The sequence below is a fragment of the Pogonomyrmex barbatus genome, unplaced genomic scaffold (genome assembly GCF_055798465.1).
Source record: "Pogonomyrmex barbatus isolate J1 unplaced genomic scaffold, ASM5579846v1 scaffold14, whole genome shotgun sequence".
NCBI classification, from domain to species: Eukaryota; Metazoa; Arthropoda; class Insecta; order Hymenoptera; family Formicidae; genus Pogonomyrmex; species Pogonomyrmex barbatus.
In genome coordinates, this window is record NW_028297110.1 from 2,279,600 (window position 1) to 2,423,778 (window position 144,179).

Here is a 144,179-nt window from a genome sequence, read left to right on the forward strand (position 1 = left end):
CTTAATCCGGCTATTTAGCTCGCGAACGACTTTTCATCCCTCCCCTGGCATAATTCGATCTGCGTTGTCGATCCCGGGGGTTTTACTTGGTCGAACGGCCTAAGTGAGGGTGTTACCGCGACCCCTCGAGAGAGAGAGAGCGTTTTAACCCACGGCTGAAACATCGCCGTTCCCCATACTAAAGGCATCAGCCACTTATCTGACACGCGCATCGGATTGCGTTCCTTATCGCAACGCTGCACTACTTTCACTACGATCTCTCTCGCCCCTCGATGACTGCCAGAACGATGGAAAGTGAACGGGGCCCGCGCGCGTCGTAAAGAAAAAAAAAAAAATATGAATTACCCGGCTTACGACGCCTTCTCAGTTTTCAAGGACGTTACGTTACATAAGCTCTTTTGTAAAAAGACTGATGTAACGAAACTGATTAAGTCTGAACTAAAAGCCTGAGAAATTTCTAGATATTTAATTCCTTTCTATAGAAATAAGAATTTATACGCAGAAGAAAAGAGATTTTGCCTAGTTACAATTAATAAAAATAAAACGTAGTAAAAAAAAAAAAAATTCGTTTAGTTCCATCAGCTATAAATAGTTTTAGTAGTCCATCATTAATTGAGCAAAATATATATTTTTCTGATGATAAAAAACTTTTAAAAAGATCTGTGGAATTTTATAAATGTTATTTATAAACAATAGTATTAACAAAATTATATATACTGCAAGTATAATAAGTTCTTCCATTCAAGAGCTTTCTTATTACTTTTTAAAGAGGTTTATCCAGCTCGGAAAAGTGTACGTGATAAATGGATAGTTTCATAAAGGCTCGAACAGAAACGTAAGCGATTCCGTATAGATTCGTCTTCTAAACGCCATAATCCGTAACAGATTCTTTATAAAAGTATGGTTACAAACACACGCACACGCATACCCCGTCATATATTATATCGCGATCGTACCGTGTGTGCGAGACTCCTCCATGTGTCAACGTCTTATTCTTATTCTTAAGGGGGTCCATAGAGAACCATGGGAAAAAGGTTTGGCGCGACGCATTATACTCCGAGTCCATTATATCACGGGAGTGCATTAAATTGTTGATAAATAGATTAGAGCCTCGAGAAACTCTGTAAAGAATCTGTATGACAGAGGTGAAGAAATTTTACTTCATTTTGCTGCAAGCTTCACACACATTTGTCGATAAATTGACTTTGAGAAATGAAATCATTAATTTAAACCGTAATAGAAACCGTAATAGAAACCAAATTTCATAAAAATTATAAAAGACTTAATTTCGACTTGGTTATAAATACGCGATGATTTTTACAATGACATTAAATTAAATTTCTTCGTGTTTTGCTTTTTCTTAATTATTTTCTAATTATTTTGTCGCGAATATTTTTTCGAAAATGGTAAGCTAGATCAGCGAGAGAATCGTAAGGTGTCTCAACTGCAAATGAACGATGCATCAGATGTAGATCCGCTAAAAAAGCGAGTCGCATATAAGTCAGACTACGTGTCATCGGGACGGTCGTAAGTCACGATGTTTACGACCGGTCGCTTTGGAAATCGTTGGAAAATTATGCAGAACCCATTTCCATGAAAGGAACAAGATCCCCTAAAAGCCACTCTGATTAATGCGCCTAGGGCGGTTTCCATTTTGACATTTCGGCAATACGCGGGGGTTCCTCCATCTCTACCTGAGCTTAATAATTAATGACGCACCTGACGAGTTTCCGCGTAATAAAAAACGGACGCGCCGGACGCGGTGAAGCCGACGCGATATCCGTTCGGTCCCGAAACGCTCGTGAAACGATGAATATCGAATGCGTAATAATTCATTATCGCGCGGAGGCGAGAAAGTGCACGATAGTCGAAATCGAGGCGAGCGCGTGTTAATGCACGCCGCGGCCACGGAAATGCAATTGATGATTTACTATTTTACAATTTAGCGCGCGATAGCGGCCGCCGCTGCGTTACACGCTTCGATAATCATTTCATTTTCGCCTTCAAATTGCCGATTATCTTAGCCCCGGATATCTAACGATAATAAAATATATATATATATATATATATATATATATATATATATATAGTATAGTATAAAAAAAACAAATACGCGATAACACACGCGCGGTATGTAGACAATTTTCGAACGAAATTCCAATTTCCGTTTCTTTGTGCCTCTTGCGCAATTCAAATTAATTTCCCTTCGCCCCGAGTCTATACGTCCACTTAGAAAAACGAGGAGACGCGAGATTTCTGAGAAGGCGACCTGTTCGTGCGATACGTGGAACCGACTGACTGAATGATCAATGAAATAGACCGCGGGCGTGTTGGTGGCTGCGGGACCACGATCTTCCAGAAGCCCCGCTCGCACTCGCGCACGCATTAAATACGCACACGACGATGTGTGCGTGTTGCGCGCGAAGGACTCGGCCAGAGTCTCACAGCCAGCTTTCTCTCTCTCCCTCTCTCATAATTGATAGACTGAGACGCCGGCATAATACCGGATAATTTGTCCGTTCGCCTGAACACAATCGGACTTATTGCCGTCGCGAGCGGACGGGCCGCATCTGTAATCCTTTTCGTGCGCGAGCCCCATCCCCATCCCCATCTCCCGGCCGCCTTGTCCGCCCGCTCGGCTCACCCACACGCACGGATCTTTGGAAAAGAGAGTGTCCTGTTACTTGGCGATATTAATCCCGCCCATTAAAAACTGGACGAGTGAAAAATAGTCGCGCGCGAAACCGGCGTCGGAGGGATTGCTCGCGAGAGGACAGGCTACCTGTTCTGGGACCTGCGGACGGATGCATCTCTCCCCCACACGTCTTCCCCCCACCCCCCCCCCCCCTTTTAGCGAGGAGATCAACCAGAGATCTCTCGTTTCGCTCGCTTTTCGCCTCCCAACTCTCCTCCGGCTTCAACATGATCGATCGACTCGCGAGTTACCGTGTGTATTGTATGCGCGACGTTGAGCTTGATCGTAGCGATAAATCCTCGAACTGAAATAATTAAAGTCTCCTCGTTTCTTGAGAAAAGTCAGTCAGTTATTTGAGTATTATTTTATGGAGAATTCCGTGAAGAATTTCGTTGCGAAAGATATTCTGCTCGAAGTGATATTTATTCAATGAATTCTTCGTAGATTATAGATTTTAAAATGTTTATTATCAGAAAGATCAAATCGATTATCAGTTTAATAATTGTGATATCGTGATTTAGCTTGAAATTTTATATTTCAAATGACGCGTATTTTGTAAATTTGAAAAAAAACGTACTAAGCTTATAAAAAAAAATATTGCATCGCACACCGTTAACCCGGTGTTCTTTGTCAATTTAAATTTCAGCCTGAATAATTTATCGTACTTGTTTCAACAATTTTAATTTTTGAGATTCTAAGTTACGTTTCTTATTCGCGGTGTTGTTCCGGAGGTGTTCCAGGAGTTAAGTATTAAGTTACTCTCTTTCGCGCTAAAAACTTTCACATTTAAATACACACGGAAAAAAAAAAGATCTCGGTATTATCCGTGGAAAGGACAGGATACAGGGCGGGACACACGGGTGAATGAGCCGTAGGGGTCTAAGTTTCTTCTAACCAGCAGTAGACACCTAAGCGCCGAGCGCGCATAATGTCCTCATTCGTCATGAGCACGCCTCTTTATAACGCAGGGCATACGTGTAAGGTACGCCGGTTCGTGCGTGTGTGCGTGCTCGCATGCACACGCGGAATCCGCTGCGGACCCAAGCTTCGATGAGACCCTCGGAGCGACGGAGGCGCGTTAGGGTGGTCCCCGGCCTCGGGAGGAAAGACATCACGCTGTGAGAGACGAGAACTACCTAATTGAAACGTTCTCTTTCATTTATTATTCGGTAAGCGAGAGATGTCATCTTGCCGCGAGGGCAGAGGCGCGGCTGGCCGCTCGGAGGAAATCGGTCTTCGAGGATGTGCGCGAAGAAAGTGCAACGTCCTCCTCGGTGCGCACCTTGTCGCATTCATTCTCGAGAAATTCGTTCTCGCACTCGATATAGAAAATCGCAGCTGCGCGGACTTATATATATCGTCGAATCACGCGAAGCTCGAGGTAACTCGAGGACACTTTTTATGAATACGCGCGAAAAGCATTTATCAGTGAAAATGTTAAATATATAAAAGATATATTAAATTTATATTACTGCGACTGCAAGAAATAAAATAATATGGATAAGATAGTAAATTATTCGAAGCGATCGTAATTAAAGATGAAACTGACTTCTCTGACCCAGGCGATATTAAGTCATTTCATTACGGACGTATGGCACGAAACGAAACGTGGTCATTGTTCCTGGTGTAGGACCGCGATGTCACGCACGTATCATCATTATCTTTGCGAGTTTATCTTAACAATAGACGATAAAGGGATGCGCGTGGCATGGTTGCAGCAAAGTGAACCAGCAAGTATTACAAGGATATGTACATCTACTTTGTGTAAACGCGAACGTTCCGATGCAGATCTGCGGAAATGTCATCTATTATCGTTCTATGTAAATGCATGGGATTATCATGGTCGTCAATCATTAATGACTCGTCGGCATTATCGTGATCAGAAAAAAATGAGATACTTCAAGGATCTAAAATAATGAAGTTTCAATACTTTTGCTAGCAATTTGAAAAATTTGGTCACAAATCTGATAATAATTTTGTTGAGTTTTCAGAATTATTATGTACGACGTTCAAATTGCTAAGTAAAAAAATTCAAAAATTATTGCAGTACTATTATCATACTTAAACATCCTACATAATAATTTTGATGGACAAAATTATTTCAGATCTTCTATCGGGGGAATTTTTCGATTCGCCGGCAGTAGCATTCTCTCTCCGGCAAAAGGGCTCTGGCCACTCCGGCAGCAAAGCGTTGATGAAACGCAAACGCGATTATTTCGTCCGCCAGTAAACGTCCGCTATTAGACGTAGAGAAAATCCGGGGTCGTCTCTCGCCCGCAGGTATTCCCGGCGAAAGAGAGCAATCTAGCGATCCCCCGACAAGGGGCAAATCAGTTAGCCGTGCAGCAATGTACGCGCGGGACACACTGGCGATTCAATCTGTGCGCGGGATACGCGCAATGTCATGCGGTATAGTTCGGTATCAACGTCACGGACGTTTTCCGGCGGCGGGCGGAGCGAGAGCGTAAGAGAAGAAGCCAGGGCACCATGGCACTTGCAGTTAACGGATAAGATCTGTTTCATCCCCCGGCGGGATCACGGGAAGGGCGGCAGGGTGGGACACATCACGCGGCTTCAACGTCATCACGGTCGCCCTCCTCGCCTCGGCCGGACGAGAGAGATCCTTCCCTCATCCCCCGGGGCTTTTATACGCCGGTCGTTTCGCTTTACTGCCTAGTTTGGTTATACGGCGAGGCTTGCTGAGAGTATAATTTTTTTCCCCCCGCGCCCTCGCTCCCGCCCTCGCTCCGTCGCGACGTCTTCGCGTTTCTGACGTGCGCTCCGTTAACACGATTGACAGCTTCAAGACGATCAGTCTTTCAGGAAGGAATGAAGGCGAAAGAAACGGTAGTATCGAAGATCTGATCTTAAGAACCTAGATGTTTATCTAGATCTCTCGAAAAGCGATTTTTGCTCGTTTTTACGGATATATATGTAAGCTCTGTTTATCAATCCTTCAGAATATATTAAAAAAGTGTCTCGCACATCTTCAAGATTTATACACAATTGTAAACTCGTGGATAATTGGTGAAGAATCAGTGAGTAAATCCACTGTGTTAGATGCATATCTAAGAAAGAAACAACGCCCGCATTTATTACATCGCGACGTTACTCGAGCCGTGCGTAACGGGCAATTACAACGGACGGCTTTTCATTTGGAGGTTTCCTCTAAAATCCTCTAAAATGGGAGGGTTATAAGCTCAGGTAGCAGATATTGCGAGATTAACGATTGTACTTGGACAGGCGAGCGTGGGCCGCCGTCATTCTGGAAAAAAACGGAAGCTTCTCACGTTTTATTATTCCTCTTCCCGGTGAGAGAACGCGACGTGGACGGTCACTATAAAAATTCTAATTTCGCGAACAGTTTCCGTTAGCTACGTAGCTCGTATATCCGACGACTTTTTATCTACCTTTATACATCTACGCTTCACATTTCGCATTCTTCTTCCACGAACGGAACGATCGCGCGGCGACCGCCGTCACGGCGCGAGAGCCGCGAGAGAATTCGCATTCTTCGTTAACCCTCGTTACCAACCGCGAGACTCGCGGGGCGTTGCGAAAATAATGGGGATCTTCGTATCTCCCGTAGCGCGGATATTCCAGTCTCGCCCGAGAGGAGTCCTGCGAAAATCCGCCAGTGAAATCCCGCAGTCCCGCGCGTCCTTCCCCAACCCCGGAAGGCCGGAAGAGATCGCGGCCGGAATACGGCCATATATCTAGCGGGCGCCTGCACGGAAAAAATATGCGCGACGGCCTCGTTAATTCTCCAGACAAAAGTCTGGGCGAGTTCGTTCAGTTCGGCCGCCCCGCGCATTTCGCGTGTGTATCTATATATCAGACCGACTCCATTTACCGGCACACCGTGATTGCCTCAAATATTTATTTACTTGGTCCGCCCGCGGTGACGCGGCTCTAATTATCGTGCGCGCGTGCGCGCGAACGCACGTTTCTACCCCCTCGGCGTATTTACGGGGCGCGCGCCCTTAATCCCCGACGACGTCTCTTTACACACTCGCGTTACAACGCGACATGCACACGTATCTCCCGTACACAAGGACCGTACACAAGGATGATGTTTACCGCCGAAAAGGCGGTAACCCCCTCCCTCCCCCCCCTCCCCCGTATTACAAGCTCGTGGCTCATCGCGCTCTCCTCCTCGTGCTCGGCTCATCCGCCCCCGCCGAGAGACGTGACCGTAAAAATTCTAATTTCGCGTGCGCCACCGATAAGACGGCGAGCTCGTATATCTGGACGACTGCCTGCCTCGTCGGGTTTTACGAGGCGAGATCTAGGGGGTTACACAGTTTTAAGCGAAGGATTTCCATAATTTATCAATCTTTCTCCGAGCTGTAACACCGTATTTCGCGTATATCTATTTCTCCCTTTCTTTCCTTTTCTTAGCTCGCTCCATCGTGCCATCGTTCGACTTATCCACGAGAGATCAAAGACAATTTTAACAGTTATATCATTGCCACATTGTCGATGACATACAAATACAGTTCAAGATAAATTAAAGCTGTACGACAAAAAATATAAAATTAAGATTCGTTAAGAGAGCAAAAATCAATTTTATATTTGAATATTATTTTTCATATTTTATGTCAATCCCCTGTTTTCCTTGTACTTACTTTTACGCATTTTGTGTCGGACTTTATATTTCTCATTTCAGCAGGATTCCTCGAAAGCTCGATGATTCATTTTTATAATGTTCCTAAGTATATAACATATATAAGACGATGCGCGACGTAAAACCGCCGGCTCCCAGCCGATAGCCGGCAGTATCTCGCCTTTTATTGTTTTCTCTTCCTCGCCGCCGCAGCGCCGGGTCACCGTAAAAATTCTAATTTCGCCGACCCTTTTTCGCGTGTGCCACCGCAAGCGGTAACTGCGGCGCGGCCGCAGTATATCTAGGGTGCTCCCTTATCGGGCTTTATAGTCTTATATATACGTTATACTTTATATTTTATAGCGTATACATCTCCCTCGCCGCCCTCGTCCCCTTACACTTTGCCTCCTACGCTACCAACGCAACCCGTGCCCACGTTTCCTCCTCGCTGCACGACGCGGTTGCATGCAGAACGCGCGCGCCGCTCGTTTCTCCGCGAGCGCAGATATTATGCCGTTGGCGTACTCGCTCTGCTTCCGACCCGGCCTCGCCTCTTTCGACTCGGACACACTCGGCTCTTTCCATTCCATGCTTTTTCTCCATTTTTCTCCCTTTCCCTCCCTGCCCGCTTAGCCGCGATCACCTTCGTCCCTCTCTCACTCCCCCCCCCCGCTCTCTCTCTCTCTCTCTCTTTCTCTCTTTTTTCCTGCCGTTCTCGTCCCCTCTCTCTCTCTCTCTCTCTCTCTCTCTCTCTCTCTCTCTCTCTCGCGCGCGCCACCGTCCTCGCGCTTTCGTAGGAGAAACATTTTTCCGGAGCATTACTTTTATCGGCTGGTCGCCGTTCGTACGTGCGCGAGGTCCGCGATACTATCCGCTAATTAATTGCCGCGAAAAAAGAAAATAAAATATAAAATGAGCGCCGGCCGTGTGTGCGACGGCGAAAAATTCAAATCGCGAGGAGGAATCAGTTTTTAGGGAGACGTGTGCATGCGGACGATCGTCGACGAGCTTCGTGTCTAATGGCAGTTTCGGCCGGTGCAACCGGCGAACGTGACAGAACCGTTGGTAATGACAGGTCGGGCCTCGTTTAGCGACAGCGAGCGGCCACATAGCGAAGTGCTATTTTTTTATTGCGTGCAAGCGACGCGGTCGTAATTCGACGCCGCAAGTTTGTGATCCGGGCAAACTCGTTTCTCCGCCGCACAAATCGATGCTTCGTGTCTCGCGACCTCGCTTCGCAAACTTTTGCTCTCTCTCTCTCTCTCTCACTTTTAAAGACCCGATTCGATTTAAAATAATTGTCTCGAACATTACAAGTCACGTTAATCTTATTTGTTTACAGAATAAAATTTATAATTAATTTTGTTTGAAGAAAGATCTTTGCGTACATTCCGATGGATTCCTATTGCTCCAATTGATGTAAAAATCGTAATTAAGTATTTGTTTTCTATTATCTTTTCTAAGCGGAATGTTTGTGCCGTTGCAACAATGTGCAACATTCAAAATTTGGTTTATCAAACTGCCACGGTTTTATGGAGGGGAACACATTTTTTTTTTTTTTTAATTTTAAATTTATCGCGTATCTCTCGCGCGGCTACCAGCAGAAAATATCGAGTGAGTTGCACGCGAACAAAGTAGTAGCAAAGTGCTTCGTGCCTAATAGCTATTTCAACGCCGCGACTACGAACGTGTCGGAACTTTCAATAATTACAACTTGATCAAGTTTCAAAGCGACAACCTTCATTATCGTTGTATCGCCGACTGTATAATGTAAATTTATTATTTTATCGTTATTGTTCGATGTTGTAGACGGGAATTTATTGCAATATATATATATATATATATATTGCAATAAATAAAAATACCTCGCGAAATTGACATTTAAAGGAAACCGATTGATGACCGATAATATCTCGAGGAGGCTCACGTTGGCTAGCTTTCTCGCGGAAATAGATCGACGAGGTGAAATCGCGAACGGTCGATGAATCGCGATACTCGTAGGCTGCTCCGAATAACGATTGAGTCCAAATCGAATAATTCAATTCGGACAAGGATTATCTACCCGCGTTACGTTGTTGTCGAGCGCGTTTTCTAATTAATCCGCGAGCCGTTCGCGAACGTTTTCGAGTAAAATCACGAGTGGCGGGCAAGCAGCTACCCTTGAATCGCTATCAATATCGCAGGCCTTATTACGAGAGCAACAAGTTCTCGGTCTTTTACGTGCTGAACTTCGCTTCTCGACTAGACAGATAACATTCAGAAGTCTTGCGATTATCGCTCTCTCTCGTCGCTGGCAGCCACGCTCCCAGCACGGCTGGTAGTCGGCGAGCCGGTGTCATCTCGATATCGCGTTATCGTATCAGATACGTACGTCCATAACCCATAAAGGTATTACGATTCACTTTGGCACAATGGATATTGTTGCCGGCTGACGTGTGACTGACAGCCGCGGCTTTTGTGAATGCGCCTCTCAGAACTCCGCTCTCGTTCGCTCGCCGGCGTTATCGACGCGCGCGCGAAGGATATGGATTTCAGAATTGATTCAATGTGGATTTAACGAATGCCACGAATGGCGTCGGAGCTGGAGCGAGGCACGTGCTGGCGACACGCTTACGGAAAATTTCTCCCGCGCGCGGATTATATCCTTATTTACGAGCCTTATCCGCGTTACACCCACTTACACCCGATTCTCAAATATTGCGAGAAAATCCAGTTTGATTTAATCTTTCGTTCGCGGAGAGCGGATATGGACACCTCTTGAAAATTAAAATCGGAAATTAAAATTGGATTATTCAAATATTTGTACAATTTCAAGTTTTATCAGTTTATCAGAACGATGGCCCCGAAAATTCACATTCGGACGACATCGGTGGCGTTCGTTTGCACTTTTAATTCCCGGAGAATAATTCGTACCCGCCAGCGTAAGCGCGAGATATTTAAGAGTCACGCGGATAACGAAGCGCGAGATCCGCTAATGAAAGACCCTGGTGCAATAGGATCGCTAATTAACAGCTTCTCGGGGAGTTAATTTGAATACAAGCTGGCCGGGCAGCTTACACGTCGCTCCTGTGTGCACGCCTCCTCGTCCCGCGTCCCGTTACGTGTCACGATACGTGCGCGTGTATATACGCGCGTCTGTTCCTATACGTGTATAAAGCGTGTAGTCTGCGGTTCTCCTGTGGTTCACCCGGAGAGTGCTTCCTCCAACTATCGGGTTCTGCCAACCGTAGGAGCGACTAATTTAAATACACATGTCGATGCGTGCGAAGATTGCACCTATATACCGCGTATCCACCCGAGCCACCAACCTCTCGATGCCAAACCAATACACATAATACCGCGCGATACTCGTCGGTCCCGCTCCTATGTATGCCCCACGTATGCCCAAGCATCTATGTAATATGCCGGCGGTTACGTCCACCTCGGAGCTACCAGACACGGATCGAGAATCGTAATAGTGATAGGCATCGTCCATCGAGCAACTTCCGCTGCGTATCGCAGTCGTATCGGCTAATACGATATGTCAATTTTTTTTTTCTGTAATGTACGAAAGTTTTCCTTTTTCTTTCAGAAAATGAAATAGCTAAGGATAAAAAAATACACTTGATCTTTATCCGACTTATTTCCACGAATTAATGCAGAAAAGAGTGAAACTTCTATGGAGGTAAATTATTATATCTTTTTTTTTTTTTTTCTTACTTGCGGTGAAGTAAAATCTAAAGATTTCAGATAGCCTTAATCAATTTCGCAGCGTGGCTCTTAAGACGAAATTATGCTTTGTTGGAATGAAATTCTTGTCAATTGTTTTTACCGCTACATTAAGAAAGGGAAAAATGGAAAATTAGACACATGTCCGATGTAGATACGACCGAGAGAGTTTTCTTTATTCGAGCCTCTTTTCACTGATACAAATGTCTCGGTTAGCCGGTAGCAGACGATGACACGCCGAGGAATGTCAGTTCGCGTCAAGGTGGCGGTACGAAGATACAGCCTGCCAGACGGGCAGGATGGAGCTCTTTGCATACGTCCGGTTAGTCATATCGCTCAGGTGGCATTGAATCCGCTGAATCGCTAATGAGACTACCAATCGACAGACGGCCGCAGAGAGAGAAAAAAGGAAAAAAGAAAAAAAAAAAGGAAAGCGAGCAACTCGCAACCAGCCAGGCCGGTTTCGCTGCTGCTGCTGCTACTCCGCTTGCTTATCTGGCTCGTTCGAACTTCTTCAACCCACCAACTGCCAATTATGAAGCACGCGACTGTACATCATCGAAAGTTCCGCGCTGGTGATACTAGATTTTCCCACGAATATTGGTGTCCCTCGACGAGGCTAATTTTCATGAGCCGCGAGCGATATGAGTGGCTCGCGCGCGCGCGCGCGCGCGCGCGTGTGTGTGTGTGTGTGTGTGTGTGTGTGCATGAAACTCTTATGTACGCGCTGTGTCTCATTATTCTGATATATTATTCTGTACACTTTTCCTCGGCGAACACGCAAACGCGACCGTCACGCGAGCGCTTAAAGAAGGGACTTACGCGTCGCGTCGTCGCTAGATGATATTTCCCGATTACATTTTCCCCCCTCTCCCCCCGATCGCCATTTTAGCGGCGACACATTTACTGTAAGTCGGCGGCCCGAATCGGGGCGGGATCGAAAATACGATATCGGCTTTTGAATTAAACGGGTGTGTCTGAGAAGCAGCTGTCGCTACACGAAGCGGCTATCCTCGATCGGATAAGACGTTTAATTTCAGACGCGCGTGTATTCTCCTTTTTTCTCTCTCTCTCTCTCTCTCTCTCTCTCTCTCTCTCTCTCTCTCTCTCTCTCTCTCTCTCTCTCTCTCTTTTCCTCCGTCCTCGAGAGAACACCTTACCAAACGTCATTAGTGCAGTTAGCACATTAATCGACTACCAATTATCGGGCACGCGTATCAGATAGGGCGCGCGGCGACGGAGCCACGTGGATCTTCAAAATCAGAGCAAACTAATTCGCACGTTTGCTAAATGGCGAATATTTTTTTTTTATATTTGTTTATAATTAATGTACCTAAAAAAAAATTTTTCCCTACGTGTACCTAAAAGTTAGAGTACTTTTTGCAAGACGAAGCCATATTGGCTTGCGTGTAGTCACGCCTATGATCTTCCCGGCGAGGAGCCACGACGAATCAAACTTAAATCCTCGAAAGTAACAACCCCGTCAACAGAGGGTAGATGCTGTCCGCGGCAACGGAGATGCGATCAATATTATACTCTTCTCTCATTCTCCCTCTCTCTCTCTCTCTCTCTTCTTCCACCCTTCATGCGCCCACTGTTCCGCTCCTCGATCTTTCTCTCTTTCCCTCTCCTGCTGCTCATCCTATCCTTTTCTAGCCTTCAGCTCCTGTCTTCCTTATGCCTTCACTTGTTCCTCCCTTCGCGTATTCTGCCCGTCTTCTTTCTCTCTCTCTCGAACTCCGGGTCTCTTTCATCCCTAGCTATTCTCGCTTCAGACTCTTCCTTCGTCTTTCCCCTCGCACATTCATCGTCCATCCCTATTTACCCTTCTTTCTCTGTCGATGCTCCCGTTTTCCATCTCTCTCACACTCGCTTTATCCTTTGCGTTTCCATCTGACTTTTCCCCTTTCACTGGCATCACGGTTTATCCATCTCTCTCTTTCTCTCTCTGCCTCATCATTCCTTCTCGCCTGCTCGCCTCTTCGTGTCTCTCTCTCCAACCACCCTCCTCATCGCCGCCCCGCCCGTCCGAGCCGTGACGTCACTATCGTAGGACGCCATCTTGCCATCAGACAACCGAGGTCCTCCGTTATCGTCCCTCTATACAGCCGCATCCCCGCCCGGCTTTTCCGACCCTCCGGCAGAATCCCCGCAAGGATCTCCAGCAAGGATTCTCTCCTGCCTCTCGCGCACTGCTGGCGACGAGCGAATTCGCCGGCACGCAAATTAACGAGATTACTCGGGGTTTTCGACCCTACCCACTTTGACACCCTTCGCGCGCCTCCCTTCCGCTAGATCGCCGCTTCCTTTGTCAACGTGAATGTCGTTACGGCGCGAGAGACAACGGACCAATGAAAATTGCGGCGAATATCCAGTCGATTTTCAGCAGAGTCGAGTTTAGATGTGAGATTACAGAAAAATAAAGAATGAAATTCCTATTCGATTAATATCTATACCATGAATTTTACTTTAATATTTTCATAATTGACGAAAAGAAATTATATAACTATATCGTTAATATTTGTATTTCAAAACAAATTAATATACATTGAATAAAAAATATCACTGCATGTAATAGAATAATTGAAAATGAAATGATTTAAGAATTGATAGATGCTTTCAGTTTTCGAAAGATCATTTCACCGAATGTTTAATTGGAAATATTAAATCTAATTAAAAAAACTTTGTTGCTGCAACTCTTTACAGATAATAAAAATCAAAATATTTTATAATACATGTGAAAGCTCGATCAAGAAGATTTGAAGTCCATCGAAGTAACATTATTTCAGATATTTATGAGATTTAAACACTTTAAGGATGTATTACATTTATTTTTAATAATGTTTATGTTTACTGATAAACTGTTTACTGATAATGAAAAAGTTATGAAAAACTTAGATTATTTAAATTGCATTTAGAAATAACAAGGTTTAGCGGTGATTTGAAACTTGAATCAAAAGTTATTTAAATGAATACAAATATGCTCTAATAGAAATCTAATTAAAAAATGACGAAAATCTTAATTCTTTTATATAAGTACTCTAAGTATTCAAGATTATTTATGTAAAGTTTCATTGTAATGTAGAGATTATTTATTTGGTCCCATAAATAAAAATTTAATTTCACAACTAATTTCTGCATCGCGATGACTTAAATCATCTTAGATATTTACAATAATTATGCAAAAAAGTTGAGATTTTTATTATGTTGAGATTTCCTAATTACATTTCTATTAAAACACATTTCTACTTTATAATTAAATAATTTTTGATCCCGATTTTAAACCATCATAAACTTTTTTTATTGTTCTAAAATTTTCTATTTTTAAAATAATCTATAATTTTTTCATAATTCAATTCAATTTCTTCATCATAAATAAAAATAAGTGTAATATATCCTTAATGAACATATTCCTATGATTATAATAATGATACGCATTAAAAAATGTACCTAAATAGTTATTTCAATTCAACTTAGGAGATATTAGATATTCCCAATCCTTTTTTAATCAAGGCATAGATAAAATTATTGTATATAAATAAAAAATAAATTTTCACTTTTACTATCTTTCTACTATCCTTCATCTATATCAAATACAATTTTTCTTATTTCTTTTCTATTATTCTTAACTTATATCTTGCTTTCATTATGACATGTGAACGTGTAAAAATATATATTCGGGCTCGTTTGTGGATTTGCTAAACTCAAACGTAGTCATCCCTACGGGATCTATACGTCACGATGGAAGTGATGCAAACCCGTCCTCCGGCGATTCTCTCGCCGGTTTCATTGTCGATCTCTCGTAAACAGTAATTCCGTTCTCGTCCCCGAACCTACCTACCGCAGCCACCTACCGTCGTGCATGACAGGGGCGCGTGCACCCCTGCACAAAACGCACTTCAGGGATGACTCGAGTGTCGAAGAGTTGCGCGTTAGTAGTTGAGCCTCATTGTTTCAATTCACTCAGCGGCTCTGTGGAGGATCGCCGGAGAAACGGAAGAATGGGAGAAAAGGACAGCGAGGGCCACCGGTGGTGCTCTCGATTTTAGACCCCCTTAGACCTCCCTTGCCCTATCTATCGGCCAATAACACTGGACCGGACATTCCCTATTGTGCCGCCATGTCACAGTACTCGGGGAAATGGGATTTGCAGCTAGACAACAGCTTGAATTCGCGCTCGTAATTAACCGGACTGTGCCCGAGATAAAACGGCGGGCATCGTGTCGGAAATAAATATCGCGTGAAAGAATATCTACGGTATTTCATAGATCAAAGATTGCGCTTAACAAATCTTATAATAATGATCCGATATATCCAAGTCCGGAAGTTTTTTAAAGATTGTGGGAGAGAACGATAGCGGGATATAATGTATGCGCATGCATAAATATATATAGTATATAATCAGACATATATAGTAACCGCGCCGCGAATGCCTGCATCAAATCGGATCGCTTAGAACGTAGCGCGAGGTATTTAATACCGATTCTTGAAAACGCGATATCTCATGAGATACAATTCCTCGCGGGATCTCCTAATAATAATCCGAGAATCCCAGCGTTCCTCGCGCGATTCTCGCGATCGCTACGCGCTTTTGCGATCGTTCATCTTTTTCGTTTCACCTTTTCGCTCCGGAACGCAGCCGGGAGATTCTCGCAAAGCGAGCCTCTCCTCGAGGGAGGAAGTTCCGCGTACGTGTAACCGCCTCGAATTTGCACGCGAGTGCATATTACACTGTCGGACAATCGGCCGGGATAGGTTTCACAACTGATTCGCGGCATATGCGGCGCACTCGAGGGAAGTGCCATGCGGCCATCTGTAGTGGCAGCGCGTGCCTGACAATGCGCACTTTCGCGTCGAGTGTCCTCCTCGAGCATTCTTCGGCTTTGTATTATCGACCCCACGCACCACTGGACCACCGCACAATGTACGGGCATGTAAGCCGCGCGTTAACGAGTAACTGGCGTAATAAGCCACCCCGAAGACAGCGGCTGCACGGGAGATTTTGTTTCGGTATACTCGCGAGTACTGCAAGTGAGTCCGTATGCTGTGTTCTCGATGTATATTTAATATACGCGCGATACATTAATATCACGGCGAGTTGTACTTTTTAGTACTTACAATTCATCAAAAATTATAATGCTTCATGGGATGTGTCATCAGTTTTTGTAATTTTTATATTTACAATGAAAAAAATTACGAATTATTCTAAATCGCATTTTAAAATAATACAAAAACCGTTTAGCAACGGTTTAGAATCTAGATGAAAAATTATTTAAATAAATAAATATAGTATGCTCTGGATGGAAATGCAATTAAGAAATGCTAACGAACCTCTTAACTTTTTTATATAAGTATCTTAAGCATTCAAGATTATTTATGTAAAGTTTCATTGCGATGCAGAGATTAGTTGTTTCTTAAATAAAAATTTAATTTTTATTTCAAAACAACTAACCAATCTCTGCATCACAATGAAATTTTACATAAATAATCTTAAATATTTAAAATACTTACATAAAAAAATTGAAATAGTTATCATTATTTCTTAATTACATTTCTATTATAGGACATTTCTACTATATTTAAACGATTTTAAATCGCCTAGATTCTAAACCATCGCGAAATTTTTTGTCTTACTTTTAAATGTGATCTAGAATAACCTGTAATTATATCATAATTTTGTCATGGTAAATAAAAATGAGAGTATAACATATCCTTAAATTTTTTTTTTCTTAATGTTTGTAATTTGTTTTATAAACATAGATACTTATAATGCTACATTATAATGCGATATAAAAATTTATTTTATCCGGATGATTAGAAGAAGCAAAAAGAGAGAGAAAACATCTTGACATTTTCGAAACTGAAAATTTTCTTCGTTCGAGTAAAAAAGATGAGGTGTGAGATGCAAATTGCGTTATACCGAAGGTTTTAACAACCTTTAAATGATACGGTTAGCGCTGTTCGAAAAGGTCAGTCGACAACCGTGATGCGAGGACGAGCCAATTTTGGCAATTAGGAATCCGGATTGGAGATGCGGCCGGATGCACGCGTGCGCGCGCGCGCGCGCGCACGCGTGTAGTCGATGAACGTCGTTGCCGATTCATCGTGTGACGAGTATCTCGTCGACCTATCTTCACTGGGCCATAAATCTGAGACGATATTGCGCGGTTTGCGCAGATTTCGCCCGTCTCCTGCCACCCTCCCCTGGCGTACGCCGCTAGTGAGATTATGGCCGCGGCGTACGTGTGTCACAACGCTTGAGGAATTTATGCTTAAGCCGATATCTGGCTGCTCACGTTTTGCATACTCCCCTCGTAGGCGCACGTGTACGCGCAGCCCGGTAAGATCGCGCAACGCGATTGCCGGCGAAATTTATAATGCCCCTCCCCCTAAGGCGGATAATTGCGGATCGAACCAGACGTTCGCGAAAAAAGAAATTTTTTTCGGTCTTTCAAGAAGAAAATCGACTCGATCGCGAAATCTTTACGTACTCCGGGGTACTCTAGAAGTAAAAAGCGTCAAAATAATCTTTATATTTGGAGTGACGAGTTGCACAACGGGTTCGGTAAGAGCCTCTTTACACATTTTTCCTATTAATCTCGTCTCTTTCACCCTTCGAATTTTTTAAAATTTATTTTCAAGTTTCGTTTGAAGCGTTTTTGTAGAATAAACTTAGAATTTTGGATGTTTTATATACTCGGTTTAAATGTTTTATATACTCGTCATTAAATGTCTGTTCGTGAGATTCTTAACAAATGGTACCTCTATGTAATTTATTGGACGATTCGTCCTCGAATACAGATCGGCAAAATGGCGATATAAAACGGACAAAAAAAGGGGGATAGAAGTAAAAATGGTGGCTGAGAATATTATCACCGGTCACGAGAACACCGGTTCGTGTGCGTGCGCGGGGGCGTTCACGATCTTTGTTGGAAAGTCGAACCAATGAGAGTGGCGAACACGTCGCGTGACACGGTGCGATCTTTTTCACGCTCCGGGACACGCTCCACCCGTGGAAGTGGAACTTCTGGTGGTCTTAAATTATCGTCATCGTCATTCCCGACTATACATAATATTCCGTGATCAATGTAACAGCATATCTTTTATTTTATTAATTAAGGCTGAAATCATACGACAATTCTGCCTTCTTTGACCTTTTTTAAACTTCTTCCACCAATATAGATTAATTTTGATCTTGATTCACTTTTTATTTTTTTTTAAATTTTATAAATTAGAAGAAGATAAAGGATAAATTAAATCGAGATCAAGATTAATTTATATAGATGGAAATGAAGGTAAGATGTCAGTAAATGATCAGGCAGTTGTATCGATAATAATAAATAAGTTCTATTTTACGTTGAAAATTTTATCTGCATTTTTGAATCGAGGAATGATTATATATAGTCTGGAAATATATCATAAGTTTGAATTAAGATAAGTAAGATAACGTGACACTCACCGATACGATGCGCAGCAGCGGAGTTGTTGTCTACGTTGATCTGTAAAATAAAAATACGAAATCCAAATTATAGCAGCGGCAAAGATAATTTAATATTTTTAGAAGTCATAATTTTTACGCACAGTTTTGTATGTGCATTTATTATCTCTTTCAGACGGAAATTAAATAGAATATTTATGTAATTCGTGCAAAAGGAATCTTTCTCCACGAGAAAGCAGAGATTATAAAATTATAGATTATAAAATTTTACAATCAAAGGCACATTTAATTAATTTCGTATAAATAATTCAAGATGAGATAAGTCTGAACATCGCGTAAATTTAATATCTAATTTTACTGACGCGTAATGCAAGATGGCGGGACGCGCCGTGCGAGTCGTGACGTCGCGAGGCTGAACAATTAATTCCGTGCCAAGGACAACACTTAATTGAGTACTGAGAATCAAGCAAACGAGAAATTATTTACCTCGTGGGTGCTCCGCCGGCGCCCGATGCCTCCCAGGCCTCCTCCTCCTCTTTCGCCTCGTAGTCGCCTCGTCCATGGCACTCACTCGCGAAGACGAGTTCTAGTTACGATCGCGCGATATTTTGCACGGCACTCCTGGTCCGGTTAATTGTAATCGACAAACAATACGGACGAAAAGAAAACGCGATGTTACGATTTATCCGCGATATTACGGTTTCGCGAATATCGGCGCGGCACGATCGACGGATGAATCCCGCGACGAAGAGGATTCGAAAATTGAAAATTTCACGCGTTGCTCGCCGCGATGACGCTGCACCTGTTGCTCCTACCTGAACTTCCGTGCACTCTTCTCCGCGCAGCTTTAAACAAACAACACTTTTCGTATTTTAGGGCGATTACCGTTTTTCTTATTAGAGATACACACTCGAGCGAACGAGTGAGAGCGAAATTGCGGTGCTCGGAGATGTAGCGGACTTCTCGACCGGGTTTCGATCTCGTGGTAGTTTTTCGCAAGAGATCCGTGCTTTCAACAAAGCGTTGATATCAATATCAATTTGTTCAATGCCGAATTTACGCTCTGAATGATCGAGACGAATATTGACGGTAGAAAGTTATTTATAGTCAGAACCGTGCTCACAAAATTCCATTCCGTGTACTTCCATATCTGCCCTCATTCATCATCGAAAGTTAGCAATTTTGTTCTGCTACACCGAGCGATACCAAACTATAGTAATTAAGACGCGATAAAGAATTAAGATTGCCGAAAATATATAGTAAATATGTTTAAGGCATGTAAGTCTTCCGCGGGGCACGTCATCGGCAAATCTTTTTTTCTATTTCTTGTTATTTGAGTTTGTATTTGTATTCGCGATTCATATATTATTTCACATCTCGAATTCGGAAATGATCAACAGACTATCTTCAAATTGTAAGCGCGATATATCGTGTTAACCACAACCGATGAAAATTGGTAGGATAATCACATCGGTCGATGATCTTTGATAATTAACTAGAAACTAAAAGCATTTTTGTTTGTTTCTCGGTTCTCGGAATTACGAAATTGTAGAAATCGAGAGATAATAACGCAAAACACGGAGCGACTCGCGTCACTGCCTACCCGTCCGAGTGTCGCTGCGCGAATGATAACATGATTGAGTACGATGACCTTGTTTACGAAACGGTGGCAATGAAAAAATAAACGCCGCGCCGCATACCAGCGATCCACAACGGAACATTTAATACGAAATACGCCAAAAATATTTTCCATTATATTTCAAGCTAATCTCGATGAAGAGACTATTATCGTACATTTTGCGCTTCGTTCTGTGGACTCATTGCGTATTTTCGTTTGATTCAAAGTATGTATTGTTTTAAAATATTTATAATGTAATACTTTATGTATAACACATATATAAGATATATGTATATAATAAAATATCTATTCGGTATGTATATATATATATATATATATATATATATATATATATATATATATATTTTGACGATTGTTATATTTAATTCTGACAATTGTTATATTTCTAAAAACATTCTTAAGACTCCTGTTCACTCATTACTACTATCTTGTGACGTTAGAAACGAAAAAAATATACAACAAAAATTCTTGCAAAATTATTAATATAGATATTAAATATATGATGTTAAATATGATGTTAAAATAGAAATATATTTAAGCAACACTTACAATCGATAAAACATAAAATTTTCCTTTAGTTCATTAATAAATAAATAATAATATATCTAGAAATAAATTATGCAGAATGAAAAATGAAAAAAGTTAAATTTATAGTTATAACAATTGTCAAATTAATAATATGCAGAAATAAATATGATTTAATTTTCTCCAAAACAAAAAAACAATTTTTATTCAACAAGAGACAATTTTATAGGTTTATTCTATTAATTATATATTCTATTAAAAAGTATTTCTATTTAAATATATTTTGCAAAAATTATTACATATTTTCTCACTTCTGTCACAATCTAAGTAATAGTAAGTGAAGAGAGCCGTAATGTAAACGATGGAAACAAATTTCTATTTTCATACGCAGGTTATAACTAATAATTTTTAAATGTATATAATATATGTGTATAATTACAATATAGGTTTATAATTTATTTAAAAATCATACAAGCGAAGTAAAACATGAATGAAAGAGAAATATTGAGAATATTTGTGGAAAAATTAATGACGGAACTTGTCGCCTCGTCATTTAATAAATTTTAATTCTTTTCTAATGATATTTTATATCATTATTCTCAAAAATATATTTCCGCTTATGTAGCTCAATATTGCGCAACAGATTGCTCATAAGATTGCGAGATAAAATCTAACATTCACGAAACGCGCATTTCGAATATGACAATATCAGACAGAAATGTAATTGAAACGATCGCGCGGCGATCTTTATGGCCGATCCGACGCGCGACCATCGCAATTATAAGCCTCGGTTTTCGACACGGAATTTCGCCGCGATTCGCCGTTTATCTAGCCGGTCGAGCGAGATGTCATAGATTACCGCGGTCGTTTCACCGCGAGCCGGGAGAGCCGCGTTACCGGGACGATCCAAATATATATCCGAATGTTTCTCATGAATCACTGATAGTATCGTGGAGAGCCGAACTCACTTTTTCGTGTTCGTGGCCCGCTCCGGAACATAGGGTCTCATTTGGAACACTGGGAGCCCTGCGGTTGATAGGTGTCGCATGATTGAAAGGTTCGCCCCGCGAGAGCCGATCGGGCGATCGATCGATGATTCCATTTCGGACCGTCCTCGAGGAACTCGACGAGCGCGGATGAGACTCGGACTTTCTCAAACGCGGAGCAAGAAGATCTTGTTCGAGAGATATATCTCTCGAGGAGCCGGTCTCTTAATGCTCCATCGCCCCGTCTCTTTTTCTCTCTCTCTCTCTCTCTCTCTCTCTCTCTCTCTCTCTCTCTCTCTCTCTCTCGTGTTCCCCGAAGATATTGAGATATTTAGATACTCGACGCGGTCAACGTCTGGAACTAGGTCTAGAAAGGGGGTTCGAGAAATGATCAGTTGTAAAAATTGAATTCGGAGAACCGAGGAGAGAGGACAATCTTGTGCCTTTAATTGGTATGACAATATTTAAATAAAGTTAATAGAAAACAAAGTCTTGATAAACTAAAAATGATTATTATTACAGAAAATGTGGAGCGTTGCAAATTTTTTTTTTTTTTGCACGAAAAAGCACAACGGCAAGAATAGATTCGTATTTTGTACCGACAAAAGGCAATCAACGGGAAATGAATAATAACAATAGCGAGCAGTAGGGTGAGACGAGAGCGAGAAGAATAAATCTGTCATGAATGCACCTCTTGCGCAACGTGGCTTCAGCCTAGCCTGTTCGCCACTATCAGAGATTAATCCGCCCATTAGGGTAACTTTGCAGCATCGAGAGATGACGCTTGCCTTTCGAGGGGTGGGCGGTCTGTATTCAGCGTCCTCGTGCCGTCGTCATAGAGCGTCGATACATCAAGCTTTGCATGCCTGATATGGGAACCCGTGTGCCTCTCTCGCGTCCGAACGCGGGGGCGAACTTGGCGTTTAAATCGCGGAATTACGCTAGAAAGCACCGACAGATTCATGGGAAACTTCGTGTTCGAACGCCGACATGCATTATGCAGGCATACAATTTAAAACTATTGCACACAGTCCTAATATTCGAGACACAGAATTTGCTCAATCTCGTAACGTGCACGCGAGAAAAGAATTAATTTAACAAGTAAATTAATGTTATAATAAATAAGCTAGATGTAGGGCAACGATGTAGTATAAAGATTGAGATATAATAAGGAGAGAAAAATAATAATAAAAACAATAATATAAATGAGATCGTTAAATCTGACATCGAAAAATTTAAATTTCGCAATTATAGGATGCTAATTATTATTTTTTTTTTTCTACAGTTTTTTACTTATCGTCAATAATTTGCATATTAAATAATATGCATATTAAATAATATTTTATTATATTCGTATGTTTCAATTATGAGAACGTTTGGACTTATATTTAACTTCATCAGTGGCGACGAAAGGTTTTCAAACAAATCCAATCCTCGGTAGCTGCAAGAGCGACGAGAACAAATCGCCACTGATCCTAAAGAAACAAACGCTGCATCCTAAATAAATACTCGAGAATGTTGATTCCGTCCGGGATGAATCGATCCACGTTGACGTCGGTGACTTAGCATCAATTCATCCTATGAGTCCAAAGCCGGTTACCGAAAGGAAAGGAGATGGGGATCGTGACAAACCCCGACTTTTATGCACATCGCTGTCAGAGGGGTGCGACCGGCACGTGTCGATCTCTGTGGGATAATTTGGGGAGAAGGGCGCTAAAATCAAACCTACCACCTAAAGCGGTGGCATAGTGGAACTTAAAGAATCACTTCTGTAACTCCTTTGACTAAGCTTTAACAAAGTTCTGAGATCATCCAAGTGCAGTAATACGTGCCTTTCAAGAATATGGTCAAAACTTTATCATTCTGAATCACAAGATCCTTCAAATCAATACTTTATGCATCATCGTAAATATGGTTTACGTTTAACGCTATCAATATCTCTCATCCATCCCGCTCTTATCCGGCTCTACAAATATTATTTGAAATTCCATCCGTGGAAACTATAATATTGGTCTTGGAGGAGAGCGCTGGAGGTTCCCTTTCTGCTCGGAAGAAAATCAGACGGTCGGAAGGTAACCGCGAAGGAAGGTAGTCGTGCGAGTGCACAGCGTCGCGTCAGGTGAGGGTGGAAGGTGCCGGCGGGCAGATACATCTCGTAGGTGCAATGTTTAACAATGCGGCAACAACCACACACGCGAGCGAGCGAGCGCGTGCGTTCATCTAGTGCGTTCAACCTAGCACCTCGGTCGCTTGCTTTACGTACGGAGACCGACGATTTATGTACGTTGGAGTCCGCCCACCTCTAGTATCTTCATCTCGACCGAAGGACGTGCCGTGTCTGGAAGAGGGAGGCGAAGGCGGTGAAGGAAGACCGGGAGGAAAGGAACGGGGCGCACACGGCGAAAGAGAGTGGAAGAAGACTGTCCTCTGGTCGGAAAGGACGAAGACAGAAGGCAGAAAAGGCTCGCGCCTTTTCCCCGTCTGTTCCCCTCCTCCCCACCCCCCCCTCCACCCCTCCCCCGTCTCCCCCGCTGTCACTCGCTGCAACCTTTAATTAATAAACCGACAACGTTTTTCAGCCCCCGGGAATATATGTAGGTATACGTTGATGGTTGATAGGCGTTACTTCATCGGTAGAAAAGATTAGTTTTCCTCGGAGGAGGATTTTTAAATATGACGGAGATTTTTAAATATGAGGAGACGTGCTCGACGTGAAGCTTCTGCGATCAAAAAGTTCGTCAGATTCAAGATGCGCGCTGGCGAGAGTGAAATAAAGTCGCGGAATAAATCTGCCTCTCTTGTGTATTATTAATTCCGACGTTTATTAATGCGTCTCGAATCTTGCATAAGCCGCTTGTCGTTAAGCGTAGATACTCGTAACACATTATAATACCCGTGCCGACCCGATGCCTCGACAAAGTCGCCAAGTCTGCCTACGCGATTAGTTCGCCTCGCAAACCTTAGACGCTCTCCCGCGCGAGAGAATCGAATATGAAATAAAAAAAGAGAAAAAAAGATTGGACATCGGCTGTCTTCATATGGTTGTACATATGTTGTTCATACGATTTGTACATCGCGATAGATGCGTCTGCTCTATCGACAAGCCGTTCCGATCTCTTTGCCGAAGCAAAGAGGAGCGATTCTCCAGGCGTGACTTAATGCACGCGCGGCTCCATACGTTATAAATCAGCGAGTAAACCATCCCCGACTAAATCGACTTTGCGTAACCAAAACTACGAAGGGTGGCGGCTATCGCCAGGGTAAGAAGAGGCAGGTCGGGGATGAGGGGGTTCGCGGTGGTTACCGGTGTGAAATGTTCCCATGGGGGGGTCCTGTGGCCGGCGGAGAAACGGGGCCGACCAACCCCAGTATACGAGTCCTCCTCCCTGACACGGATCCCTAACAGGACAATATGTTACCCGTCTTTCGTTACGCGAGCCATCAGACATCCGATTATACTTATTATCCTGTATTATCCTGCATCGATGGTGCCGGTCGATCTGCGGAATCGCGAAGCTCTCACGCCGACGAAACTCGAGGAAACTCGAAATTATGACGTCAAAGAAAATTCGAGATAGCACGATTCTTCGTTTCATTGCAGATGGAGATGTCAATTCCGAATGTAAATGTTCTTCGTAATTTGGTTCGGTTTTCGTAAGACGGAGATTATCAAACGACGAGACTCGATAGGTTGCAGAATGCAGAACGCCGCGTATTAAAGAAAATAGAAAATATAGGTGGCTGGACAATGGATTAAAAAAAAAAAGAAAACCACTCATTTCACTTCATTTTCTCACGTCGTCGCATTATCACGCGGAATGGAGTTACGCCACTCCAATTAACAAACAAGGATTACGGCGCGACGGCGAAAAGTTCCTGCACGTGGGAAGCGCGCGCTTTCGAAATATAATAATAATCATAAAGGATTCTTTTATATTTCCATCATAATTTTTTTTTTTTTTTCATAGCTTATGCATTCGCGATGGTTATCTCTTTTCTCAAATAAAACACACAATCGTCGGGTGCGTAATACGGTGGCGAATGCGCGGATTCCTAATTAACAGATTCGCACAATCGCTTGATTTCTCTTGTTGGAATTCTTAACGAGCTAACCACTTATTCGGCTTGTTCGAGACGATCGACCGCGAAATACGTTGACCGTATTCCGGGAGCGGGAATTTAGATACGTACAAATTAATACGCGAACGTAAATCTAGCGTGAGTGTGAATTTTCCGCGAGAAGAAAGGTCTAATCATAGAGAGGAAGAGTAAGAAAAAGTATACTCGTAAATCTTACAAATTATCTCGTGTCATTCACGAGTCACAATTCACACAGCTTTAATGATATCCCATGGAATCGGTGCAGGCTGTTATTTGGCCACGTAACTTCGACCCCCAAGGCCAGTCGGACTTTCTTCATCGGGATATTCGTAGGCTAATCGCGATTCGCAGACGAATGTACTAGCCGCGAGAGATCCGTTAAATCATGCGGCAAGTATTGAGAATTACGAGACGTGAAACTCGCCGTTTGCATTCAAACTGGCGAGCCGAACATACGTAACTGGATTAGATTAATCAGCCCGAATCGCCCGTTCTACTATTAAGATCGATAGATATCAGTTTCTCTTTTAAATCTGCCACATTAATTCAGATTCGATCGAAATTAATCAGAAGTCAACGAAGCGAATCCGCGATCGACATATATAATAATAATTCAAGAATTACATTTTACATTATCGCGCGTGAACTTGATTGATATAAAATTTCGAGATATATCTCTATTGGATGATATGTTTTATATTTATTTATCGACATCTCGTAGCACGCAAGTAGAAACATGACATCGGGAGATGATGTTCGGGAGACAAAATAAAATCAGAGTTTCGCTTTACGAATCGATCGGGGGTCACATCGCGGCAACCCCTGAAAATGAATTTTATAGGGTGAGCACGCTGATACCACGTAAATCTGGGGTATCGATGACGGAGTTACCCTCGAGTGTGTTGGGATTAAAGATTAAATAACCAGCATCCCCATCGACCCCTGAGTTAAGCGTTCTTTTAATGTTCACCATAGTTCACAAGTGGCCCCCGCGATCTGCCACGGATGTGCCCTCAAATAGCGGGAGTCGTTTTTAATTAGTTTTCACACTTGAAAGTATATTTTGATTAACAAAGATTTTTATTAAAAAAATTTTGTTAGAATATATATATATATATATATATATATCTATTTTTTTTTTGTGGACAGATTTTTCTTTAATAAATACACAATAAGTGCATAGTAACATTTCAAAAGAAGCAAGTGCAAAAATCGTAATGACTCTTCTTATGATCATGCATTTGCATTAATTTTTGCCAGTCGATGATAGATGCGCTCGTGCAGGGAGGATATGCAAAGCGTCTGAAGGGCATGAAAATCGAAGTTTCCGCTTCGAGAGAGAAGTTCGAGAGTAAATGAGAAATCGTAATTCCTCGGCTAGCGACATCGATACTATCGTACGTGATCGACGGTGTCGTCCTCGCGGCAATCCCGTAATTACGCCAACGTACTTACACGTGAACGGATACGGCACACCGTGTGTACACACCGATACCGAACTGAGAGTCGGTTGGCCGGCAACTGAAAATTTTAATTGGCTTCGGATCCTCTAATCTCTTCCTAATGATCTCGGGTTCGCGCGCCCATCTGTTTCCGGCATAAAGAGAAAAAAAAGGAACGGACAAGACGCATGGCCAACGCGAGCTTGCGCGAGCGCTCGGATATCGCGTCGTGGCAATGAGTCGTTTCGCCTCGAAGAATCGAAAGAGTCCACGATATTGAATTTTATCTTTTATACACAACGGCAAAAAAATAATTATTTCTAAACCTTCGCTGTGTGTTTTTCAAACATTTGCATTTGTATTGCATGTATGATTTTTTTTTTTACGTCTGATTTATTCGAAATTGGAACAATGGTAAATTACATTTAAATTACATGTAAATTACACGTAAATTACAATTATTTATTTTCTTTACGTACATTACTTACGCATTCAATTAGCAAGATATATGAAATTAATCGAACTAAATTGATTAAATGAATCCGTTGAATGAAAAACGCGTAGCGCGTTTTATGCTGCGGATACCTTACTTCTTCACACACGGAATAAAGAAAAGAAAGACGCCATGATTTGCTATAAAAAAGATTGATTAATTAGATTTGATTTACTCGGATGCAGCTGATGATATCGCATAGTTGAATCACACATATTAATTACCGCGTGCGTGCATCGGTCGATCAGTTTATTGGATATTCAAGAGACGCTGCGCATCACCTGCTGCTGCACCTCGCGCTCGACATCGACCGGTGACCGGCCGGGCCCAATTTGTTTGGCGATTAAATTCGCGGTCGGTCCGTTCGCCCGGTTCGAATCGATCGCCGAAATATCGAGACAACAGGCGAATCAGGCCCGGACCGGTACTCTCCGCGCCGTTAATGGCAGGTTGTACGATCGAAACGCACACGCGGTTATTATTGTAATGGATAAACGTGCTTCCGCCAGAAGAGGGGAACAAGGGAATAATTAGGAGGCAGTCTTGATTTCGCGAGAGCGCGCCCGTAATGGGATGCAAATTGCATTAGCGGCGAGCGGGATATCGGGGTGCATCGCGCCCGATGCGATCTGAATGCAATCTTGACATTAACGCCGCGGACGTATTGCCGGGGAAAATATTAATTTCCGGCAGAGGCGGAGGCGTCGAAAGAGGCAGAAAAACGCGGCCGTACCGCGCCGCGTGACCTCGGTATAAATATTAACATCGACGATGTTATTCGTAACAGCGCGCGCCCTTGTAAGAGAGGAACATCATTAGACGGCATTAACGGCGCGTTTGCGTAAATACCCTGAGAACAGAGCGTTAGGCCGATGGCTAATAGCACGGGGAGCGCTGGCGAATTCCGTAAATCCCATTTGATCTGCCGACATAAAACAAGCACACCCATCGCCGTTGCCGGCGGAGTTTACCGTAGGGTCCACGCGCGGGGAAGTTATCCCTCCGCGGATAGAATTTGTATAATATAATTTCGGCGCATCCCCTAAACTCATTCACGTGCGCCCGAGCGCGATAACGCTCCTCTGGTTTCTTATAACAATATAACATTAACATGAAAAATTGTTATATTTCAATAAAATAGTTAGATGCGCCAGCAAATTGCTTGAGATTACGTGTATTTGTTCAATTAAAAATCTCGTCACAAATTTTTCACATGTGATTTTTCATCCGCTTCAATCCGTATGGAATTATAAAGATGGAATATTTTTAGGTCTCACGACGATCAGGGTGATTTTTATAGGAATGAGCGGGATCCCCCCACCCTCTCTCTCTCTCTCTCTCTCTCTCTCTCTCTCTCTCTCTCTCTCTCTGGCTTTCTGTCCTGCTCTCTTTCATCGTGATGCACGGTCTTAATTAAAATGCGCATTCACGCGCCGAAAAGAATTTATTCACGCTCACAATCAGGCATCACGGCTGCATAAACTCGAATCCCCGTAAAACGCACGAAGACCATCGATATGCTTCTACTTCTTCTCTTGTGATGGTTGCACAACGATAGAGTGCTATGATACTGTGTTTGTTGAGACTTTATTTACAGTTCGATTGGCACAACCGCGATTAATCGATGACGGTCATTCACTGGTCGTCATCGTCGCGGGTCTGTATGCAGTCTATTCGACGATTTGTACGGCGGCAGTTTGTAGTATACGAGTGCGACACGATACCCTCTATGGTGACAAGAGTGTTCCTCTTTGTTCGCCGACATGGGAAGTGAGCATTGCTCCGACTTCATTCTCGCTCCATTAAATAGATAATGAACGAAAAGGTCCTTCCCTTCCCCTCCATCGTTTTGCCATGAGTGCGTTTATCACTTATAAAAGAAAACAATGAAATAATCTTAATCGGGAGAAAATATTAAGCAGGAGAAGAAATACAGTCCAATATATTAGAAAAAATTAAATTTGTCCAAGATATTAAAAATGTAAAATTTGTCAAAAATTTTGAATATTTTGACATGATCAAATGTCATGAAATCTTTAGAAAAATTGTTTTGTATTAATTACATTTTTATAAATTTATTTTATATACATAAAATTTTTAATAAAGAGTTGTACATAAAGACATAACATTAAATAATAGTTTGATAAAATATTATATCAGCGGATTTGTTAGGTTGTTAATCGATTTGTTTAATTGATATGTAATATATAAGAAAAGTTGCAAAAAATTGTGACGTCAGAAACATGTGCACGCGCACGCGTGTGTGAGTACAACAAGGAAGATTGATGAGAAAGCATAACGGCTGTACAATGGCTCTAACAAATTGATGAGTTAATAAATAAGTAACTCAAGATGGGCATTAACCCTTTTGGAGTTTAAAAATTTTACAAGGGTGCCACGACCGAATGGGGAATTGTAATGCGTGTGAAATATTTCAAGTATACGAGTCATTTCACGACGGTGACAATATGCCGCGAAAAAGGGGGTGGAAAAAGGGCGATTCCACGACAATCGTTAAAAATCGTGGGGTAATATATTTTTTTTTCCCATTCTAAAAAACCGATTTAGCATATGACTGAATACTTTCACGACGTAGTCATAAATCCAATAATAAAATGAAAATGATCGTCCGACAAGTGATTAGCAAATGGAAACAGGATTAGCAAATATTTTTCACGCGAAACTGTCTTGTAAATAAATCCAGATTTGATCTTTTCAACTTTCATATCAATTCTTTTTACGCCAACGGCGCGCATTGTGCCCGTCGACAGGCGAACATTGAAGAGAATGAAAGAAGAGACATCAGCGTTGTTGCGGGAGAGTACAAAAAAATGAAGTTACGTGATGCAAGATGTGTCGCGAGGGTTTACTTCCGCGTGTCGACGAGCGTGCTTGTCCGTAGCTGTGGGATGCTTGTTTGCGAAGCACCCTCTTTACCATTTCAATGCTCCAATCGGCTATGACAACTGTAACATCGTATGCGTACTCGATACCCATGAGAATTTCTGTCAATGGCCGAGTTCGTTCGCGCATGTGAAACAATGGACCGCAGACGGCAGACGAGTCAGAATTTTCTCCGAGATGCTCGATATTTAAGGGTAAGGGTGCGAGAAACGGCAAAATACTTATAACTGCGTCATAAACGGGGTTACGACGGATCATAAAAAATCGCCGTAACGTTTGCGCAAACGATAAAACGATAAAACAAGAGAGGGAGAGAGGGAGAGGCAGAGAGAGAAAGAGAAATAATTGCTGAAGCCGGGCAAATACAGGCGCGAAAACGGCATTTATCATCAACAGAGCTTTCTCACACAGCTGTCATCAAAAATTTGTAGGAAAAAAAAAATGTCCGATGAAATCGCAGTTTCCCACTCCGCCCACCGATTGACGAGCGTTTTCGTTCGAGCTCGCACTCGCAGCCTCCCTCCTTCGACGAAGGGGTTACGTTACGAAATTTAAACATCCATCATCTCCCGCGTCAACCCCTTGGCGGGCCTTCCATTCTACTTGGCACGCGCCGTTATAATACTCGGGCTTAAACTCGCTTTAAATTTAACTGCCCTTTAAAACTTTAACTGCGCTTTACGAACGGGCCCGAACTACGGCCACGACACGTCCACCATCGACGGCCGTCCTGACTGGGTGAAGCCACTCCGAGAAGGCGCCGTCTGTTTTTACGATCTCTCATCTCTTTTGTTGCGCGAGCGCGAATCGACAAGAGAAACTACTAAAATGGAAATTTCACGTGAGCTTTCGATGGAGCGCAAGCCTGAAGATAAATTTATAAAGCTCCCACGCACAAAAGTGTCCGCGGAGATGAATTTTTTATTGCACTCCGATTTGGATTCGCTGCAACTCGCTGCGAATATGTAGATCTCGGCCAAATGTTTCTTATTATATGCTGAGACGTGAAGCGAATGAATACTAATACTTTTACTCTCGTATTATTCTTGGTTATTTAAAAAATTGAAAAATCGCAAAAAAATAAAATTTTTTAATACTAGTAAATGCGCAAAGATCATTTTAAAAGAAAAAAATATTAGCATAGATCGACTTTCTATTAAACATAATTGATTTAACAAACACTCGCATTATATTTTTTCTATTTTTTTTTACAAGAAATTAGTCTGTATGTTCTCACATGTAAGCAAGAATGTTATATAATCTTCATATAGAAGATTTTTAATCTTGAGTTGAGCAAAAATAAACTTGCATCAATATGAAATCAATCAATCAAATCAAAACTAAAATGTTTAAGAAAATATTATAACTAAAAAATAATTGTCTTGTTTGTCTTAATTTGTCTTAATTTAAAGACCAATATTTTTCTGTGTAATCTCGTTTACACATATCGACGATGAAGAAAAACCATCTATTGTTTACTCACGTAAAATTGTTTCGCCACTGACGTATGATTAATCCAATTGCTATCTCCGTGGTAATCCAGTTTAGGTCTTCGCCAGAAATTTCTACGGCCACATGTATCCGTAATAAATGGTAGTCGAGTATAAGGTCGAAGGATTTACACGACGGGACCTTACTCGCGATGCCGTTGTCATGTATCATATACGACGGATACTTTCGTTTATTATTCATGATGCGATGTTGGCCGCGGTCGCTCGCTCGGCGATACGTCGAAGGCCCCTGCGGATGTTCAACAGTAAAAACGTATTCACGACTTGGACCATTTAGATTCGCGATCCATTCCATCTCCCGAGATATATCGGTGCCCCTCTTCATTCAGAGATTCTCGAAGTGAAACTGGCTTCTTAAGAGCAGTTTCAAAAGAGTATCACGTGGATCTGTAAGAACTAAATCTTCTTTTCCATATGATACATCGAAATTTATTAATCTTTTATTAATTATAAAGCCGAGAAATTATGCATGTTACACGTGTTTAATTAGCATCGTTATTATTTTTGGTTTTGGAAATAAATAAAATAACGGAAAGGCTAACGTTACATCTCGATTGATTCTCGCTCGATTTTAAGTATCAGAAATTGTGGAATGGCCTATCTTGATATGGACGAAGAAAACTAGCGGAAATATGAGAACGAAAGAAAAGAAATAGAGAGATAAACCATTGATAGGAGGGGGGGGGGGGGAAAGATAAAAGAGAGAAGAAGTAAATACGGGAAAGATAATAAGGTAAAAGAACGGAGGGAGGAAAAGAGGGAGAGAAAGGGAGAGAAAGAGAAGAGAAGAGAAAACCGCAAGGGGGCGAGTTATCTCGGACTATCTCGTTCGCTGAGCGATCGTCTTTTGGTTCGGCTAACGCGCGACTGCCGCGTCGAAACCGGAAATTACGTCTGGGGCTCCATCTCCGGTGTTGTGCTGCCGAGAGAGTTGGTGCCGAGAGACTTGGCGGAGTTCGCCGTCGTGAGAATGCGTCGCGGTGCCTCGGCGACGCAACGCGATGCGACGCGACGCGACGCGATGCGACTCAACTCGACGCGCTGCTGCTGCTGCTGCTGCTGTTGCTGCTGCTGTTGCTGCAAAGTCGAGCGGACTTATTAAAGTTGTAACCACTCTCGTCTGCTCTCGGCTCGCCGCTCGCGAAACTGTTTCCACGTGTAATAATAACGTTGGCGAAGCGGGTCGGTTCCGCGACAAGCGAAATTTCACGATACTCGCGATGAAATTCACGTCTCGAGAGAAGAGACGCCCGGTGGACGCGCGCACAAGCGCGATTTACTACTAGAAATGGGAGTCTGTTTACCAGCGCCCGTGGCAAGATATTTATGTAAGATATACGTAAAATATCGCGGCAAAATGTTCAGAACTTGAAAACTCATATATACACAAATATTCATATACAATATATATATATATATATATATATATATATATATATATATACAATATTAAAATTGGAAATGTGTCTTGGATCGTTCAGTTGGAATTGATACAAACGTTACGACGTAAGAGTTATATATTTGCGCGAAAACTTGGATTTTTTTTTTTCGTAATCAAATGTTACGTACCGTTCTCTCTTTTTTTAAATTTAAGAACCGTTTTTATAATCGCGACCTTTTTTCTCGACTCCGTGATATCGCGAGGTAAAATGTTGCAAAATTCGCGCGGATTAAACGAGGGATCTCAAAGCGTGTGAAACAACGCGGATATAGCGGATATGTAAGATGTGCATGTACGTGTGGATACGTGTTTACGTATCTGTGTACAAGAAGTACTAACCCTGGCGTCATTTCCTAGAGCGAGGACCAAGTTACTGCAGCGACATTGGCGAGTCCTCGACGGAGGGTAATAAAGCCATCTTGCTAAGGGGGGGTTTTGCCTCCTCCACCCACACAACCCGCCCCTGAGGAGGTGGCCGGATAGCGATCTATACTGCTGGTCGCCCCTCTCATCGTTGCCTGGCAACCATTCTCTCTATCTCTCTTCGCTCCCTCTTTCTCTCTCTCTCGTTCTCTCTCATTCTCATCCCAGTCTCCCTCGCTCCGTGCCATCTCGTTCCCAACCCCTTCTACGGGGATGCTCTTCCACCTCTCACTCCGAAGAGACCGTAGAGAGCGAGGATGATGAAGGACGAGAGATAGAAAAGGATAGAAAGAGACAGAGGGAAAGGGAAGGAGGCCAGAGATTGCGCCCTTATCTCGTCAGATACCGACCGCCCCCGCTTTCAGTTTCCGTTCCATCCGCTCTCCCTTTCTCTCCCTCTCTGTCTCTCTTCCTGCGCGTTACTCCTCTTCGTCCGTGCCGTTACGTTTTCCTCGTCCTGCCTCGACTTTCGCCCCGGAGAGGATTGACACCCGTAGGGGCGGATGCAACGACGGCGTCTGATTCGATCTGCCGCAATAAAATTATACCACCGACTAGCGGCGCCTGTACTTTGGAATTCTTGTAACACGCTACAGCTACAAAGCGATTGTCTCGATTGGCCAAAAATTCGATTGTTACCGCATTGATTGTATTTAACGTTGAAAAACTAAGTAAACGAAGAAAGCGATGACACTTACCATTCACGATAAATTCATTACGATTTACCTCTTAGCGTGACACGTATATCGCGAGGATAAAAATTCCCTGATTCTTCCACAGGGAGGTTCACCAGACGATAAAAAAAAAGAAGAAACATCTCTTGATTTGTTTCGCCCCTTTCTTTCGCCTTGCCATCATTTCTCCCTCTCATACCTCATCTCTTCCCTCGTTCCTCTTTTCTCTCGTCCATCATTTTCCCTCGCTCTCTCTTCCTCTTTCCTTTCTATCTTTTCACAATCTCCTTCCCCCCTTTTTCCATCTCTTTTCGAACTGTCTCTCTCCATCTCACCCCTCCGAACGAAGGAGGGAGAAACCGGGGCTGATAACGATTTGATGTATGGCCCAGTGATGTCACTAGTCGACGGGCAAACTCCCCTTTTCCCTCGCGCAACGAGGAACAGATTACATGGATCGATAGGATTACTGGCAAAGGAAAGTCGAAAGCACGAAATTTTTGCCCAAAAAATCCTGCAGTTCGATATTCCACCCTGTTTTATATTCAATTCACTAATGTTGACGTACAGTTAGTTTAAATACTAAAGAAATGCATATCTCTCGAAAAAAAAATCAACTTTTTATATATTAAATACAAGCACTTATTAAAGCAAATTATTTGTTTTTTAAATTATCAATATTTATATATATATCTTATTTTCAATAATATTTCTATTTATTATATTAATATTTTTATTTATTGGCTTCTATTTTTTGTTATTTTCTACTTATTATATTTTCATGTATTATTTCCATTTTTTTCTCAACGTTATGTTTTTAACGCAGTTATCTAAGAGAAAATGTACAATTTTTTTTTATCGAGAATCGAACATTCTATAACATTCCTTCTGAAGAAAGAGATTTTTCGTTTAATACGAACTAACGCGTAATGCAAAAGATTCCCGTTCGATTCGTTGATCAAATTTCATTTCGGGTTCCGGGGGGGGTGTATTTTATAATTTCGCGTTCCTATCGAGTCGCTCGATCTTTTCATCGCGCGAAACATATGTTTCTAAGCATCTGCGACAAACTGCGGGGGCGTTCCTTCTTGTTTAGATTTGAGTCTGGTAATACACCAGGTCGACCGGATGCCGACGGTATAGAGCGGGTGGTAGTCGGCGGGTGATTTAGTAAGATGAAAAGCTACGTCCCCGGGCAACCCCCGGCGGCGTTATCTAGCGTAGACAGAGATTGCCTGTTCCTTACAAAACCCTACCGGAGAGCAACGCATCCGGGATATCTTTCACCGCTCCTCGAGGCCGCGCTCCGCCCGCCGTGGAAAAGCCCAGGCTCGTTTCCTAGCAAAAATCGAATCTCGTCGAATTAAATCGACCGAAGTCGCTCCGAGTGTCGCGTTTTATCCTACTTTTTTTTTTTTTTTTTTTTTTTGAATTAACGGAGAAGAAAATCCGAATATCTTAGGACGAACTTCGATCTCATTTTTTTCTTTTCCCGATGAAAAATAGTGTGTTGTTTCTTGAGAGAAAAATTTTAATTTCACGTATGGGATCTGTCTACTTGTTAACTATGTGCTATTCATCATGCATATGAAGTTTCTAAAGGAAATACATTCTTGTTGCATAATGTCAGAGTCATCGCTGATCCTTGATCGATAACGCTATTAATTGCATTTACGAGGCGTTACCAGACGAGATAAACGACTCCACTGAAGTCTTCGTCGACGTATAAGGCTTCTTTGCCAGGCTTATCTACATGCAGAACGCAAAACTATCGATTCACGCAAAAGTCAACAGCATACGTTGCAGAAATGAAGACTAGAAGCTAAATTAGTGAGTGCAAAAACGAAGCGAACGGAAGCAGTAAGAACATCGCGATAGATGGATCAATTAAAGCTACGGAAGCTATGCGGGAGTGTGCAAAAAGTTGTGCATGCCATTACGAGTTTCTTAACAACAGCAAACTTATTATCTCCTAACACATACACGTACGACTAATTAATTTTATAATTATAATAGCTTTTATAAATAATACATTGTAATTTAATAAACCCTTACTTAATAAAAATATTACAGAAACATTTCAATGCGCTCATACGATGGTGCTTCGTTTTAGCATTTTAAATTTTCTGACACGACAAGTACACGACAGACACTCCTTTCGCGAATTCTCTCGGTTTGCAAACGTACAAGCGAAACGTTAAATTTTCGTAAACGGTTCCGTTAACGACTGAAAGAATGGAAAAACTTTTTCGACGCGAGGGAGCTTAAAAAATAGATGGACACGGGGAACCAAGAATGATGGCAAGATCTTTTATGGGAGAGCGGGAGAGGAGGAAAAAAAAGAAGCGGGAAAAAGTATGGCGAGAGCGGAAGACGGAAGAAAGAAGAGGATCTCTGAAAGAAGCTCGCGGCGCCGGCGGCACGTCATTCTCCGCGAGGAATTAAATTTTTATATCTTTTGCTGAGAGTTTGAGCGATAGGACGGGGGCAAGTCGTCCGTTCGTATACGGTAGATACTCGCCCGATGGGCGTTTTAATTCAAAAGTCGGATTGCCGTTTCCACCAACTTGGAGGAAGCGCGAACGAGAAGAGTCGGAAAGGAATATTCAATTTGTGATAACGCCGCTTAACGAAATTTTTCTATCGTCGCGTTATCGCGTGATAAGACAAAAGCTATCGTGTAATCCTATAAATTATAATTTTTTTTTTTGTATCTATCGCGTATCGTCTACCGATATAAGATTCCTTCGATAAAATTCTAATCTTCGATTTCTTTTTTACAATTAGTAACAAGAGTTATAGAGTTACAGAGTTTATAGCAAGACAGACTTTATAGCAAGACAGTGTAATCGTTCAACAAACGATTGTAGGAAGAAAGAAGGTTTTAGAAGGAAAGAATGGTCAATGTTAGAGTTCTAAGTCCGAAAATAAAGGAAAATGTACGAGAGAGAGAGAGAGAGAGAGAGAGAGAGAGAGAGGGGGGGGGTGCGATCGTAAAACGTAAAGACGAAGGCGAGCTCAAGGAACGTTGCAAAGAACGCGCACGTGGACGAGAAAAGACGCGGCGAAAACGTCGAAGAAAGTCATAAACTTCGTAATCTGTCGTAAAGTGTACCTTCTCTGGAAAATATCTCGTCGACAGCTTATCTCGTAAAAGAGCCGAGTCTGATGAGAAAAGAGAACAACGCGAAACGGCCCATTTGATTTTCCAAAGTAGAGAAATGCACAATCTAAAATCTTAAATCTTTTAAAAAAAAATAATGTATGGTGTATATTTTTTATAGATTTTATTTTTCTTTCTCGTGTGTAATATACACACGAGAAAAAATAAATAAAATTTATATAAGAAATATATATATATATATATATATATATATATATATATATTTATAAATCTATAACACATATATAATCCCAGGTATAATCTCGAAGAGAGGAAAGAAAATTCGCGCGTTCGTTGGCATCCCGCAAATTCTCGCGCTCGCAGTGAGATCATAAGATTGCGTTATAATTGCGAAACCATCGAGATCACCTCGTCGCAAGGCCGGGAGACAACGGAAAGCCGCGCCGAATCGCAACGCGTAAGACGGGTTTAAGGGCCGAAATTGGTTTCATCTACTGTCGCTTAAGGTGGAGCACGAGAGTCTGCTGGGGATCGATGCAGTAATTTCGGGTCGTGGCTTCCTCCGTCTTCTCCCTTGCACTGCTCCCCCTCCCCGCGCACTCCTCCACGCCGTAGTTTCTCGCGAAACCGCCCTCTCGAAGCCGGGAATCGCCGGGAGAGCGAGGAAGACGAGCGAAGGCTCGGGAGAGGAGAGGAGAGAAACCATCAGATAGCTTTGGCCTTAATATCCCTCTCCGAGACCTCGGAGACGAGATCCTGGCACCCCTCCCCCCCTCCTCCCTCTCTCCCGTATAGTCCTATCTGTATTCGGTCCACCTAACTAACATATATACACGTTTGGACGTGGTTCGTCTGCATACGTGTGTATATAACGTTACTCACTCTCTCACAAACCACACACACACACACACACACACACACACACACACACACACGCGCGCGCGCGCGCGTCGAATGCTATCGGATTCGATAAGTCCTGCGGAATTCAGGAAGGGAAATTTCAGGAAAATTGACATCAGTTCGAGAGACTGCGGGGGAAAATTGGTAGTCGCCGTTGTTGCTGCTTACCGCGTTTTTAACATAGAACTCGCGCGTCGGCTCAAGTATCGTTAAACCGGTCATTCTGGCGTCGTTAAACAAGCGCGCGTGATGAATGAAGGCGCGTACGTACGAAGGCATCAGGCGCGATCTCGGGACGGGAAAGACCGATGTCTGAGAAATAGCGAGCGAACAATAAGTATATCAGGTTCCTTTGCATAATTTATTCGGACTCGTTCGTTCGACGTCGAAAATAAGGACTCGAATTATAAGGCGAGATTTATTGCGTTCGTCGCGGATGTGAAAGAAAGATCGGGCTACGAAAATATTCGAGCTCGCATGCGAGAAGAGCGATCGCTACTAAGAGCCTCGCTACAGAGTTTCCGCCTCGATGCATCTCCGCGCGAGAGTGCGCTTTCTGGTCAAAGTCTTATCACGAGTAATACTGTTCACGAGAACTCGCATGCGAGTGCCGAGAGACCTTAAGATTGCTCCGTTCGGCCGTAACTTTCGCAGATTCTAATCGAGCGCACGTAATTAGAACGAGAGCAATTGTCGGTAATTAATTGGAGGCAAATTAATTAGCTCGACCCGACTACGAAAGTGGAAAATCTCAATAATGTTTATCCGATCGATAACGCACGACAATGCGTTTATTTCGAAAAATGTTATCCGTTGAATTATATCGACTCATCTTGAAACGAAAAAAACGTTAAATCTTCTTTTCGCGAATATTAATTTTGATTGTGAAAGTAAACCAAGATTTATATAATCGCGATTTATAATTTTTCGTTTACGTTCGATAAAAATTTGTATCTAAAATTTGTATCTTAAAAATTAAATTAGAAAACTCACTCTTATTATAATATTTTTATTCAGCATTCGATATTTCTCGCAAAATATTTGTTAATCGCTATAATCGCGCAGACGTGTTATTTAACGCACGTAAAAACCGCTTTTATCACTTTCGCAAATCGATAACCATAATCTCCCACGGATCGCGGTTTGCGCCTTTTCATTTCATACGCGAAACATCGATCAAATTAATCCCGTCTATCCTAGTATTTTCATTTAATGCATGCAAAGAGATTTGTTGACACATATGATTTCATCCGGCGCGCTTGATGTATGCCTAACGATAATCATCCGTTTCTTTCGTACGTGAATATTCAGAGATTATAATAAATTTTATTTTACGAGCAGATTTATGACACGCACATCCTTAAAACGACGTGCATCTAATCCAAATGAATAAATGCAAGATATTTCTCAAAAAAGTAAAATTGCGTTATCAATAGTGAGTGATTTATCGTGATTGCCGCTATATGCGATATAATTAGATATTTTATATAACATTTCGCGACTTGTGTGCTCGTAGTGGTCGCTCTTCCGCTCTCGTAACGTCAGATAGCGCTGAGCTCATTTTCCGCGAGTTTAAGCCCGCAAGAGCCGGGACATCGGCCGGGTTAACGAAAGAACGGCCGCGTAGGCTGGCAGATGAAGGCAGCTTTGTAGAACGATATCGGTAAGTGGAAATCAGTGGCCGAGTGGCGCCTGTCGACTCGCCGTTTCATTCTCGTTACCACTCTCTCGTTGCCTCTCTCTTCCTCTTTCCCTTGCGCGCGCAAGGGTCCTCCACCACCTCCGCAGCATTTACGCTCCTGGAACCGGCGAGGAGCGAGGACGCCGTCCGTATACCGGGAACTCGCTAACTTCATTAAAATATTGCCATCAACACGAGGACCATTGTTTTCGAGCGAGCCTTCCTGTCCCCCCGCTAACCGGCCGATTAACCACCTCGAGACCACTCCTCCAGGAACAGCCAACTGCATCCTCTTTGTGCGAGCCGCGCAAGAAATGCAATTCCTACGAACTTGCTTCACGGCGAGCCGATCGTGCGTTGATAGCCACCTTTTGAAGAATATGCATTCCCGATCGTGACTGTGCAGTGACCTCTGCAGTTCCAGAAACGTACACTTCATCGAATGCGTTCTTTCATAAGATTCTATTTGCATTGCATCGTCTTACAATTGTTGTAACAATCGCTCACTGAGCAAAATGATCTTAAAGTCATAGCGAAAATTATCTAATAATCGACAATTATGAAAAATCAGCTAAAATGGATAAATGACTAGTAAGCATTGCGATATCACATATATTTTGTATCTGATCGATATAAATAACAGACAGAATTTAAATTAAACAATTTGCCAGTCAAAATTTCTCTATGATCACAGTCAGATAATAGCCAGTCACGTAAAAGCAATTTGTATGATTTGATCGTGAGATTTAAATTTTCTTGCACATATTGTCAGATGTTGCTGCTATAAATTTTATCAACAAACAATTTTCAGATACAAAAACGTAATATATTTTCTGAAGAGGAGAAAAAGGGAGAAGTATCTCAAGTACGATTTTCAAGATGTTGATTAAAGATATTTCGCTGATCTAACTAGAATTCTGATTTAAGATTAGAAATGTCACAGTACTTAAAATGTATCGCTATTTTGTGTATCTGTTTGAAAATTCTCTCTCGTGGAATTTATAGCAGCAATATTCTAACAAATACAAAAAAATTTTAATCTCATAACCAAATTACAAATTATTTTTATATAAAGGTGTGACTGGTTATCACGAGAGAAAGTTTCTTGCTAAATGTGACAAGTGTACAGACATAAATTCTGTCTCCCATCTATATCGATCAGATACAAAACATATGCAGCGTTTGCCAATCATTTATCCAATTTTAGCTAATCTCTCATATCCGGATAATTTTCGCTATGACTGCAGGACCATTTTTTTTCAATGATAACTACGCGTTGCGCGCTCCGAAAAGAGATGTTTCGGAGGCCTAAAAATCCGAGACTCGTTACTCGATCTTCGGTCGTGACGTTCTTGTTTGCATTCGCGGTACCTACGTTCGCGATACTCGATTCCGACCGACGGTTTTTCGCCGACGCCAAAGACGATTAATGTCGGCGCGCATTCCGGCCGCGTCGTCCCGGAACATCCGCGCGTCGCGATCCAAGCGTGCGTCGGATGTCGTCGTTAAGCGACATCGCCCGCGTTGCTCGCACATTGCGGACGACAAAGGGGGACGCGGCTCTAATGAGCGCGGTGCCGCGCTCGACTGAACGGGGAAAGCACGAGCACTCGACGGTGCCGCGCTTGTCCTCGACAAACGGCACGAACGACAAATCCGTGCAGTTGTCCTCGGCGTAACACTTGCGCCTCATCCCGGTCCCGTCTCGTCTCGCTTCGGCTCGCTTCTCCTCTCCTCGGCCGGGCGTGGACCACGCACGTCGTACGAGGAAGCGACGGCGGCGGGCGGTCGGCCCGCGCGCGACTTTTTGCCGCGGGTGTAATTGAGCCTGTCCTCTTGTCTGGCTACCGTCTAAATGAATTACGAGACGAGAGAGAGAGGGGAGGATGAAAACAAGACGGCCGCGCCCGCACCGGCTTCGCGATCACACTCGCGGAGCGGAGCGGAGCGGAGGCGCAGGCCGTGCGGCCGCGCGAATTCCTCCTCCTCGGGTACGATCGGTCGTTCGTGATCCGCTCTTTTTCTCTCATCCCCGTAGATTAATTTCGGAGGCGTTCCGGAGGAGAAACAATGGCGAACACGGGGGAACACCGTCGTAGCGAGCGAATACCGAGCGCGGAACAATTTGAATCTGCAGGCTGCGGTTCTTTTTAACTTTTTAACTCCGTTCTTCTTAAGCATATCGTTAGATATTGTTGCCATTGAATTGGGATTACTACGATTATGTTTGAAGGAACGCCCGTATTCGCAAATTCCGTAGCTTTTATGCTCCAACGCTGCGGAGCGAAGCGTTGTCCTCATTGCGGAATTGTAACGCGACGACAGCAGACAGCGACGGTGAGACACGCTACACGTTGGCGTTCGTTAAAAACGCTTGAGTACGCGTGCTTTTTGCCCGACAGGACGTAATTGCCGCTGTCTCGACCAACATGCAGACAGGCGAGCTGAGTCTAAGTGAATTATGAGGCGCCGCGGCCTCTAAAGAAGATGCAAACCGCCCGGTACGAACCTTTTTGCGAGTAAAAAGTAACTCAATTCCTCGCAACGCGTGCGGCTAAATTATTCGAGGATTTATTAACAATGCCGGTAAAGAGCTAATTAAGCAGTCTGGGGCTGTCGAGTAAATCTCAAAAAGCTCATTTAATCCTAGTGATTTAATCAAATTCATTCAGGCGTAGAATTTTTATATTTTTGTAATGTTGATCACAAACAGTATCTGTGCGAAAATACACGTGTTATTGATTCAACATGTTATGTGGATTTGCATGCAACAGAGGCCACTTTAAAAACGCACACCAGTCACTGATGCTGTTCGTTGAAAGAAATGGTGTAATATTACATGGTCGATTCTGCAAGGAACGCGTGGTAAGCTGGTTGTAATTAACGAGAGAACGAGGAAGTTCGCTAAAGAACACGCCGAGAGTTTATGAATCGCACGAACTTTTGCATGTGTTGCAAGATCAAAGATCGGCCGATATTAAGCGGTTATTATCGCAACTTTTGCGAATAACTAAAGCTCCTTATTCCTCGAAGCACATTTTCTTTTCAACTTCTATCCACTATTTTGTACTAAACTTTAGTACTTTTGTACTAAACTGCAGGCATAAGATGAGCACATTAAATATATTAAATATATTTGTCTAATTTTTTTTTTTTTCATAAGATATTCACATTGTATGCATTTATTTAAAGATTATATCAAAATAGCTTTAATGAAGAAATGTAGAAATTTATTACAAAGCAATTTTAATGTGAACTGTGCTAAAGAAAAATGATTATTAAAAATTTAGTATGTATTCATTAAAATTTTTTTATATGGGAAATATTGCGATTGAATTGACAGAAAGGTATATTTTATAAGAGATTAATTTGATAATTTGGACAGAATATTTACATTAAAAAAATAGATTTTAGCTTTCGCTAACTAAAGTTTGTATCCAATAGGATTGTCCTTATTTCTTCTTTTATTCATAAATTAAGTCGCTTCAAATATTTATTATATTTCGTTCATATAAATATTTGTGTAAATGAGTGTCGCATCGAATTTATTACATACGAATATCCAAATATCTTTGTAAAATTCTTCATATTGTCATCAGAAGATCATTGTGGCGGTATCTTCCGTAAACTACATGCAACTTATATGAAGCTAGGATGATAATACGAACGAGAAATAATGCTATATTTACAAGTAGTCGATAGAGTCAAGTATCTTATATGTCGGTATCAACAAAATCGTGACATCTATTGTAAATCGTGTAAATGTATTACAAGTGTAAAAGAAAATGATATCGACGAGAGACAACTATCAACAAGTAAGTATTTGCAATTGTATTTATCAATTTGTATTTATAGTGATATGTACAGTTTATATTTAATTATTATCTTATATAATATCGGAATATTCAATTTAATTCTGATAAAATATGTAAATACATAACAATATATTTCATTGTGATAATTTTTCCACAGAAGAAGACGTATAACTTAACCTCGAAGATATGTAAACATTGAAGAAGCTGTCAAAGCGGAGAGAAGCTGGCTAATTAGAATAGAGAAAAATATTAAAAAGAAATAATTTGAATAATTTTTTAAGAAAGTCAAGGTTCTTAGAATACAACACCAGGCAATGCAACATAAAACAGAAAACATAAAGGTGCCAAGTGGACTAGTTGTCCCTGTTCTGATAGATTCTGCAATTGCTATAAGAATAGCCATGGGTGCAAAGATGCCTCACGAAAGGATGATGATGAATCATACGAATTTGTGGCACAAAATCAAAGTCATAAATGGCGGTCAGTACGACAAGGATACAGTTCTAAAAGCTATTCTGAAGGCGATAGAGCCAGCCGATATGATACCAGTAAGATATCAAGTTTGCGGAGAAGATGCGTATTTTGTAGTAAGAAATTGCGCTCCTGCACTGGAAATGCTATGTAAGGCAAACATGATTGTTAAAAATGATAAGGGCGATGGTATGATTCTCGTGATAACTCTGGGATTTGCCACAATGAATGATCTGAAAATTCATATACAGCCCCTTTTATTGACTGTACTGACCAGGAGATACAACCCGAACGAGAAGACATTAAATTTAGAAAATTTCCATACCGATCCAGACATAGACAGGACCGTTTATTGCCCGTTGTCACAACTCAGAACTTCCAATCATGTTTTAAAACTAGCCAAGACGGCCATAGCCACTATCGAATACTTGATTTTACGGTGTAATGCGTTGTTTAATATACAGGCGATAGAGAATTCTAATTTAACATCCATCAAGTATCTGGATCTAAGACATAACAATCTGTTAAATATGAACGCGTTAACCCCTCTAAAGAATCTCGAAATCATTAAACTCTGGCTCGATGGAAATCCGCTCTGTGAAAATTACTCGACTGCAAACCAGTATGTAGAATCTGCAAAAAGATATTGCCCGCACTTGCAAGAGTTAGACGGTGTATGCATCGTGCCAAATATGCCATTGATATACAAAGACTATTTTCCGAACGACAAGATGCAGCATTTCGTGCAAGCATTTACCTCTCACTTTTTTGCTTTACACGATCAAGTCGACAGGACGGTTTTAAGGGGTCTTTATCACAAGGATTCGGTTTATTCTATGAGCTTGGGCATACCGAACAATGTTGCGCAGAAGAGTGGTCTTCATCAATATACGTTAAATAGAAATATATTAAGAAAAGGACCGAAAAAAAATACAGGTATTTATTACGGTCAAGAGGACATTCTAGTAGCTCTGAGTAAATTGCCTCGGTCCTATCACGACAAAAAATCCTTTACATATGATATCATTTATGACGATAATAAATGCACAGTGTTTAATGTCTCAGGATTGTTTAAGAAATTAAGTGCTGGCACAAACGTGCTGTCGTTCTCTAGAACGTTCATTCTATCAGTTTCGCTAGATAATGAATATCACATTTTAAACGACCAATATCACATAGATACAGCACCCAAGCATATAACACCTGACAAAATAGTCGTTAAATATGCTTACGATGAAACGGAAGCAGTTTGCTTTAGCAAAAGTGAAAAATCAGTTCTAATTACTAGAATGAGCCAAATCACCACGATGAATAAGGAATGGTCTGAGACTTATCTGTTGGAAGCTCAGTGGGACATGCGGAAGGCGATAGCTAATTTCATGAAAGATTTCAAAAATTCGACGATACCGGGACATGCGTTCACTTTGTAAAAGAGCGGATAATGATACTTTTGCTTTTATACGCCGTCGCGTATTCCAAACGACATGTAAATAAAAAATAAACAGCAATATGTGAAAATAAATGTAAGATAGAAAATACATGTAATGAAAATAAATGTAAGATATGTTAATATTTTTAAAATGTTCACAAATTTCTATATATTCCTCCTACGTTTACGACTTTTTCATGAAATACATTTTTTTCTAGTAGTATCCGAAGTATCTTTATCCGCAACAAAAGTTGTCAATTGCGCATTTAATTTTACATCTTCTGTAATAAGATATCTTTACATATGTATTTAAAAATAAATTTAAAATATGCGTTCTTAAAACTCACGATTTTTTGTACACTCCTCTCATGTTTGCGATTTCTTCACATTTTTTTTCTAGATGAGAATAAATCTTTTTTTTTTTGTAGCAAAGCATCACATTAATCGCGTATTTAATTGTATATACCTTTTATAATACGATGTTTGCTTCGCCAAATGATAGCATCATACATCAATGAGTATATCACAAGGCGATGTTACTCGCATGGCATTTAAGTGGTCTACAGGATGAAGAACGAGATGCTTAGTGACTTCATCCAAAGGTTATGCACTCAAGGACCACAGCGATCATCATCCGGACGATGTGAATGAAACAAAATCGCGAAGGCAGGCAAGTTTTTTTTTTACCCTTTCTAGCTGTTCTACGTCGCGAATGGTGTCGAAGAGACCTTCGAGATTTTATTAACGCTCGATTAAATAAATCGCTGTGCTTGAATGCGGATCTATAATAGCTTAATTATTTTAATCATGATAGTCGTCAGCATGATACACTGCAAAATATTATGATCTCATTATCACTTCTAAAACGTATACAACAATGTGAGGTCAAGAGAGAATAAAATCATCATTTTGTTAATGGGATGAATATTTATAATACATTTTATATACGCGTTGTCGTTCATGATTACACGTTTCAATTACATAGACTCGATAATAGTGCGCAATCTATCGCTGGTATCGCACAAGAATAATAATTATGGGAGTAATTCATAGTCCGAGCGATTGCGGGGGAATTGCAATTTTTTTATTACGCGCGCGACGTTGAACTTTACACTGTACGTGTAGATTTCCGTCGGTAAAATGATATACGAATGAGTTAATAGGTCGCAATAAAGACGTGACTTAAGCTGCAATCGTGACGCTTAGCGTGCGACAGTAATTGTCTCTCAATTAGAAAATGATAGTTCTCTTTTCTAATGAAAGCTCTCTGTGTTACACAAATTTGTGACAATATATATATTTGATTAAATAAACTTGTAATCACAACATCAAACATTACATATTACACGTCACAAATATATAATTATAGCCTAAACTGATGAACTTTAAAGGACAACGTAAGACTCAGTTTGAATGTAACGAGAGTTTTTGCGTTGCATCATTGCGAGAGGAAAAATGCAGTAATACCATGGTAGGCCAAATAATCATAACACGTTTACGGTAGTCCGATCGTATCTTCTTCGACTCTTTCCATTGCGCAATCTTGTCACTTCCGGATCATCAAGATTTAGAAACATTTTTTCGCATGCGAATGAAAAGAAAAGAAGAATTATAACGATACGGTTACTTATTAATATAATAAGTTAATAATTTAATAATTTATTAATATTTAATATAATAAGTTAATAATTTTTAATATAGCGAACTATTACGTTCTTATAGAAAATTAATTAAAAAATAGAATCTTTTCTTAGACGCGTAAATTTTTGAATGATTCAAAATATCTTTGAAACAATATAAAAAAGATGAATAGATACGGAAATAATGCAAAAAAGGTCGAGAAACGTTGAGTTAAACAGTTACTAACCATTAGTTGGAAATTAGTTGGAGAGAGGGCACGTATAGACATAATAAAATGATTGTTACCTACTGTGAGACTTTCAGATCCTCCCACGAGGCGCCTTTGAGAAGTTTGCCTTTATAAAAATAGGCAACCACATACTTCTTCCAGTACCAATTAACCCTTGTATTAATTAAAACTTTCTTTCCGATAGTTCAATGCTTCCTGCATCTTGCAAATTGAAAGTATCGAAGCGTAATCTCGTAATGCAAATTAAATAAATAAATTATAATTTATTTGTTTTGATATTAAAGAGAGAATTTTTAATTACACGCACAAAATGAAAACAGATACAAATGAACGTACAATTAATATCAATATCAATATTAATTCCCTTCCATTTGTTATTTCGTTTCTTATAAAATCTGATCGAATAGATTACACATATCTCATTTGTGAAAATCAAATATAAAGGGAGGTTCAAATGTAAATGTGTCAAGTTGTGGGTCAGGGTATCACCCCAGGGTTTCAGTGAAAGAGGTACATGTTGTGATTAAAAAGATGGCCCATTGAAACACACGTGTGCGAAGAGACTCATAAGAGACGTACGCACGATGTAACGTACATAATGTTCCTTAGAGATGACCCGCAGGAGAAAGTCATATCATGCAGATCCTATGTAAATTTTTCATGTCGTCGCCTCTCCGAAGATACCGGCAAAAATGGAAAGACACTGTACGTTTGTGTTTCCCCTCTGCGATCAGCGATGACTTTCGTTCTGTAACGGGGATAAGCATAAGAAAAGAAAATTAATAGCGAAACTTGGATCGTTACGTAGATATTCGTTATGCAAAACGAGAAATGTTAAGTAACGTGATATCCAGTAATGGTATTCCCTATTCCGTTATTCGTTTACCGATGCTAATGAGCGAGGAAAACGTGCATGTAAACGCCTACATTGTCACGCACATAATAGTAATCTAGCGAGAAGGATTTAATGCGTAACGGTAACTTTTTTAATCGCATAAGAGACAAAACACAAGTGGATTTATTTGTCATTGAGAACTATGAAATCTCATTAACATCGGTTGTGATTGACCGGAAAGATAATTATTAATTAATTAATTATTATATTACATAATGATTACGACATTAATTGTTACATAATGATTACGTTAAATGTTTTGCAAAAATCATTTGCGTCAAATGCAACGTATGTTATTCCGAAATTTGCGATTAAAAAAACATTAAAGAATGTATGTTTATTATTACTGAATTATATGTTGCAAATATAATAAAATATATACGACTCTTTAAAAAATGAAAGGATAAGATTTATCTCTGGCCAAGATATCCTTGTACCAGATTCAAAGACAGCAACGACACATTTGTAATATGAATCTAGCGATTATGACATCCTGAAAGAAACCTTTATGCACATCATAATTCCGTTACAATGACACCTACAAAAAATATGGAATAAAAAGGCGTAATGTAATTTATCATTCATCTACTTTGTCGATTTTTTCAACAATTGGAAAGATTATTTAATGTTGCTTTGTACGACGTATAATATTCCTATTTATTTTACAATTTTCGAACTTCGCAATGAGACAACGGCGTAGGAATCTTTATAGAGATAATTGTTTTTTTGCAAACAAAATGTTGCAACGTTACATTAGGGAAATCGGCTGGTATCAAATAATAGAACGAGCCAAGTCACCTTCTCCTCAGTCTAAGCGAACGAAATTATCGCGAAGTGAAGAAATCGACCATAGGATTTAGTAACGTTCACAGACTGGACTGATTCCCACGAATGACGTTATAATGGCTTTTACGAAAGCGGAAAAATCCGTTCTTTTGCGTTTCTTTTTCGGCGTTATGCGTTCAATCTGCGGAAGTAAAAATGGCCCTGTTAAAAATTCGACATACAACACACATTGGTAATTCTCCAATTTATATTTTCTCTCGAAAAATATGTAATATTTTCTCCGGGATTAAAGTAACCTTTAGCGTACTCGAGGAAATCCCTTTTGACCTATATGATACGAGAAGTTCTAATTGCAGTAATAAGCGCTTTTACGATTTAATGATGTCTACCTCTGATTATCGTGGTCTTTAGGCTTAATCGATTAGAGGCATGCAAAATCGATCTTCGGTGGGGTTAGGCGGAACGGCGAGTGCGTTAGCCTCCCGCGAAGGGAAATCGAAGACGAGCGATTCTCTTAAATCAGATGAAACAGTCCGATCGAGAGCAATTGTGCAAGAGGGATTTTCGCAAGAGTCGTTCGCATGAATGCGAACGTACGTGTCGGAGGAGAGCGATACGATTTGCCCGCACGAGATGCATCGCTCGCGTACACCTGTACATACCCATACCTCTGCATGCAAATGCGCGCATGGGATTTTACCTGAGACGTGAATAATTAAAAAGGGCACGCTTACGCCATTTTCCCGTTAATGAGTACGCGGCGCGGCTGCATTTCCTTGCAATTACGCTGGAGGAGAATATCTTCTTCCTCTCTTCTTTCCCGACCTTATCTAACCAGGCTTGCGATCGCACGAGGCATAAAAAAAAAGCTATTGTATTTGCGCAAATCCCTTGGCGAGCGTGTCAAAATTTTAAACATTTTTACATATCGTTGCACATTTCATATTCTTCATATTATATTCATATTATTTTTTACGCATGAATTTCTTTTTTTCTCTCCTCCTTTTTTTCCCCTTCCTTTTATCTCTCTCTCTCTCTCTCTCTCTCTCTCTCTCTCTCTCTCTCTCTCTCTCTCTCTCTTTTTTTTTTATTCAATTTTCGAAAAGTCGGCGAGAGAAGTCAGCCGAGTCTCGATCTCGTTTGACTCGGAATTTTCGGAGAGATAGCTCGCATGTGAGAATCGCTTGTATAATCGGTCGGCACTTCCACGTTTCACGAGCGCGTATCACGCACGTAAGAGTCGCGGCTTCACGCGCGTGCGTTTATGCAACATTCCGCGCGGTCGTGTGTATTACACACCGACGAGATCCCCGATGTCGATGTGCTCGTACCAGGCTTGCCCGGGGCATAAGCCCGCGACACTGTCGTGAGTGAAAGTTATGCCGTCTTCTCTAGGGTTCACGTGTAGCATCGGCATGACCTACGATTATAAATATCGTCTTCGAGCCGGCGGTAGCGGGCCAGAGCAAAAAGCCGTTTCCTGTGTCGAGAAGGAAGTATCGAAATGGGCTCTGCCGATTAAGGGGCGCAAGGATCGGATCTAATGATAATTTAACTACTTCAATTGCAAACGGGAGGATTTCGCAAAAAAAAAAAAAAAAAAAAAAAAACCCGATGAATATTCGAATAGATAAATCATATTTCATAATGACACAGTCGGTGATCTCATCTCCGCCGCTGTCGATTTTTATTTTATAGAAATCTTTTTATTTTACACACGCGGCGTCTTATCGTAGATCTTTCTCCTTTTCACAGGGGGATTTTTTAACCGCCGGCGTAAATCGAACTTATGCAAACGGATCATCTGTATGAGAGGATGAATGGCCGCATTGCGTACGAGAGAGAGAGTTAATTTTATCATAAAGAGGCGCATTGACAAAGGAAAAGCGATGATTCACGGCACGATATTCGAATAGAATTTCCTTTCCGGATATGAACATATTGCACGTTACGTATGCAGAATTAATGCGCATCTCCAACGTTGTATAAATTACTCCGCTGCGCATCCTCTTCTGAGAGTTAAATTGCGCAGGTGGCCTTTCCACGGTAGGGTAATATGAAATATTTATCAATATGATTATTAATGACAAAAACGTGGTCATTTATATAGGCACAAAAGAAAAATCACGTACGGAAAATGTAAGGAATTTATGTGGACGTTGGAAAGGAGCGCGAATAGGAAACGAGGCACATGGGGGTCGTCACTTCAGAACTATCAAACGGGATTCTACGTTATATAAGTGAGAGGCGCGTATCGCAGTGACGAGTGGATAATTTTCTTTTTCGCACGGAGTTGCGCCGGAGTATGCACAGTATGTCACAATAACCGCGGGCAGCCCCTTCGCCGTGTAATTAAGATCTCGAGTACCTGCTTAATTCGCCACAAATACGTTAATTACGCCCACGGGAACAGCCGGCGTACTATGCTCTCGAAGAGAGATAGATTATTTAAATTAATATAATAAGTATGAAAATCAGCATTTCTCGATCGTAAAAACGCAGAATAATTCGTGATCGAACATATCTTTTAAACTTTACACGCGTCAGCATCATCAGTAAATATATTATTTTTATTATTTTTTTTTTAATATTAGAAGGAGGTTATTTTGCACATAAATAATTGTAATCATATATCACTATTTTAATAAGTATTTGTGCAACAAATGTTTTGGATGTTTGATACATATTTTGATTTCTTAAACGATGTATATGTTTATGTATTTTGTGTGTTCGTGTGTTTGGATCTACAATATGTATCTATGAAAGACCGGAACTGAGGTCATGATTTAAAACTGAGGAAGCAATTGCAATCGATTTAACTATCAATCGCAGACTAATCACTTTAATTACTTGCTGCCTGTTTCCCTTTCAGTTGCTGAGTAATGTTCTTGATGCGCACAATTATTATCAATCAGAAAATACTTTTTGCTATTTTTCTGTGATGAGGCACCTGTGATACGAAAGCGACGTGAATAAAAAATATTGTTACAATCTCGCGATCTATTAATTAAGACTTAATCTCGCAAATATAAAGAACATAAAAAAAAATATAAAATTTTCGATACTAAGAATAAACTAATTTATTTTCTAATCATCATTAACGTTGTATGAAATTGAACTTTAATTTCAGTGCTGATGATACTGTCAGACAAATATGTTTCAGCACGAAAGAGAGTTTTAATAGCGATTACGATAATCTAAATACACGCAAATAATCGCATGAGTGAACAAGAAGCGATATCTCTATAATAAATTTTCAGAATTCATTTTTGTGTATAATACGTGCATTGTCGGAAAAAAAGACTATTCAAATATGCGTTCATTCAAATTATTTTTTAATATTTAATACTTAATTATTTTTTATTATTTAATATATATAATTTTAATATTTAATTATTTTTTATTATTTTAATAATTCAGCAAAATCTCTAAACTTTGCGATATATGAAAAAAACAAGAATTTCAAATGCAAAATTATTCAACGAAATAAAGCTTGGATTCGAGGGAGAAAAGTTAAATTAGTGAAAAACCTAAACTTTACACGAGACAAAACAAAAATGTCAAATGTTAAATTATTCAAATACGTGAAGAAAATGAAACGTGGATTCGAGGGAAGACGTGCACATGTACCGGCTAGTTTTGAAGGAACGGTTGGTGTAACGAGGTTACGCCGAGAAGAATCGCCGTAAAGGAGAGTGATTTCCAGGACGATCGAATGCCGGGACGATCGAATGCCGGGTCTCGGTGCCTCATCTCTCGTCTTCGAAGCATACGGCCTTTGCTTTCACTTTCTCACGTGGCAGAGATGAGCAGACACCCTCTCTCTCTCCGTCGCCGCGGGGCTAAATTATTTGCTGGCCGGCTAATCCGGTGGTCACTGTGCGCTAAAGGCGTCAAAAACAAATGCTGAACAATGACATTTGGAAAATTTTTATCTGTTAATGTCGCGCATTTTGCATGAAATAAGAACGTACGTATACGTATGATGTCACGCAATGAAAGTATAGAGATATCTCGTGAAAATAAAGTTACGCAATAGGTCACAACGCTAAATCGGCATGATAAATGATGATTTCGAAGAAAGCAATAAAACTTTAATGAAAAATATCAGAGTGAATTAGAAAAAAAAATTAATTTCATTTGTAATCAATGAAGTACGTTGTACGTGTGCAATGAAAATGATTATTAATAATTATGATATTACATAATTATAATATTAACATCGATGATTATTAAATTGAAATCCACTTTCTCTAGGGTCACGATGCTGCATATACAAACATGTGTTGCGTAATCAGGCATCACATGTCGGGATCGTAAAAGATCAATTTGTTCGACTGTAATTTCACAGACTATTATCACTATATGTCATGCGCAATAATTTATTTTATGTCTTATCAGGAATTCTACGATTTTAATACTTTGCAAATTTGCAATTTTTGAAAGACACTATTTATTAAATAATCCCGAAGGATTATAGTTACTTATTCCTTACCACACAGTTTATGTATATCTAAATAATTATAATATAATATAATATGATTATATAATAATTATAATATATTATAATATAGTCATTGTTATACATAATAATTATTTAGAAAAGAAAATTGTAGAAAAAAATTACATGCACAATTAATTTCAACTACTGAATTAGAACACGTTTAAATTGTCAATCGATTTTACTGGAATCTCTCTGTATCGATCGATCTCATCGTTCGCGTTACACTTTTCCTTTTTCCATTTTCTCATCGAACGTGAATCGTTTTCCAAACATATAAACTTCACGAGGGATATCCTCGGTGGATGCATTCGCGGAACGTGCGCGTGTTATATGATGAGATGGAGGACGTTCCCGACAAAAATCTTTATACTTTCACTATCTGGAATCGAAATGCGTGACAGAGGGGACGGCCGGCAGTTTGGAAAAAACGGAGGAACTTGGTTCGTTATTGGCCGTATATCTCAAGGCTAACCCGGCGCGGAAGATGCACACCCGGATCGCATGCACGGTGTGCGCCTGACGGAAGTTGGATGTACTCGCATACGCTTAGCACCTTTTTGCATCCGCTTAAGTAAGAAACCTTGCGGCGGATATCTTGTTCGCGGAGTCGGTCGACAATCTTGAAACACTTGAGAGTTATAGAGTCGAGCGCGAACGGAAACGCGTGTCTGTTTGCGCAACGTATGTATTTTTAGAGGAGAAAGGTATCGAGATAGCAACAATTGTGTCTAAAAACGCTCGCGCGAACAACATCTTTCGATAATGGATGACGTGAACTTATCGTAAACCGGCGACGAATCGGCGTTCGATCGAAATTATTTTAATTAGACCAAAAAAAAAAACGATATCGCTGTTTAACGGCACGTTTCATCTTGAATAATTTTATAACTTCTCGGAAGGTAAATGAAATAATTTTTAATTTATATAATTAGATTATTAATATAAAATGCTGCGCATTTGTACTTCGCGAAAGTACCAGCGAACGATGCGAACCACGGAAAAAATGGTTCACTGAAACCTTTGACCTTCCGCGCTTTCTCCACGAGCGCGTCGGCGGTATGCCGGAGGAATTGTCATGCTCTTTGAAATTCACCAATGAATATTAGCAAGTCTGGCCTTTAAATGGTAGTTAGAAGTTGGGAAAGAAACAGGGAGAGAGAGAGAGAGAGAGAGAAAGAGAGACTCGAAGTTTAATGATTACCAGCGGAAACTCACCGGGGAGATCGCGCGAGTCAAGACGATAAGGGTGCGTCCGTCCAGTTCGTTTTCCTAATTGCCGCGGACTCGGAAAATTATTCTACATGTACTTAATGAGGGAGAATTTATGTTCCTTAGTGGCGAGACTAATGACTCCTACGTGTAAGATTACCCCGGGAAGCAAATATCACGTCACGGTAGCCTAGGGCACAGTTTCTTGCGAGATACCTCCTGTTGAGAAACGAAGCGCACATAGAGCGCACATGCGAGTATTCGGGCAAATTAAAGCAAAATTTTGAGTCAGAAATTACAATTGACAATTGATTACAATTAACAATTGAATCTTACGAGAATCTACAGTCTAATGCTTGATACGTGCAAAATTATTTCCGAAATAAATAAGAGAAGCTCCGAGTCTCTCTCAATGCGGATATGTTTACAATAAACGAATAAAGGAATTACAATGGCGTTATATCCCATTATGCAACAATTCCAAAATCGTTCCCTCAAGTGATGTATACTTACAACAAAACGGTATATCTCAATATTGTAATATTGAGATTTACATTTTCTCAAGGCAAGGATTCTGAATATTTTAAATGTTAAATTTAAAAATGTATATCTCGCTCGCAATCAACTTTCTCGATTTTTCAGAATTCCGCGTCGTCGATTTTTGAAAGTCGCTTTACGTTCTCTACAGGTCGCTTCTTTAATGCGCCGTGAAATGAGGTAAGAAACGAGTGGATAATCCGTAATTGGAGATGTCCAGACGTCACTGTTATTATCGTCGTATATCGTCACCTACGACTCGAGAGAATCCTTCCCTATCATTCGTTTTTATCGAATGCGAAATCTGTCGCTCGCGATCGCTCGCACAAGCAAGCGGCTGGAATTACCGAATAGAAGTTCTTACGCCTACTGTCGTATACGACGGAGAAGAATCGCCTCTGTAGGTGCAAATATCGTTCCATCTACGAGCGAACCGAAGACAACTTTCGCCCTCCAAGGCTGAGAAGATTCCTCGCGGCGTAGAGCTCATCGCGGCGCGCGTAATAGAAACGGACGGACGGACGGACGGACGGACGGACAATCGTTGAAAAATATAATGCCCGATTCGTTAATTACCCCATTACGAGGCACGTACGATGTCGAAACGAGCCTTTAATGACTAATGGCTATCACGCAAATCGACGAGAAATAGAATTAAACGATCTCTGCGGGATTCTTGTTTACAAAACGTTCCAACAAACTTGTTCTTGACGTTTGTTTTAGCGTCTGAATAAACTTTATTGCCAAGAAATGTGAAATTAAATTTGAAATTAAACACTTATATTGTTGGAAATAAACATTTATCATTATTTATCATTACTTTATGATAATTATTTAATGATAAAATAAATTTAAATTGAGAATGATTATAAATATTTATTTTTATAGTTGAAAATAAATGTTTATTATCATTTATCATTATTTTATATATTTATTAAATATATAAATATCGAGATAAATTTCAGCAATTAAAAAGAAAATTGAAGTACGTTTACGCAAATTTATTTATCAAATTTGAAAGACCAAAGTCAAATATGTTGAATTAAATATTTAAAAAAATAATTTATTACCGTGAAAATATTTGGAAAAGTCATTTGAAAATGATTTTGTGCGACGTTCTTTAGATTTAGATTTTAAAGTTATCATGAATTTTTTTTTCTTTTTCTCTCTCGCTTTTTCTCTCTTAACGCATTGCCTCGGCGCACAGCAGGATGCAAGACAGGCTAAGTTGCGAAATTTCAATTGTCGAGGTACGACCTCGATCTTCGTGCGACAGCGGCAAGTGAATCGGGCCACGTGATTCTTTTGCTCTCGTAGGTAAATCCTTTGCATGTTCTACTTTAGCGTATCTATCTTAGCTTCAACCTATCCGCGGAAGCGACCTTATCACGTTGAAGAATCGACCGCTACAATTCCACTGTAACGAAAAACCTCCTCCAAACGATTTCTACCCATATGCGAGACCGTCCGTTCTAATTAGTTGCCAACTGTTAATTGTATACCTAATATATCAGAAAAGTGCCCGCGAGAAAGTTCAACTTTAGAATTCCGAGGTACTAAATGTCCCGAGTTTCGACAAAGGTATCTAAATGCCGTTGAAGAATTCGCTTAAGTCCGCGCAAATCCCGTACAATTATCCGACAAATTTCAACTCAGCTATTTCAAGTATCCAACATCCCCAGAATGCGGTCCCGAATGAGAGAAACGATCCGCGAGGTCGCTTCGCGTGGACGCGGCGATTCGAACATTCTAATGACAAGATGCTCGCTGTTCCGTCCGCCGTAATTCCTCGGATTACTGCTAGGAATGCAATCGAGCACTCCTTGGATGCACCCTCCGACGAGTGCAATGAGTCGCGATCTCGCGCTGGCAAAGGCCACCACGACCGGTCACGCCGAACTTGCTAGACGAGAGAAGCGTCGAGAACCTGTATGAAGATAGCCCTCCCCCCAACATTGAAAAACATAAAGTTTCTATAGCTCATTCGATTGCTCATCGTTTGCACGTGTATGCACATTTCGAATTTTCGTTTGCACACTTCTAGTAAAAAAGTTATTAACAAAACAAATTTCGGGCGGCCATCTTCACACTAGCCCCCCAATTATGAGTAAATTAAATAAAAAATAGCTCAATTGATAGATTTTTGTTTGCATTTTTCCGAACAAGTCGAATTTTCGTTTGCACATCTCTAGTTAAAAAGTTATTAACAAACAAAGTCTTGGGGAGCGGCAATTCTACATAAAAAAATTCGTTTTCAGGAATTCCGAAGATACGCGATTCAAAATAGAACCAATCGATAGATATTCGTTTGCACATTGTCAAACAGGTCGATTTTTCGTTCGCACACCTCTAGTTAAAAAGTTATTAACAATTAAAGTTTCAGAAACGAGCGAGTTCGAATTTTTTCAGTTATTACAAAATATAACGTTCAAGTACAGATATTAAAAATGAGCGAGAACATGCAATAGATTTGATATGAGAAATAAACAAGAACCGAATACGAATGAAAACGCCACAACTTTTCGATTGATATCATTTTAAGCACAATATTTTTGTTTTCACCTCATCTATCGAACTCGCTCATTTCTGAAACTTTAATTGTTAATAACTTTTTAACTAGAGGTATGCAAACGAAAAATCGACCTGTTTGGCAATGTGCAAACGAACGTTTATCAACTGGTTCTATTTTGAATTGCGTATCTTCGGAATTCATCCTGAAAACGAATGTTTTTATGTAGAACTGCCGCTCCCCAAGATCTTATTTGTTAATAACTTTTTAACTAGAGGTGTGCAAACGAAAATTCGACCTGTTCGGAAAAGTGCAAACAAAATTCTATCGAATAATACCATTTTAAGCACAACATTCTTGTTTCTATTTCATCTGCCGAAGTCGCTAGCTTCTGAAACTTTAATTGTCAATAACTTTTTAACTAGAGGTGTGCAAACGAAAATTCGACCTGTTTGGCAATGTGCAAACGAATATCTATAATGGAGCTATTTTTTATTTAATTTACTCATAGTTGGGGGGCTAGTGTGAAGATGGCCCCCCGAAATTTGTTTTGTTAATAATTTTTTTACTAGAAGTGTGCAAACGAAAATTTGAAATGTGCATACATGTGCAAACGATGAGCAATCGAATGAGCTATAGAAACTTTATGTTTTTCAATGTTGGGGGGCTATCTTCACACAGGTGCGTCGAGGAGCGTTCTTATCGAAGATGAACTTATAAGTAAAAGAGAAAAAATGAGGAGATACGAAAGCGAGATATCTATCTTTTCCCTCTTACTTGTGGGAAAAGGAGAAAAGAAAATAAAAGAATCTCCTATCCCAAAATTAAATTAGCCATTTTAATTTCACATTTTTTTTTTTTTCTTAAAGATGTGTAAAACTAAAAATGGTTAATGACGCGCTGTAAAATATAAGAATTAAGATTGATTTTCCATGCGCAGATAGATCGATATCGAAAAGATTGAAAGGCGCAATCAAAAACAAACAAATTTCGAACAAATTGTAAAAAAAACAGACTAACCGTGTGAATAAAGTATTATTACGGATGGTAATTGTTGTTTCGTGGCAAGTACATGTTACAACATGTTATCTATCCTTTCCACACAAAATGTAACCGCTTTGAAATTCCATTAGAATAATTGTTGCTGACGGGCATCGGCTTCTTTCTTTTATCTTTATCGAAGGCGTAAGGCAATGATGTTGTCTATCGCCACACCCTCGGATGATTCAATGCAAAACGCGACTTTCATCGGTCTATAACGGCGTGATACGAAATACTCGTCATCGAAAGCAGTTCGTCACGAGAAAGCAGTTCGAACGGAAAAATTCCTGAATGTCCTTAAGATTCTCGGTGTCACGAACAGTCATTTTCAGTACACGCTGCTACACGCCGATACACGCTATTTCTTCTAATTATATCTCCAAGTAATCATAAATGAGAATCGACGTTAAATGTCGAATTTAGCGATATCGTCCGTGCGAGATCGCTCGCCAATTCGCTTTCTATGCCGTCGACATTGACAGTTTTCCAAAGGAAAACAGAAGCTACAGAAACGGCAATCTTTCCGAACAAGTTCTTCCGCGCGTGAACGGACGGCACAATAGCGGGCACCTACGCGTTATTATGCATCGCGCGCGGGGGAGAGGTCTCTCTCTCTCTCTCTCTCTCCTCGGGAGAGACGATAATGTTCTTTCCGCTTTCCCGCGCCGCGAGGTTTCTCTCCGACACCCATCCCGCCTATCTGCGTGGTAGTAAAACGTGTAAGTTACAAGGGAGTCATCCACGCGCGGTATGTGCATACCCACGTATAATACGTGCCATCGTCGCCGCTGGCTGCTCGGCGAACGAGCCAGAAGTGACGTAACGAGAGAGCGAGAGAGCGAGAGAGAGAGAGAGAGAGAGAGAGAGAGAGAGAGAGAGAGAGAGAGAGATGTTACGTCCCCGCGCAGCGGGGGCCCCGTGCACCATTCTCCTCTCCATCGCGAGCGCGACGGGGCCCGGACCCCTATTCCCCCTCCCCGCGCCCCCGTCGTCCCCGTAGTTCACCCGGCGGAGTTCCATCCTCCCAGAAGGCATCTTCTCCGCGCGCACGGCCGGGCTTCTTCTCTTCTCTTCTCGGGCCCAAACGTTCTCCACGCTGCCGCAGTCGCGTTCGCGATTCTGATCGCGCAGGTAACGCGTAGGAGTGCGAACCAAGAACCGAGAAGTTCGAGTGAATTCGAAGAAGAGAACACCTCCGAAGGAACCCCGAACGTGGAACATGGAGTTCACGAAGCGATGTCTCGTCCTCATCTCGGGTACGTATTGTCAACGCGGTTTCAAATCGAGTTTGAACGTCAAAGTGATCGTCTTCGTCGAACAGAAAATCTTCGTCGCGACGGAATTAAATCTTTGACAAGCTTGACACGACTCGAAGGATTTTATTCGACGATAATTTAAATGATTTCTTCGTACGTTTGTTTATTCAAAATACGTTCGTAGAAATTGAGACTTTCGAAATAATAATCTTCGGCACTTTCGATATAATAGTCCTCGTGCGTGCGGTTATGATTGCATGAATACACATACTCTTTTATGCATACTCGATATCCCGATGTGAAAAGGATCGATATCCATTGAGATTATCACCATGTATCCCATTTATGTCTTTATAATGAAAAGATGACTTCACTGTTTGAATATTTAAGTGATCATATGTAACCAAACATGAATTCGTCGAAGTTAATTGAGAAAAAATTTAGAGCATTATACAAAAATGAAGATTTTCTTTATAATACATTTCATGAAAATAGAAAATTTTCATAAAAATAAAATAAAATGAAAAATATTGCAGATCGATAAAACATATCGATAAAAAAAATATCGCAAAATTCTTTTGATATATTCGGCTATTTTAATTTCTAATATTTAATTATAAGGATTAATAAATATCTAATAAAACATTAACATAATATTAATAAAACATTAAATGTAAATAGATAATAATTTAAAATATTTTTTTACCTCGTCATTTTCTCGTTTTTTTTTCTTGTTTGCTTAATAAGTTTTAATGCAATTATTTTACATTCGACAAATTTTTATTTTTTTTTTTAATATTTCAATTGTAGAAAATGTAAAATTTGGGATTTGCATATTTCAGTGGGAATATTATGGAGTTGCGTACTAGGTCTTCAAAGACCACCACCGAGATATTCTCAGCAATATATGCCGGAAACCTCGTTCTCCTGTCGCAATAAGATTGTCGGAAGCTATTACGCGGATCCTGAGACCGACTGCCAAGTCTTCCATGTCTGTGTCTCTGTGGCTGGAACTATCCAAGACTACAAGTGAGAGTACTATATTAAAACCTTAATGAATAAAAATAATATTTTTTTTTTTCAATTTTTTCGTATCTAACAGTGAATATGCATTTGTGTACTGCGCGCTAAAAAAATTTTTCTAAATAAAAAATGCTAAAAATATTTAAAGCCAATCATCGAGTATGTGAAATCAAAATGGCTTAATTAATCAATTTTTATTTAGGTTCTTATGTCCCAACGATACCGCCTTCGATCAAGAGAGTCAAACCTGCGCGGATTGGTACGACGTGGATTGCGAGGCCGCGACCCTCTATTACGCCAGCGACAACTTCGACTTGTACAGAATTGGTTCCGGTCTGGAGTCTGTGCACTACGACAACTTGCGTAGCGACGCCGAGCCCCAGGATCATCTTCAGCGCAGCGAAACCAGCGACGCCGTTCGATCTTCCGCGAACGCAGTGAATCGAGTATCGTCGTCCAACTATAATAACCGCGACATATTGCGCGGTAGCAGCAGCGGCAATCTCTACAATAGGAACAACAAGGAAGATGAATACGAGACTGAGAAGTCGTACAAGGAAGATCTGAGTCAAGACACTAAGAAGAAGGGAGGCATCAGAAAAGTTAGTAGAAAGCAACCGTATACCGGCAATGGAAGCAACTATTCGCCAACAACTACCACGTCGGCACCCGCCGAAACCCGTAGTCGAAACAACTACAACGGTAATTATTACAACGGTAACGCGTACAATCAACAATCTACGACGTACGTCTCGTCAACGACAACCCGGCCTCAAGAAAACTACAACAGGAATCAAAACACGCAAAGATATAACGTACCGTCGTCGACGTATCGACCTACCACAACGTATCAAGATACATATAGCAGTTACCAGTCACCCAGCACGACTACCAGGACAACTCCAAATATCTACACGAATTTCTTCAATCTTTACAACTCGAATTACAATCAGCAGAATACTGGCAGTCCCGTTCAAGTCACAACGCTGAGACCGAGTAGCTACAATCCTAAGAACAATCAGGCTTATCAAGGCCAATTCGCGCAATCCACCACTGTCCAGCCGAGCACGAATTATCAGACCAGCGATTACACTAATTATCAACAGAAGAGCTACAACAACATCCAACGAGGAAACATCGCATCAGTTGCATATCAATCCACCACGTCTGCGTCTACAGTTTATAACAATAATTATAACAACAACGGCCAATACAGATCAGTTTCGTCCACTAATCAGGACATCCCTCAAACCACTGTCAAATATTATGCCAACAATTTTGCAAGCAGCAATTACGCACCAACCACTTACAGTCCGGCGACGAAGAAGTACGCGAACGTAGACAATACTGTGGCGCAGGTTGCCTTGAGGAACAACGAGAACAACCAATATTATGACAAAACGAGCCAAGCGGTTAAACCTTCCACTCAATACTACGATAGCACGAAAACACCCAAGAAGGCGACTCAATACAACAATTATGATAACGCGAGTAGCGGCAAGTCGTATTACATCGAAACTAGCACGGGGAGCTTCGATCTCGCGAGATCTTCCGTAGGAATCGGTTTTAGTCCCGCGAGTATTAATCATCTCGCTGAATCGCCAAGGACTACCACGCCGGTACCAAGGTAAACTTCCGGTTTATAAACTTAAGGAAATTATCACCTAAAATCACATTTTTAAACAAAGTTCACACATATTAAAATGGATCTAAGTTAAAATTGAAAATTTGTCTAGAAATAAAATTTTATTAAAAATATAATATAAGAAATATATTTAAAAAAAATTTCAATATTTTCTATTCATCTTTTACAATGACATCAGACTCTGCGAATCTTTTTATCTTAAGATAATTTTACAAATTGTCCGTAATATTAGGAGATCAATTGCAACATTTTTTTTTCTTATTACAGGCGACCGTCTAACCCCACCACCTACAACCCGAACAATTTCAATTCCAACGCTCAGAGAACTGTCCAACCGACAACGACGCCACGTGGAGCCACTTACGTTAGCGGATCCGCGAGACCATTCTCGTCGACGACCAGATTACCTAGCAGCAGTAGCAACAGCGGCAGCAGCACGACAGCGCGACCAAAATCGGGCAAGAAAAACGATTACGATTACGCATATTACGATAATACAGGTGGTTTGGAATACGATGGAGTCGACCTCGAGCACGTCACCAGCAACAAAGAGTCCACGAAAATTGCGAGGAATTAAAAACGAGGTTTTCGCCTCATTATATGTTGCGTCAAATCTTTTTGAAGACCTCGTCAGTGATGTAAAATACCGAGGAGCAGGTATCTCCTCCTTATAGATACAGATTTTTTAATCTGTATCTCTAAATATGTTTTTTGCAAAGAAATTTATTTTTATTTTTAAATATTTATTTGCGAGATATATCATTTTAAAGAAACACGCTCTGAAAAATTACATTTTAAATCAGTTTCAATATAATTATAAATCAAAATGCGAAAATGAAACATTTAATTAGATGTACTTTTGAGGTATTTATAGCTATTAATAATGGAAGTATATCTTACATCACTGGTCGAGAAGGACTCCAAAAATCTTGTAAATCATCGTTTATTAGTGGCCAGTCATCATCAAAATCGGTCTTCGATTAAGGAATATTCGTGAAAAGGCAAACATAAAGTATTGAATACCGATTTTGAAAAAAAAAGAAATCATCGATCGATTTAATCGACTTAAATATATTCAATCGAGATTCGACGGCTCGTCCGCCGTTAATAACAATATAATTTTGTAGTTCAGTATTCTAGGATAATTGTTTACGCATTCTACGATGTTTAATCCGCGTAGCATTAAGCGTCGATTTATCGATATTACAAATATAGAACGTTGAAAAATTCTGAACAATATTAAACGCAAATTGTTTCCTCGACATTAATCTTATCCCGTTTGTTTCATCGCGTAAAAAGAAAACATTGAGATTATTATCAACGCTTACTATGTCTTGGTAACAGTAGTGCGAAGTTTGGTTGTCGAGACGTTAAATTTTTCACATATTTTGTGCATATATATCGACAAAAACCCGCACGAAACGTGTTCAGATTTTAGATTGTTTAATTATCTGCGTCCCCTAAAGTATATACGTACTGAGTGTATATATACTATAACTATTTTAATTAAGAAAAGCATTAAATAATATGGTTTATATTATTTCATCCTTTCTTAATGAGAATCTTTTTTTCCTATCCTATTCATACCTTGTCCTACTCAATAAAAAAATTAAACTTCAATCTATGCAAACGTTTATGAAATACAAAGAAATGATCTAATATAATTTTCAAGGATACAGATGAAATTTTGATAATTTCTTAAATAATGCATGAGTTATATCTACATAAAAAATTGAACTATTGTTATATCAAGCTATAATTGTGATGTAAGTAAGTATTGTAAGTTATTTTTGTTACAATCTTATAAAATTAAATAACGATTATGGATGCAAAATTATTGCAGGTTTGTATCATGTATCTTAATTAATTCGCACATCTAATCAATTTATTAAAAAATTGTCAAGTCAGTAAATTACGATTACACGAAATTTACTTGACGAAACCGTCAGCTATTCATATTACGTGTAGCGTACATCTTATTATTTATGCGTAGTGTTGGTTAAGCAACGCTACGATCGCACGGAATTCACTTGACGAAACTGTCACTTATTCCTATTATCGAGTGTAATGTATAACTAAATTATTTATGCATATTGTTTGGACAACGCTACGATCGCATATAAGTTAAACTGTCAGCTGTTCACTCTATCAATTGTAATATATAACAACCTGTGTGTATCACATTAATCATCCGGTATTTCTTTTCTTCGCCAAAACTTTCTAAGCTTTACATGAATATCAATTTTAAGTCTACAAATTAAAAGGTTATAGTATTTCCCTTACCTTGCACGCGATGAAAGTACCATTTGCCATTTCTTTTCAGATCCGTCTGTGAATCTGACACTTTTCCGAGTTAAATCATACGCGTAATATATTTTAGATGAAAAAATAAAGAAAAAAATTGACAAAAGAGACATTTCTTTGCACGTAACAATCGTGGAAGATCATGGGATGATTCGCAAAAATACGTCACAGTGCGTTTCTAATGAAGATAGCAATTTATATTGACGCGCATTTTTAGAATAAAATAGGTCACGTGATCAAAGTTGATGCAGAATAGTAAAATTTGATTGGTCATTGGTCATCTATTTTGATGCTGAAATGAGCGTCGAACGTCAGCATGAAAAAGAATTAGAATTGTAATTTTGAATCAATCGAGATATTGCGAGATCTCGAAATATCGAAAATATGACGTCACGACGCGTCAAGTAATCGCATATATGTATCTGTTCGATTACGGTCCAACGAATGTGAATTCATATTTAATAGTGTCAATTATCGCTGCACGTTGTTCGTCGCATTTATTTTAGATAGATCAACTTACAATTCAGGTATTCAAATTTCTCGATTGTAATTTTCGCATATAATTTCGTCCTAAATGTGAATTACATAATATTCGCGTCTTGACATCATGTAAAACGAGAGGGGAATGGAAATTATCCACGTTAAGAATTCTATGTCCATCTCGTAAATCTAAAAAGATCACAGAAAACTTTTATCGATTTTGTGAGAAATCATGAAAAGTATTCATCATATAAAGATAAAGCTAAAGATTTGGTCTTTGCGCAAATTTCTTGACCTCTTGTTTGATTTCGAAGGATTTAGACTGTTGCATAATCTGAATTTTAAGGTTATTTCGGTTTGTTTTTTGCCCTTGCATTGAGTTGCATTAAAACTTTCTCTCTCTCTCGCTTTAATCAAGTTTTAAATATATATCTTTAATTTTAAATACAACTAGTTTAGCTACAAAAAAAAACAGATTATTTATTTCAATTTCTAATAGTCTCATTAATTGTTTCATTGCATTTCTTCATTCCTTTGTCCTATGCATTTTTATCAAGACTTGTCCTTCTTTATTTTTTTTCTTTTCTCAAGGAAAATGGGCAATGCAGTCACTACAGCATCTGTATCAGCGGCCGACGTGATCATGCCGTTGTCTCAACAACAAATCATCAAACCAGAATTTCATGAGATGAGGAAAAGCCAAAGTGAACCACCACCAGAATGTCCTATGCACAAATCGGGTCAATTCAATACTATAAACTATACCAGCGAATGTCCAATAGACAAAATGGATGAGAGTGATATAAATCCATTAAATATGGTATATAAAATTTTTTTCAATAATTAAAATTAAAGAGTATGTTGTCTAATCACATAGCATTAGTTTTCTTTGTTTATACATAAATGAATGCAATTTAGATGCCACCAGCGAATCAGCAACCTGCACCAGACCAACCATTTCCTTTGCCAATCGATAGACAGGTTTCATCGATACCAAAAGCAACTGGGGAAGGAGAATTTTGGGTATATCCCTCTCAACAAATGTTCTGGAATGCTATGTTGAGAAAAGGATGGCGATGGAAAAATGAAGATATCTCGCCAAAGGATATGGATGACATAATAAAAATTCATAATGCCAATAATGAACAGGCTTGGCAAGAGGTTCTTAAATGGGAAGCTCTTCATGCACGAGAATGTGGTAATCCAAAATTGCGCAGCTTCGGTGGAAAAGCGTCCAAATATTCTCCACGTGCTCGTATTCGCTATTGGCTAGGGTACTTTACTTCCTTATAAATCCTAATTCTAAAATTTCGTAAAAATAAAGCGTTGCAATGTAGCATTATATATATATTACTCTTTCAGATATGAATTGCCATTTGATCGACACGATTGGATCATAGATCGCTGTGGTAAAGACGTGAGATACATTATCGATTATTACGATGGTGGAAAAGTTGACGAGAAGTACACGTTTGCGTTACTTGATGTAAGACCTGCAATGGATTCGTGGGATAACATCTGGGATCGAATGAAAGTGGCGTGGTGGCGTTGGAGATACCAATCCAACGATGAATCAGTGTCTACTGCCACAGTACATTAGTCTGTAAATTAATATCAACTTTAAGATATGCTAATGTGAAGAACTTTTAATGAATTGATGATTAATGCCTTAATGATCATATAACGCTTATTACATGAATGATGAAAAATCGTATTACACATACAATGTACGTGTATATAAATTATACATATAAGTATCATAATTATAAGTTTATATTTTAGTTTACAAAACGTCATCAAAGCGGATTGAAAACTATTTGCGTACATCATAATAAAAAATAAATTTTGTATATATTTCTTAAATATATACATGTGTTCAAATATCTTTCTCGTCCATTATATATGTATAAATCAATTTATCTCCGCTATTGAACAATCATAAAAAATGATTTCCTGAGCTAAAAATTATTTTATTTCAACTACGAAAGAAAATGTGAGCTTAAAACCTTAAAATTATACTTAACTCAGATTTGATTTATATAAAATTATTCTTAACTATTTAATTGTGACACTTTTGTGATATTAAATTACTTATTAATATTATAGGAAATTCAGAGACTGCCAGTATTAACATCGAAAAAATATAGATCCATTTAAGGTTTAATCCTAAGTTTTCAAAAACATAAGAGAATTGTACATATATTTATGTTTCATCTTGTAAATGATGGCGTTAATGAACGTTTTATGAATATATACTTTTAATTTTATATCTATGACTAAATTATTTATTAAAATTTACTGCCTTTTTCTTCATCATGTATGAAACAAATAAATTATATATTGCGTTTATAAGATTTCAAAATTATCGAATTGTTGAAAAAATATGTTACAATAAATCTGTCTTAAAGCACCGAACGATTCAGATTTTTGTAATACAGATTATTTTACTTAATTGTACATTTCAAACTATAGAACAAATAATATGATAAATATTAATCATGTCGTTTATATATTATTTTATTGTCAATATACAGCTCCATTTACTTTTCACAACATTTACAATTATCAGCAGAAGATTTATACATCTCATAATCTATAATTTAATTTTATTAAGGAATTGGGGATCGGTCAATTACAGAAAAAATTAATAATTATAAAAAATTCAAATATTAAAATTGAACGGGCATAACTTTTGAATAAAAATATAAAATCTAAGAATAACATGTGATATCCTTTCTCAGTAAAACATTAAATAATTCATTTTGTAAATTCAAAATATATAGCCATTTCTTTCATCTTTCATCAAAAACAAATTCTTGAACCATTTTTATATAAATATATACCTAATTATTCAAATATTACAAATGATATCTCTTAAAAATATATTGTCTTAGAATATAATTATAATACCAAACCAAAGAATTATATCCTATTTTTTAAATAAAAATATGTGTAATGTTGATTGGATTACAAGTAATTCTGTTTTTATAAATTGTTCATTTATAAAGGCAGTTATTATAAGAGCTATATTCTTCATTGACATAGTGTAAATTAATTGATAAATATTAATCTTTCTTAATAAAATACGCAATAGTTAAAGAAAAAAATTTATATACTATTTTATATACTTATAAAAATTTATAATTGACAAATTATCTCTAATCCAAAATTATTGTTATTTTATATTTTTTTACATTTATATTAAGTATGGGCATATACCAATATACCATACCATTAATTTTTTAATAATGTAAGTTATGCAGGACATTCCATAATTCAGACATTTTACATCTATAAAATATATTAATAACATCACATGTATGTATTAATACATGTCCACACATAAAATATAATAAAAGTTTGATATAAATAAGTATTTTTAACATTAAATATAACATTGTAATTCTGTAACTGATAAAACATTCGATTCTCATTATTCATTGTTTTAATATTTCAATAAGAGGCAGCTTTTATAAAATGTACCAACATTCGTAATTTTGGTAACATTTACTTTCTTAAACACTGTGTTAATCTTATCTCTTAATACTTTTATTTAGAGTTTATTTGACATGATGACATTTATTATCAGATAAAACACTACAGATTTGTCTAAATGGAATTTTAACAAATTCTGATGATTGGATAAATAAGATACATTATTGGCACATTAAATGATTTGCAGAGAAATTAATATCGTAACAATGAAAAGACAAATTATGCAATATTATGCTTTAAGAGGCAATATTACACTTTAAAAGACAATATTAGCTTTTCTCTATGCTTTTGTAGATATTAATATTAATTTAAGTATTAATTTAATAAGCATGTGTAATAGAAGCAATAACAATAAAAAATATACTATTTATGATATAACATAAAATATCGAATAATAAAAACTGTCAATTAAAAATATTAACCATTAAACCTCATGTGAACATATAATATGTCTAGCTTCTCCATATTAATAAATAAAAATGTTAATTCATTGCAAAAAAGAATTGATTATATGTAAGGGAAGCGACTGAGATATACTGACGGTTATTAATAATTAGATATATATCATTTATATATATATATATATATATATATATATATATATATAAATATATATATTTCTCTAAAAATTTATATTCGATATTTGTCACATATTCAAATGTACGATAATGTCATATATTCATTCAACTATTCTTATTCATAATATTTTTGATCTGTGACATTTATTTTGATTCAAGTATGATATCAAGTTTCAAGAGACACATAACTTTTCCCGATTTACAATCAATTTATTACATCAAATCTTTGTATGACTTTGTTATTTCATGCTGTTAAATTTTATTATGGGGTAAATAGCGATAACAATTGTTAGAACCGCAAAGACAAGGAGTATCACTGAGATAATGGACGGAATTAGCCATTGCACCACCAGCATAATCAAAAGTCACTTCCTCCCCATTCTCTATATCCCTAGATGCAAATAAGCATAATCGAGGTACGATTCCTTCTATTCTGATCGGCACAAGGATGGAGTTTGGGTCACAGCTATGATTAGCATAGCGTCCAATATTACCAAAATATTTCGGATCTATACAAGTTACAATAATATGTTCACCAGTATGTTCCGACACTACGAGAACATAATTCATCAAGCTACGTTCTTTATTAGCTTCGACCCTACATCGCGCTTCCAACAGGCCTATCACCTCACCAGCGTATTCGCAAATGAATTGACCTTTTTTTATTAATTTATTCGTGAAAAGTCCGAGACCTTTATCGGCGACTTTTTTAACCGCCAGACAGTTCAACGGACCGTTCTGCACTAATCGATTTCCACAATTTGGCCCACATCCGCAACGAGCATGGCATTCAAATATCGGACCGATTAGTTTCTCACTGATAATTCGAGCATTAGAATAATTAGCAGAACCACGTGTACATGAGCAATTACGACATTCAGTCATGCACGAACAGCCTACAGTATATTCCGCCTCAAAGTCTGCTACGTCTATTCCAGGCCCTGGTATATTATTTGTTATGTACATAACATCCTCTACAGGATGTTCGTACTCATCAACAGAAGCACTCGCTTCCATACTTACCACAGTATGTATCAATAAAAATATCCGAAAAAGTCCGAGAGACTCTTTAGGATGTGAAGGCAGCACAAGATAAAGGGGGGAAAAAACGCTTTATAATTAAGAAAACGATTTTCCTAACGATGTTAATAAAAACCTATCGCGCGGCACCAACCTGTAGAAGTCCCTCAACCGATGACTTAATAGAATGGAACGTGATAGTAGCGGGTACCGCTAAAACTTTATAGCCTACGTAAATTACAGCACCAAGTATAGATGTCTTAATGGTCAGCTTTAAAATTTTACCCGACAACGATGGTGGTGGTATTCTGTAAAAAAAAATTGAATGATAAATTATTATATAATAAATACATTTTAGTCTATTTTACTATAATGTATAAAATTTTGTTGAAAAGTTTTGTTTAAAAATCATTTATTATAAAGAAATGTATAAAATACAACTGCAGATATTTTCATTTAAAAAAAATTATTGCAAAACTGCATTATATAATAATTTTCATATTTACCTCATGATAGGTGGTATATCAGTAGGCTTGACTTTACCCCAATTTTCAATAATACCGGGTGTATGTCCTAAACCAACGATTCCTACAACTCGTGCTGGCTCGAAAGTATAATTCAAAGTACGATAAGGCAGACAGGCTAATTGCAGAGAATTTGTTAAATAAATATCTCTCTCCTTAACAAATACTTCTCCTAACACTGGAAATTCTTCCTTCATACTAGCAATCATTTCATCCAACATTGATCGTTGTTTACAAAGTTCGACCTCCTCTTTCGTGATAGGATCTTTCATTACTGCCAAATGCCATCCTAGCTTTATAGTCTGCCACCACGATAATGATCGTATTGCACGCTGCATCGTTATATTAATTGGTCGATCAGCCAAATGAACAATGCAATTTGGCACTTTTTTCGCCTAAAATAATCATATAACAATTAATTATAATATAAAATACTGCTATTTCTATGTTAAATACTAACTTCCTCGAAGGCCCTTCGAAATTCACCACCAGGCGGCATACCAAGTTGTTTAGCAACTTGAGCTGCCATCCTTAATAATAAAATATGTAATAAACCATCATACAATCCTTCTTTTTTAATGGTATCCACAATAGTTGCTGTAAATGGATTAAATATAATACTGATATAGTAGTATATGTACAACAGAATTATATATAATGTGGAAACTTACAATAATTGATGTTTTTAGCGTAATCAAACATAACTTCTTCATCAAGTTGTAATATACCAACTCTGGCTCGGCATAATTCAACTACAATTATATGAGGCTGCACAGCCTGTATAATCTTTAACAAAATAGTAAAATATTTTAAAAATACAAAAACAAAAACAATATGGTCTTATTGTAAAATTAAAAAATTCATTTTAACAGATAGAGGAAAATGCATATGTAGTTACTTTTGACACATCGTTTTGACTTTCAACGCTGAAATGAGCCGTTCCTACTAAATATAATTTTCCACCATCCGGTGTGGTCAATAACGTCACGGTTTCTGGTAATCTCTCATCGATAGTAACATCGTATTCCCTTGGTTTTGGTAGTTCGCCTACTGCATCGACAGTGTCAGATCTCTTCCTCTGGACATTGGAATCTGCTTTAGACCCAGTATTTTTATATTATAAATATATGGTCAATGTATACCTAATAATAAGTTAAATTAACACCGGAAACAACAAGGAGCAAACCTTGAGATTTCGAAACTTTCTTTTTATTTCTGTATTGTTTCTGTATTATTGGCATTTTTTGAAAGCACTGGGATAATTACATTATAATAACAGCAATGGCTGATTTCATTATTAGATTAGAACGTAGAAAGAAACCTTACAATATAAAAACTGCTTTGAAATGTCATACTTCTCACACAAAGATACACTTGTTGAGTAAGTATTTTATAACAATCAAAAGTACTAATATAACACATCCACAGAAATTATTTTATTAATTTATTAAGTTAATTCTCTTGCATTCGCAAAACGTTTGATACAAAATACATATGACATAATAACACATACCTTCGTTAATAACAATAATTTCATTATCAGAGGACTCTGTACTGTTTATTTTGTAATCACTTTCAACATTATCCTCTACATTTATTATCGTCGATAAAGTACATGAAGGCTCTATGTTTGGTTGAGAATCTGACTGCATTATATTATGTCCAGATTTGTCAGCAATCAATTTCTTTATTCCTGTATAAATTTCAGGATTGACATCTTGTGAATCCAGCTTGAATGACATATCATGATCGCCTCTCTCATCGATCAAATCATAGTGCTTGTCTTCTATGGATGATAACAAATCGCTTTCTCGTTGATCACCTCCAACATGCTCAGCCTTACTGGAAACAGATGCCATATTTTCCCTGGAAATTTGTAAGTCCTACTGTAACATATTTGTCTCAATTTTTAAAAAATGTATCTAAAATATTTTATTTAATAAATAGATATTAACAAACTGTAACATCATATATTATAACTGCAACAACCATATGAAAGCTTTCTTGAAATTTCTTAAAAAGCAATTATTATTACCGTTATTTATAATTCCTAAACGGCTGATGTAAGCTGTTGCATGCTTCTAACCTCACAGAGAATTTTTGATACGTTTATACAAATAGATCTGTGAATGTAGCATCACTGAAACAACAGATTACATAATTTAGCTTCCATTAAATTATTGCTTATCTCTCGCAAAACTTACGCAGCAAACGGAAATTCGAAAGAAAATGTAACGTATGGAGAAATGACCATCAAAAACATCAAATGACTGCGTGAAAGCAGTGTTATCAGAGGCTTGATCATGGAGGCTTGACATCACTTTGGGACACTCCTCACCATTTTCCTCATGCTACTATCACCAATGAGATATTATTAAAAACTGACGATTTTATGAGAGTTTACATGACTATACATAATTATTAAAATTTTGAATAATTAGCCCAAATATAATATTAATTTATTAATTTATTATTCCGATAGTTTTAAATATATATATATATATATATATACATACATACACATGCAACTTGCTTATATTTAATTTTAAAACTGCATTTTTATTAGTTACTATTTGTACTTGATTATCTATCAAAATAACTGTAGAAAAAAAAAATTGTAATTTTATGGCTTCATATAGCAATAAATATCCACTCTCATCTATGGAGCAATTATATCATAAATAATCATGAATATAATAATTTATTATTCAAATATTTATATTGAAGATCAAGATAAATTTATATCCATTATGCATCGATAATGTTGATACTCTTCAATTATTTCCAGTGATTTCTTTTGATGGTCACGAAATTGCTCAGGGAGTTGATTGTGGTAAAAATTACAAAAGTGAGGAAATTTACTAGATTTAGACGTGTAAAATCGCAAATTCTTCTATTCTAGTGAATTTGTTCACATTTGTAATTTTCACTTTGTTTCAAGATATACAATCAATCCTCAAAATTGATGATTTTTAAAGCCTTGTTGTTCTCGATGCTAGAAATCGAGATCTCGGATAGAAAGAAAATTGACCAATCGCATTGGTCCGAATTATTCAAACGCAATTGGTCAATTCTCATTTCATCCGAGATCTCGGTTCAATGCATTTTGTGTGTGACGGTACATAAAGACGGTACATAAAGACGGTACATAAAGAGAATCAACCAATCAGAATCCTCCCGAAATTGGTGCTTCTGGTTTTAGTTTTCATAATCATAGCTGCGTTCCGATATTCACTGCCAATACTGAAAATATATAGTTCATGTCACGTATATTATAGATTTTCTTCAGTACTTGCAGTGAATATCAAAACGCAGCTTATATCCCGTCCCGTATTGTCACGCTCCATTCACGGATCCCGGTTCGAGGGAGTTTGAGGCATCGCTGGGAGTGTTGCCTCTACGTCGGACCTCGATGAAGATGAAGCGGATGAAAAACGAAGTGATCAGTGCAACGGTCGAATCTTATTTAAAACGACGTCATTATCAGGTGCGGTGCGTTGCTCGTCAAGCTTCATACCGCGCGCAGTTTGCCGGAACACATGAGCGTGTGCATGCCATAACCTTCTCATTGTTCCTGGTTCTTTTTTTTTCTTTTTATAGGCCAATGACGTTTACCAGCAACGCAAGGGTAATCAGTTGTTATTTTGTCAGAACAGTGATCAAATGACGTTAAACGCGACGGCAGAATGTGGTACTTCGCAGGAGAATTCAATCGTTTTCAGTGCTATTACTATTGACATCACAGCGGCGGATCAAGCTTATCAACGGTATTGTCCTTTAAGTTCAATGATCTTTGTCAAATCGTATAACGTTATTCAGTTCTTATACATGTATACAGAAGTTTGAGATATTTCCTTGACTATTTGAACGCCAGGTGGTGCGATCATGTTATTTTTCTCCCTTGCATCATGGTGGTACAGTTTGGTAGTATTTTGGATTTTGTTATAGCACATAGCATTAGCACTCAGACATGATAAACGAAAATAGGGAATTAAATACAAAGAATCAGGAATAAGAAATTAGTTTTAAAAGCCATTCTTTACATATAATAAAATAACATAATAATTAAGGAATACTAAATGATAATTTTCTGTTTGTAATTCTTTGTATTCAATTTCCTATTTTATATTCTACTTTATTATATGTGAATCTTTAGTATTATAACGAAGTGGATTTATCAAATTAAAATTTTTATATTTATCTAGTATTTTTATAAAAGGTTATTTTTATTTTTATATTTATCTAGTATTCTTATAAAAGATTAATAACAAGGTTAATAATAAATTTTGCAAATAATAAAACAATATTTCTACAAATGTCTATAACACTTAAATAGTCAGTATTAGTTAGTATTTACAAGATAAAAATATAAATTTTAGAGATTGATTTTGAATTGAAGACTTTATTAGAAAATTGAATAATTTTCTGTAAAAATATAATATTTTCTCTCTCTTTTTCTATCAACTTAGATTAATTTTAAAAATGTAATATGTACTATATACATAATAATATACATACAATATAATATACATAATAATATATATTTTAATTATCCCTTCAGATTAAAGAAATGGATGAATGTCATACTCAATGAAAAGATAAGAATTGAATTGCAAGGACTTTTGTACCCAATATTTTGTCATCTTTATTTAGAGATGCTACATGTTGGTAACCGACAACCTGCAGTTCAATTTCTGAAGACCCATCAGAATGATTTTGTCAGTGATACAGAGAAAGACTTTATAGAAGAATTATCCAGTGTATATTCAGTTCAAGATATTGAATTAAGACCTTTAGTAAATGCATTCAGAACTAGGAAGTATAAAGTAGATTTATCCGAGTCAGCACATATTTGTCTAAAACAGTATCTTACCAAATATGGACATATAATATTAATGCAGGTAATATATATATATATATATATATATATATATATATATATATAATATGAAATAGTATATAATATATAAGTAATTGCTTTTAGGTATATTCTTTTTAATCATTATAATTCTGTGAAAGATTTTTGCATTGATTAATTAAAAGAAATAATAATTTTATATCACAAAAAATAAATTATAATTTCTTAATTCTGTATAGATTATAAATATGCATATCACAATAATCAGAAAAACAGATAGTCCTCAAATGGATGGAGAAGTACCTGAAGAGAAAACTCAGAGATATGAAGCAAGCATTAATGGTCATGTGGAGCAACCATCTGGCACTGGAGTAGATCGTGAAATGAGAGAATTACAGGAAGCTATACGATTGATACAGAATAATGCTCATCAACCATTAAGATTATTTACAGTAAAAAACGCTATAGAAAAGTAAGTAAGAGAATATAATTTATTCCATGAATTTTTTGCCATTACCTATTTTTTATTCATATTCTTTTTATTGTAGCGCAAGTTGTGGTCTTATTGCACCTAAAATGGATAAGTTAGCTATAGGTTTTAGCACAGCCGAAATACGTTTATGGGGAATAGGTGAAACAGTTTTGGTCAAAAAAAGAAATAAGCAAACGTGTATTCCATCTGCCTGTGATATATCGCCATTTTATAAATTCAATGAGCAAGAGAATACAGTGTAAGTTACAATTTTATGACATCTCTTTATTTGATTTTAGCAATATTTTATAAGGCAATTGCATAATTTTACAATAACAGAACAAGCGAAGCAGGAGCGATAATATTAAGAGGACACATGGATGTAGTGCACGATTTAAGATTTATTCCAGAAGCAGATATTCTTCTTTCTGTATCAAGCGATAAGGATATGAGAGCATGGAGACTTAACGATTATTCGTGTGCAGCAATATATAGGTAAGCAATCTTATCATTTCAAAAACTCTTAATTGTGAATCAAATAAAGATAAAATAGTTTTAAAATAATTTTTTTAAACAGAATCTTAATCAGTATTTATTTTCATTGCAGTGGTCATAGTTACCCTATATGGTGTATGGATACCAGTGTGTTCAATTTATATATTGCCACAGGTTCACATGACAGAACTGCAAAATTATGGTCATTGGATAGAACGTTTCCCTTAAGAATATTTGCTGGTCATTTTTTAGATGTTAATGTATGCTTATTATTATTATTACATTATTTTATTACAACATAATAATACAATTGGATTTCCATATCTTTTATTTCAGTGTATAAAATTTCATCCAAACGCTCGATATATAGCAACTGGTTCCGCCGATAAAACCATAAGACTATGGTCAAAGGATGATGGGAATCTATTGCGAGTATATGTTGGGGCGCAATCAACTATTTATACTTTAGCTTTTAGTCCAGACGGCAAATATTTAGCTGCTGCAGGTAATTGCATAAATAGATACATCAATTATAAAATTATATTTAATAAATATTCTTTTAATTAAAAATATGTTGCTCAGGTGATGATAAATCTATATCTATATGGGATTTAGCATCTAATGATTTACTGACTGAACTGAAAGGCCATAAGGATACAGTCATGAATGTTGATTGGAGTTTGGATGGTCAATACATTGCTAGTGCAAGCCTAGATGGAATTGTACGATTGTGGCCTACTCAAGATTTTATCAAAACATTGAATGGGTATGCACATAAAATTCTTTTTTTTTTTTTTTTGCCAATCAAATTTGTTTACTATATTAACTATTTTTTTCAGAGGTTCATCCAATGTTATGTCTCAATCAGAGGTGCCACAAATTTATTCAACATGTTGCTCAAGCATTCTCTCATTGAATTATTATAAGAAGAATAATTCGTTAATTTGTATTGGCACTAAATAATTTTTTAATTATTTATTACTGTGCTCTTTTATCTGATATTATATACTGAAAATTTTTAAGTAAAATTAAGACTGGATATTAGTATAAACTTGTTTTATAGATTGTTCTAGCTAGTAATTAGTCATAAAATATGACTTCAATTTTTACAATATTTATAAGAAAAATGCATCATACACTATTTCAATATATTCTATGTAGATACTGTACTCATCTCATTGTTTTAATATTTTTATTATCTTTAATTTTTATCATAAAAATCCAACTTTTCAGTCATTAATTGTGAATATATATTTCCGGTGAATATATATTTTCTTTTTAATTATCTTTTATTTTCATCATTTATTTTTTGTTTTAATTTTCATTCCGAATGTTTATATCTCATCAAATTAAATCTGTCATATTTTTCAGTAAATCTCATCATTTTCAGTAAATTTATAGCAGTGAAAAATTTTTAATTTTCAATAAATCTAGTATATATAAATTGATAAAAATTCAATGAGAGAAAAATAATCAAGCATTATGTTTGTGCAATTTTGTAAATTTCCTATGGAAATATTTATTATCTGAATTATCTAAAAATGATACATTAACAATTTTCTGTCTTGTTATAAAGACCTTGTAAGTTGTGAATAATGTTAAAAAATAGTGAAATAATAGTTTTTTTATAAAAATTAATGCGTACATTGTTATTATATAATTTGCATTATAACTTAATCACGTTATTCTCAATTCTTCTTTTTCTTCTTCTTTTTTCTAGCTTTCTTAGTATGAACGTTAGTTAATTCTTGCTGAACTTCTGTCTTTCGTTTTGTTGGTTCTTTTATAGGATCTTCTTTAATAACAGTCGTATTTGTATTTAACGGGGGGATGCTGAAACCTGGAATCTATAATCAAACAAAATAACAAAATGTTAAAAGTATATGAATGCCTTAATTTTTCTTTGTGTACTTCTCGCTTTCTCTCTCTTTACCTCCGGTTTTACAAGTTTAAAGAATAATTTTTCATGTTGGACATTAGATCTGTCCAAACTCATTTGTACAACAATGGGATCAAATGCCCGAAATACAACATCTCCGCAAGTTTGAGATTGATCCTCTGAATTGTATACGAATGTCACAGAAGATGAAACAGGATTATTCAGATATAATATGCCTTCTAAACCGTATTTTGGTATAAGCACTTGTAAAGCATTTTTCCGTACAAAAAGAATGTATCCTTCCTCATCCTGTACCTTGTCGCGGAAAAATATCTAAAACACAAAACAATTGTTAGAATTTTTCCTACATAATATTACAAAGTATTGAATGAAAAAAATCAAAAAGAATAAAGAGGATTCATAATAAATGGGACGAACATGTGTATGAAGTGCAACTGATGCTCGGCCGGCGTATTGCGCCATTCGATTTCGATAATTCAGATTATGGCATAACAAATGATTCTTTTTCTTATCCAACAATTCTGGATAAGTCGCATCGGCACCTATACATACAGCCAATAATCGGTGCACAATTATATCTGCATATCTGTAAAATAAAATTAAAAAAACTATACATTTTTTTCAAATTAATTTAACGATGATGTCTCTTAATAACTTTTAAATAGCCTTACCTTCGTATAGGAGATGTAAAATGCGTGTAAATAGGACATGCTAAACCGTAATGCTTAAATTCATGTGGTTGATGCATTCCGCTAATAAAATATACCGCTTGCATCATGCATCGCGTGGCTAATATTTTTAACATTGTATTGAAGTAAGGATTTGATTCTTTTTTAGTTTCTTCAAGAGATCGGGCCAACTCTTTACCAGTATTTGTATTAATAGTGAAACCCTATAAAGTCAATTGTTAGAACATTACGTTCGTTATTAAATAATATATAGAATAATTAATGACAATAGCTCAGATTTTTTCTTTAGATTCAAAACAAAAATTTTAAAAATTATTTTAATTTTATTTTAAATATTTTTGTAACTTTTGTAAATTTGGAATTATATAAAATTACAAACGACTATATACCTGATTTTTGGCAGCTTTGATCAACGGTTCAAAATTACTTTGCGGTGGTTCGGGATGCCTTCTTAGCATAGCGCATTCTGGAAATTCTTCCAATATTCTTTCAGCAACGCTAATATTTGCAAGCAACATAAATTCCTCCACCATAGAATTAGTCTCTCTCAATTTCTTCGCCTCCACGTCAATAGGATCATGTGTTTCGCTATCTACTTGAAAACGTATCTCCGGTGATGCTAAACTTAAAGCACTGTAAATAAATTATTTAATGTTAAAAATCAAATATATTGTATGAAAAGTAATTCAGTATAATTCAAAATAATTCAGTGCAAATCCAGATAATTGTACCCATTTTCTAAACGTTTCTTTTTCAACTTTTTTGCTAATTGATTTAATCCTCTCAATGATACCGCAATAGTATCTTGTTGAGTGGCATCGTCAATTTTTAACTGAGCTTCTTCATATGTCATCGCTTGGCGCGAACAGATTATTGATTTGCAGAATCTCGTATTAATTATGTTTGCATTGGAATCAACTTCCCATATGCAGGAAAAGGCAAATCGTTCCTCTTTACCGCGTAAGGAACACAAATTCGAACTAAGCAATTCTGAAATAAGAAACATTTTATATATAATTTATGTTGCAACTAACTAAAATATTACTTGGAATAAAATGCTTTTATTTTACCTGGAACCATGTCGATTCGCTTGTCAACGAGATATACGGTGGTAGCACGTGAGGCTGCTTCTTTATCCAGTGCAGTCCCAGGCCTTATAAAGTGTGATACATCTGCAATATGCACGCCGACTTCGAAATTACCGTTTGGTAAACTTCTACAATGTAATGCATCGTCAATATCAGTACAGCCTGGTGGATCCACGGAACAGATATCTAGATATCGAAGATCTTCTCTTTGTGCAACATCCTATAATTTTTGCGTTATAGATGTATATTATGTATATGTCATGTAATTTATACAATTAATATACAATCGCGATAATAAAGTAAATTTTAGACCATTATGTACCAATTATGCACATACCGTTTCAGTAATAACCCATGGTAATTTTGGAAGAAAGCTGAGAACAGCATCAGAGAAACGGCTGTGCGGAACGTCATGTTCCAAGAGCAACACCTCATTCTCTGTCTCTTTATCTCCTATATTGCCAAGTGCTCGTACAAAGTGGCCGAGAGGATATCTTGAGTTTCGCGGCCATGAATCCAATGCGACAATAATTCTCTGCTTACTCAATATTTCGGCTTGTCTAGTTTCGATCCTTATTTTTGGAATTTTTCTCTCCGCCGGAACAAACAGATGCCTTATATTCTATACAAATCACAGAAATGAAGGTTAAAATAAATAATAAATAATACCATTGACATAAAAGATTGTTATGTAATAACATAATAGATTCTTACTCCTTTAATTGCACTCGGTTGCAATATACCGCAATATTGTCTCCATTTTCTCCTGATAATACCAACAATTTTGCCTGTCAGTATTTTTTCTTGCGTTTTTACATTATGTTTGCGGAGTTCTTTCTCATCTTCTGGAATTTCGTCAGCGTCAGCACCTTCTTCATCTTGTAAAACAATTTCACTAGGAGATGACCATTGATCTTCTGGCAAGATTTCAATTGCAACTATATCACCATCGACTGCTCTGTTGAGATGAGATCGTCCTTGCACAAATATCTAAGCAAATAAAAATTAAATAATAAAAAATAGCTTCTTAAAGTTTTGAAAATTTTATTGTAAAAATATAGTTTTTAAAAATTGAATTAAATTTCATAGACTTTTTTTATATGATTCATTAAAATTTAAAAAAATGTATGAAAATTTAATATGCAGTTTGAATGATAAAGAAACTCAAAATAAGTATTTAAAAATTTTTTTCTTAAAATCAACATTATGCCATATTTAAACATCAATGTATCTTACAGGTTTTTCTCTTCCTTCAACATTTACATTCCCCTCGAGAAAATTTTCTCTCGATGCCAAAAATGTTCCTTGCAACAATTTTCCAGATGATATGCCATCATGTAATTCTGTAGGTGCCAGATGACATGGAAACAATTCTGGACCTTGAATATCTAAACCATAGGAACGCTTACATAATTTATCCAGCAAGAAATTTGAATTTTCCAATGATGCAATATAATCTTCCACTATAGAAGGAAAAAATAGATGCATTATTCTTTACACTTATTCAAGTGAAATAACTCAATAAAATAAAATCAAATATATCTTACTCGATACAACAAATAATCCTTCTTCAACAGCATGTGTTTGATTTCCTACATCATCTGTGAGTAGAACAATCTTTATATTGTTATCATCGGAATTCAAATGAGTATTGTACCATTTAACTGCAACTCGTATTGCTCTATCATTACGATCATTTATCTTTTCACCTGGTTCTCTTTCAATATAAGTTTCTCTGGGAATAATACAAGATATATGATATGGCAAAATATTAAGACATAATGTAACATTGATCTTGTTTCTATATATAATAATTACACATATACCTATGATGTTCATTAATGAAGACAAAAAATTTTCGTCTTGCATCTGCTATGATGTTCTTTAATTTTTTGTATACAGTAGAACTTCTATGTCGAATTTCTTCCAATACTGTCTGCAGAATGATTACATTGGTAATGGCATCCTCTTCCAATACATCTATCTATAATTAAAAATTATTTAACACAAGAAACTTATAAAAAAGTAATTAATACATTTCAAAAAAGTAATTCAAAGAGATACTTACTTGATCTAAAATTATATTTGTGTCAAGTACGAGAAAATACGGGTTTGGAAGTAAAGAAGATTTCACAGCCGCGTCTTCCACATCCAATACCATATCTCGCAGTCTTCCTTTACATTTCTTACATGTTTTAAAGCCGCAATAAATATCATCTCTGAGGTAGTGCTCTCTGACAGTCTGACAAATATGAACAAAGTGTAAAGTATAAAGAAGTTTTAAATGAAATGATTGAGATATATGGATTTAATTTTGTCAAAATTTGCCAAAAAAGAGAATTTCCTTTATACATTCTATAATTGTTTATTTTATATTCGCACCTTAAATATATTCCCTCCCTTCGTCTTTCTAAAAAAGACCTTTGTCGTTAACATGTCTAAATATTCATTTAGATGCTGCGTTAATAAAGATGCAAATATTCTTATTTTAAAATTTACTTATCCCACTGTTGAGTTGCAGAATTATGACAGGTTATGGGATACACACACGTGCTAAAAAGTTCGTTGCGGCCACGAGATGTCAGGTCAACACTGAATATATCTTTGTAGTTATATCGTTGTAGTTCGAATCGAATTATTAGATGGTGTTAGGTGATCAATTGACTGAGTTTCTATCCTTACGTAGGTATCTTTCTTTTATATTCTAGAAAGAAGAATATACAAGAACTGAATTGAGAATAAATTTATTACAACTGAACCGATGATTAATTATTCAATTACTTATAACAGAAAAATGTTTAACTAACGTAATTTGTCAATCCTAATTTAATTTTTTTTCTACATTTAATATCCATTTTTGAATAACCTAACATTTATTTTTCTTAATATTTATTCTTTATGTTTTTTTAAACCTTTATGACTAAAAAATGATAAATAAGTTAAGTCAAAATTAAAGCTAATTTACATTGACAAAAATAGATATTAAATAATAAAAAGTAATTAACGATTCTATTTTTTTTTTATTTAGTATGTAATCTGATGAAGAAATTAAAATTTAAAGATTTACTACTTTAATGTTTAATCTTTTCTATTTTATTATTAATGCAAAATTTTTTATACTTAAAATAACAGAAATTCTAGACTTATTAATCTTAGAAGTGGCATAAATCATCAGAAGAATTTGCAGACGTAAAATTAGTAGAATTAGACATAAAATTAATGATTCATTTTTTTTTTATTATTCGTTTTTATAAACTCCTTTAATTATTTAGCCAATTATTTTATGCTCAGGTTCAATTTATCAGGAACGCAATTTCCTGCATCTCACGGCCTCGCCCTGGATTCGAATCGAGTCGACGAACGTGCTTCTGTTCGACGGTGGTTCTCTACCGATTGACTTATTCGTGAAGGGAGCCTTATGTTATTTCTTTGGCCCAATCTATCGGTCGACGTGGGCGGGAAGGGGCGAAGGGGAGACAAGGATTTTTACGAGCGGTGGAGACTGCACGGGCAGTGAAGGGCCCGCGCGTGCAGGCTAACGTGGATAAAGGGTAAAGGGCAGTATTGTGCGACGGCGGGTCGCCTTTAACGTAAACATTTACGCCTCATGGCAACGTTAAAATATGAAGCCGTCGCTCGGAGAGAACGGGAATCAGTTTAGTCCCGAGTAATTTATCTCCTCTCAAGGGGGTTCCCGAGGAGATAATGTCTTGTCCAAATTAGGCGACATTTAGGCGAGATTCGATAACTTGAATCAATTAATCGATATTTGTTCTCCGTGAACAATCTATGATTTAGCTGATCTTTCGTTAGCAACTTGAAGTTTCAAAGATTACTGTAATTTTTTTTACACATTATTCTAGATTATAAAAATTTAACAAAGTTCTTGTATATTTGTGAAAATTGTAACAAGTTTTTACCATCATCAGAAATTTTTTGATGGAAACCAGTCAAATCTTACCATTCACTAATTATCCTAAATTTACATAAAAAGATTGATTGTGCCTTTAAATTTTCTTTAGATTGCAGGACAGAAGGAGAGTTAAAGAAATGATTATTGATCAAAAATAATCGAATTCAGAATATTGGATCACAAAATCTAGTGCAAAATTTTACATGGAAGGATTACGTTTAGCCAAGGAAACATTTGCGAATATGCATTCGCATTTTGTGCTGAGGAATAACAGCTGATCATAAGCATTTTGGACGTGAGAGACGGGCAGACAGGGGGCTTCTAGAGTCACGACTCTACCAACCCCCCCACAATGTCCTGCACGGAACGTGACCGCGTGGTAATCGCTCCTGTCTCGCCTCGCCGCGACAAACAAACGACTATAAAACGGCAGTAAAACTGACTCGGGGTGAGCCTCGAGAGAGCGGAACGAAGAAGAAAAGAAGAGAAAGAGAGAGAGGATCGGTTCGGGCCGAGAGGGTCAGTTTGCTTTGACATTACCTAATCAAAACAAGGACTCCTTCTCTCGTTTCACCGATTGTTCCTCCAACGTAAGCAAATCGAAGGATAAAGGCTTCTTGGTTGCCGCGATTTATCGCTTTTTGATAACCGCTCGTTCGAGAACGCCGAGATGAAAATACACTTGAGTCTCCGTGGCTATTAAAAAACAAAACTCTCATAGAATTGGAGATTGTTATGGATTCACATATAAAATAATTGTAAATTTCTTCTACAATATGAGAGCATTATGAAAAATAATAGAAGATTCATATTTGTCAAAAAAATAATTATTTGCTAATGCCGTCATCTTTTCATCTCGTAATTGACAAGACCGAAGAAGATGTAACAGCAATTTCTTTTCGTTAAAACTCAAATATTGTTGAAATAGTTTACTATTAAAATCAAATTAAAACAGCGGATATCAGGTTTGAAGGGTTAATCGTTGTTCTCGACGGACTTGTCGACAATAGTGACCACGGCAGGGGGAGGGAGAGGGTGGTACGAACAATCGAACACGACCGGTCGGTCGATGTTACTAAACATGGTCATTGTGCCGGGTTAACAATACCCCGTTATATCAGCAACATCGGCGTCCGTAAGTCCCAGCATTCGGTCAACAAATCGCGCACCCGGCCATTGCAGCTGTTGAAAAATATCCGCGGCCGCGCTTGACCACCGTTGTTCCCATTTGTTTCCCTTCCTGTCGCCAAACTCGCGTGATTCGCGATTTCTGCGGATCCCCAATAAATTCATTCCCTTCCTCCTTTACCCTGATCCCACAACAGAGAGTAGGACCGATTAAGGTGAGACGCGTATCCAAAACTCGCAAAAACCGACTCGACATTTTTCGAGCAAAAATGTTTTTGAATAAACATGTATAAGTAAAATAATCTCTTTTACGCATGTCAAATTTTAATATTTTTTTTTTCTTTGAGACCGTTGTATTACGTAAGCGTCAATCAGATGCCACCGTTTGATTCGCGGTCTAAGTCTGTGCTTTAATCCTGCCATACAGACATATCATCATCGTCGCAAAGACTTTGAAGATTAATTTTATTTTATTTTTTTTTTCTTTTTTCATTTTTATCCATACTGTTCCATAGTTAATGAGCAGATAAAATCATAGATTATTTGACACGTGTTGCGTTCAGAAATTACTTTGAACCTAAACATAAACATATGTTAGACACTTAAACATGACATATGTCAGATAATCTCATTTTTATCATGAGAGTGATTCTGTTTCTTGACTTTTGAAAAAAAAATCGAAATATTCAGAAGCAAATGTTAGTTTGGAATGTTTTTGATTATAGAAAAATTTATTTGTAATGACGAATATATATTTCTGAAATATATTTAGTTTTTCTTATCAATTGTAAGATGGTTCATTTACTATATATGAATAAAATTTTTTATTTCGCCGTATTTAAATAATTTTATTTCTCATAAATAAATTTTTAAGTATTTTTTTCAATGTGCAATTAGAATATAAAACTTTTAACATTTAAATGTATGCATGTATGTATGTGTATATATATATATATATATATATATATATATATATATATATATGCAATATGTATAAATCTTCTGATATATTTGAGTCATGATATTAATTTAGATATTAATTTAGATTTTATGATGTTTAAATGTAATATTTAAAGTGTTACATAAACCAAAATTCTATTTCGTATAAAAAATGCATTTAACGAAATATACGATATCTTTCTCAAATATTTCTCAAATATTTCAGAAGAGCGTATCTTAATAAATAAATTTTATCAAAATTTTTAGATTTATGTTAAGAAACAATGAATTCTCTGATTGTATTTTTTATAATATGACATTCATAAAGCAATATGAATAAGATTAACTTTTTTTTACACATAAATTGTATTTTAATCTGAAAGATATTTTTTTTGTTTGTAGACATTCATAAATAGGAATTTGCATATCTTCGTTTCTGTAGCTGAACTCTTTTCATTTATCTTTCTTCTTTTTCTCTATATTGCCTAATAATATATTTATTTTATTTTAAATGCAAAATTTATAAAATAATACAGCTATAAAGAGAGAATAAAGTTCTTCTAAAATTATCTCTTTAGGCTACATTCCAAACCGTCCTTTCCGAAGAAAATTTTGCTTGAAATATATAATTCACGTAACGTATACTATATATTTCGAGTAAATTTTCCTCGGAGAGGATGTTTCAGGACGTAACCTTAATTCCGAAATTTCTTGTGAATTATAATTCGAATTCGTATCACGCGCAACTTTATATTATTCAAACGCTTGGCCAATACAGAATTAACGATCGATTCATTTCTCAGTTAAATCGAGATCTACGAGCAGGAAAGTGGCAGCGGAAATATTCACGTGCACGGAATTGTGAAAAGCTCGCCATTTAACGGCGGATTTGCGTTCCTTTCCCGCATTGCTGGTCGGTCGCGATTCGCGAATCGAATGCGAAGCTTCGCGAGGAGTCGGGAATCGAGCATGAAGTACGCGCCGAATTGATGTTTTGGAACGAGCTTTCGACCAATCGCGCTGGCTGAGGCGGCTCGCGGATGCCGCCCCAACATGGCGTCGCAGCTTCCACTCTTTCTCCCTCGCCCCTCTATATCGAGTTTACACGACATTTTACGACAGCCGCTTCATTTATCGACACGTCAGTCCCTTCGCGATTCGGTTTTTCAGTACTCTATTTTTTCTGTAAATAAAGACCAATGTGTAATGTTTGTAAAATTTGTAAATGTCTGAATAAACATTTTGTATATAATAAAAAAATTTTAATATACTGTTAAAAATTATAATTATTCATTAATGTCATGAATTTATCCACTGTATTTATAATTATTTTTTTGTCAACATTTTATTTGATTTTTTTGTCGATATTTCTCTCTCTCTCTCTCTCTCTCTCTCTCTCTTTCTTTTTCTTTTTCTTTTCAGTCCTACTCTGTTTCTATGTTTAAAATTTTTATGTTTAAAATTGTTAAATAGAAATGAAGCTTTGTTACTTGCCTGTTGCAGTCTTTGATTATAATTTGCCAAAATTCTTTATATTTAATTAGTTATGATTAAAATCTTAATCAATTATAAAATAAGAAATATAATTCGTATAGAATTATTTAGATATTCTGAATTTAAATACTTATTGATCATTTTTTATTATTTTTAAATAATAATTTAAAATTTTTTTCGTATATTAAAACAAACATGTTGTTAGAATAGAATGTATTAATTAGTTTGTGTTTTTTTTATTAATATAAAAGGTAGAAAAATGAATTTTTTTATGTAAATTTGATATTATATAGGTATTACTATAGTAATTATTTGACATAATTTTAACTGAATAATCATATCTTTGAAGTATTTAATCACGAAATGCACACTCGTATCTTTAACAATAGTCAGCAATTTCGGCAAACGATCTCATTCACTTGACCTTAATTTTTGACCTCAATGCTGGTGATTAAACGATCGTGCAAAACAACAGTTGCTTAACATACCTCACGAAATGCGTTGTAAGCGCAATTACATAATAATCCGCGACCAACATTCAATTTGTCACGATTTTTTTGCAGATCGAACATGGGTCAGTCGTCGAAATAATTCGGCACACATTTTTAAACTAGGTTGTTATCGTGCATTGAATAATGCTCAAAAAAATATATGAATTTTTCCTCGCCGGAAAAATCATTGAAAGGATTTATAATTTTTGTACAAGGAATTTTGTACAAGAAATTTATGTACAAAATACATCTGTAATCGCAAAAAGACATAATAAATGATATTTATTCTATGAAAGATGTATTGATTTTAAAAAAACAAAATTAAAAAAAAGTTATTTAAAAAAAAATTTTGGGAAATTAAACCTTAAAAATGCAACATAAATGATTATTTAAATATAGAGAAAAAAAGAAAATAAATTTAATTCTTAATTATTTGCCTTTACAAATTTTGTAAAATTTTTTATTTTATAATTCTTTATATCATAATTGTTTTTCTCTTTCTTCTTTTAAATTAATTACAAGGAATTCATGAAATAAACAATCGCGATATATAATATATGTATATTTCTAACAAAATTAACAATTAAGGAGCATTTCCTCTTCTTAAAAATTCTGAGACTAAAGAGGATAACGAGGTTTAAAAAATCTCGCATAAATGTTGACGTTTCAACATTTCGATATCTAGTGCAAGAATTAAAAGGCCGTCATCGCACAAACGCGCGACCCAACGTGAAATAGCCGCGAGCGGGCTGGCCGGCGCGCGTCGGGAAGGGCGGTCTGAAGTTGGCGCGTAACGCGCGCGACTCCGCCTCCGACTCCCTTCGCGTCGTACACACGCGCGCCCCGTGAATCGCCGCGGTCTGGCCGGTCGTCTCTTGCGGCCCAGTCTCGATCTCGCCTCGGTTTCATCTCGTCTCTCGTGTACGGATTTTCGCGTCTGCGATCGGATTCCGTTCGCGTCGTTCCGCTCGCGCCGTTTCGCTCGCGGTGAACGCGGTGAACGAAGTGACTCGAAGGAACGAAGGGACGAAGGAGTCCCAAGGGACCGAAAGACAAGCCGACAAGGTAATGATTATGACGTAATTGTGTCCCATTCTTTTCTTCTTTTGTGCTTTCTCGAAGCGCTCCGATGTTCTGTTGTTATCGAACAAGGAACAAGTTCGGATACAAGTTAGGATATTAGCCGTTGCTAACTTCACGCATAGCGGTAACGGTTACGGCGATAAATAGTTGAAAAAATTGTTTTGTAAAATTGATTTCGCGTCTTCCAATGAAATTGAAATGTTTCCACGTCTGATTTATTTCGAATTAATACGGACATTAACGCGTTCAATTAAAGTTATTATAATATAAACTCGAATTTTTTATATCAGGAAGGAGGAGAGTACTTTTAGGTTAGTCTAAGTCTGTTTTTCAGTCATTTTTTTATTTCGCTCAACTTTTTAAGGAATAAGAATATTTCTCTCTTCTTATAATTATATTTTATTCTTTATAAAGAATAAAAAGTTTCAGATATAACAAGAAGAATCAATAGCAATTATTTATGAGTGATGTGATTTCTGTAAAATCCTTGTTGATATAATTTTACATATTTTTTTTAAGATTAGACTTTTTTATAATTTGTATTGGATTCTTATATATAAAATAATCATCATCAAAACAGAAACACTTCAGTTATTTCAACTTGCAATGCTAGTTTGTTGTTACAAGCTTATTTATAATTTAAAGTTTTGTATTTCAATAAATCTGTGTGTTCTTCATTGATCTGCCAAGATTAATTATAGTTAATCCGTCATGTATATGGAAAAAATACTTGCTGGCAAATCTAAAAACTTGAAAGGCCGGATTTGAAAATGATTTTATTGAACCTTCAAAATTATTGTATAGAATGTTCTAATTTTTTGCAGTATTATTATCATGTTTAAATGTCTTACATAATAATTTTAATGATCCAACAAAATTACTTTTAGATCTGGCCAAATTTTTAGATTTGCCAGGAAAAATTATTCTCTGCGTGTGTATATTTCTGTATTAATGTATATCATATTTAGCAATATCATTTAAAAATTACGCGATCGAGTGAATTATTTAAAATTAAAGGGAATATTAATATTAATTTTCATAATAAATTAACGTAACAATCGATATAAAAAAATGAGATATGTAATATAGAAACATTTTGTTATTTTCAGTGCTAATTGATTAACGCGTTATTCGAGACTATATTTTTCATTTAAATCGACATCAAATCAATTGATATCGGTCGAATCGTTTCGTTAGATCCATCCAGTTTCGGGACGATGCGAAAGCAGCGATATCGACGGCGAGAGAAGAAGGGAAAACGTGAACGCACGAAGTACATGCGTACAGCGCGATGAATGAAATGTTCCTCATTATCGTTCGCGCGAAAGAAGTAAGTCATCGTCGCGCGTGCCGCCGGTTTCGCGTGTGTAACATTTTTTTCGGCTATCTCAAAGACTCTCGCGCGAGATCGTCGAAGTTTGTAAACTTCGGTTCGCGATCGGCGAACGACCGATTTGTAGCGGTCCGAACGCGGACGGCTGTTTACTAAACAGCGAGATAAATATTTCTTCTTCGCGCTGCATCGCGCGCGCGAGCGCGAAGATAAGCGGAGTTTTCTTCGTAAAACAAGTGGAAAAGAATTGGTATCATCGGTCGATTGACCGACCGATCGGCGCCGCGTGCCCTCTTGTCTAGTTCCGGAATGCTCACGTGAATTCTGTTAACGTCAACCACATATCTTGTATGACACAAACGCGCCCTTTCTCGTCTGCACGCGAAGGATTGAATTCTCATGTGTTACCTGAAAACCAAGGCAATATTTTATAAGTATTTTTGACAAAGTGAAGAGTAAAGATAAGATAGGTCTACATAAATGTGCATACAAAGAAAAGAAAAGATTTTGCTATCCCTTTTTTTTTTTTTTTTTTTTTTTACAAAAGCAAAGAAAATTATTTTTTACTATCTAAATTTTTCTTGATCTTTTACAAGGATATATAGAATGCGTGTCTTTACGAGAAGTGCGTGACGGGGAATAAATTATTTTATAATCTATGTTCATTTTTGTATAAAGAATCACTATCCACGACTGCATTCTATATTGTTATGTAAACCGCAGTCAATTAATCGAAAAATGTCCTAATAATTTAAGGAAGGATAACAAATATGCATAATTCTTGCATTGATTTAAATCATGAATAAATAATGACTGCAATTAAATAGATACAATTTGATAAATGCAGGGAAAGTTGTAGAAAATTTGTAACAATTAACTTTTATGAATCATTACATTTCTTCATCTAAGAAATATCTTAATATAACATTTATAATCAAATTTCATTATAGGTTAACTCGCATTTCTTGCATATTACGAAAAGAATTAATGTTACAAGGTGTATAGGAAAATTTCCTGACCTATTTCTCGATTTATTTGAAATTTTCGAGATTTTCCCTCTTGGAGAGAAGAATTTCGCTGATAAATCTCAAAATTTGGCCAGATATAGATCTGAAAATAATTTTGTTGAATATCAAAATTATTATATAAGACGCTTAAGCATGAAAATAATACTGCAAAAATTTTTGATCTTCTAGCAACTAATTTGAACATACATATATAATAATTTTAAAAATCCAACAAAATTATTTTCAGATTTGCATCTGGTCAAATTTTTAGATTTGCCACTAAAATTGTTCTTTCTATATATTTAATCTGGATTTTAAAAATAAGAACGCCATTTACGAAATTCATGAAATTTTTCTCAAGCAATTTGGAAACATTGAAGGTTGTGAATCCATTAGTAAGAACAAAAAAAAAATGTAAATGTTGAGACCGCTGATTAGTAGAAGTGTTTACAAGTCTCTTATCACTCGCGACCTTTCGCAACAAGACCTTTCGTTATAAACAGAATTACGGCGGATTACGAATTAGCGGAGATACATAAGAATATAATGTCGCCTAACAAACACATAATCTAATCGAGGGGACGGGGGAAAGAGGGAGAGAAACGATTTCCCGTCAACAGATATATAAATATCTTTGGCCCGGTTAACTGTGCGAATGATTGATAAGTGCGCTTCATTAACTCGCTTCATGATCGCGACTGTCGTCGAAAAATTTCCGATGATTCTGAGAGAGAGTAGCTTTTAGAGGAGCTGCCTAAATTGAAGAGGGGAACGACCTCGAAAAATCGTAAACATCGCGATCTAGGCGGGATTTACGACGGCGCGGACGAGGAGCGGCGGTCTGCCTAAACGCTGGCGGAAGTCCCGACGAGTCCCCGGGGACTTCCAAGTCCCTTTTCTCGATCGTCACTAAGGTTTTAGTTAAGTGTTCAGCTGTTGCGTACTCGTCATCTTTCCGGCGTCAGCCGGCAGCATCCAGAGAGACGTCTCGTCTCTCGTGCTGGCGACTCTCATAGTGCCTCGTCACCGACGGACGAGTGGTGTATTGCTGCTTGAAACACGTTGGAACCCGGGTTTCGATACCGCGATTGTCGTTTTAAATCTCTTCTTTTATTTTCCCTGTCTTCCGACACCAGGGAACATCGGCTTCCCTTGCCGATGCCAACGACGATTAGTTGTACTAATGACAAACTACGAGCTGATGTCTAATTTTAGTCTCTCTGGTGCTGGAACTAACGAATGCTTCGATAATTAAGTTATCAGATGTCATCTTTTTTTTTTTTCGTCTGTATTCACGAAAAACGATGACAAAATACACAGTGAATCTTTTATCTGTAAGACTGTGCACGTTTTTATTTTGACATTGCGAATGTATGTGGGGATTTTCGATGAATCAGCTGACCTGATTCAAGACAGGCTATTACATTGATGTTTGCATCAGCTTTTTTTCATTAGTACGATACGTTAATTGCGAACGGTTACCACGGGAACAAGTGAAAAAGTTTTATGAAGTTTAATTTTAGTGGTTGTAGACATTTTGATTTGAAAGAAGTGGTTATGTGTAGCTTTTGACAATTGTGACTAACGTAACAACGATTAATATACTCTAAGAGTTATTTTTAAACTTTATAGAACATACACAAGTTATGTTTTAATTGCATTTGAATATTTTTGCTATGACAAAAGTGACATATTAATTATATATAATTATAAATGTATAAAAAAATATGTTTATCTAAAAAAAAGTTGTAAAAATATTGGGCCTCATTTTGCTGAAAGTGTAAATTCAAATTTCATGTGATTTGTAAATCTCTTGTTCTTTTACACAAATAAAAGATATTTCTATTTGCTATACACACTGCGTTTTTGAAGATAATTCAATTGTTTAACTTTTTCTTTTTTGCACGCGCGAGCACATTACAGAAACTGATGGAAAACGTATATTTATTCTGTTACAGATTTTCTCAATTGAATATTCTTCCTGGTTCCAAGAGAATCTTCCGAAACCTTCACGTTTGCGACTGCCACGAACGATTCTCCTCGAAGATGTGAAGTGCGAAATTGCAACATCGCTCTTGCAATGTAATTTTTCGTCCCAGAACGATCGTATCCAGAACGATTTTAACTCCCTTAACGATTTGCGCGATACTGTGCGGATTGTGTCGCCGATGTGAAACGAGTGTTTTGCTTGGTAACACATGCTTTCTGGAGCATGAAACGATCGCTTGATTTTGAAGTGTCAGTGAAAGAAAACTCCAAACATTAACGTCTTCGCGAGATCTGAACGGGATCGTTTGATCCGACCTGTCGAAGCCGTCGGCGGTGCAATTGTGGAGAACCCGACCGGTGATTGGGTGCAATTGCAGCAGCATCGTGTAAATGCAGCGGCGACGGCCGACGCCTTTATGAATTACGTGGACAGATCCAGGATGGTTTCGCACATCATCCCTGTTTCTGGGGTAAGTCGAGAAGTCGGGGGGGGGGTAATCTCGCTCGTGGCGAGATTTGAAATACATTTTAAGAAAAGGCGGATCTAATATTCAGAAAAACTTAAAAAAATTTTTTTAACAAAAAATTAACGCGATACTAATTAAGTTTTCACTTACTTAATATTATAAAATATTATTTAACTCTTAATATTTTTCAATATCAATTTATCCGCGCAATATTTAAATGGAAAGTATAATACTTGTATGTGAAAAAGTTTCATTATTAACAATTGACACATTTGAAAATTTTTTTTGAACTGAGTAAAAAATTTAATTGAAAATTTAAATACTCGGACATGGAACGGACTGGAATGAAGTGCGTCTATAATTTCACTTACAGTGATAATAGGCAACATGATGTACGAATAACCTTCGTTATTCTATCTATATTTCGGCAATCGTTCTTTTTATCACTCGTTTGTTTTTTTTTTTTTTTCCGAGAGAGTTTTTCGCGGAACGACGCGAGAAATGAGCAACTTAACGTCGTCACGCATGCTCTCGTTATCTTCCAACAGGGGAACGAAAAAAAAAAGAGTTGGAGGGTCATGACCTCGAAAATTTCACAACGACTCGCGAGCCATGTCTTCTACGAGATTTACTTTGCGACAATTTCGCGCAATATTTCGAAGCTGCTTTAGTGAAATTCATTCTGCTGATAAATTCTCGTTGCTCACTTTACATCTTAAATTAGACGAAAAATTAGAAACCTTGTCTATGACGAAAGAAAAAGCGTAGTCAACCTTGATGATTCTCGATTTACTAAAAGACCTTTGTGCAGCTGACTCTTGCACTTTGGAATGAAAAAAAAGTACAACTCAGAATTATAAGCTTTTTATAAGAATTTTCGAATTTTGCAAATTAACAATTTTGAGTTTGTCACTGTACATTGAAATTTGATTTTTTAAGTGAGGAGCTGAGTGAACATTTCTTCAGCCCCCTCCCACTTGAAAAATAAAATTTAATTTATTAATCAGTAAATAATTAAAATAATTAAATACATTAATAATAATTAAATTTCTAGTCAGTGGCGAGCTTTTTAATTTGGAGGATTCGAAAACTCATAAATAGCTTATTCCGTATCTTTTTCATATTCCGTAAGGTAGGAGGGTCAGGTGTACAAAGAGAAATCTCGGCAGAATTTTCTTATCGCAGATTCAGCATCGATGTTTGCGCACGATTCGTTCACGACATGATCATTGAATAGATTAAAAGTGGGTTATCGAGCATGTCACTTCGTCAATCGGTTTGCATTGACGATCGGTTTCGCGAACACGAGCTAAAAATCGATGGCAACTCTGATTACCATTTGTTCGTTGATTCGTTCTTTAACCACCCGAGTTCTCAAGGATTTCAACGAGATGATTAAACATGGAAAGATGAATTTAATTTTTTTATCGAAAATGAAAAATATAATATTTAGTATAATTTAATATAATAATTTTGGAGATCACTCTCATCATCATTTCTCTTTAGAAATTTATAAAATAAGATTTATATTTTCTATATTGAGGCACAAAAATAAGTGATAAATTAATTTTTTAGCATCGAGATGTTTCGAATTTCATTATTTATTTAAGGATTCTTCTTACTAATCCCTTAAAAATAATTAATAAGTAGATTTCGTATTTACAGAAAAAAATTAATCTTTCGCGCGATTGTTTGTTTGCATATAGAAGCGTTAAAAAAGATTGCTACACTGTTTTTTTGTTTGGCATGAGCTTTAACAAGACATTGATAATTTTTTGGCTTTATTTTTAAACGGTTAATAATAATCTTAAGCATTTCCTGAGTGTATTTATTTAACAATATCACGTGAAAGTATCGTGTGAAAAGTGATAGATACATTTTATCGTGGTTGCGATGATAAAATAATGTCGTTCGTCTCATGTTGATCTCTTGTATCTGTACTAAAAGATTTTTGAGTATTCAACACAGCAGATGTATGTAAGAAGACACTTTGTGAATTTGGATACGGAAACGATAAGACTTTCAAGATTATATTTGATACGGTAAAACAAACGCGATGAATTTGCATATGTATTGTAAACTTAATATCTTTTCTTTAACGGTTATGCTATAATTATTTTGTCGCAATGCAGAAAATGATCGACCTTTCGTAATTAATTCTTAATCACGGTTTTACGGGAAAACATTGATAGTGGACGTTACACAGAGTGATTAGCGATAAGAGAAACACGATACGAGATTGGCGTGAAAAGATGTCAAAAATGTGGAATATAATTTTTTGAAAATATTCTACTTCTCGTTTTTCTAACAAAAACCGAATTTCATTTTTGGAAATATAACAATAAAAGTATTTTGCATAGAAATTGCGTAGAATAAAAAGGAGCTGAATGATGCATCGGACAGGTCGTAAAGATCGCCAAGTATATATATATATATATCTGGAATGAATTTTTTTTCGTGATTCGAATATCGACGCCAAATTTCGCGTCTCGGCGATTCGCGAAGCGACCTAGGTAGTCTCGTAAAACCGGATCGCAAATTAACGATCTAGCGAGACCGTAAGTTTCGCCCTGGCATAATACGATGTCACAACACCGAGTCGGTGTTTGTAAGCTTCCGGTGACGGCACTTCAAACATCGCAAGCACCAAGCCAAAAGTCTTTTGGCCTGCCCGCTTTCTCGTCTCTCTCTCTCTCTCTCTCTCTCTCTCTCTCTCTCTCTCTCTCTCTCTCTCTCTCTCTTTCCTCTCGCGCGAAGGGACTTCTTTATTGTCGCCGTTCGTCTCGTTGCGATTTCACCGGTTCATTTACCCCCGTCATTCGGAATCTACTACGGGACTATGTTTTAGCGAGCGTATTTTAGGATGACGTGAATTTACCTCATCGATGCGCCATCCTTTGTCGAAGATTTACGGCGTCCGCGCCGAGTCTTTTTGGATCTCGCGATCGTTCCGTGGAATTACTTTGACCGATTCATCCGGTGATCCAAATCATTTTTAGTTACGTATATAGTGACATTGGTCGCGTGGCTTGTAATTAATTAATTTATTTGTAGAAATAATGTGATCTTAATGACTTTAAAGCCTGTAAATTTAATTATATGCCCTCTATATTTATATAATCTCTATATTGACTTTGTATCAATATGACACGTGTATGGTAATTAACTATTTGTTATATTATATATAAAACCAAAATGTAATTATCTGAATAATACCGAAATGTAATACAAATAGTTTTACGATATAATTAATAGATCGTAAACAAAATGTTGTACATAAATTATTTCCAATACATCGATTCATTCGTTGATGTGAACTTTCATTTTATTTGCCAAAAATACAGGGAGTGACAGATTTTATTAATCTGATTGTGATTTTTTTTTAGGAGTTGCAGCAGGGGAATGGCAATCTGGGCGCCACGGGACTTAGCAGTATGCAGGATTCTCCTCATTCCCTCAAAATCAAACAGGAGCCCTTTCAATTGTCACCGCCGTCACCTCTGCCGCCCCTTCATCAAGGTAATATCTTCATCCCCGATACTTTATTTATCTCTAAGTATCATAACCCATGAAAAAAAAAAATCACTCAATTTTGTCTTAGGATTGTTCATCAATTAATTATGCGCGTTTCGAGAGAAAAACTTAATTTGAAAATTCTATATCGGTGTTTGCTAATTTCTAAATTAATTCTAACCAGCTTTTGAAATTGATCGAATGAGGAAAGTGAAGAGTCGAAAGTGGCAATCTTTCCGAACGACGAATTCGAACACGTCGGCAGCGTCGGCGGAAAGAAGCCGAGCGCGTTGTTGCTAAAGGCCGCGTTCTAATAATACAAAATTGTAGACAGTTGAGAGTGTGTCGTCGTCGCGAGGGAGGGCTTCTCTCCGCGAGAGATGACTTTCCCGAGAGAGGGAGGAAGGAGAAGAGAGAAAGAGTGATATACCGCGGGCGGCCTGCGGCGCGCGAGAAGAGATCCCCGATCTTTCGGCGCGGCGTTTAGTCACACGTTCTCTCATCCCTGCGATTATACGGCCTCCTCCACCGACGAAATATCCGTCGCCGACGTCGTGCTCCTAATAGAAATACCCCGCGATTTATCTCGCGGTGACGAAACGCGGTTATGATTTAACGTGCATTTCAAGATCTTGCATCTTGATATTGCTTTAACACATTACCGACAGTACCGACGACAGGACAGACGATTTATACGAATAGATATATAAATGGCTGTTTCTCGGTTCTTCGATATTTCTTTGATTGAATCTACCTCGAGTTTAGAGGTGCCGTACGATACAAGATTAACCACCATTTCCGCCAATGTAGATTAATTTTGTTAAATTTATTTTTATAATATAGTTCTATGAATTAGAAGAAGACAAAGGGTAAATCAAACCGAGATCAAATTTATGAATGGAGATAAGGGTAAGGGTACAATATTGCGATACAGCGAGATTCCTCATATCGAGAGAAGAATTATCTCGTCGCCGAATACGTAGCATTCTTCTCATTCTTTATTCTCAACGGGATATCGAGATAGACTTCTTGCCGATGGTTTCTCTCTCGCTCTACAATGGTCAACTGTATCGCCGGTATACGATTGCCCCGGGGTTCGTCTTTCTATGTGCGATTGTCAAGTCGGTTGGTCATAAGGAACATTTACGGAGAGGATAATAGAGAAAGAAAGAAAGACGAAGGCAGAAAGAGAGAGAGAGGCGGAGAGAGGGAGAGAATGATAAGCGTAGCTCCTTCGTCATTCGGCTCGTGTTACCGGACTTTATTATTCGCTAATCGCTGAATGTCTGAATAGATAGATAAACCGAGATATGGCCTCGCCGACATGGCTCCCGCTCGCTCGATTAATCCCGTCGGCCTCTTACTTACAGGGGGTGAAATCTTAGACGGGTATCGATGTCCCCTGTGTGTTACGCAGATATGCGTCATGGAGATAATCGTTAATAGTTGCGAGCCTTCGCCGAGATAAGAATGTCAAAGGCGCGCAATAGATATCTATTCGAAGGGCGAGTCCGTAAAAGTGAAGGAACTTTCGTAATTTCTCGCGCTATGAACTAGCAATATCGATGCGCAGTATTGACGTTGGCTCTCACATTTATTACTGTGTTAGTATTAAATGTAATACTTGGTGGTATTATATTTAACGTTTCGTATCAAATTCAGTACACTAGATATTAAAGCTAGTATAAATTTCAATGGTTGCCATCAAAATTATTATAAATTTACTACTGAATAATAAAAACATATCGAATTCAATATTTTAAGTAGCGTTGATAATTGATAAAGGTGGAAATCCGATGAAATGAAGAAACTAATAACGCGACGTGACCTTTTTGTAATTGAAAAATAAACCCATCGACACTGTCCATCAATTGCAAATTTTATAATTGTTAATTTTCTAATGCATTGTGAGTTTATCTCGAATAATTTCTACATATGCAGAATTTTTGACGATTTGAAAATGAAAAAAATAAACAGGCCGCAAAGGAAGTATTAAAAATCAAACCAAATCAGCAAGGAGTTATCTGTCTCTTCAACTTCTTCTTATTTATGTGTTTTCTTGTTTACGTTTTTTTGTCAACCCAATTTCACTCGCTTATGTCACATAATGATTCCGGTCATTATGCAAAAATATTCGTGAATTCATTTTAAAAAGATTACGAATCGCTTGGCTAACGAGGGCCAGCGATTAAGAGACGCGGACGAGAAGTAGAGATTTTCGGTAAGAAGGATCTCACCGGGCGGTCCAGAACGGATGCTGCTGAAACAAGAGGAAGGATGCAACGAGGCGTCGCGTGTTTAGAGCCACGTCGCGTGAATCGGGGGTGTTTAGAGTGCTCGTGTGTAAGAGTTATGGTCGCTAATCCGGGAAGGCTGTGCGTGCTCCTCGGGGGCTGATGTATTCCGTTTAACGACGACAGTCTCTTCGTGGATTCCGCCGTGGCAGTCGCGACTTTGGTGATGTTCGCATTTAGACCAGCACCCGGGAACGAGAAAAATATCGGCAGCCCTCGTACTATATTCAATTTGTCGCATTTGTTGCATCTCCGGACTTAATTATACCAATCTTCTTATTTATAACATTGAACGTTTCTTATAAACTATTTCTAATAAAAAGAAAAGGAAAGAATCATAATTTTTTATTGTCGGGTTGTCGGTGTCGGTGGTGGGTAATTCGCGAATTCTAGAGGGAATTTTTTTTTTTTTTTTTAGAGGGAAACTTGTGTGCGATTTTTTTTAGAGGGAAGACTTGTGTGCGATTAAATGTTTGTCATGCTGATTATACAAAGCTCGAATGTGATGCGCGAGTGGCCGGATCGTGGCTCTCACGTTCCATATCGTTACAGTCCGCGCGCGTCTCCTCTATTCCGCCGCTTAACAACGATTATACGCGCCGCAAGTTTATCGAGGCAATAAAGGCCGCACGATAAAGTCGTACGAAATAGCTGACACGTCTAATTATAGGACAGCCGATTATCGCTTAAACGCTGATCTAATTGCTATTGCGTTGCTACTGCGCGTTGTGGTATATTACTGTACAATCAGAGAAATTTAGACGTCCAAACGAATCATCAATCGAACTGGTCTATTGTTTTACATTGTTTTTTTTTTTACACACGAGTTTATATGACGTGCATTCGAAAGAAAATTGTCAGAAAGATCTTTCTTGTACGACATAATATATTTGTATCCTCTCTTGTATTGTTTTATAAGTGTTAAATTGTTTTCTATGTCCATTTTATGTGCGTTTTATTGATATTTTCATCCGAAGAAGGAAGGAATTCTTCGTGTATATTAAAGGTGCGAATATTTGACGAATTTTTTCCTAAAATTGACAGTATCATCGGTCGGTTTCTCCGAAATAATTATTTTGTAATTTTTCCACTTTCGACATCATAATCTGAGATGGTTAATATAATAGTCCTCTCTTTTTCGAGCAAGTACGATAGCGCGATAGATTTTTAAGGAAAGTCCGGATCGATGACCCTGTTTATTTACTTTAAAATAGGGTCATGGATGCAATCATCGAGTATTCGTATCAAAATCACAGCGTAGTAAATAACGGCAATCGGTTCGGGAGCGATCGCTAATTTTGCGATAAGAAATATCGCATACGAATGGGACGTTATCGCGAACGGCGCTATATTTTCGTTGCAACGTTACAGAAATTGACAGAAGCCGCCAAAGTTTCGAGATAAGCCGCGTAATATATTTCGGCGGGAAATGACTATTTAACGATAATGAGTAATTACATCCTTGTAAAACGGTTTTAATTTAATTTATATTGATAGGTGAATTTAAGAACGTTAATTTAAAAAGAAATAAACAATGGAGTAGAAACAAAGTTTAAAAAGAAAAGATTCAAAAATTGTCCTATGAATATAAATATGAAAAAAAAAATAAAAAAATATAAAATGAAAATAATTACAATTATTATTCATTTCGGATATATTGTCTTTTTATTCTATGTCAGGCAGCTTTCTGCTTCAATTTCTGATTCTTTCAATAATTCTAACTGTCGCGTGTAAAGAAGCTGTACAAACTTGAAATGAATAATGCCTGGCGACAAAATGAACGTGGAGAAGAGGAGAAAAACATAGTGGTGCAAAGATAATAAAGGTCATTCGGAGTTGACGAACCGAATTGAGAAAATGTGGTCGGGCCTCCGAACAAAAAGTAATTACTCGTTAGATAATCGACTTAACTTCTCATTTGTGTTTCTGCGTTTTCGCTCGCGATTGCGCCGCGCCACGAGGGTGCTCCTCCGATTAATCAATGCCCAGTAATGGCGGGCACGACGCCTGTGCAAAACAGGCTGCTCGCGTTGTATATTTACTATCGCAAAACACGATAGCAACGGGGATAACGACGCGTCGTAGTCGTCGTTGTCTTTGACGCGAAGAGAAAGAAATGATCGAAGGAAGACGACGCGGTATCCTCGTGTCACGCGATTGCCCCTCTTCTGTCATTGTCTCTCGTGCCAAAAATTTTCTTATTGAAATTATAATAATTAATAATAACGATGCAAATCGTCGGTCATTTCAGTGAAATTGCGAATGGTCGACTGATTCGGCCGTGATCGATAAAACATGAGTTTACGTAAGCGAACGTACCGCGTTTTTGTGGAATTCCGGACTTGGAATGTTGGGATTTTGGAATCATCGATAATGATGGAATCATTGATCGACGATTGTCTTAGAAAGATGTAAAAGATGCAAATCCCGAAAAATCGAGTAATGAAGATGGAGATTTTTGCAACAGCATATTTGCAATTTGACAAACGCGATCATGTCGATGATGATGATAATGATGATGATGATGATGATGATGATGATGATGATGATGATGATGATGATGATGATGATGATAAGATGATATAACTGTGATAGTCTTAACGATGTACTATACTTATTTTTATTATTTATTCATTTAAATAATTTTTCATCCAGGTTCTAAATTTTTTTTAATTATTTTTACATACGATTTAGAGTAATCTATAAATTTTCTATCATTTTTTCATTGTAAATATGTAAATATCAAATTTGTAAATATCAAAATTATGAAAATAATTTTGTAATACATCTTTAATGTTTAATCTAAGTATTAATAAAAGATAGAAAGGAAAATGATGTAAGAATGACGTAATGGTAAAAAATAATTGAAGTCAAAAATCAAAATAATGGGAAAGAATGAATTATGATAATAACATGTACGTGATTTTGACGTGATATGAATTGCGGAAAACAATCGTGAGTACAAACGCATTGTAAACATTAGCGTATACTTTTCTCTTTACGTCATGACAACGACGACGACGACGACGAGGTCGAGATTACCAGACTGCGATTGGCTCACGCGGAAGATATCGCAAGATAAGCTGTCGCTAAGATGACTTCTGACCTCAGGCTCGGAGGAAAGCCTCTGTCTTTTATCCTCGTACGAGGCCCCTTCATCCGGTCTCCCTCGCGACGATGTCCTCTCAAGAACTTTTTATCACACTGATACATTTCGCGCGATTATCACTCGCAAACTTCTAACAATAGAATTTTCTCTTTTCCTCATATCCCTTTGTGTTTGGATAATATCCTCCTTCTAAATTTGTTTTTTATTTCCATGTTCTTTAAAATCTTGAGATTCTGCAAATAACTCGCTAATAATTATCTACCTGACGATGAAAGAATTAAAAAGATTTTAAATTCGAATTTGAAAAAAAGCAACCGTGAGAGGGAAACGGTAACGAGGGATGCGAATGATGTTTAAACGCATATGGAAAGACGGAGAAAAAAAAGAGAGAAAGAGATAGCTGCCGATGGGATATCGGATTTCTATCACGAGCCAAGAACCGCCGCGAGGCTTTCGAGCCCGTTTGACCTCACCCTCATCATCATTTCATGCCATCTCTCTTCTCTCCGCACGTCTCTCTTCCTTCATCGATTATTTGCCGAGTAAAATAAATAACGCAATGTTCAAAAATCGCTATTTGCATACCCGAAATTTTGGAATAAATAAAGTCTTGCGAAAATATATTTCACATTTTCTTTATGCACAGCTAACGATTTTATTTTGCGCATAGCTCGTGGTAAAAAATAAAAGAGTCTAGACGTTAATTTATGACAGCTCTGATAATGACTGTATTGCGTTTTCAGCACGTTTCTACTCTAATTGCACATCGATACGTGGTCACGTGTCACCCTTTTTCATTTTTCCCTCCTCCTCGTGCCCTCGCTACTTGATCCCGTCGAATTACTTGGATGCAAAATCCCATTACTCATGATATTCTAAACGCACGCATGCATCGCTTAATTGAAGCCAATTAACCGGATTAAATTATATGGGGCATATATTCAATAAAATATATAAAAATTTACGCGTAACACGTAACATACACGTAACACTAATGGAACGCACATTGTATAATTCATGACATTAGTAGACATAGTGATCGGTTCGGTTATCTTCGGCTTTGTGACGTGAGTAAAGGTTCAAATTCCAAACCACTGGCCGGTGAAAAAACTCCCCGAATTATTCATAACTGTTTACAATTGATCAGCGAGGAGATCAAACGGTCTCCTTCGATAACGCGCTCGCGAATCTAAAGGAATCAATTAATCAATGGCAATTTACAAAATGTTTATATGCCGCGGCGATAGCGCGTTTCGAAAGAATAACCCGTTATCAGTAGCGAGAAATGTGCTCTCGAGTATTCGCGTACGTACGTACGTACGTACGTACATACACATGTGAAAACGTAACGCGTGCTCTATGTAATACACGTTGGGAGCTATGTACGTACGGAGCGAGAAAAGGAAAGCGAGAAGGAAGGAAAAAGAGCCAAGATGCATGAGCAAGCAGGCACCGAGATCGCGATAACGTCACAAACTGTTCGCCAACACACCTGACTGCAACTGGAGATTTGCTACGCGACACCCGCCGGTATACATCTGCTCCTGCCTCTCGCGAATCCTGTCCCAATCCGAAGAAATTGCGCGCCAGGACACTGTCGGAATGAAGACGAGACTGTTTCCGAGTTGATTTTTTTAACGAGCCGATCGATCGAATTATTCAAATCAAAATAAAATTTTTAATGCAATTTGTAAATCCTGCCTCTCGCGAATCCTGTCTCAATCCGATGAAATTGCGCGCCAGGACACTGTCGGAATGAAGACGAGACTGTTTCCGAGTTGATTTTTTTAACGAGCCGATCGATCGAGTTATTCAAATCAAAATAAAATTTTTAATGCAATTTGTAAATCCATTTAGTGACGTATGTGGAAAAAGCTGCATAATTTTTAACCTTTTTTTTTTTAATTTTATGAAATAAGAAGTTTACATGAAAGAGAAAGAAATGTAAAACATTATCATAAAATAAAGTTTATATATAAATTATTAAGTATGAGAAAAATTACTTTTTCACATTTTTTTAATTTTATTAATTTTTTTCAGATATATCACCTTGTATTTAAAATTTGCGCGCTTAAAGTTTGTATTTAAAGTTCAAAGATTTAATATCTATTATGCTTAATGTGTTTTGCTTTGTATTAATGTGTTATAAATATTTTTTTATAAAAGTTGCGAATTTTCATTAAAAGATTTACTGGCATAATAGAAAATCAGGGAAATGAGATTATTGGAACTTTAATTTCACTAAGTTTCGCTTGAAAGTAGGTCGAGAAATATGTAAATCGCGAGGAATTTCGTAATTCGGGACGGAATGCAACGATCAGCTCGAAGAAGGCCCCTTGACATAACAAATATTACGCAAGTCGGCCTTCGGAGCCACAATTATTTAGGATACGAAAGTGCAATTGCAAGTGCTTTCTTCCATATCCTTCGCCTCGTCATTCCGCTAAGCTTGCAATTTTGCAGAATGCGGAATGAGTTCACGATTCTTGGAATGTATATCTACAGTCGCAATAAAATCAAGAAAAGAAGCTCGATTTACATAATTTTTTGAATTTACTATAATTCGACGAAAGTCGTTATTAAAAAAAATTCTTATAAAAAAAATTTAGTTTTCTTTATCCAGCCATTCCATGTTAATGATCGGGAAGACAATTAATCATTAATATTAATTCTTAATTCTATAGACAATAGAGAAAAATCCAGGCATTTGCGGTCGGGCGACATCTTGAGCGTCTATTTTTATAAATTTTTAAATCAACAAAATATGGATTCATTTTTAGAATTACCAGAATCTTGTTCATAACTATTCGGATTCGTTAACATGTAGATCCGAAAACGTGGCAATCGAACGACGTATGTCTAATCCCCTAATAATAATATCCTAATAATAATCAGAAGCCTATAAGAAATTATTTATTGCGAGAAATATTACCTTAAAATTATTATTATATTCACTTTTCATATTTTCATACTCGCATTATCGTGGATTCTGATAACGCTGAGTTGTCAATGAGTGGTCAAATGCGTGACTTCCGATATACATCATGTCTCTTCATGCTTATGATACGTTTGAAAATACCACGACGACGTCGACGAATGGATGGTGTCCTCGGGAGGATCGCCCGTCTTCGAAGACGAGATGGCTCTATCTCGTTGCCGCTCGTTTGTTCAGTCACTCTCGTGGTTGGTTCACCGAGCCGCAGCGTGATGTCACGGCGTATTGTATTTCGCTTATCGGCGCCGGATGCCGATTCCTCGTTCAACCCAGCAGCATTTCAGGAATGCGAATGCCACGGTTTTCTACTGCGACGGCCAGCGACAACGAAGGCGCGACGACGAAGACTACGACCTTCGCCCCGAGATCGACTTTGCTGCACCCCGGCTAATCGATATACCTTCTACGCGTTACGCTTCGTCTGTCGTTTCCGTTTTCTTTTTTCTTCGCTCGAGGTATCATGTGAGATTGTCCTCCTCTCGTGGAGGAACTTCCGCCGTTGGCGTTTCGCTAATCTCTTTGGCTCGGATCGAAATTTCGCCGTTGAAACTTTTGTCGCGTACAATCGTTCCATTTTATATAGTAACACTGTAATTATTATAATCTAAATTTCCATTTTTAATGCGAGAAAAAAAATCAAAGATTGCAAAATTAAAGATTAACAAGAAACAAATTTCTGTTAAATTTCCGGCTGCGCAAAGAAACTTGAGAAAGATACTCGAAATGAATTTCTTCCATTTTGCATTTAGTTAAGTGCATTTAAATGTTTGTATATCGGAAACGTAGAATGGGAAATATGAAGGGGAAAAAAAAAACACACTGGACAAATTTAGACAAAGTATCACGTTGTTTCGCGGAGATATACGATTTCCGATATTCTATTCATTTTAATCCGCCCGTTTCTATTAGGACGATTTAATAATATGCGCATAAACGAGCTACGAGATTTTAAATGCGCACTTAATTAGAGTCGATCAGTCCGCGAGTTTCGATTCTTATATTATTGGCGGGTATCGGATTTCCCGCTTTAAAGTCGGCTACGCTTCTCCCGTGCTCGGTCGAGCGGCTGATTATTATACGGAGGTTGTTACCCATAGTATCCTTTTCTGATCGGGGACTCTCGTGTACGTGTGTAATACAGTTTGTCGCGGCCATCAGATCATTGCGGATCGCTGTTATGACAATAGTCGAGCACGGTAGCGTATCCCTGTTTTCAAAACACCGCCTCTCCTCGTGTGTACGAGGATGATCCTGGCTCTCGCTGGCTGCAGGAAATTGTACACCCACGGATGGCAGGGTCTGAAAAGAGAGATCCTCGTCGCTACATTAAAATCCCCGTCTCTCTCTCTCTCTCTCTCTCTCTCTCTCTCTCTCTCTCTCTCTCTCTCTCTCTCCCTCCCTCTCTTCTCCATCCTTTTCTCTCTCTTTCTCCTTTTACGCTCTCGGTTCGGTCCTACGAGCGATTTCTGAAATTTGTGTTTGCTCACGGCGATAGAGAATACGCGCGTATTTCATAACGGAAAAGTCGTATTTCTGGAAATACGAAAAAAACCCGAGCCCGACATCGAGACCGGAGATAAATCCACAGGATATAATTTTACGCTTTAATGTTATTAATGTAATATTGAAAGATCGGATACGAGTAGTCATGCCGAATTGATGACAGTTTGATGGAAAAAAAGCTATTAATGTAGAATTTGAAAATTTCATAAAAAAAAAAGCTTCTGAAAATAGTTTCGAGATGCGATACCAAAAAAGAGCTTTTACAAATATTACATATTTTGAGAAATATGAAATTATAATTTCAAGATTAATTTTAATAATATGCTGTGCAACAGCATACGTTTCTCTCTTATTATATTTATACAATATTTTTCATTAAATTTTAATGAATTTAATGTATAATGAACGAAATATTATCGGGAGGAGAATGTATTATTAAGTTTTCAATTTGACATGGCTGGTTAATCGATAATTTGCTTTTAATAATTTTTATTTATTTCGCTCTCGCGCCGTTTAAGTCTGCCTCCAAATAGAAAATGGACCAAATGGCGTTTCGATGTCGTGCCGTGGTAATTCGGTGAAAAAAAGAAATCCGCGTCATTCGCGAAGCGTGTGAGGCTCGTGCATGACGTTCGTGAGATCACCGTCGATCGATATGCCGGCGATGTGCGTGAACACACGGCACGGCACGACACGGCACGGCATATCCTTGTTTCCACAACACGGCTCTTCGCCAGGACAAGGCCTGCCGGTGCGATACCGGGAAATTTTACACCCAGCGTCCGTGTCGCGCGGACATCTTGTTTGGCAGATCCATCTCTAGCCCGGAGCACGTGTCCACGTTTTCGCAAGCCGTAACTGTATATCGTCGAACTCATGACGATGTTGTAGATACGTAATACTCCCTCCGTACGCGACGGATCGAGATACACGCATGACATTCGACTTTCATGGCGAACGATTCTTGTATTACCGAGAGAGAGAGAGAGAGAGAGAGAGATATCATCCTAGCTCGACAAATCATTTCCTTCCTTAATGCCGGATATCACCTTATGCCAGTTTCCATATAATTTTCAATATAATTTTTCTATTTATATGTTTGACAGTTTCGAATCGCATGTAAAATTGAAAAATGAATATCTCGAAGTGAAATTTATGTTACACGCTTTTGAAGTATATTAAAATTCAATAGAATTGTGTTATGTTCCTGTAACATTTAGCTTTTAATAATATTTATTAAAAATTTATGAAAAAAGAGACACAAGAGCAATGATCTACATTTGCTTCGTTAGTTTTTTCTAAATATTAATGATTTATAATTTTAGAGGTGATAATAATTTTAAGGACAATCCTTTATGTCATACGTGTCGTTTATATCACGTGTTTCCGGTGTCACCGATACACGAGCGATACGAGGAGATTTTATAAGATATATAGTCCATTTCTCCGCTTTCCTTACGATCGTCATTTTGCACCCTGAGGATTTCTCGCTCGAGCTTTACGCGTGTGCGAAGCAATTTGTACGGCCGTTAACGTCCACGGTTAACGACTCGTAGTACGATGTCAATTACACGGTGGTGTAAACCGTAAATTTGTTCGTCAACGTGACTTCTTCGTGATCACTCTATACTTCGTGTTCTCGTAACGATGAAAATCTCTTTTATAAGAACAATATTATTTTCCATTGTAATATTGCAATGTCCATTTCTGTCCAATGTGTCAGATTACCTTTAATCTTAGTTTTTATTTTCTTAAGTCCCAAAAGTTAGAAAAGAATTAATTTAAAAATAAAACGTTAATCTACAAAAAGAGATTTAAAAAAAAAAACGTTTCTATTATTATTAACTATTTCTCACGAGATTTCGTTGTTAGGCAATTACTCCGCGCGCGAGAGAATACGATAATGGAACATTACGATTGTCTTGTTTATGTCGGTTACATAATTAGATAAATTTCCGCCGGCCGGCCGGCCGGCCGGCCGAGCTGATTTTCACTCTTCCGCCTGCTCCTTCGTATTTTCCATCGCCCCGGGTACATCGCTTTTATCCCCGCTTCTCTCTTTTTCTTCCTCTTTCCCTATTTCGCCCGCGGCAGTGCGCACGTAAGTTATCGGTGTCCTGTTACATCCAGTTTCAGTTACACGTGCCGCGGGGCACCGATGCATTCGATACCATCCCCCGCGTGCCTCGTGCAGCAGCACTTCCGAGTACGCACGCTCTCTCTCTTTCTCTCTCTCTCTCTCCCCTCCCCCCTCTTGCTCTCCTCCCCCACCGTCTCTCTTTCCGGCATTTTCCGTTTTGCGATTATATCGCGTCGCAAAAAACAGATTATCGCACTGTTTTAATGGAAGCTACGCCCGCAAGCTTCATACATTGTGAAAAAAAAAATTCAATATTGCTGCAACGTGTTATCACGTTTTTGCATAACACGAGCAAAATATCGGTTCGCATTATATTCTATATTCCCCGAATTTTTTTATACTCTTTGCAAATGTACTTCGACATGGTAGTTTACATTGTCAAAGATCAATGTTTTTATTACTATTACCTTGTTGATTTTGCATTATTGTTTTCTATTACCGCGTATATCGTAGGCTTAGAAAATTTTTTAAGACGAGTCCAAAAATCCTTTCTAAGTTAGTCAGACGTCTAAACTTGCATTCGTCAAGGCTTAATTTGAGGAACGTATCTCAATATCGTCGGAGTGCTCGTTCTCTCGCGTTGGTGCTTTATCGCTTCGTATATCGACTCCTGGCACTAAACATAAAACCCGTACGGGCTTCGGGTGTCCCGAGACACAAGTTCCTCTTAAATAGGTCAATTGTTTTGCCCGGAGATTTCTGAGAATTGTGTTACAAGTTACGCGCGAGCGAATCAGTCGATCGATGATGAAATGAGGCAGCGAGCGTTCAACCCCATTGTCCAGATTCTCGGAGTGGCCGCCATGATGTTCGATCATTGTCTCGGAATTCACGATCGCTCGCCTCGGTTTTTCGACGCTAACCTCGTTGACGTCACAATTTAATCACAAATGCTTCCTCCATCAAAGTAAAGTTAAATTGATGAATGTAAAACTAGAAATTGCGTGAGCTATAGAAATTTAAGAATTTTTATCATCGAACAAGTAATTGGTCAATAGAAAATTTGTTGTTTTTTTAAATTTTACATCGAAAAGAGCAAACTCTAAAATTTTGTAAAGAGAGAAATATTTTTCCAGATGGAACAAAGTATACTGAGAACTCTAAAAATATCGCCATAAATTTTATTTTAAGAAACATGAAAAATCCTTCGCACCGGACGAGATAATAAAAGAAGAATTTCTCTTTTATAATATAAATCATCGATGTAAGAATAGCGTGGAATTTCTCTTATTATTTCAGTGAGCGGTTTCGTATCGGAGCTGCAGAATAGCTGCATCGGCGGCATCCCGAAGGATCTCGAGTCCTCGTCGGTTCCCGGCAGTATAGGCCGAAATTTAACGTCGCATCATGTCTCCCTCCAGAGCCATCATCACCACCACCCCCATCATAGTCTGCATAGCACAAACTCCGTAGTCTCTATGCACACCACCACCACCACCACCGCTGGCTCGACTCACCATCACCTGGACGACAAGGGTTCGTCGCCCGTGGGTGCTCTTCACAGCACGACCAATAGCAATCCCTCCACGCCGTCCGCACCCTCCACGCCCACCGTAGCTATCGCCGACAATACCGCGACCACCGTCGCGTCCGGTACGAACAACGGTACCAACGGCGGTTCCTCCGCCACAAACAGCAAACCGCCCTACAGCTATGTCGCCCTGATCGCCATGGCGATACAGCACAGTGAACACAAAAGGGCGACCCTCAGCGAGATTTACACCTACATCACCGCCAAGTTCCCGTACTTCGAGAAGAACAAGAAGGGATGGCAGAATTCGATTAGGCATAATTTGTCGTTGAACGAATGCTTCGTCAAAGTACCCCGGGAGGGTGGCGGCGAGAGGAAGGGCAACTTCTGGACACTCGGTTGGTTAACGTTGTTTACAAAATATTTATACGTCTAATTTATCCATTTCTATATCATGAAATAAGTTAATTGTGAAGGGAATTATTGGAAATTTATTTAGCGGATTTAATTGCGCTAATTTCTTAATTTTCGAACTTGTCTAGGTTTTCAATTTCCGAATTTTTTATCTTTGGTTTTTATATGCTTATAAATCGTCCATATAAAAAAAAAGAAATATATTGATTCATAATTATTATTGATACAAAAATGAAATATTTTTTTCCTCAGAGTTATTATTTAATTAAATGATTATATTTTTTAATGATGTTAAGCTTAAATCTTAATGTGAGTTTATTGTATTTTTTCATGATAGATCCGCAATATGAAGATATGTTCGAGAATGGCAATTACCGAAGACGAAGACGAATGAAGCGTCCTTACAGAAATGCTCCGTATCACAAATCGATCTTCGGTGATCCGTTCTCAACGACTCACGTGCATTTGCCTCATAGAAACATTTTCGGTCATTCACCCCCTTCGTATGCCCCTACCGCTTATACGCGATACGACACGAGGTATTCATATTTTTTAGAATGTGTGCGAATGCAATAATTATCATAGCTTACGTGTCTTTAGTTCGACTAAAAATTTAAAAATAAGACTTTAAAAAATTAACAATATGTGTATGTTAACAATATGTGTATTTTGTTTGTAATAATATATCCCTTTCTGAATTAGCATTAAACTTTTTTCCGTTTTAGCGCATGGAGTCTTCAACAGTCGCAACTTTCGTACAGCCATTGTCAATCGGTGAGTCGGTTATCATATTAAAAATCGTGGTTATGCTCAACTTAATTTTTTCATAAATTAAACCTATATAAAATGAATCTTTATATCAAAATAATTAGAATATATTTTTTAGTGTTTTTTTTTTTTTTTAATTTACTATGAGGAGAACGAAATTTTAAACAAGCTACATTCATACGACATCTTCTTTTAGATTTTTGAATGCATTTTTCTTCTCCGCAAAGTATAATTAAAAAAAATTTCTTTATATCAAAATATATGATTATACATTTTATATAATAATATAAAACATACTCAAATATCTATAATAAATATTATGTTAAAATCTGAATCCCAATCGAATCATTGGAGTTATAATCTCCTTGATTACAGCTGCAGCCGCAATTGCAGCCAATGCAGTCGATGCAAATCCCGGCTATGAACGGATACAGTCAGCTGGGTACCTCGTTAAGTGAGTCACTATTCTCGCACTTTGCACCCTCTTTTGTCGAGCGGGGTAATGCTGAACGACCAGACAAAGCGTTTCAAGGCAATTACCTGGATGTTCCAGGTGGAACGTCCGGATCGCCCGGTTCCATGGGCGGCGGCTCCTTCGGCAGCAGTTTCGCCGCTTGCGGCAGGAGGCACGAGTCCGCGATGACCACGGATACAATGCCCGGAAGATGCTACTGGCCTGAAAGTGAGTGCGATTTTTAATAAAAATTGAGAACCTAACCCGTTTCAACGCGACTCTAAAGAGTTTGCAGAATTTCCACGCGGTCTCTCTTAGAACACATCATTTGTTGATTTTAAGAGCAATATCTGAAGGACAAGTAATAATAGAAAAAATAAAAAAAACTTATGAACTCAAACTAGATGTAAATACTAAAATATATATTGTCCAAATATAAATTGTTTAAATTAAAATTTATTTGAACAAATAAAATGTAAAATAAATTATATATATTTTAGCACCTACATTTAACTCATAAATCCTTTTATTTACTCTATTGATTTTTAATCTGCTGAGTCCTATCAATTTTATTTTTAATTTTTAATCACACAATAATCATATTCGAGGAAAATTATTTTCGCGAACCATGTTTTAAATATCGTCATACATGCAATTTTTTAATGATCTTACTGGGATCTGCCGATTGTCGCAGTGGTAAACGTGAAGGAAGAGCCTGGGACCAACACGGTATCGACTACCGGCGTCGGTGTCGGCGTCGGCGTCGGCGTCGGCGTCGGCGTCGGAGGCGTCGGTGTCGGCGTCCCGTCCGGCATGATGGGCTCCGCGACGTCGACGGGCGTCTCCACGACGGGATTCGCGCCGATGGAATTCCAGACGCGTTCCAAGTGCTTTATGTGAACACAAGAGGGCCCATTGTCAGTATATCATGGCTACACGATGAACGGACGATGCGTGGATCGGGAAAGGATCCAACGTGATCTGTCGCACGACGCGTTAGATCGCGATGAGATGGACGCGCGATTCGACGAGTGGTGAGCGATGCATGCGACCCGAACGCATCTCCCGATATGATGATGGTTATATATTTAACAAATATTATCGAATAATATCTGATAATCATTTAGCGATGTTATTGGATGGTCGTTCGCGGCCATCTAACCGCGCGGTGAAATAAACGTAAACGTTTGCGGAACTCGTGTAATTGCTATTGTTGTGTTAAATTCGATGTTAAGGGTACGTACACGTCGCGGATGATCTTCATGGACGTGATTGTTCACGCCCTGTTAAACGTGTAAGCGAAACACGTAATACGCGCGAGCGTAATTCGCACTTATTCCGCGAGATATTACGACGCGACATGGTGCAATAATCCCGCAGCGATTAAATTTATCTCGCGAGAGAGGTGCGGTCACGAACACGTGATTCCGATCGCCGATGGAAAAAAAAAAAAAAAACAAAAAAAACAAAAAACAAGGCGATTGCGAAAAACGATCTCTTGACTTTGCCCGCATTTTTTCCACGATAAAACACATCTTTGAAAATACCTCTATCTTCGCACATCGTTTTCGACTGCTAGACAGTATTTAATATCTTGATGAAATCTTTACGTGAGAGGCGGAGTTTGTTCACGACGGAAATGAGATATCGTTTCGATCAAGACTCAACAGAGAAAATTTCTTTCTGGATTAATATGGAAAACATTGTTTCGGATTAATAAAGAACTATGACGGTATAACATTTTTTGCCCTTTTACATCGAACGATACCTTTTCTGTTGCGACATGAATATTTGTGAAAATGTAATTCTTCGTTGCAGAGTTTGTGAGAAGAGTAGGGAAAAATCGTGTCTTGTTGTAGAGAATTCTTTTATATATATATATATATATATATATATATATATATATATATGTATATGTATATATAGAATTTAATAAATAGAGCTATATATGTTTAATCGTACGAATATGTACGTTTCATGTGAACTATACAGATTAGATCTGAAATTGTTTTCGCGACGATTACGATGTAAATATACGATTAGCATAGATGTACTAATTAACTTTAAGAAACTCATACTGCGAATTAATTAGTCTCATGTATAAATCATTAAAATTGGCTTCTATTAAACGTCTCGTTCGAGTTATTACACAACGAAATAGTGTATGAGCACCTTGTGGCAGCTGCGTATAATGGTTCGGCGAGAATCCACGTGTAAAAAAGTGTAATGACAGCTATATAAGAGATGATGAAAATAAATCTTAATTATTTATCATCGAAAAATATATTTCTTTTTCAGGGATTCGCTTTGCTCGAGAAAGAGAAAGCGAGAGCTTTTTTATCAAACTATTTTGAAATTTATGTTTTATTTAGTTTTCACCAAACTATTTCATTGAACTAAAGATCTTAATTTACAAATACCATTTATCTGAAGACTATAAAAAAATGTTAAACTCCACTTTCGACATTATAAAAATTGTCAGAATTATAATTTATAATAGCATAATATTTTAGTTTTTATTTAATAACGTGCTCAAAACTTTATGTTCTAAACACTCTTAACTCCCTCCCAATGAGATTCTATCATTTATTTAATATTTCATTAATCTATTTTCTATTTAACGCTTTAACATAGAGACGTTACTGAAATAACCGATCCATTAAGAAAGAGACTTCCTCTTTCGGAAAACGGTTGCCTGAGAATAGTTTCTACGCGGCTTCGCGTTACTGCGTCCTAGTGCAGGTCTCCCGGCACAGGATGCCGAGAAGAATAGCGTGTTGTTAGAGGAAGAAAGCGAGTGAACTGGACCAATAGCTGGCCAATGAATGTTTTGCGAGTACGATGTTTTGCAAAACAAAGCTGTGCGCCGTGGGCTTTAATGTTCTTCGTAAAATCTGGAACGCTACGAGCGCGACCGACGTCAACACCACGCGTACATCGGAGGCGGGAAGAGCACGTGCATCTTGTTTTCCGACCTGGGAAACGCGCGAGGGAGCACGTCGATGACGCCGTTATAGCATTTCTCCCGGAGACCGCAAATAAATTTCGCCGGATATGTGATTGCGAGAAGCGGACGTCGACGAATGATGATACACACATTTCTCTCCTGTGAAGATGATAATAATAATAATAATAATAATAATAATAATAATAATAATAATAATGCTGGCATAAATTGACAAATAGAAAAATGACGAACTATTTTATCTTTGCACATATTTCTTGTCCAATTCGTATATTTTCTCTTGATAATAATTATTATAAATGGTGCTTTAGTTGAAGAAGAAATATACTTCCGTTTCTATTTTAATATATTTGTTAACTTAACTCTCTTGTATTTTTTCAGATCATAATTTTACTGATCATAATTTTACAGATCATAATTTTACATGATATATATGAAGAAAGATAAAAAATAATAAAGATGAAATTTTTGGAAATGCAATGCAAATTCTTATTTGCTCCAACTCTTATCCAGTTTCAATTATATTTTTCATTTTCATTATAAAAATTTCTGAAACAGCGATTCACAGAATATCAATTAATAAATTAATTAATGTAAATTGATTAAGTTAATTATGAGTTTTGCTAATTATGTTTTTTTAATAACTTTTGATTTTTTTTATGTCCGTGCTTCTTGACTAATTTACGGTGGAATCGAAACTTGAGAGACACTATTTTGTTCTTCTTTGAACTCTCGTTCAAATCCTTCGAATTCTCTTCATTCTCAGAAACGTACGTTTTACATAACGCAGTTTGACATATTCAACGTAAACATCAGATCCATTTTATCCAAACAAACACGATAGCGGATTCAACTAGCAACGTATTATATACTGAGCGCGATACTAAAGCATTATACTAAAGCATTATACTAAAATGTATAATGAAATATTAATTATCACACACGAGTCAGTTATGTCAACAAATGTAAGCGTACCTTTCGGCAATATCTCAATAACGTGAACTTAATTTTTCAATTAGTAATAAAATTTATAAAGCGATGTCAGAGCTCCGATAAAACACTCTTAGCGGATCTAAATGTATTAAACTCCATAACGAAAGTTCACGAAATCTGGCGATTCTAAGGATCTTGGGACGAATCTGAGATACGCGAGATCCGGATCTGGACAACGCACAGAAGAGAATATGCGTAGCGTTGAATGACACGCAACAGCTGTACGCAACTTTGAGTTGCGTTTCGTGTTCATAAAACGGATACATACGAGCAACGAACAGTTAAATTAAAAGGACCTAAAAAGGAAAAAAAGTCAGCCTTGTCAAGCTGCGTGAAATGAGGATTTAAGTAATCTTTGAGAGTCGCTTCGTAAATTACTTTAAATAATCTTAATTAATTATTTGGTGAAATGAAATTTTTTTACCGCGTACATTTCGAAAGTATTCCATATTTGCAGACTATTACTTCGTCTCGGGAATACGAAAATTGAAGAACAACGTTCTCCAATTATAGAAATTTTTCTGTCTCTTATTTCTCGCGGACAAGAGCGTATATTCTTGCAAGCTCCAGCTTTTATTACTCGAACGAATTCGCGCGATTCGCCGGGACGGACGTAAGGAAAAAGAAGTACGCGACGATCTCGCGTGCCAGAGGCGTTCGAGGGAGAAACGACGCAGGATTCACTCGTACGTGCGTGCGGCGATGCGTGTAAGTTGGAGGGCGGCGGTGACATATAGCGACGGCGAAGAGCGATCGTTTAGGCGACTATTAGCAGCTTCACGGGATGCTGCTCGCGTGCACGTGTATTCTCAGCGAGCTCCCTTTTGAGTTGAGCGAGAAGAGGGCTACCTCGCGTTTCCAATTCGCGAGGCAATCGATCAATTGCAGAACGATGCGCGAAATTTCCTGCAACGAACAAAAAAAGAGAAAAAAATAAGAAGAAATCGAAGAGAATATTGCTCGGTAAAACTACATCTTGGGCATCTAATCACTTTTGTATCATTTCAATTTATATATATATATATATATATCTATAAAACTTGGAACAATTACTTACATTATAAATGCGCAAATTAAAAAATAAAAAATTTTTCTTTGGCTCGTGAGTGAATAAAATTAATCGATAACTTCGCAAATTAGTAATTAAATTCTTTTTAATTAAGAAAAATTTTTTTTTAAAGGAACTTAGTCATAATTTTATTTATATATTCACATTCGTATAAGTGCAATAAAAAATGGGCTGCATCTAACGAGTGACAGCAAGAATCATTGTTTTTCTTTTAAAGATCGAAACTGACTTTCCTACTTTCCGGTGGAAAAAGATCAGACTATAATATCTATTTTTATGCGCGTAGGGATTTCGCTTTGTTCTAATTCAATTATAGCACACAAAAAGTTTAAACACCGTAATGCACGGTCGTTAAAAGTGGATTTAATTAAGCATCGCGAAAAAAAGAAAATCGGTAGAACGAACCGAGAGTGTGTCGGGTATCGCTCGATCGATTTATGGTGATCCTCCTCGTACGTACGAAGCGGGACCATGAATTTCCGTCTGAAAGAACTTGGATGGAACCAGCGTCGGGACACCGATTCTTTCGCATTTTGCCCCAAGTTAATTATTCAACAACCTCATCGTTTATCTCGCGGGCAAAACATTCCCTTGGAATTCGTATAAGTCGAAAATGAATAAACAAGAGATAACAAGATACGATATCAAATAAATTTGAGAATAATTTTTAAAATTAAAGAAGCTTTTAAAATTAAAAAAGTTTTAACTTTTTAAAGGCCGTGTCGGGCGACACGTTACCCTGCCGTTTGCACTCAGCGATGAAAATAGACGGGCCATTAAGAGATCAAGAGATCGGATGCGGAAGCGTCTGAGCAAAAGAGATTTATCGATCGCACCCTCTCCCTCCCTCCCAGGTATCATCTTTCGGTCAGCGGCTTTTTTTTCCTCCGTGCGAGAGATAGAAGCTGACGAACGCCGCGAGACGCGTGGCTCTTAAAGCGAGGCGGCGTCATGACGCGGACAATTTGTAGCGGAGTGTCAACGCGGCTGTTTCTATTTTCGAGTACGGCGAGCGCGAGATATCTTTTTCCTCTTCTGCTTCCTCGTCTCCACCACCCTCCCCCCCCCCCCGTGTTCCCCGCCGTGCGCCTCTCTTTCTACCTGCTCTTGTTTCTCCTCTCTCCGTTCGCCCACCGGCAACGAGATCCGTGAATCCGCGTGGGCAGGAGGGACGCGGATATCGCGGATCGCCTCGTCTCGTATCTGCCTCTTTATATCGGTGGCTTACGTTTTCTGTTTTCCTAACGTAAACACCGCGAGTGACCGCGTATTTTCGTTCCGCGATTTATCAGGGGGTTCAGACCTGCTCAAGAATGAACGCCCACGCGCGACGCGCCTTCGAATTGTTCTTATTTAATAACTTGACCGCTTTACGAGAAGCTGCGTCGCATAGATACGTCGATAAACTACGTCGTAAAGCGCAGTGTCGAGATGTCTCCGGCTGAGATAATAGCATTACGATGTAGCGTGGATGAGAAATAGAAATAAATATATTGCATTGAGACAGTAAAGCCAATAGATAACGTGCAGGTTGATTTCGTTTATATATTGCATCTTGGCCTCAGAGAAACGTGCGCATCGTGATCGTTCAGAGAATCACATTTTATTGATATTAATTTGAGATTGCGAAACTCGTTATCTAATTTTCAATGCAGTCGGCATCTACGTTTTGTACATATTAAGGCGTTTGGTACATTATTAAAATTTTATTATTTTTCTATATAACTTACTTGTCACAGCTATTGAATTATATAAATGTAAATTTTTTTAATTTTATCGATTTTATCTAAATTATGTATGTACAAAAAAATATTAAGAAGGATAAGGTAATGAGATTTATCCTGGATCAGCTTATGAGTAAAAAAATGATCAGCGAGGAGCAATATTCTCGCGAAATGCCGAAAAACGTTCCCATATCTTTGTTTCACGCATATCAATGCTAAAAAGGCAATGATTCATTCAATATGCTACAACTCTTTCTCCCATTGTCATTCCATCTAGTAAGGAAACCCCGAGTTATATCGGACGCGCGTGCATGCGATCAATTCGAAGAGTTTATTCGTTTGCGTTTTTGCGAGCGAAGCTCGAATTCGAGAACGCCAACCTCAGCGTCGTTCCGAGGATCTGCAACGAGTGCGTTTCAGCGCGTAAAAACCTCTCCTCGCCGATGTTAACGCACTCCCGACGTCGACCGGAAAGATTTCAATTATCAACTCAATTGTTCTGATCGAGACGTAGAGCGTCATTATTAAAACATTATATGCAAACGTCGTGCTTTTTCAAATTTGCGTTCTTGATATCAAAATTGATCACGCATTATGCTTATGTTGGACATATATTTTACATTCAGTGACATCGGTATGTTAAAATAGTCGTATTATAATTTATGCTACATTTGCTTCATATTTCATGTATTCAAAAATGTTGCGATAGTCGACAAACGTTCTATTCACACTTAAGCAAGAATATGCGTTTACGATTACAGGATGATATTATACAATTAAATAAAAAAAAATCGATATATATATATATATATATATATATATATTTCAATATTTTACTCTTTCTTCGAAAAAAGTGATAGCGATTTCCCATCCCATTTCCTCAGTTACTCAGATAAGTTTAACTCTTTGCATCTCCTTTTCCTGTTGGCGTTAATAACGAATATGTTTTGCCTCAACACGTACGCTTGTTCCCTCCTTCGTGAGTGTACGGTCGAGCACGTACGGCTCGTGCTAACTGCGTCTCTTTGTTTTTCTTCGGCACCTTGTGACACGTACGAGTGTATCGATTCAACTCCGGCTTTTACGCACGCACTCTCGGCCGTCCGAAAATCCGAAGGGAAATGCAACGTGACAAATACGCGCAGCTGATATACCGATGTATATCGAGTGATGTTTCGATGGAAATGTTCCTTGCTAAATTTCGAGTCCTTCCCTTCGCGCGAATTAGTTCAACGTTCGATATTCGTGGCTTCGCAAAGCATATTTAATATCTCATTAAAGCTTTGAACTAGAAATTACATCATTTATTCATATCAAATTTTATTTACAAAAAAGGTTTTATTTTTTTTTTTCCACTAGATTCGCAATTAAAAGCTTATTGGTTTTAAATTAAAATTAATTAAATTTAAAATTAATTAAAAGTTTATTAAGAAGTAACTAGATAAGAATAGAAAAATCTTTGCTAATAAAGACTGATTCCACATTTCGAAAAATCATCGCTATATTTGCTTTATAATATTTGAGATACGCCACACTATGCATTTTTGAGAAATCAAAGATGTCGGGAATCTATTGTTTACGCTTGGGAACAAGGGATCAAGAGACATTCGTAAAACGGAGATGAGAGAATGCGACATAAAAGCATATTATACTTCCCTTGTTATGTTAACAATATATTTAACTTTTAATTACCTGTGACAATCGGCAAAATTCGCGCTGCATTACCTTCGTTAACTTATACAGTGATATAAACACACTTGCGCACAGAGATAAATTTCATTTTATCATTTTAATACTTGGTTCTAAATAACTCTCATCATTTTCTTCTTTTCTTGCTGGGAATGACTGATGATAGAAGAAGAATGAAAATACGATGGTTGTATGTCATCTTCCGTTTCAATAGTTAATCCTCCTCGAGAAGATCATCATCGAGATTGACATCCTAAAGTAGAAAATAGTTCGATTATTTTACAAATATTTCTCAATGTTTAAGCAAGCTGTTACGTGACTAATGTTCACAAAATAATTTGGATTCCGTATAATTTTTCTCGTCGAAACTTTAAAAGAGAGAAATATCGAAACGTAGGTATTCCTAAATGCACCATCGCGAGTGAATGGAAAAAAAGGGAGGTAGAGCGTGACAAAACGTAGTAATGGTCGGAACCTTATAGTAGGAGGAGTACGGTTCGACTCCGGAGTCGAGTATTATGGCAACAAGGCTGTAAACAAAATGCGGCGTGACTGCCTCGCAGCAAACAAGCTCCCGAGGCGTTTCGCAAAAGTTCGCAGAGAAAAAGAGAAAGATAGAGAGAGATCGTGCGTGTGTACCAGCTTCTCCCACATTCATATCAGTTACACACGGGATCGAGCTTAATGATCTGTTGTCGATTTTCGCATTGCATACACACACATATACGAATGAAGTACGTATAAATATACGTATAAATGAGACTTTTACATGTCTAAAGTTAAATACAGATAAGTACAGATTTTTCTCGAGTAAGTCAGATTAAAAAAATATTTTCATTAATTTCGCAGCATCATCGATCACGCGAGATCATCTACGAATAGAATAGGATGTGTAAGCCGTTTCGTTAGTTTTTCGCACTACTGTTACGTGGACTTTTATCACATAGTACGATTCGTTCTTTTTTTAGCGACATATTTAATCGCGTTACACGCGTATTTGCTCCATGATATATAATACACACGAGGGAGTTGTGCAAATACAACGTGCATTTCGGTGTATTCTGCACGTGCATGGGATTTATACATGTATGGCATATATACGCCGCGTAGCCCCTTTCTTGCCGTGTTTTGGTAATGCTATACCCGTCTAAAGTTACGTTCATATTTAAGAGCATTAAACCATCGCCTAATTGTATGCCCCCCAACTCTTATTTGTTCGCGCCTTCTTCGCTTTTGGCTTATCTTCTACGATCCTATGATTACGAAGTTAGATGTTTATATTGCAAGATATATATATATATATATTATTGTTAAAAAAATCTCGATCGTTTTTTAAATTCATAATTAAAAGCATTTCGATACCAGAAAGCAAATGAGACATATGTATGGAATAGCATTAAAATTACAGAAACTTTATAATACTTTATCATACTCACAGTAGTATCGATATTATCGTCAATTTCTAGATCGATGTCCAGATCGTCGTCATCCACTGTGAGAGGCCTGGAACTACTCGCGGGCTTCGTCGTTGCTTTCTCAGGTACTTCTTGCTTTACGATGGAAGTGGTTGGTTTATTTAGGAAGAGGTTGTCCTTCGCTGATACTGAAAGAACTTGCAATCTGTCGATCAATTTTTCCTCAGTCTCGGAGGGACCACTCACACTGCCTTTATATTGAAATGTGCCCGATTGCTCGGCAACCAACATCTCCTCCAATGGTTTCCGTTCAATATTAGGCTACAAAATTAATTCACAATTTTTAGTCTCATACAATCTCTTTGTAAATGCGTTAACGTAAATTTAATACATATATACATAAATATATATATTTTGTAAAAAATATTTTGTGAATATTATATAAATTATTATTTTTGTCTCATAATGACACGGTTATAAAAAGAAAAATTTATCAGCAAACACAAGATCGATTTTTTTATATATTTTTCCTAAGCTGTAACGATGCGATAACAAAGATGCAGGGATATGAGATTTCTATTATCGCTAACGAGCATGACTCGATTTTATCATGTGATTACGAGTGCCTATAAAAATATTATTCAACTCTTTCACGGCACCTTACTATACCGATCGTTTGAGATTGCTGACTGATTGAGACGAGTAACGGATTGGTTTCAGCGAGACGATTTGCGTCATATTAATGCGATCAGTTTATTGTTTTCAATCGATCGCTTTAACACGCTACTAATCGCGTACCTCAAAGCTACGATTCATTTCGATAACTAAAATTCTCATATATTCAACTCTTATTGCTAATATTGCTAATATTTACAAATAACGCACATACCGTGACAGTGGGAAATGCAGACGCTGGAATTTTCTTCTTGCTTTCTTCCCGTAGGAATTTTTCCACCTTCAAAGCTTCTCTGTATCCGGGGAAAAGATTCTCATACTGTTCGGGATCCGCTAAACTCTGTCCTGCTTTCTCGCTCACCGCTGAAAGCTTTTCTTTCCATAGTTTGATAATGGACGAGATTTTACTAGGTGCGTATGTCCTAGCAAAGAACGCAGCCTCAGGAATTCTGTCCGTTTTAATCAGGATGTCGAGACACTTGTCCACATCGCCTAATATGAAGTTCGACAAGAAAGAAATATTATTTTTTCCCGTTTCGTCTGCCACCGTGCCGAGCTTCTGAATCATATCTGCGTTTCCTGTGCTAGTGGCTAGTAATAACAAGCCACCGAAATCTTGTGCTTGATGAAGGCATTCTTGCGCCAAACATAGTTTTCCTTTTTGCGTTGCGAGAGAAGCCAATTGTCGCCATTTCTGTTGACTGTTCGCCTCCTTGGCGAGAGTGTGCGCGGTCGCGAGATTTCCCAGTGCAAGCGCTAGTTCGAATCTATGCTCAGGATCCGTCGATACTGCCAGAGCTTGTTCTTTGAAGCCCTGTAAAATAGAGATAAAAATGAAAACGCTTCTTAATAAATTATTGTTAATGACTATAAATTATTGGCAATGACTATTAAATTAAATTACACACTTGTTTTTCCAGAAAGTGAGCTACTCGCGTTCGATGTTCCTTCGGGACAGTTGGTAATACTCTATTGGCAGTTTCGAAATCTTTTCGCATAACTGCGGTCTGATATTCTAACACCGATAATAGTAAAGAATACGAGACGACAGACAATTCTTTGTCACAAAGATATAATCTGTTGTCTCTCGGTACGTATCCCAGTAGATACATTGGTCTGTCCAGATGGGAGACAGTGACCACTTCGCCGCCGACGAAATAATTAACACGATTGACGCTATTAGTGTAAATGAAGCAGTCACCGACCCACAAGCCGGTCTTTACTACTTCGCTCATCTCCGCTACCATCTGGAAAAGTTATTTATAAAAATTAGAAACAGGAAATAAAAAACTTGCTTGAGTAATTAAGCATACGATGTACCTCAAATGCATTTTCAATGTCTTCAGTGTTTTCCGCGGCATTAGCAACAGCATCCGCATGATACTTCAGTATAAAATATTGATCTGATGTGGCTAATGCCACTAGTGAGGCATTCTCGGCCCAATATACATGTGTAGGTTGTATGTCTATGCGACGGACCAATTTTAATGTGTCCCAGTCGAAAAAAGAGAGGCCCGATCCAGACGATACACCGAGTAAAAATCCGCCAAAGATACCTACGAGCAACAATGATATACAAAAGTCAAGTCGACAGATAAAGAAATAGAGATAAAAAATATCGTACCATCCGCTCCAAAGTCTGGTTTGAAACTTTTCTTCTCCTTGAAGTTTTTGAAGACCTTAACTGTCGTATTACTCTCCCTCACTGCGTATTGGCTAGAGTCCGCCGCCCATACGAATTCCGACGCCTGTCCGAACGCTTTGTTCCTCAATGCCATCGACGTGTATATAATATATTCGCCATCGCCGCAGACCACCAGAAACCGACCATTCGGATTGTGCTGTATAGTTTGCGGATATATTTCGCAGGCGCCCATGTCCTTGACGGCTAATGGCAGTCGTTCTCCGTCCTGCGCTTCTTCGCCTAACGCCTTCAGATTCACTTGCTGAATCTCGCTGTGGCGCGCCCACACGATTTTTCCACCCAGCGAATCCATCGAAACGGCCGGTTCCTCTCGGCCGACTTTCACCATAACGCTACCTTCGTCATATCCGATGGCGACGTTGTTGGAACCTCGCATGCATGCGATGGTCCATACTCTTTCGAAGCCGTAGTTGAGGGAGGACTCCAGTCTGTACGTTCCTGCATGCCATATTCTAACGGTACCGTCCTCCGAGGCCGTGAGAACTATTGGCAATTCTGGATGGAAACACACCGCGGAGATATTCTGTGTGTGACCCTCCAGGGTCTGTACGCAGGTCTTGTTCTGATAATCCCATATCTTGACATATCTGTCATCAGCTCCTGATATCAAGTACGGTTTGTCACCGCCATGGTAATAATCTACACAATTGACACCCTTCTCATGACCCTCAAGAGTGAAATTTGCCGTGGGCGAGCCAAGCTGCCATACTTTGACAGTTCTGTCTAAGGACGCACTGGCAAAAGTATTGTTGTCTTTTGGATTAAATACAATCTGCATGACATAATGTGTATGACCTTCGAATACTTGCTGACAGATCCAAGACTTTTCCCAATTCCATAATTTTATCCACATATCATCTACAAGAAAATCAATATAGTTGTAATATGAATCATAAGAAAGATAAACTTGACAGATAAATAAAAATTATCAATTTAGCAGTGTAACTTACCGCTACTGGTAAGTATAAATGGTTGCGTTGGATGCACAGCTATACATCTGACATAATCACTGTGTGCCTCGAACGAATGAACACGCTCCAAGGTATTATAATTGAACACTCTGATTTGCATGTCGTCAGAGCCAGTAATGACCCAGTTCTTGCGTGGCACAAACTTTGCCGTTCGTACTGGCAGATCGCAGACCTCGAATGTCTTTACCAAGGTCTGCGTCTCGTGATTCCAGATGTTGACATTGCCCTGATACAGCGAGCACAGCATCCATGGCTCGGTCGGATGGAGATCCACACTCTTCACTCTGTCTGACCTGGCTGTCAGCTTTCGCTTGATGTCCAACCTCAGAGGCTACAGGAAAAGATCTTCAATTACACTTCTATAGTGAAATCCGTATATGGATTTTTCTACTTTACTTAACAAAAGTTAGCTTTTGTTTCAAACATTAGAAATTTGTATTAAGGAAGGAAAGGATTTCTCTAATTCCAAGTTCTCCTAAAATTCATGCGAGAAAAAGTCGTACATTTTTCGAAGAAGGAAAACTACGTGATGGGTCTTTCCTTATTCCGTGAAGGGAGCGGATATTTTGACGTTTCTCGAATGTCAACGTGAGAAGCATGCAAGTGCGTGCCGCCGATAGCATCGTTTGCGAGCCGATTTGCCTACATACCGTTTCGTTGCTCTGTTTCTCTACGTACCATCTTGTCGTCGTTGACCGTTCACCACGTTTACTGCGAGTGTGAAATTATCGCTGGGATTACACTACAGGCCCAAACACGACACTCCTGCCATGAAGTTAGGACGTGGCCGAGCGAAAATGGCGCCCGCGTGCGGCGTGTGACGTTACCCGTCGAATTCCGTTCGAGAAGAGAATTCTTTTGAGAGATCCCGAATTACCTATAGATTAAATTTATTTGAAAGAAGAAAAATTGATACTCAGAATTTAGATTATACGAGCACACATGTATGAATTGAACTAAAGAGGTTAGATTTATTCGGTGAAAAATATTACACTTAGATAACAACAGTTATTATTTTTGCAACTGTTGATAACTATACAGAATTGTCGATAATAAAATAGATTATCTGTTGACAATGTAAATTGCTATTATATCATATTTTTACAAAATGAAAATCAAGGTTGAGTAAGTTAATTCTTTCTAATTGAATTAAGTTAAAATTAATGACTTATATAAAAATTAAAATTGAAGTAAATTAAATTAAAAATCAATTTTAAAAAGTATTATTTATATGCTTAAATGTTGTAATTTTTTAACATTTGATTTAAATAATTATAATATACAAGATAAAAAATCGAACAATATGGAAAAATCTTAATTTAAATAAAAAATTAAGCTTAACATGTTGTTATTTAAAAAATAACTAATTTAAGTTAAATTGAAAAATAATTATTTAGGATTGATTTAACTAATTCACTAATTACTATTCTACCTTGATAAAAATTAATAAATACTAACAATAACAATACTATCAATATGATAATTTCCTATTTAACAATATAATTATATATTGTTACAATATATTGTTACATACAATATATATTATATTATTTATCTTATATTGTTGAAATTATAATATTCAAATGTAAAACATTACTGCTAGTTGATGTTTACTGAATCAAGTGACTATTCACGTTATTTTTATTTTATTATATATCTATTTATATTTTTATATTACGCGTCCTTTTCTTTCTGTTGGTTTGTACAAAATGGAAAAAGTATGAAAATCAGTTATTATTTATAATTTCATTGTTAATATTCTATTATACTATAATATCAATGCAATGCTAGTAGTATTAATAAACTATTCAATGTTTTTTTTTTTTTTGCTTTTTCTCTTTTTCTACTGCCTACTGCACTTCCTTTCCCATTACGTCATCCTTTTTCATTAACGCTGACTAATTCGTCGATAAGAGAACATATTACATAAAACGTTTATTCATAACGCGTTTTTACTCGTGTGCGACAAAATATTAATTTACATAATGGATCACGTTTAAATCAGCGAGACAAATTGACGACGGGGGATCAATAATGACGCATTGTTGCGATTAATTTTGCTAGCGTTGCCTGGTAGTGACACGTATTCGATATCGAATTTCCCTGATTACCGTGACAGGAGGAATGCATAACAATATATTCAATCGAGGGGAAAAAAAAGCAGTGCAGGTGTACGAGCATCGTCATAGTCACGTTGGTTCTTCTACGACTGAAACTGAATTCGCAGCATGTCATCTTCACGCTACGTCTTCCTTCTTCCTCTTCTTTTGGGTATTTTTGTCGACATTTCTCGTCGAGTGTTTAATTCAAATTTTATTAATCGATCTCACGCGCCTCACATTTCTTTTCAAAGAAATACGAAAATATTTTCGAAAAAAATTAAAAATTTTGCAGTGATTGGGACACGTGATAGAATGGGATTTGCACTTACTTTGGACAAAGTTGCATTGTATGAAAACTGTACAGTTTTTGACAAATCGGATATATATGGCGGTCCAGTGTGCGGTGATAATGGGGTAACATACGCTAATAGTTTATACTTGGATTGTAAAAATCATTACACTCGTGATACTGGTAAGTAGAAAAAAATAACGATTTTTATATATATATTATATATGTATATATATCTATATATATATGTATATATATATATATCATAAAAATATTTACGATAAATATTATTAAATATTATTAATTTTAAAAGAAAGATTATTGTCAACTGTGCTTAGCAAATTTTGTAAAATCTTACAATGTATCTAAGCGAGTTGATTAAAATAACAAATTGTTTTTTAAATACATCTGTCTTTACTGACCATTTTAAAATTTATCTTGTTTCATATATGCCTAAATGCCTAAAAATATTAATAAATCAAATCTCGAAAGAATAATAAGATATTAATGCATTTGAGATACATTGCAGGTCTTGCAGAAGCAGTTTACGCGAATAAAAAATTTTGCTCGACGAACTTTTCCTGACGATTTAAGGTAAAATTCTTTTTAGTTGCCACATTACACTCCGGTCCGTGCTTGGAGAACGAAGAATATTGCAGCATCAATCTATATTACGAGCCAGTTTGCGGGTCGGATCGTAAGATTTACACTAATATGCAATCTCTGTTATGCGTTCGTCGTAAGCAATCGAAAGGTAAGGTATCCGAAAGAGATAATATTCATCGTTTCGTTTTTTTCACGTGTTTAACTCCTGTTAAATCAAAATTAATAAAAATTTAGAAAGAGATTGATTTTAATCACTCTCTACATATTTTTCAACTCTTTCTCATATTAAAAAAAAAAAAAAATTCTACTTCTATTAAAAAATTATATTTAACAAAAGAAATATTTTTTATTATTTGTTATACATATTATTGTTTCTGCTTGATAATTAAAAAAATTCCGATTATCAGGTTTAAAACGAGCAGTGCGAGCATATTTTATTAGATGATATTTTTCATCACTAGCTAATCGTGAACGGAGAAGTTCTCACCGGAAGTTTATGACTCTTTTCCCATGATCCATTCCAGATTTAACAGCCATGTCGATGAAGGACTGCCAACAGAACGATTACTGTTACCGAAGCGGCACTGAGCATTACGGTGTGAATCCGGTTTGCGCTAATAATGGGCTCACTTATCAGAACGCGGCGCAGCTCAAATGCCTGCAACGACATAATCCCGGTAAGGGCTTTCGCCGGAAGTTAAGCGTTTAATTATGATTCGGCCTAATTGCCGGCAAGTAGTCGGAAATAACGTTCAAACTCCTTCGACGTGGTACCTTCGCGCTCTCTTAAGTCTCGCGACGTGTCGTGCAGAATTAATTTGGAGTCCTTGCTTTGAGCTAAACGTTTCATCGGCATAACCCAATTATCCTTTTACATGATACATTATGATTTACATCCGAATCGAAATGTTTATCTATCGTGATGATAGATTTTTCAATTCGCAATCGTCAAAGATCAAGTAAATCAGTATATTATATATATATATATATGTGTGTGTGTGTGTGTGTGTGTGTGTGTGTGTGTGTGTGTGTGTGTGTGTGTGTGTGTGTGTGTGTGTATTTAATAATAAAATATATAATAATATATTTTAATATAATAATAAAATGTTATATAAATACCGAGAAAATTGCATACGGAAATTATAGAAAATATTGTGTGCATGTCACACAATTTACTACTGCGTTACTATGTGTTTAATTAATCTTGAAACCCAATCTCGGGATTTATTTTGTTCTTCTAGAATTGCAAATTATTCACGACGGTGGTTGCCGCGTGGAATTCGTTCACCAGCTTTATGGTGCGGCGGTTTGTGACATCGCGAAAGCGAGATACGAGTGGAATCCAGTCTGCGCGTCGGATGGAGTCACTTATTCCAATCCTTTCCTCTTTCTCTGCCACCGCCCACGTGAGCAATAATATATTCAATTATATAAAGTATCCATTTTTATGAACATCACCGGCGGACATTTTCGTGAGTTTCATATCGATTTCTCCCAAACGATTATAACGCTGAAGTATCACTAAAATAATTTTACTTTACACGATTGTAAATCATCGCAAATTGATCCCCGTGTAATCTTATATATATATATATATATATATATATATATATATATATATATTTACATGACAAAAGTTTCTTTCCACTTCGTCCAAAACAAATTTTGTCTTGAAGCAAACAGTTTATCGGCAAATATTTAATATGAGAGATACCCTACGAAGACGTTGCTCATTTTAAAAGAAAGTTTCGCTTATCCGTCAAAGTATATAAAAATATTTTATTCAAAAAGTAATTTATTTATACACCGTACATCTCTCCATCGGTGTGTTTCTTCATTCAGACAGTTTGAAAATGCGGCTCACTTTTTAATTCAGAAAGTGTGCGAGCGTAGCTTACTTTTTAATTTAGAATTTATGATATTTAGAATTTATTAATTTAGAATGTATGCGAATGTACGCGTATGCCTCTTTACTTTTTAAATTCAGATCTGAATGTAATTTCCAATGGGGAGTGCGACACGCACAGCCACGAATCCTGCATAGAGGCGCACACAAATACCACGGTTTTACCGAACGGTGAATACGCGAACGACGCCTTCACCGCAGACGACGAGGTTTGCGGGAACGACGGTCGCACGTATCAGAGTATACATCACTTGCAATGCCACACTCGTCACGATAAATGTGAGTCTCACGTCGCAAAAGAGATGTAGAAAGAGAAAGAGCTGATGTAAAAAGCATCCTACAGTAAAATGCATCCTAGTGCATCGGTCCAACTGTCAAGTAGATCACTGATAAATTCCTCGAAATTTAATTTCACAGCGATCGAATTAAAGAAGTTTAGAAAATACAGACGAAGTTTAAGTTTCGATAAGAAACTTTGATTTGTGAATTGACGATATTAGCCTACAACGAAAAGTTTATTTTGAACTAGACAAGGTATTTCTCGTAGATTTTTAGAATGTCGAAAACGATGCCGCAAGCCAAATTTTTCTATGTCGGATTTTCAATAATTTCATATGATTTCAAAAAAATCGCTTTTCTCGCGAAGATCTTTTTATAAAGAAAGTTAACGATTTCTTGAAATTTTGACAGAAAGTCACAAATATATCATTCATGCATTTTTTTTTATCTTATTTTTTAATATGTTAAGAAGAATTTTAATACAAAACGTCGTTTTCGGCATCAAAAAATTTGAGAATAAAAAGCACCTCTGGTTCCAAATAATAAAAAAATATATTTTTTCGTAAACTAAAAAATATAATTTTTCGATTTTCACGCATCAAAATTTAGAAAAAAAATTATTTTGCTTCAAGAGCTACATTTTCTGTTTTTCGTTATCGATTTTTCACGAATTCACGATTATTCACGCACAAAGACAAGAATGTCTCGTTTGTAGATCTGTTTTTAAAGCATGACGGACCGTGTTCGGGACCGGATGACCATCCCTGCGGATCGGTACCGGAAGAAGAGCACAGGCAACCGGTATGCGGCATCGATGGCCGGTCTTACGTGAGCCCGGAGGCTCTCTGGTGCGCCAAATTACGCTCCCCGGAAAAAGGTGAGACTTATAAATCGCGCAACGTACCTATGATACATCCCGAACGCAAATTCTTCTCGTCTCGTAATACTCGCGCCTCGCGCGAAGGCATTTTCACTCGGAATTCTCCTCGCTCATTAACTTGCTTACGTCGCGTAAAATTACGCGCGCCTCGCGCAGTTTCGGCCGCGCTTTGTCTCGACCACATGGAGATGCGTGGATTTTCGACATAACAGGAAAAATGCAATTTTACGTATAGCAATTTTCGGGCACACTATCTGCGCGGCAGTGTACACCTCGTTACGTTGCGCGAAATTATTTATCTGCGGCGTGCTTCGCGACCTCGCGCAACAAATCGCCGCGCAAAAGGTGATCTCGCACGATAAATTCTATCTTGAGCCATTGAGCGAAATCGCGCCCCGGGACAAATCGCGACATTCACGCGCAATGCTAAAGACGATTGTCTCGATTAAGATCATATCTCACGTGTATCTCACGCATATCACGATTGTTGAAACGCGACGATGTGGAGAATGTAGGAGAACACTGCTCGCTCTCGAGACAATAACAATGTTTCTCAATCGACAGCCGATTGAACTTTTAATGCTGAATAATCAGACGTTCTCCTTTTTGCAGATATTGCTTATAGACATGATGGTCCATGTTAACGAGGACATTGTCAAGAGTCGAAGCGAAGAAATATCAAACGTAGAAGAAAATATCACGCAGTCGCAAAAAATGCCAGGTTACTCGATTTGTGTGGAAAAAAACAAGAGTGAACTTCCTTCAAAATGTTAAAGCGTAATAAAAATAAATTAGTAAAAAAATAAATAATAAATAATTAAAATAATAAGTAAAAAATAAAAAAATAATTTAATAAATAAGTAAAAAAAATTATTATGTAAAATATAAATTGTATAAAAGAATAACTAAGTTAAAAAATGTAAATAATATTAATGATTTTTAATTTTTGTAAATATATAAGAATAATTTGTCTTTTTTATTTATTTGAAAAAAAGAAGAGTTTTAGGTATAATTTGATAATTTGATGATAAATGCGAATTCTTTTTTAGAGATTAATAACTTTTGTATTATATATTATAGAATAAAAGTTGTTATGTTTTGTTAGAAGAGTATACAGAAAATACCATGTATTGTAGACTTTAATCTCCAATGGTTATTCTAATAACCAAATAATAGCTATAAAGAAAGAAATATATCTTTCTCTCATTTAGATAAGAAAATGTCGACACGTTAATATTGCAGATGCGCTTTGTTAGTGTCAAAGAAAATATAAAAATAAAATATTTTTGAAATATAACACTCATACCATTACAATTCTTTATCTTGGCCCATATCACACATGAGTTTACAGTTACAGTTTTTTTTCTATGTCATCCATTATTCTTTCTAGTTTATCTTAATAATATTTTTCGTGTAATACAATTTTTCTCTAAAGCTAAAAAGAGATGCAAACAAATATTACAAAAATAAATGTATATATCGAAAAGAGTTGATAATATTGAAAGAACTTATCATCTATCATTATGTAGAAAAAAAGAAATTAATTTAATGTATTAATTTAAGAAATTGTAAAACATTAAAAAAAAGAGCCGATGCTTTTAACCACATTTCAATTCCTCTTGAAATTTTCAAACTTCTCTCGTGCGCCTCGTGAGAGTGTTGCAGAATCGATAAACCGAGAGCATCCGCTCGTTCATTTCAGTTGTCGTAGATACCGCGATCTTTTTTTAATCAATAAAGGATATAAATGAAGAATAAGCTTCAACTTTCCTATTCCTAAGTACACCTAACGCGTATGTGGATTTTCATATTATTCCTTTAAAATTAAGTTATATTCCGTTTTCGCTTATATTCCCCAAAATTTATCACGTTATCGCTCGCAGGAATGTGTGTACGAATGTGTGGGGTACGGTGTGTAGGATGTGTAAATCTATGAGTGTCCGAGGTATATTGAGCTCGGATCCGTGGGGTTTGTTAAGCCCAAATGACTGCGAGGATCAGTCATCCCTGCGGGACGCGCGCGCGATACAAGGTAATCTCGTGGAACGTCATCTATAATTTATCTGAACAGTGTTTCTCCTGCGTAATGCAATCTCCGCTCTGAAGGGAGGGAGAGAGAGAGAGGGGGAGAGAGAGAGAGAGAGAGAGAGAGAGAGAGAGAGAGAGAGAGAGAGAGATGAAGGGGTGAAGAACGGTTATTTCGAATAGTCGTCTCCAGAACTATTCTTCGAACGATCGTCGCGACTGGGTGAAAAGTATGCGGAACGGAATACAAACGGAGGAAGGAGAAAAGCGATGATAGTGCGTTACATACGTAAGGACTCCTGAATAATTTATATGCATCTCAGTTTTAAGAGAAAGATTCTCACCGATTTATTCGGTAGGAATACATCAAGTTCGCGCCGTGATCTCTCATCTGTTATGCATAACGCGCAATGATATCCGAGGAAGAATCTTCCCTTGATACTAAGAGTATATATATATATATGTAGCATTGCAAAAGCGCAATTTAAAATATAATGTTTCTATATTATCTTAAAATAAATAAATTATACTTCGTGTTTTATGTTCTTAGTGATTTTATGTATATCTTTTAATTACAAGTTATAATTAATGTGTGTGTATTTTTTCAAGTCTTAAGCTTCAATGATGTTTTAAAAAGATCATCTTTGTTAAAAGTGCAATCATAATCTGTGTAATTAGAATTATTCTGTAATATTGTTTTTTTTATGCATGTGTTGCTTCTTCCTGTATTTTTATATCAGATAACGCTATTCGTCCCGTTCTCTAAATAATGTTGCAGATCAGACGTGTTCACAAGAAAGGACCGTATTCAGCGAGATGGATCAAGGCAATGTCGATATTATAGCTGTTTCATAAAAAGTGCATCGTGAGTCAAAGGCGAAAGTCAAGGAAAGGATCGCATCTTCTCGAATCTCCTTTCTGACGGGCGAAGAGAGCAATGAGGCGAAGCTATACAACGAGCAGAGCGAGTCTTCTTAACTTTGGAATACGTTTGGTTTTACTATGTATCTAAGAATTTATTAAAATACGTTCCTGAATAGAGAAAGAAAGATGAAAAGAAAGAAAAATAATTAATTTTTTCAATTGCTCATCGAGAAGTCGATTAATGTTAGTTTTACAATTTAATTACGTAAGCTTTTAGAGCTTCAGTTAGGAAAAATACAAGAGCATATCTCTTTTGATAAAAATATCTATATTTTTTGAAAAAAGAATAATATAAATATTTTCTACAAAAACAACGTTTTTTCAGAAAAAGAATATTGGGCTTTTAAAAAGCAAGAGAAAAGAAACTGTAACATTTCGCAGGAAAGACAAATGTTTTTTTATTTTTCGCTATCAGTTATCAATTCTCGATTAAAATAAATTCATTTTCTCACCGAAAATTTATTCTTATCTATCTTTCCATGATTTTCACGCTGTTAATATCACATTATTAATTTCATTTTTGTGTTAGACACATTAAAATGTTGATCATTATAATAAATATCAAAATAAATATGTAATTATTATTAACTTTCCATAATATCTCTCATTTTATAATAATAATTATATAAATTAAAAACAAAATGTCTTTGTAAATATTAAAAATCGAGCTTACGTAAAGAATAACAAATAAATCGTGACTCCTCGAACGATCGAAGATACGTTGATTGAGAATAGAATTCTGAACGTTGTAATTTTGTGGTGAGTCAGATGTAATTTTTATTCTTCCTCATTACCGATTTCCTGCAGCTTTAACGTTTGTGCGCACAATCCGACTATAACTCATTACAAATAATTTTCTTCGGAACTATTTGAATTACGTTGTACGTTAACGAGACGTCTTAAAAAACGTCAAATAAAGATATTTTTAGAACATCTTTAAAGACGTCTTTAAAACGTTTAAAGAAAGATTTTATTTTTTTCAATTGTTCTTTACTCATCTTTATTCAGTTATTCTTTTAAAGAAAGTGCTGCGCATATTAAAATGCAACACCGCAAAAGAATATTTTGAATTAATGTATACCTCGATATGAAGCAAAAAATAATGTTAAGTTATGTTAATAATGAAGATAATGTGAGAAAATGGCAAGGTATCGCAGTTCTAAAATGAGTTCAATTCAATTTCAACATTGCATAATCGTGCAAAGCAAGTTATGTAAATTCTCATCAGTGATCTTTATCGTCTAATCAAAGTCTTCTTTCAAAGTAAAGATAAATATCCCATTGAAACACATGTTATTCTGTTCAGAAAATAATTAATGACTATGTTCGTCTCTATATTATCTTCATATCTATATTATTGCGTCAGTATCTTTTTTATAACTATTTACCTTACTTTCAATATGCCAATGTACTTTCAACACAAAATTTTTATTAGATTAAGTATTATAAAAACATCAGTCATCTCACCATTAACATATTTATTAAGTGCACGATAAAAAATATATTTTTATTATTGTAAGAATTATCGTGCATTCCTCGAGTCACTATTTATTGGATTAAGTATTATAAAAATATCAGTTTTACCATTAACATATTTATTAAGTGCACGATAAAAATATATCTTTATTATTGTAGGAATTATTATGCGTTCCTTGAGTCACCGTCATGACGTGCTTCTTATGGTATCTTTATAATTCGTATGATGATATTGGTATACCGACAATTATCACCCAGGTGTTCTTTTCTTCAGAAACGCTCACAATGCCGTGCGCCCGATAATTAATTTCTACATTGGGCGAAATCGCTTAGCGTGCCGAGCAATTAAACGCACGAGTCGCACACGTAATTATCACATCACAAGAGCGTACTTTATTACGCTCTCGATTATCTCTTCAACCAACCCACTGAAAATCCTCCTTTTTTTTCCAATCCTGGCCTATTTCAAGAATCTTCAATTATTTGCCGCAAATTTGCAACCACAATAAGTACGTCACACTCGCGATACAATGAATAGAGACGTCTCTTTGATGGCTTAAAATTAGCAAAGATTTAACGCTCTATTTATGTTGCGCATCCAGCGTTAAATATGAATGTTTTGAGTTTCATTCATTTAATAAGACAATTGAGTTTATTACGATTATTAGGATGTTAATGTAGATCTCATATTTTTATGTATGGACAAATAGCAGAGTTTTGAATAAAACGAATGTGATTATGTACCAATCTGGCAGTGCCAAAAGAAATGTAATAAAGACTTTAAGGACTAATGCATGCAATAATCGCAATTAATTGACAATTAAATTTTAGTTTTGTAATTTATTAAAAAAAAAATCACACAAAGAATCTTATTTTTTTCTCTCTCAGAACGCGAATATTAAAATTAATTGTATGTTCAACAATATTTTTGTACGTTGTGTTAAATCATAATATATTAAATGTAAAAAAATTACAAAATTAAAATATTTTTCGTGAAAATAAATTGTATGTCCGATGATGGCGTTTCTGAAATCTAGCACACTTGGGACGTAAGTACTCCAAAGATAATGATTGTATTAGTACGAGATAACAGGCAAGTAATCAGATTTAGCGCGTTAAAAGCGCGGCGAGAGAATGGCTTTCCGGCGAACAATTTTATCGCGAATGGGCTCTAGCTTCTCAGAAATGTCGGAAATCAAAGTGCGACTTTATTCGCGAATTATCTTCCGTCCAATCGTCGAAATGTCACAAGCCGGGTCCCAGTCGGTTGTTCCGCTTGCGGGTAATTGCACGGCGCGATTGCGGTAGGGTATGTAACAATCGGAAATTTTTGTCAATCAGTCTACGATCCGATAGCCACGGTAGAAAATTGCGAAAGGATCGCAACCGCGAGAAAGTGGACGGTGATTGGAGGAAGATGAAAGAACGAACAAAAGAGACGGAGAAGACGATCGTCCCTTCGTGATGAGTCGGTGAAAAAATGCGCGATCCATCCTCTCTTCGGATCCGGCGTTGCGATTAATGATGAGAACGGATTTTCTTACGGGACCTTGACATGTGTTCTCTCGGTGGTCGAACAGTTTTATTCTCTCGCGTATACGGAATATAACTGGAACGAGTGGGTCGAGTGAGATTACGTTTGACGCATCTTGTCGCAGATAAGCATACGCGACAAATGCATCTTCTTTCGAGAGATCGATGTACGAAATTATAATTTAGAAAAATATTTAGCTGTGTTGCAACGTCTGAATTTTTTTACATTGTGATACTCCAGAGCAATATGATAATTAATATCAATAATGAGAGGCGACAAATTTGCCAGATAAATTTTTAATAAACAGATATCGATCGCAAATTGATCAAGAATCTTGCGATAGAAAGAGTAGAGAGAGATAATCTGTAATTATCGTTTGATTAAATATATAAATTATATAAATTATATAATAAATTATATAAATTATTTAATTAATTAAATTATATAGAACACAATCTGGCACATATACTCCAGAAAGGATAATTTTGCTCAAGTGTTTCAAAATTTGGATACAAATCTGAAAATAATTTGGTGTTAAGTTACCAAAATAATTATATACTTGAGTATTATCATGTTTAAACGTCCTATATAATTATTTTGGTGTGCAATAAAATTATTTTCAGATCAATATCGAAACAAATTTTTAGATATTTTAACAGCAACAGCAAACTTCTCTTCGTGTTCGTCACATTCAATATTAATTATTATATAAATATTACACATGATAAAAAATCCTTCTTTATCTTTATATTTGCAAATATTTCTAACATTGTATAATATATCACAAAAAATATTTATAACGCTTTCGACTATTCACAATTCTTTTATCGACAACACATGCGGGAGTTTACAACAAATGCATAGGAGATAATTATGTAAATGTGGACGTTCGCAAATAGCAGAAGAATAAACGATAATGAACCGTGCTAAATAAATTATACGTCGATTATACGCTCAGCCATAGTATTTAGACATTTATGTGCAATTCATTGAGATATTACGACGTGATCACGTTTTACGGGCAACGAGAAATAAAAAAAAACTTCTTTTCCTTCTTGATAATATTGAGATAATTATATCTTCACTGATTTGATAATCCTCTATAAACAAATCTTCAATTATACTATTATTTATTGTACAAATTGATACAAAAATATTTTAATTTTAATCTTTTATATATATTTGACGGTTTATTGCCACATGTTGTTTTTAACTCTATATTTGTTTAGATCTCAGATCGAAGTTTCTTATTTTACTAACTTAAAAAAATTTTCAGTAAGTTTCTGTTGAAATGACCAGAATATAAATAATCGTAAATATATATATATAAATTGATTGAATGTGTATTGTAGATAATGTAGATTTTTTTTTTACAGTTTGTATAATTTAGAGTGCGCTGTCGATATAATACGTGGTATATGGTAAATGTTAATCGAGAATGTGTTCTATCACGTCGAGCACATTTTGAATTCCTGCGCGTAAAATTGGAGAAAAGAAAGCCCCGTATTTTTCCTATGCGATATCATTTTTACTACTCTGTATTTTTCCGAGCCGATATAAAGAACTTCGTCATTTCATCAGCTTCATGGAAACTTTATAATCGGACTAATAAAGATCCTCATTACAGAAAGAGTTTTAGCTAAAACTCTTTAATTTGTATTTAATTAATGGCCAACCAAATTTCTTTAATATTATTTTACAAATACTGTTTAATGTTAATTAACGTAAAATTATTAATTAACATACTATTAATATTTGGATATTATTGTAATTTCATATTCTCACTTAAAATTAATGCGACGTGAATATCGATTCACGGTGGCTTAATATATTTGACTTTCTAATTACACAGTGCTGTTGTAATTAATTGGCATTATTATTAATTATTTACTAAAATTATTTATCATACCGACTCATCTCCGACGATATCATCGGATTAAAAAAGCATTAAAAAAAAATCGAGCGATCGTGCCATTCGCGGTGTAGCTGGTTGTCACACAATTGGACGAGGTCAGGGCAGCCATTTGTCTCTAACACCGAGAAAGAAACATCGGGTGTCTCTTTGCGTTTTCTGTCACGCCGAGTGACCTACTGTTCCTTTCTCAGAGTCGAGAAGAAACGCGCCGCGATTAACGGCGGTGGATTACATTATTTATCCACATTCTCCTCTCTTTTACCACCGCAAATCTGTTCGCGCGAGCGAGAGACATCCCCCATCCCTCCCGCGCCGCGTCCTTCTATTCTACGTGCGCGCGCGCAATATCATTTCGAAGGATTATATTTTTAGCTGCCATCGATCACGCAATTTTTCCCTGCTACTTCGGCAAGAAAGGCCGGCCGACGAGTGTGTCTATCGATCACCGGGGGGGGGGGGGGGTTGATTGATCGGTGCACGCTGGGTGTATTGCACAGCAGCCGCAATCGTATAAAAATTTGTCGAAAGTAAGACGCAGTCCAGAGAGCTAAGGGTAACGTAAATCAGGCATCGTTCCTGTAGATTGTTAGAAAGAGAAAAGTCGAAAGTGTTATTTTTACTTTTCAGCAGAGGAAGAGAGAGAGAGAGAGAGAGAGAGAGAGAGAGAGAGAGAGAGAGAGAGAGAGAGAGAGAGAGAGAGAGAGAGAGAGAGAGAGAGCAGAGAATATACGGTAATTAATGATCGCAAATATGATTGCTGTTTGTTCTCCGTTACTTTCAGATCGAGTTCTTCTCTATCGTTCTTTCTCTATCACAAGCCAAAAATAAATCAGTTTTAATTCTCTCATTTCGCCTTTGTTCTTTTTAATAATATTCAACATTATAATTTTCAACATTATTATTTCAATTTTTAATCATACGCTTTTGTATATTAATAATAATAATTGTATATTAATAACACAATATAAAGCTAATAAACTCTTATTATTACATTCTCATTTTTATTTTCTCCTTCCTGTAATCTTTTTTTTTTTTTAGTATTTTTGTTTTACAATTTCCAGATATATATGTGAAGTGCACGAACTGGTCCGGCTTGCACGTTTTTTTCTCATATTCTCTTCTTGTGTTCTTCTTTCGTGTTCTTGGTAGCCATGAATCTGGTTCTCGTGGTTGTAGGGAGATATTCCTTTCTCTCTGTGATAGTCGCGTGACAGTGAACCAGTTTACTTACTTCTGAGTTTCTAACGCAACAAATGAACTACGATGTTAAGGACTCCGATACGTATTCGTTCTTTTTGGTATAATTATTAAATTATTCACGACGATCATAATAGTCAATAAATCATCTTTCACTTCCTCGTAGATGTTTAAGACAATGCGGAATACAAAAATTAATTAATTTTATAATTATAATTAAAGATTATATAATTATAAGCGAAAGATTATAAGCAATAAAATTATAGAGCAAGTAATTTACAGGTGTTCTGTTTTGCAGAAGAAAGAGAATATCTTCGTTTTTTGGTGTTCAAATAGATATCACCGAAGTCATTGACCTGGCACGGCAATGTTATGCAAAATGCGGTTAGTTAATAATGGAGATTTTAGTACGCTGATTCGATTACTTATATTATCGTTTAGTTATGATGAGAAATTTCACGAAATTTGCACTGAGAAAAAATGCTGTTAAATCAACAGCATAATTTAATTGGAAATAATTTTATTAATTCAATGACATTATTAATGAAACAGACATTATTAATGAAACATTATATTATGCTCTTGTTTTAATAATTGAGATCTTCGTTTCATTAATAATGTTTCATTGAATTAATAAAATTATTTCCAATTAGACTAATGCTGTTCATCAACAGCATTTTTTTCTCAGTGTATCTTTAAATCGATTTTCTGTATATTATCTGCAGCTATCATTATTACTTCAATGTCTGTAAAAAATAAAGAGAACACTGCATTATATATCATGCAACTGAATGTGCTCACAAGCTGAATGTGTTTTTGCCATGAAGCAGTTAATGATATGGAAATAATACATGGCTATTAATTATATAACGATTATATAATAATCTTATATATATCTATATGTATCAATTAAATTGTATATATAATAATTATATATATAATAAAATAACAACAAAAAATAATATAAAAAGACATAAATTTGTCCAAAACGATTAATTTTTTTGATTATTTTATCTTAATATATTAAAAATTATAATTATTAAGATAATAAAGAAAAAAAATGAGAGAAAGATAAATAAAGAACGAAGTCTGAGTCGCATTTATTGTATCTAATATTTATACATAGTTCATTTGAAATCATATCTAAAGTCGTCCTCTTAAATGAATCATCTGATTGCGACATAACCATAAATCGATTCCGAATGTTTACATTAATGTTCAATTAAATCGTAGATTTATTTACCATTTTAATTTTTAATTACATTCCATGCGATAAGCTGAACTGACAGCAAAATAAATCGTACATGATGTACTTGACTTACAATTTTATCGATTGCTCGACATTATTTTATCACGAATGACAAAATCACTACTGATTTATTTGTCTCTTTTATAATTGATGTAAAACAATTTGATAATAGGATAATGAAGTTTCAAGCTTTTAATCACTAGATAACAATTTAATTCAATTAATGAAATAATTTCGTGTGTGTGTGTGTGTGTGTGTGTGTGTATGTGTGTGTGTGTGTGTGTGTGTGTGTGTGTGTGTGTGTGTGTGTGTGTGTGTGTGTAAATTATTCATAAATTAATAGTCAATAAAAAAATAGAATAGAAAACTTAGTATAACTCTATAATTTGTAGTATTTCTAAGTGAATTATAATTTTTTTTTAAATTACGTCCAAAATAAGTATCAGATATATATAAGCAAAAAAACTTGAAAAGCAGGTTAGAGCAGGTTGAAAAATGACAACATAAAATAATTATAATAATGTTTTATAAAACAATAATAATATTTATAATGTATAATATTCTCTCTCTCTCTCTCTCTCTCTCTTTATACATTAATATTATAATAATATTTATAATATATAACAATAATATTACTTATAATGTATAAACATTTATAAAAATAAGGTATTTTCCTCTTTTTTCAATCTTTGTAAATAATTTACTTGAAAATAATTTAATTAAAATAATGTGACATCCTACTCAAAATTTACTTAAATTAAATTGAATAAAAAATTTACTAGATTAGATAATTTCTTGGCAACACTTTTAAAATATACAAGATACTCACTAGTGCTTTCAAAATACAACATAAAACACTTTTCATAAAAAATTAAAATAATTCTTTCTTCATAAAATTTAAC

The 144,179-nt window shown here is 37.2% G+C and overlaps 11 protein-coding genes and 1 long non-coding RNA gene across 32 annotated transcripts in view; 6 read left to right on the top strand and 6 right to left on the bottom strand.

Annotated features, from left to right (window-relative positions):
* The window catches only part of LOC105428393 (uncharacterized), a 151,845-nt gene extending 132,147 nt beyond the window's left edge, over positions 1-19,698 (bottom strand). The window contains exons 1-2 of the mRNA XM_089073225.1: positions 18,934-19,698; positions 18,469-18,508 (exon numbers count right to left, since the gene is read on the bottom strand). The gene's annotated coding sequence lies outside the window, so the exon portion shown is untranslated. The remainder of the gene's footprint in view (positions 1-18,468; positions 18,509-18,933) is intronic.
* A 24,249-nt stretch (positions 19,699-43,947) lies between these two features.
* On the top strand, positions 43,948-46,348 carry LOC105425117 (nuclear RNA export factor 2). 2 transcript variants are annotated; one of them, XM_089072645.1, is made up of 2 exons: positions 43,948-44,106; positions 44,264-46,348. In XM_089072645.1, exon 2 carries the CDS (start codon positions 44,421-44,423, stop codon positions 46,005-46,007), a length of 1,587 nt encoding a protein of 528 aa, XP_088928771.1. In that variant the 5' UTR covers positions 43,948-44,106; positions 44,264-44,420; the 3' UTR covers positions 46,008-46,348. The 2 variants fall into 2 exon arrangements, with proteins under 2 accessions (XP_088928771.1, XP_088928772.1); XM_089072646.1 differs by having other exon boundaries at positions 44,070-44,106; positions 44,267-46,348.
* A 1,790-nt stretch (positions 46,349-48,138) lies between these two features.
* Positions 48,139-65,841, bottom strand: LOC148937371 (uncharacterized). The gene is made up of 2 exons (XR_016138330.1): positions 65,565-65,841; positions 48,139-48,624 (listed from the first exon to the last, which is right to left on the bottom strand). It is a non-coding gene; the product is annotated as an uncharacterized LOC148937371 (long non-coding RNA).
* On the top strand, positions 60,362-64,821 carry LOC105425112 (uncharacterized). Its single transcript, XM_011635703.3, has 4 exons — positions 60,362-60,613; positions 61,456-61,642; positions 61,839-63,263; positions 63,549-64,821. Exons 1-4 carry the CDS (start codon positions 60,577-60,579, stop codon positions 63,856-63,858), a joined length of 1,959 nt encoding a protein of 652 aa, XP_011634005.2. The 5' UTR covers positions 60,362-60,576; the 3' UTR covers positions 63,859-64,821.
* Positions 65,842-65,987: 146 nt separating the features above from the next.
* On the top strand, positions 65,988-68,332 carry Cchl (Cytochrome c heme lyase). Its single transcript, XM_011635702.3, has 4 exons — positions 65,988-66,112; positions 66,657-66,885; positions 66,984-67,339; positions 67,428-68,332. The coding sequence occupies exons 2-4, from the start codon at positions 66,661-66,663 to the stop codon at positions 67,663-67,665; spliced, it is 819 nt and encodes a 272-aa protein (XP_011634004.2). The 5' UTR covers positions 65,988-66,112; positions 66,657-66,660; the 3' UTR covers positions 67,666-68,332.
* Positions 68,333-68,566: 234 nt separating this feature from the next.
* Positions 68,567-71,155, bottom strand: LOC105425110 (histone-lysine N-methyltransferase SETMAR). The gene has a single exon (XM_089072650.1). The coding sequence runs from the start codon at positions 71,153-71,155 to the stop codon at positions 70,391-70,393; it is 765 nt and encodes a 254-aa protein (XP_088928776.1). The 3' UTR covers positions 68,567-70,390.
* On the bottom strand, positions 71,066-73,921 carry LOC105425116 (traB domain-containing protein). Of its 3 annotated transcripts, none has more exons than XM_089072648.1 (9): positions 73,887-73,921; positions 73,718-73,822; positions 73,196-73,548; positions 72,581-72,774; positions 72,354-72,468; positions 72,143-72,279; positions 71,665-72,077; positions 71,313-71,466; positions 71,066-71,205 (listed from the first exon to the last, which is right to left on the bottom strand). In XM_089072648.1, the coding sequence occupies exons 3-9, from the start codon at positions 73,539-73,541 to the stop codon at positions 71,173-71,175; spliced, it is 1,392 nt and encodes a 463-aa protein (XP_088928774.1). In that variant the 5' UTR covers positions 73,542-73,548; positions 73,718-73,822; positions 73,887-73,921; the 3' UTR covers positions 71,066-71,172. The 3 variants fall into 3 exon arrangements, with proteins under 3 accessions (XP_088928774.1, XP_088928773.1, XP_088928775.1); XM_089072647.1 differs by having other exon boundaries at positions 72,581-72,777; XM_089072649.1 differs by having other exon boundaries at positions 71,151-71,466.
* A 1,042-nt stretch (positions 73,922-74,963) lies between these two features.
* wda (will decrease acetylation) lies at positions 74,964-79,141 on the top strand. Of its 9 annotated transcripts, none has more exons than XM_011635697.2 (10): positions 74,969-75,169; positions 75,283-75,449; positions 76,244-76,583; positions 76,780-77,012; positions 77,089-77,271; positions 77,352-77,507; positions 77,620-77,767; positions 77,844-78,012; positions 78,090-78,273; positions 78,347-79,141. In XM_011635697.2, the coding sequence occupies exons 1-10, from the start codon at positions 75,095-75,097 to the stop codon at positions 78,468-78,470; spliced, it is 1,779 nt and encodes a 592-aa protein (XP_011633999.1). In that variant the 5' UTR covers positions 74,969-75,094; the 3' UTR covers positions 78,471-79,141. The 9 variants fall into 9 exon arrangements, with proteins under 9 accessions (XP_088928764.1, XP_088928763.1, XP_011633999.1 ...); XM_089072642.1 differs by adding an exon at positions 75,521-75,606 and having other exon boundaries at positions 74,988-75,169; positions 75,334-75,449; positions 78,090-79,141; XM_089072643.1 differs by adding an exon at positions 75,557-75,606 and having other exon boundaries at positions 74,988-75,169; positions 75,334-75,449; positions 78,090-79,141.
* On the bottom strand, positions 78,288-83,753 carry Dis3 (exosome complex exonuclease RRP44-like protein Dis3). Its single transcript, XM_011635695.3, has 14 exons — positions 83,567-83,753; positions 83,253-83,426; positions 83,011-83,168; positions 82,732-82,919; positions 82,421-82,647; positions 81,899-82,174; positions 81,522-81,806; positions 81,167-81,404; positions 80,828-81,086; positions 80,486-80,729; positions 80,079-80,299; positions 79,825-79,993; positions 79,441-79,719; positions 78,288-79,354 (listed from the first exon to the last, which is right to left on the bottom strand). The coding sequence occupies exons 1-14, from the start codon at positions 83,618-83,620 to the stop codon at positions 79,196-79,198; spliced, it is 2,931 nt and encodes a 976-aa protein (XP_011633997.2). The 5' UTR covers positions 83,621-83,753; the 3' UTR covers positions 78,288-79,195.
* A 6,132-nt stretch (positions 83,754-89,885) lies between these two features.
* On the top strand, positions 89,886-115,970 carry LOC105425106 (uncharacterized). 7 transcript variants are annotated; one of them, XM_011635693.2, is made up of 9 exons: positions 89,887-90,214; positions 94,531-95,031; positions 98,415-98,547; positions 111,822-112,451; positions 112,805-113,006; positions 113,193-113,241; positions 113,611-113,689; positions 113,759-113,917; positions 114,384-115,970. In XM_011635693.2, the coding sequence occupies exons 2-9, from the start codon at positions 94,978-94,980 to the stop codon at positions 114,587-114,589; spliced, it is 1,512 nt and encodes a 503-aa protein (XP_011633995.2). In that variant the 5' UTR covers positions 89,887-90,214; positions 94,531-94,977; the 3' UTR covers positions 114,590-115,970. The 7 variants fall into 7 exon arrangements, with proteins under 7 accessions (XP_088929215.1, XP_011633995.2, XP_011633996.2 ...); XM_011635694.2 differs by having other exon boundaries at positions 113,768-113,917; XM_011635692.2 differs by having other exon boundaries at positions 89,888-90,214; positions 113,611-113,917.
* Positions 115,971-122,092: 6,122 nt separating this feature from the next.
* beta'COP (coatomer subunit beta') overlaps positions 122,093-144,179 on the bottom strand; it is a 64,081-nt gene continuing 41,994 nt past the window's right edge. The window contains exons 2-9 of one of the 4 annotated variants that reach the window (XM_011635689.3): positions 127,574-127,772; positions 126,875-127,226; positions 125,844-126,782; positions 125,540-125,775; positions 125,128-125,466; positions 124,434-125,033; positions 123,566-123,865; positions 122,093-122,382 (exon numbers count right to left, since the gene is read on the bottom strand). In XM_011635689.3, coding sequence (XP_011633991.2) covers positions 122,344-122,382; positions 123,566-123,865; positions 124,434-125,033; positions 125,128-125,466; positions 125,540-125,775; positions 125,844-126,782; positions 126,875-127,226; positions 127,574-127,576 — 2,808 coding nt within the window. In that variant the 5' untranslated portion in view covers positions 127,577-127,772 and the 3' untranslated portion in view covers positions 122,093-122,343. The other 3 variants (XM_089073084.1, XM_025217768.2, XM_089073083.1) reach the window with 3 other exon arrangements.
* LOC105425115 (serine protease inhibitor dipetalogastin-like) lies at positions 129,008-134,254 on the top strand. Its single transcript, XM_089072972.1, has 8 exons — positions 129,008-129,166; positions 129,290-129,469; positions 129,897-130,040; positions 130,417-130,569; positions 131,134-131,298; positions 131,880-132,077; positions 132,793-132,954; positions 133,570-134,254. Exons 1-8 carry the CDS (start codon positions 129,124-129,126, stop codon positions 133,599-133,601), a joined length of 1,077 nt encoding a protein of 358 aa, XP_088929098.1. The 5' UTR covers positions 129,008-129,123; the 3' UTR covers positions 133,602-134,254.

What these genes read in the sequence shown, in the direction of transcription:
- LOC105425117 (XM_089072645.1), top strand. Translation starts at nt 44,421, where the DNA reads ATGCAACATAAAACAGAAAACATAAAGGTGCCAAGTGGACTAGTTGTC.
- LOC105425112 (XM_011635703.3), top strand. Translation starts at nt 60,577, where the DNA reads ATGGAGTTCACGAAGCGATGTCTCGTCCTCATCTCGG. An exon ending in ATGTCTCGTCCTCATCTCGG is followed by an intron (nt 60,614 to 61,455) that starts GTACGTATTGTC and finishes TGCATATTTCAG; the next exon opens with TGGGAATATTATGGAGTTGC. An exon ending in ACTACCACGCCGGTACCAAG is followed by an intron (nt 63,264 to 63,548) that starts GTAAACTTCCGG and finishes TTCTTATTACAG; the next exon opens with GCGACCGTCTAACCCCACCA.
- Cchl (XM_011635702.3), top strand. Translation starts at nt 66,661, where the DNA reads ATGGGCAATGCAGTCACTACAGCATCTGTATCAGCGGCCGACGTGATC. An exon ending in ATATAAATCCATTAAATATG is followed by an intron (nt 66,886 to 66,983) that starts GTATATAAAATT and finishes AATGCAATTTAG; the next exon opens with ATGCCACCAGCGAATCAGCA. An exon ending in CGTATTCGCTATTGGCTAGG is followed by an intron (nt 67,340 to 67,427) that starts GTACTTTACTTC and finishes TTACTCTTTCAG; the next exon opens with ATATGAATTGCCATTTGATC.
- LOC105425110 (XM_089072650.1), bottom strand. Translation starts at nt 71,155, where the DNA reads ATGGAAGCGAGTGCTTCTGTTGATGAGTACGAACATCCTGTAGAGGAT.
- LOC105425116 (XM_089072647.1), bottom strand. Translation starts at nt 73,541, where the DNA reads ATGGCATCTGTTTCCAGTAAGGCTGAGCATGTTGGAGGTGATCAACGA. An exon ending in AATTATTGTTATTAACGAAG is followed by an intron (nt 72,778 to 73,195) that starts GTATGTGTTATT and finishes CTGGGTCTAAAG; the next exon opens with CAGATTCCAATGTCCAGAGG. An exon ending in CGCTAAAAACATCAATTATT is followed by an intron (nt 72,280 to 72,353) that starts GTAAGTTTCCAC and finishes ATCCATTTACAG; the next exon opens with CAACTATTGTGGATACCATT.
- wda (XM_089072637.1), top strand. Translation starts at nt 75,095, where the DNA reads ATGAAGATGAAGCGGATGAAAAACGAAGTGATCAGTGCAACGGTCGAA. An exon ending in GTAAAAAACGCTATAGAAAA is followed by an intron (nt 77,013 to 77,088) that starts GTAAGTAAGAGA and finishes TTTTTATTGTAG; the next exon opens with CGCAAGTTGTGGTCTTATTG. An exon ending in AATGAGCAAGAGAATACAGT is followed by an intron (nt 77,272 to 77,351) that starts GTAAGTTACAAT and finishes TTACAATAACAG; the next exon opens with AACAAGCGAAGCAGGAGCGA.
- Dis3 (XM_011635695.3), bottom strand. Translation starts at nt 83,620, where the DNA reads ATGTTAACGACAAAGGTCTTTTTTAGAAAGACGAAGGGAGGGAATATA. An exon ending in GCGAATCGACATGGTTCCAG is followed by an intron (nt 81,087 to 81,166) that starts GTAAAATAAAAG and finishes TTCTTATTTCAG; the next exon opens with AATTGCTTAGTTCGAATTTG. An exon ending in TTAAACTTGTAAAACCGGAG is followed by an intron (nt 79,355 to 79,440) that starts GTAAAGAGAGAG and finishes GTTTGATTATAG; the next exon opens with ATTCCAGGTTTCAGCATCCC.
- LOC105425106 (XM_011635692.2), top strand. Translation starts at nt 94,978, where the DNA reads ATGAATTACGTGGACAGATCCAGGATGGTTTCGCACATCATCCCTGTT. An exon ending in TATACGCGATACGACACGAG is followed by an intron (nt 113,007 to 113,192) that starts GTATTCATATTT and finishes TTTCCGTTTTAG; the next exon opens with CGCATGGAGTCTTCAACAGT. An exon ending in AAGATGCTACTGGCCTGAAA is followed by an intron (nt 113,918 to 114,383) that starts GTGAGTGCGATT and finishes CGATTGTCGCAG; the next exon opens with TGGTAAACGTGAAGGAAGAG.
- LOC105425115 (XM_089072972.1), top strand. Translation starts at nt 129,124, where the DNA reads ATGTCATCTTCACGCTACGTCTTCCTTCTTCCTCTTCTTTTGG. An exon ending in CCTGCAACGACATAATCCCG is followed by an intron (nt 130,570 to 131,133) that starts GTAAGGGCTTTC and finishes TTGTTCTTCTAG; the next exon opens with AATTGCAAATTATTCACGAC. An exon ending in CTTTCTCTGCCACCGCCCAC is followed by an intron (nt 131,299 to 131,879) that starts GTGAGCAATAAT and finishes TTTTAAATTCAG; the next exon opens with ATCTGAATGTAATTTCCAAT.